Source organism: Sus scrofa, chromosome 6 (assembly GCF_054392235.1).
Source record: "Sus scrofa isolate SSC_HxYL_T2T_F1_AM1 chromosome 6, Sscrofa_HxYL_maternal_Yorkshire_Landrace_v2.0, whole genome shotgun sequence".
Lineage (NCBI taxonomy): Eukaryota > Metazoa > Chordata > Mammalia > Artiodactyla > Suidae > Sus > Sus scrofa.
Window position 1 is genome coordinate 121,003,385 of NC_139388.1, and position 144,179 is coordinate 121,147,563.

The 144,179-nt window shown below is 39.9% G+C and overlaps 1 protein-coding gene, 1 long non-coding RNA gene and 1 pseudogene across 5 annotated transcripts; 2 read left to right on the top strand and 1 right to left on the bottom strand.

The window, feature by feature from the left end:
• Nucleotides 1–2,151: 2,151 nt before the first annotated feature.
• On the bottom strand, nucleotides 2,152–104,490 carry KLHL14 (kelch like family member 14). Of its 4 annotated transcripts, none has more exons than XM_003127890.7 (9): nucleotides 103,985–104,490; nucleotides 101,019–102,014; nucleotides 73,466–73,587; nucleotides 23,573–23,662; nucleotides 18,508–18,586; nucleotides 10,567–10,757; nucleotides 10,327–10,485; nucleotides 7,208–7,365; nucleotides 2,152–4,305 (listed from the first exon to the last, which is right to left on the bottom strand). In XM_003127890.7, the coding sequence occupies exons 2-9, from the start codon at nucleotides 101,969–101,971 to the stop codon at nucleotides 4,165–4,167; spliced, it is 1,893 nt and encodes a 630-aa protein (XP_003127938.3). In that variant the 5' UTR covers nucleotides 101,972–102,014; nucleotides 103,985–104,490; the 3' UTR covers nucleotides 2,152–4,164. The 4 variants fall into 4 exon arrangements, with proteins under 4 accessions (XP_003127938.3, XP_084820558.1, XP_084820556.1 ...); XM_084964432.1 differs by lacking the exon at nucleotides 103,985–104,490 and adding an exon at nucleotides 103,733–103,903; XM_084964430.1 differs by lacking the exon at nucleotides 103,985–104,490 and adding an exon at nucleotides 103,393–103,689.
• LOC146402797 (uncharacterized) lies at nucleotides 50,481–76,341 on the top strand. Its single transcript, XR_014807833.1, has 5 exons — nucleotides 50,481–54,033; nucleotides 55,239–55,386; nucleotides 68,693–68,908; nucleotides 72,305–72,384; nucleotides 74,390–76,341. It is a non-coding gene; the product is annotated as an uncharacterized LOC146402797 (long non-coding RNA).
• On the top strand, nucleotides 102,973–104,021 carry LOC110261190 (uncharacterized; annotated as a pseudogene).
• Nucleotides 104,491–144,179: the final 39,689 nt, after the last annotated feature.

Consider the following 144,179-nt stretch of genomic DNA (forward strand, 5'->3'; position numbering starts at 1 on the left):
CAACCAATGTAGAATAACTCCATTAAGAAATCCTACCCATTATGTGGCTCATATTTAATGCATGATGCACAGCAGCACTATACAGCTACTACAGCTGTACAAATAAAACAGAATAAGTATTGGGATATTTTCTTCTTCTTCCTTTTTGTTTTTTTGGCTGCATCCATGGCATGCAGAAGTTCCTGGGTCAGGTATTGAACCTGCGCCACAGCAGGGATTCTGTATGCCACGGATGCGCAGTGACAATACCGGATGCTTAACCCACTGAGCCACACAGGAACTCCAGGATATTTTCTCATATTGACCTTTCTGTTGCTTCTCATTGCCATTTTATTTTCCACTCAAATTTCAACATCCTCTAAGATCAGGTGCTTCTAGGAAATCAGGCTTGATTAGTCATGATTTTCCTGCCACCTCATCTACAGGAACTCGGTTTATTAAGATACCCACTCACTAGTGTGTATTAATTGGCTTTGGTATGCTTTACCAATGCTACTTTCAGCTGGTTTGCTGCTCATTTAAAAATATTTTGACCTAGAGAAGCAAATTTTATCCAGAGTCTGGCATTTATAGCAATGCCTTTGGGATATGTTCAATAAATATTTGATACTTACAATGTTGATAATGATGAGAGTTTGTTAAGAGCTGTAAGTGTCAAGCAGCTGGGAAAATAGGAATTTGGCCCCCGTAGGGGAGAACAAATGCAGGTACTAATTTTGAGACCAGACACAGCTTAATTAACTAAAAAAATCTAGTCCCTATGTCCACTCTTCCAGTTTCAGCAGTCTACTTATGGACTTAAAGTAGGTAGTCCCTTGGGATTAGGAAAAAGACAGGTATATTTGCTTAACTGATCATGATAACCAGTCAGCACTAGAGCTTTGGGGGCTTCAGAGAAGCAGGAAGAAGCCTGCAACAACTAGCCACTGGCTCAGGAGATGAGGCTACCAGAGAGAAGGGTCTTTTCTGCTCTGCTACACTAGCATGGGGGGATGACGAGCCAGTGGAAGAGAGAAACTCCACTACTCTTGTTTCTGTGGAATACCAGGGAGGGTCCAAAGACCCTTTAATCATGAGTTTGATCATTAGTAATGGTAGATTTGGTTGGGAAGCATTACAGTGAATTCTTTATAGCTTACAGGCTCTTTGCCTGGAAGCTTGTCCAAGCCTCCAGCTACGTGCCTCAGTTTCCTCTATTGTCTTCCACAGCCGCTTCCTTTCCTTGCCCCATGCAACTGCTTTTTCAGATTTCTAAAAAGAAAATAAAATTGAACACTATGTATTTAGATAGTTGACCTAATTAAATCTGTGATTCATCCTTTAGAAAGTGAGCAAGTATTGATTAGTACATGCGGTGCTTCTAACAATTTCTGTAAATAGTTATTAGATCTTGGCTTCTTGTAACACTTTTTTTTTTTTTTTTTTGGTCTTTTTGCCTTTTCCAGAGCCGCTCCCCGTGGCATATGGAGGTTCCCAGGCTAGGGGTCTAATCGGAGCTGTAGCCCTGGCCTATGCCAGAGTCAGAGCAACTTGGAATCTGAGCCGCGTCTGCGACCTACACCACAGCTCATGGCAATGCCAGATCCTTAACCCACTGAGCAAGGCCAGGGATCGAACCTGCAACCTCATGGTTCCTAGTCAGGTTCGTTAACCACTGCGCCACAATGGGAAGTCCCAGCTTCTTGTAACACTCTTACAGTGGAAAAGAAACAGATTCAAGTCATGATTTTCAACCCATAACACTTTTCCTGAAACATTCCAAAATTTTTAGCATTGTTCATACTACACATACATACATATTGCTAGGAAGCTAAACTTGTAAAGTGTATCTGCAGAATAAAAATATTTATGCATCGGGGAGTTCCTGCTATGGCACAGTGGGTTAAGAATCCGACAGCAGTTGCTCTGGTCACTGAGGAGGCATGGGTTTGATCCCCAGCCTGGCACAGTGGGTTAAAGGATCTGGTGTTGCCTCAGCTGTGGTGTAGTCACTGCTTCAGTTCGGCTTCAATCCCTGGCCTGGGAACTTCCATATGCTCCAGGTGTGACCATTAAAAAAAAAAAAATTATGCATTTACATATTACAAACCTTCAAACAATTTAATGTGGAGATTGATACATATCCTTTATAAGTCGGACTATGAGAGACAATTGAATTGGTACATAAAGTTTTTATTTAAAGTTTCCCCCTTCCAAGCAAGCTTCATTTACACATTCTAATATTGTACAAAATTTACATTCTGTCACTTATTTATTCACCTTTCACTTTCTAATAGTTTGTGTCTTTCTGAAATACAGAAAGCTTTATGTATAGTTCTCATAAATGCTTTTTATTTATTTTGGCTAGAAATAAAAAATAGATGAAGAACAAGTCCAAGGAAAGCAAATATCTTTGTATAAACTGTGACCTTCAGAAGAAACTGGGATGGTTGATGACAATAGGTCCTGAAGGAGACCTTGTATTCTTCATGACGTCAGCTGGGATTTTCTCACAAAGTACTGTAACTTTTCATTCTTTCTATATATTCATATGCGATCAAGGAAAAAGAAATGAAAGTTGATTGCACTGGATATATATTCATATATATATATTTTTACAACAGATCCTTTGGATCTGAACATACAAATAAATACAAAAACAACAAAGATTGCACTTTACTGTAGAAACAGCATTGGATTCCAGTACATCCATCCATCTTGACATGCTCCGCAGTGAAGGTTGATCACCAAGGCATTTTTAATCTGTGGCTTCCCCAGGTGGTTGGCTTTCAAAGACACATTGGTTAAGGGATTTTACACTGTCAGTGGGTGATTAACAAAATATTTTAGGCTTTGATTTATTCCTAACTATTGTTGGGCCAGCTCCGAAGAGCTTGAAAATCAAATTTATGTTCCTGCTAGTTTTTTTCTCTTTTGATTGGCCACACTGAGACTGTCTTATGCCCTCCTGGCCTCCTGCTCCTAAATTCCTCAACTAGCAACTAGCAATTGCTCACTTAACTGAGCTCAGGCATCTCTGGTGATAACAAACAAATGTGATGAACTGGGGGAAGAACGAGGTCCCTCGTGTGCTTTTCTGGAGCCAAATCTAGAGCCTTTCTAGAGCTGGAGGTAAAGAGGAGGGGGAGGTATTTTGTTAGGAGCTGCAATTTGCTCCGGCAGCTCTTAACGTTTTATGTTTTAGGGACAAAGCAACAAGGGCGATTGGTTCTTAAGAGAAATTTTTCTTCCTTTTTGTCCCTGAATTTCAGAAAGCAATCTCTCAGTTTTCATTGCAAGTTCGGTTTGGGTCAGATGTGTTGTTAGCAGAATCTCTTGAATATCATATGACTGCCTTTGTCAGTTCTACCTTTTGAAGCAAATAACAGCTGTGTTCACTACTTATATGCTGCCCCCAATGAGAAAGTGTGGGCCTCTATAAACTGAATAGTGACATAGTGCATTTCGTTTTAATCTTTCAGAGAAAGTGGAGGACATAGAAATTATGACTCTGGTGGGCCTAGAACCTGCAGGGCAGAAAGCAATTGCTGCAAGAGCCAGTGTCTTTCTTTTCTCCATTTCCACAAGGTTTTGTAAGGGGCAGAAGGAATATGAAATAAAGTTAAACAGAAACAAAAACATTCCTCTTGAATCCTACGTGATTTTCTATAACTGCGTTGCCTATGGAGTCTGTGAAGTAGCCACAGGTTAGGAGTTTAGAATCAAGGGACCATTGCTGTAATGCAGTGTGAGTACATTGGTGGGTCAAATTCTGAATCATTCATGAACACAGTATCCCCAAAACTTCAACATAGATCACATGCAGGTAGACTATAATGCACAATACTGATCTCAGGTCTCTCTGGGGGCACGCCTCTGTATTTTATCTTTCTCCTTTTGCAAGGTGAGATCCACATGAGGAGTTTTTGTAAAGCTGGGACAAGTTAGAACCAGTCTGAAATGGAAGAGTCTGTCACCCCAGGAAGTTTGGTGTGATCCGAGTTATAGACTCAATATCTGTTCAAGAACAGGTCTTCCTCTTCTGAAGCTTCTTGTAAATCATCAGAAACCAAGAGTGGGTTTGGGCAGTTGTAACATTAGAATGCATTGTTCCTATTATAATAGCCATGTCACCTGTCATTGCTTCCTAGAATGTGATACTGTTCATTCCAGGGTCTCCTTGTGTTATTTGTTATAAGGGACACAGGCGGGCAGGATCACCGTTGCACAGGCTGGACCTGCCAGTGGTTCTGCTACATCTCCTTCCAGTTCTGTCCAGGTGCCTTTTTCTGGACAATAGCATATTGTAGATGACTTGTAGGCCCCCTGGAATGGCAGAGCACAGAGCATTTAGGGAAGGGTGTTCAGAGCAGTGCAATGGCAACCTTATTTGTCACTGTTATGTTGGGAAGACAGTATTGTTTCTCTACTCTTGCTAAAAAAATTCCAGGAGTTCCCGTCATGGCTCAGTGGTTAGGGAACCTGATTAGCATCCATGAGGACACGGGTTTGATCCCTGGCCTCACTCAGTGGATTAAGGATCCGGCATTGCTGTGAGCTGTGGTGTAGGTCGCAGACAAGGTTCAGATCCCCTGCTGCTGTGGCTGCTGCATAGGCCGGCGGCAACAGCTCCGATTGGACCCCTAGCCTGGGAACCATATGCCTTGGGTGTGGCCCTAAAAAGACCAAAAATAAAAAATAAAAATAAATCCAAAAAAACCCAGTAGATTTTAAATTTTTATTCTAAGCAAGATTTCAAAATCTGGGTTTCTGTATGCATATGTGACTAATACTAAAAGTCAAATACCAGAGTTCCCGTCGTGGCTCAGTGGTTAACGAATCCGACTAGGACCCATGAGGTTTCAGGTTTGATCCCTGGCGTTGCTCAGTTGGTTGAGGATCTGGCGTTGCCATGAGCTGTGGTGTAGGTCGCAGATGCGGCTCAGATCCTGAGTTGCTGTGGCTCTGGCGTAGGCCGGTGGCTACAGCTGTGATTAGACCCCTAGCCTGGGAACCTCCATATGCCGGGGGTGCGGCCCTAGAAAAGACAAAAAAAAAAAAAAAAAGTCAAATACCTATAACACCCTAGATGATTAACAAATCCTTTATGGTACTTACCCCAAATTGGAAATTACTTCTCTGGTTTAAACTTTAAAAAAGAAACATTTGTCTTAAATATTCAAATAATTGAAGTAAATTGGATTTTAGATGGCTACTTCACTTTTCCATTTTTATCTTACTACTCTAGAGAGTCAGAGATGGGGTTCAAAACCAGATTACAATAAACTGGAAATGAAGACTTGCCAACTTCTTCACACGTTGATTTATTTATTTTCAAGAGGCCACATGAGAAATAAAAAATATCTTTAATCTTGTTTCCTTTGTCAACCCCTGGGGGTAGTAGTGCTTGTACAACATTTCCCTTCCTAAACCAAAGCAGCTTTGTTTTTATCATAGGCAAGAAACAAATAAAAATTGCAACAGACATAACCATTTTCTGAACGTGTACTCCTGATGTCTCCTTCCAAACATACATACTCTGGCAGCCAGCGATTTGTACCAGCATATGAATGAATGAATATCACATGTATGAATATCCCATGATATATATCAATACATATGCACTTCCATGTAACTAATAACTTTTCAAAGCTTCTTAAAACTTTGTATAACAATCTTGTTGGATGCCAAAGAAATAAAACTAATTAATACTATTAGAATCTCAAATTAATCTTATAAAACCAACACATATAAATAGGAAAATATGGGAACAGTCATCATTTAAAAAGTGACTGTGGGGGTTCCCACTGTGGCTCAGTGGTAATGAACCAGACTAATAGCCTTGAGGACACAGGTTCAATCCTTGACCTCGCTCAGTGGGTTAAGGATGCTGCGTTGCTGTGAGCTGTGGTGTAGGGCACAGATGTGGCTCGGATCCTGAGTGGCTGTGGCTGTGGCTGGCAGCTGCAGCTCTGATTCGACCCCTAGCCTGGGAACTTCCATATGCTGTGGGTGCAGCCCTAAAAAGCAAAAAAAAAAAAAAAAAAAAAAAGTGATTGTATACCCCCCTAGACCCTGTGTGTCTTCTGATGTGACATAATCTAAATCATGCAGCCGCCTCCTTACATGTTCCTGCCAAAATAAATACATACATGGATACGAGGAACAAATAAATGCATATCCAAAATTTTTTTAAAAGAAAAAAAGCTGAACTTAATTGAATCCTTATCTCTAACTGCCAGTCTATAAGGAATAAGGAGACAAAGGACTGTTTTTAAATGACAACACAAGGACATCATTGGCTAATTCCAGAAGGCTGGATATTCTATAGGATAAGTGACCTTGCTTTTTTCAACGTCAATGGCATGGAACAGGAAGAGTGGCAGGTGTAACCCTCTAGATTATAAGAGATGTATGAGATCTAATAACCAAATACAAATAAGTCTTATTGGATCCTGATTTGAACATATCAAAAACATACATTTTTTTTTGGCAAGTCAATGGGATAAACTTGAATATGGATTGGATATAAAGGAATTATTGTTAATTTCATCGGGTGTGATAATGATAGTGTGTTTTTGTAAACAAATGATTTCCTTAGAGGAATACTGAAGCATTTAGGGTGAAAAAATATGTCTAGAGTTTGTTTCAAATTGCTTCAGTCAATTTTTTTTTAAGGGAGGATAAATGAAATAACTATGGCAGAGCACTGATGGATGCTGAAGTTGGATGGTCCCTTAACAAGGGCCCATTGAAGTTCGGTTTTTGTGTATGTTTGAAATTTTCATGAAAAGGTGGGGGGAAGTGGAAAACAATGGTAAATTACATAGGCCTAAATAGAAGTTGTGGATAACTGAACAATTAATTTCCATTTTCTTTTATGCCTTACTGGTCAGAAACTTTTCAGACTCTCCCGGTCAAACAATTTTCAATTTTCATAGAACCTTTGTAAAACAACTTCAGTCTGACTTTTAGTTGGAAAGTTAGAATTGCGAAAGCCTGGGATGGGAAAGAAGCAGAGACCTACTGCATTTTTGTGGTACAAGTGACTAGAGAGCAAGCCAGCTCCACAGAAACCACATTGATTCCATTTTACTACTTAATGTACTTTACTGCTTGCATAGAAACATGATCCTCTTAAAAGGCATGAAGGTGGGTGGTAAGAAATTTGGAGGGAATCAAAAAGTAAGCACAAATAGAAGAAGAGGAGGTGAATGTGGTCACATACCATACTCCAGCTGTAGCCTCCCACAAGGTAAATGCTGTCATCAAGCACTGCACAGCCAGGACCACTTCGGCCCTCCAAAATGGGAGTTTGGAGAATATTCCACTGGTCACCTTTTGGGTCATAGCATTCCACGAGCATTACATCGAGGTGGGAGAAACCTAAGTGACAGAGCAAAGTGAAATCGCCAATGAACAAATTCTCAAGGTCCCAATTTAAAGTGAGGGCTTCTTTTGAAAAAAGGATCTGGAACCAAGAAGTAGATAAATGTGTCTTTGATGATACAAATATATAAATTTATGGTGAAATTGGGAGACATGTCAGACCTAACAAACAAACAACCGTCCACCCAAAACCCCAATCCTGGATGTTTTGGATTAATTTAAAGCAAGAATGCCTGGCAAAAAAAAAAAAAAAAAAAAAAAAGAGTTCCCACTGTAGTGCAGTGGGTTAAGAATCTGACTGCTGCAACCCAGTTTGATCACTGGCCTGGCACAGTGGGTTAAAAGATCTGGCATTGCCACAGCTGTGGCATAGGTCCCAGCTGAGGCTCAGATTTAATCCCTGGCCCAGGAACTTCCATATGCCATGGGTGTAGCCATTAAAAAAAAAAAAAAAGGTAAAGGTTGATTTACCTTGGAGTGTCAGTAAAGTTTTATTTAAACCTTACTAAAAAAGGTTTAAAATAGTTAAAGCAAGCATTTTATAGATTGCTTACAATAAGCTGGTTGTTTTATCTAAATGCTTTATATAAAGGAACTCATTCAATCTCCTCAACCATCCTTTAGATAGTTATATCATTATATTCATTTTATAGATGGGAAACAGGAACAGAGGGAGTTAATGACTTAAGTCACAGCCAGTAGATGAGATAAGACTTCAATCCAGGTGAACAGGCTTCAAAAGTCACACTTTTATAGACTAACCTTTATTGCTTTTCTTAAGTGAATACTTAATTCTCTCAAAATATTTTACTTTTTTTTATAGTCTGACTATATTTATAAAAGCTGTGATGATGTGAATGGTTTCCAATATCTACTAAAAATAAAGGTTTAGAGTAGAGGACTAATTTACACTGAAGGAGTTTTTCCCACTTCTGATAAAATTTCTGAGTGGCTGGAGCAGTAACTCCAGAGCAGAGAACAACTCAGGTTCCTGGACTCCACTGAAGTCTTGTCTTCCATTTAGGAAGTCAAAGGAGCTTCAGAGTCACCAAGCAGACCAAATCTTCAAAGTTTTTTTTTTTTTTTCTAGTTAAATGCATGCTATGAGTGTTTGCTAGCTGACAATCACAACGCATGCACTAAACTAATCAACATACTGGGCTTTTCAAAGTAATTGAGAAGATAGATCAAAAATTAGAAAAACTTCATTACCCATCAGGTGGACAGATTATTTCAGGCCACTAACTTCTGACATAAAATAAACCTCATAGATTTGGGAGCAATAGAGCAATGTACTAACTGTAACTCTATGGTGTAATCTTTTCCTTTTACCATTAAGATTTGGATGATAATTTTTGAAGTATTTATACTTGGAATGGGGATTTGGACAAGTTCCATCAGTGGCATCTATAAGGACATGTGTGTCTTCTCTGTACTGAGTACCTATATTATATATGTTGACTATTATAACCCTCACAATTACCAAGGAAAGCATAATTACCCCCTTTTTACAGACATGAGGTAAATGTCTGGCATAAGACCACACAACTCTAAGAGCATAACTGGGATTCAAACCAAGGCTTAGATGCAAAATCCATACCCTTTCTTCCTTGTGCAGTGCCTCGCTGAGCTAACCTAATTTTGATGTGCTATTTCTCACTCAGGTGGTCATTACTCAAGTCTGTTCTGACCAAGTATAACCTTAACGACGAAAAGTTCCTGAATTTTTTAGGCACTTTCGTGCAAAAGAAATGAGTAGAAGTCATAGTTTAATGTAGAAAGCTATAAGTGAATAGAAAATACGTTGATGTAAAGGAATGAATGGTATAGGGACTGAGATGAAAGGGCACCAATGAAAGGAAAAAAGAATGAAAAGGGAAGAGTTTGAAGAAGTAAAGATAATTCCTTTCCACTGAAGAGAACTCAAAGGTGAGAAACAGACATAGATCAGGATATTGACAATTCTGATTGAATATGAATTTTGAACACTTAAAAATTACACTTGTCCAGTATTTTTACATTTAAGGATAAATGTATTAGGAAAAATAGAAAAACATCTATATCTAACCCGCTGCTTAAGATGGTTATATGATTGGAAAAGAAATGCACAGAATCACCTATGTGCCATGTTCAAATACCTTTTTCTCAATTCATTCAGTTTCAAGGATCATGGAAGGTCAGAGCTGGAGGAGATTTTAAAGACCAACTTGACCAGCTTCTTCATTTTCAGATGAGAAATCTGAAGCTCAGAGCAGTTCAGTAATGTTCTCAATATCATAAGTCTCTCTGCTTTCCTGTCGAGTTCAGTGTCATATACATGGACTGAAAGTTACACACATGCACACAAACTAGAAAAAGTTGTAGCCGTTTATATATATCAGGAAAAGGAGCCAAAACATGGCTCTAAAAATATTATGCTTTATATGTTACTTATTAAAAAAGCAAATGGAAAGAATTTGAGAATCATAGATGGTTTGATATTCAACTCTTCAAATAAAACATTCTAAATTTAGACATGAAATCTACTGTTTCCTTTAAGAAAAATGACATATTCATGTCTTTATGCAGCTATGACTAAAGTTCTTTATGATTATTACAAAAACAATTTTCTGGAAAAAAATCCATTACTATAACTTTGGTGATAGGGAATAATTTATTTAACTGAACTCATTGTTACAACAAATTGTTTGTGCTTTTCTGTTATTAATGCTCCTGTTTTTTATTTTCTGTTGACATCATTATTCATTTCTTTAATGTGTGTGGTAACTTCAGAGTAATCCTATCTGCAGGAGAGCCAAAATAAGTGCTTGCCTAAGGGTACTGCTAATTTACACAGAGTGGATTTTATTTGGTCAACATGTTTTTTACTTGGTTAACTATGATTATCTAACGAGAAACCCCCTTAGCAAGAGGCATGAGATGCAAATGTTATTGTGATTTAAAAAAAAAAAAAAAGACCTTTCAAATGATTTCCTCCAATTGCATACAAGCGATCATTCATTACAGCCAAAGTGTGGATGGCACGTTTTGTGTTCATATCTTGTTTTCGAGCCCAGACATCCATGACGGGGTCATAGCAATAGAGCCATGGGACATATTCTCCATTGTGTACACCCCCTGTGAGTTAAACATAGACATACAAGTCAAGAAAGTGCTTGGGAACTGAATTTTGTAACAGAAAGCAGAGGAATGACTTGCCTGAAATGTATATTTTCCCATTGTGCACTGCTCCCGCATGAGCTGCCAGAGGCTGGGGCAAAGAGGACACGTAACGCCATTCATTTGTTTCTAGGTTATAGCACTCCACGCTGGACAAGTAGCCAGTTTCATTCCGTCCACCAATAACGTATAAGTGTTTGTCCAACCGACATGCGTAGAAACTGGCTCTTCTACAATGAAAAAAAAAAAAAAAGCAACTCATCCTAAATCACAAAAGGAGCCCAGTCAGGGAAAAGGGGGACATCCCACTTCAGCAAGGGGTGCAGACCTTTGGAAATTACACATATAGTTACCTTCTAAATCTGTAACCTTGTATAGCAATCATGCGCAGGGCCCGTTCTGGTTAACGTTACTGATAATAAAGTCATACTAGAGGAGAAATTCACCAGCTCTTTGTTTCAGCTCTTTTTATCTTGCTTTTTATACACTGTGAAAGTGTTCACTAATGTTTGGGATATTTGGTACCTTGTAAGGATATCACAGCTCAATAAGACAAAGTGAAAAACGAGGTAGATAATGTAACAATAATAAATTATCTTGACATTCACTTTCTTTATGGTCCTTCAAGGGTCATTGTTCCCAATTTATAAGAGAACTACATCATCAAAATTTTTCTTCAATTATCATTTTTTTTTTCTTTTTTCCCCCTAGTATTACTGCAAATAGAGAAACTTTTTGAACTGAATATGGTGTTGAAATTTTGGTCTTATACAACTAATTTTAGGAATTTCATCTATAAAGCTTTTGGTGTTGAATCTTACAAATATCTCAAGTCTCTTTTCAAGAGAGGCTATATGAAATTATAACACCATTCCATCAAAGGCAAAACACATGCAAGCTGTGTTGAAAGGACTGGAAACAGGGAGGCCAATTCCGAGGTAGAATATAATCCAGAAGTGAGATATTAAGGACCTGAATTAGAGTTTTAGTAGAAAACCGTTGATGCAAGATATTTTAAAGGAAGATGTCAGACTTGGTAACTAATGAGATAGGAAATCTTAGAGAGAAAATAGGTTGGAAGAGGACTCAAAAATTTGGAGTTAGGATGACAAGGTTGAAATCTTCAGCATGTCCTTGTCCCTTTGCTTCTTCTTCTTTTTTTTTTTTTTCTCACTGATGCTACTGGAATAATATGCTTCATAAGGATAATATGTGGTCCAATACTGAAAAAGTACAATTGCGACGTGCCAAGCGACTCAGAGAACATCATTTATGTTTGATAAATTAATGGTCTTTATAAAAATTCATGCCAAGACTCTTGGGCCATGTCAATAGCAAAATAAGGAGTCCTAGAGGTTTTTAACCAGGTAAACCTATACTGTTTGAAGAGTTTCCAAGCAGTGTTTACAAGGTGTCAAAACCTCTGGTAAGCAGTATCTAGCATCTTGATGAAGAGTTTGGTCTCTGGAATCAGATTGCCTGGCTATGTAACTTCTTGGGTGTGTGGCCTTTGACATACTACTAAACCCCTCTCAGCCTCAGACTGCACATCTGTACATGGGGTAGATAATGGGACTTCCTCCAGGGGTTATTTGTGATCACATGTGTAAATTGCTTGTCATAGTGGCCAACATTTTGTTCACGCTCAGGAACCATCAGCTAATATTATCTGGATAAAAATTGCTTAATAATCAGCCATCAAGATGTTTGTATATAAGCTTTTCCTAATAGTATTTTAAGTGATGACTAAAATTTGATGTTTGTTTATATAATTTATTAATATATAGTTATGGTATATGTTATAGATGATGAAGGGTTGTTTTATTTTATTTTTTCCAGCTTTGCTGAGGAATAACTGACAAAACTATAATATACTTAAAGGGTACAATGGATGATTTGATATGTGCATGCATTGTGAAATGATTCCCACAATCAAGTTAATTAGCACATCCATCAGCTCACAGAGTAACCTTTTTCTTTCTTTCTTTCTTTTTTTTTTTTGGTGAGAGCACTCAAGATCTACTCTCTTAGGAAATTTCAGGTAAACAATACGGCACAGTTACCATGTTGTACATTAGAGCCTCAGAAGTTACTCATCTTATAACTGGAAGTTTGTACCCTTTGATAAATCTCTCCCCATCCTCCTTCCCCTGGCCCCCATCCCCTGGTAACCACCATTCTAATCTGTTTTATTCAGTTTGACTTTTAAAACAAGATTCCAGTAATGGAACATGATGGAGGATAATGTGAGAAAAAGAACACACACGCACTCACACAAACACACACACACATATCTACATCACTTTGCTGTACAGCAGAAATTGACAGAATGTTGTAAATCAACTAAATAAAAAAATTTAAACAAGATTCCACAGTGATATCATACAGTATTTGTCTTTTTCAATCTGGCTTATTTCACTTAGTATAATCACTTTGGGTTTCATCCATATTTGCCATGTAAATGGCAGGATCTCCTTCTTTTCTATGGCAGAGTAATATTCCATTGTATATGTACACACACCACATTTTATCTGTATCTATCAACAGATGCTTAGGTTGTTTCCAAATCTTGGCTTATATGAATAATGCTGCAATGGATATGGGAGTGCAGATATCTCTTCAAGATATTGATTTTGGTTCCTCTGGGTACACTATATATGCAAAAGTGAAATTGCTGGATCATAAGGATTGTTGGATAGTCCTGGAATTGTTAGCATCATTGTTAATTTTAGAGGAATATTTTGGCTATGTTTTTTTCCCTACATTTTCTTGATGCTTTAAAAAAAATGTACTATGGAAAATTCAGGAAGATGATGAAAAGATCAATAATGGAAAAAGGGAGAAGGATAAAAGTAAGAAGAATAAAGAGCAGGTGAGACAGATTTCATTAAATATGGGTTTCTATTAATCTGGGCCATGTCTTCTGAGAGGTCCATGAAGTTCTGAAATTGTAGAAGGAAGTTTAATAAAATGTTACATATATATATATGTGTGTGTGTATACACACATGTTATGAATATATATATTTTGGAGGAGTATATTTGAAGAAAGATTTTGGGGGGAAGCTTTAAATCAGATAATCAAAGGAATTGCTAACCTAAAAAAACTGGGATTTCCTGGTAAAGAGAAGTAAAAACTCATCTAAATATGAAGTTAGGTTTAAAAACAATTGCAAAATTAAGTGCATACAGCTGGACCACTGGTTCCTTTCATTTCTCTAACCAGATTTCAATTGCTTTCTTATTGAATATGATTGGTCAATGTTACTTTTACTAGTGCTTTTGCCTTCTCGAGTTAAACTGTTCCATTGAAAAGACTGACATACGTCTACAAAAACCTAAAGTAACACAGATATTTCTTTGCACTATTGACACAAGGATAGGTCAGGATCCCTCTTCCATATGATTCTATGACAGGTCTTGGAGTTCTGAAATAATTAATTTACTAATTTTACTAATGGGCCATCTTTAGTAGGTCAATCCCATAATTTGGACCATGTGGGTTGTAATGTACTATATTCTGATCTTTTATGGACTATGTACTACATACTGTTTTCTGGTCTTGAAGAGAAAAATGTTAGTTATGGTAAGTATGAAAACCCTCTAATTAAATTTAGATAGTGGAGAATAAGAGAAAGATCTTCTTTTGGCAGTATGAACATCTTTTATCTTGTCTAAAGTTCAGTTTTCTCACTCTTTCTGATCTGGTTCCTTTCTTCCCCTCTGACACCAAGTGAGCCTGCCAGAATGCTCTCTTCGGAGCCCAGGCGTTCCTAATTTGATGCTCTGTGTGTACTCCTAGCTTTATCCACACAGTGTCACTGTTAAGTTCTGAATGGGAAAAAAATCATTAAGTTTTACTTCCTGACTAAAAGTACATTTTAATGTAGAAATTCTACCAGTGAAGGTCCTGAATCTCTGACTTTTCCTTTACATGCCCAAAGTGAGAATTCACGAAATGCATTATAGAAACACCAGATAGATACTTAATCGTCTGTCAGCAACTGTGGACATTTGCTCAAGGCTAAAATTTTACCATACCAGTCTCTCCTGCGAATGCTTCCCGCCCCTCTCCACGTGAAGAGTGCACCTGATTAGGCTTTTATTTTGGGGGAAAAGTAAGCTCAAGATTATTGAAGATTTTTTAATGGAACTTCACTATTTGTATTTCAAATTGTTCTTCTCTCCCTCCACCACTCCTCCACCCCTTGTTCCAATTCCAGAGAGGCGATTCAGTGTATTGAGAAAAACTTTAAAAGACTACCAAGGATTTCTTAAATATATTTTGGACCTGCATCTTTTACTGATTTTTACAAGTCCTTTCTAACCCTTGGGGTGATCAGTTTCTATCCTAAAGCATGACATTGAATTATTATAACTTTATCTTGGTTTCAACTTTTGACTTTCACCAACAGGTTAAAAACAATAGATTTTGTTTCAAACAGAATATTGTCTCCCATTGCTTTTTATAAAGCTGCTGGAAACAAAGTATTTAAATCTGGGAACATCTCTGATGTATTTTCTTCTAGCTTTTCACTTACTCTGTGAAAGGTAAGCTTTGTAATTAGTGTTTTCCAAATGACTTCTTTTCCTTTCTCTTTTTTTATTTAGTGAAAAATAAATATTTTGTTGCAGCATTTTTTGGAAGGGTCAGGGGATGGGACATATTGGAACAGAGGCATGGGAAATGATCTATTTTATAGGCAGAGAACAAAATATGTTTTGTTTTGTTTTGTTTCCTAAACTAGCTGGGAGTAATACTGCCACAGAATAATACCTAAAATGTCTACTTTTATTGAAAAGAAATCAAAGGCATCAATGCATTTTCATTGATCCAAGTGTTTGTTTTGCCCGCTTCTTACTGAAGAATCAAATCCTAGATCTGAGACTTTGCATTTATATTTTTACTTTTGTGTAAGCACTTCTCTCAGTAAGCTCATAGGTAGCAGGCATAAAGTTCATGAGCTGACCTATGGCTGAGTAAGCCTGTGCCCATTTCCCTGTACTTTATTATATTCCTTTGGAAGCTCTGATTAGGTAATATATCCAGGAATTTGCCCAGCCATTTCTGTAAGAGAGGGTGACCCCAGAGGTGGCTTTCAATGTGTTTCTATTATTCTCAATCAGTTTGGTAACTTAGCATAACAACTTCTCAGCAGCTGGGCAGCAGCTAATCAAAGGAGGGAGATGGGGAACTTCCGATGAGTTTGAAAAATGATCTATACAATGCAAAATTAACTCAGTGAAGTGTCTTGAGAAACTTATTTTCTGATCTGAAGAATGTCTCATGTATATTTTATATTTTTTTCCCTTTCTTTGTTTAATCACCAATTATACCACACTGGCAACTAATTGTACCTGCCATGTTGAATGGAAGCTGGGCAATGACAGAAAAATCTCATTTAAGCTATGGATTGCTGCCTGGGTCAACCAACCCATAGGAGATATGGAGCTAGAAGACTGACTGGGCATTTGTGAGATCTGCCTTTTCTCATTCAGCTTGGAAGGAGCTCTTTATTTGGTCTATCGAGTTGATTGTTCTAAATCCAAAAAAAAAAAAAAAAAAAAAAACTTCTTTTACTAGGGACCTGACATGATATACCATAATGACTTAGAAAGAAACGTTAAACAGTCCATCCTGTCAACGGTGGCTGCCGGGTGCCGACAGACCATGGCAGGTCTTTTTATCAGGTCAATGAGCTGCTAAAAATTGTCTAAGTAGGACCCTGCCATGATCGGCCATAGTGCCTCAGAGGAAGTCATTATAGAATATCAAGTAAACAATACACATTTAAAAAAATTACTAATTAGGTTTTGCAGCAACACTTCTCATCCTTAGGGGCTCTACAGTGAGATAATTGACCACGACGTGAATTATGCCTCCCAAACCCAAGGCATGAAGGTTAATTATCATGGTGAACAGCCCCCAGCAAAGGGGACGATGGTGATGAGATGGTGACATCAAACATGTCATTGATGTGTATTTTAAAAAAATTTTTTAAATAAAACTTTCTGGAATGGTTTTGATTAAAGGGTAAAGTGATGCAGCTACAATAACAGCAACTAGAAAATAACTGCAAAAGGAGAGAAATAAGGTATGTTGCAGAAAGACATCAGGAGGGTTTTATATATATACATATGTACGCAACTGGAGGATTGAGAAATTTGTCAAGATATTAATTGACTCAATAATTTCTTGAAGTACCTTTAATGTAGACATTCCTAACAGTGTCTCTTTGGTCTTTAGGGTATATGGTGCCTCATCATTTTCAGTGTATAACTTTTAGTCTCCTGAAAGAGAGCTTTAATATACTTATATGGAATGGAAAGTTTGATAATAGCACGATTCATACTCTCTGTGGTAATGTGCCTTTTTGAGTGAATGGTATGATCTGAAAATTTCCTTTTAATTTCGAATTTATGATTTGATCTTAGTGTAATCTGATTGAAAGTTTTAAAAAAGATGTTTGAGGTGGAGTTCCTGTCATGGCTCGACAGAAACAAATCCGACTAGCATCCATGAGGACGCAGCCTTGACCCCTGGCCTTGCTCAGTGGGTTAAGGATCTGGCATTGCCATGAGCTGTGACAGTGTAGGTGGCAGATGAGGCTCCAATCCCGAGTTGCTGTGGCTGTGGCTGTGTTGCTGTGGCTACAGCTCTGATTTAACCCCTAGCCTGGGAACCTCACACACCTCAGGTGTGGCCCTAAAAAATAAAAAAGATATTAAGGTGAAAGATCATGAAGAAAATAAGAAAGAAAATTATTTCTTAGTTCAGTTCAGCTGAGAAGAGGAAATACGTTGCTACTTATTGTTACTATTATATTGGAGAATTTGTTCAAGAGGATATAGACATATTATTTGAAAAGAACTGTGTTCAACAGTTAGTATGTGAGTTTGTATATGCATATTAAGACAGAGCCTCCTGTCTATGTAACAGTCAGGAGAACCAAATATGTTAAACGTAATTGCTTTCTTGTCCTTTGATCCTAGGAGAATTGGGCGGGATCAACACTGCGTACATTTAAAGTGAGAGGATATCTTGCAAAACTTTTTTTTTTTTTTTTTCAGCTAACAAGTCACCTGTTTTTTGGATGTATGATAGGAAGAGATTTGAGGAGGCAAATGTAAGGGATTTGAGATAGTGAGACTTGAAACATTCAATATTGAAATACTGCATCAAAATGCATAGCATTGTGAGAATGGTGTTTTATTTTTCAATGATAGGATTTAAATGTACTATAATGAAAAAGACTGGGGTAGCTAGTAAGATTGCAGCTCTGCTTGTCAAAAAACTAATGCAATGAAAAACAAGACAGGTCATGGAGGGCATTGTGCTAAGTGAAATAAGTCAGACAGAGAAACCAAATACTGTGTGATATCACTTATATGTAGGATCCAAAAATACAAAAAAATAGTGAATATAACAAAAAAGAAGCAGATCCACAGGTCTAGAGAACAAACACGTAGTTACCAGTAGGGAGAGGGCAGAGGGGAGGGGCAAGACAGGGGTAGGAGATTAAGAGCTACAAACTATTAGGTATAAAATAAGCTACAAGCATATATTGTACAACACAGGGAATATAGCCAATATTTCATTATAACTATAAATGGTTTATACTCTTTAACAATAATGACTCTCTATATTGTATATCTGTAAGTCATATAATATTGTATAGCAACTATGTCAATAAAAAAGTGTACCTTGACTCGTAAAAAGAGAAAAAAAAAAAAAAAAGGAAAACCCGTCATGTACATTTTTTCTTCCCACATCGGGACAAATAATTGACTTATCTGATTGCTTTTTCTTCAATGAGTTAATAAGGCAGTTAATCTAAGTTGGCCAGGCTAGGTTTTGTGTTTTGCCTCATATGTCTTCTCATTGGCTCTCTTTAGTGTACTTTTTCATGGAAAAGCATTCAGCATCTTGCTTCCTGTAATGCAATCATAAATGTTTCAGATACAAGAAATGAACACTTACCTTTCTTGCATGGGCGGAAGTTGTATCCAGCTATTAAATCGGGGATCGTATCGACTGACAAAATTCGTACTGTGTTTTCCTGTAAAAATATATTTGAGACTCTTACAACTTAGATCCCTTTGTTGTTTTGCACATTTAAAAGTATTTTATAAGATGCCTCTGTTCTCAGGTTTAACAAAGTAAGCAGAGGGACAATCTCACATGGTATGAGAAGAGATCGCTTCAGATGTTTCCCCTCTTCTTTTCTCCTCCACATTTTTGGGGAAGGGGGGAGAGTTGGAATAAAAATAAACAAACCATTATAATAAAAGCAAGTATGTTTATCAAACCAGGTTTTTCTCCCCAAAGTGGTGGTACAATTTCTGGATTTTAGTGTTCATATGTTTTAAAAACATGAAGTTACTGTCTATACATAATCAGTTCTAGATACCATCTTGTGTGATAGCATCAGTTAGAACCTTTTTTGTAATGATCCAAGAATTCTAGCAGTGGTAGGGTCCATTCAGTCCCATGGAAATAAAAGCAATCCTTCCAATAAGAGTTGGATTAGGAAGTCAGTTGTAGTCTATGTTTGTCATGTAAGTTCTATTTATGCATTTGGGAAAAGCACAGTCGCTGTGATGTATTTGTAGGTACCTTTGCTGAAAGGGAAAACATGAGTCCTCAGAGCTGGTTAACCAGCTAATCTCCTCTGTTGAGCCCAAGATGCACCATAATGCCTCCAAGGGATTAAAATGAATCTAATTTTACATACAGATTGACACCAAAGCAAGAAATAGAAGCAAGAGTATATTCCATTTTCTGTGTAGCACTTGAGATGACAACTGTCTACAGCACCTGAGGTCTTTGCTCTAAAAGTCTATTTTTGTTAATATGTGTGTAACTAACCATTGGAATATGGGTACCAAACTTCAACAGGAATAAACTGCTCACTCATGCACGCACGCGCGCGTGTGTGTGTGTGTACTTGCACTCATGCAGACATGCATGTGTGTGTGTGTGTACTTGAACTCACGCAGGCATGTATACACAGCACAATAATTAATTGCACAAATATATATTGAGAGCCTACTATGTGTCTTATGTAGTCTAGGTTCTGAGAATATATTGGTAAACAAGAAAGAAACTCCCTATCTTTGTAAATACATAAACACGCACTTGTCAATAAATAAATAATTATCAAGTGAAAATGAGAGCTATAAAGAAAAATGAAGTAGAGATTGCAAGAGGGGAAGCCAGTTTCAGTAGAATGGTCAGCTGCTCACAGATGCCTTCTGCAAGCCAATCAGATATCTGCAGAATTAGCCTCTCAGGCAGTGCAGAAGGTGAGTTTAAGGTCTCTGGGCTGGCCATGAGTTCAAAACCAGCAAAAATGTTGGGCTGACTTGGACTGACATCAGAAGTACACCAAGGTCCAGACACAATGTGCCTTGTGGACTGTGGTCGAATTTTGTCTTTTGTTATAAGGACATTAGGAAGTCACTGGAAGGTTTTGAGCACGTGAGAAACATGGCCTCATTGATCTCTTACCACACTCACTCCAGCTGCTGTTTAAAGAATTAACTGTAGAAGGGCCACTCTGGAAGTGGGGGACCTGCCAGGAGGTCACTGCATTAGTCAAGGCAAGAGCTGAGGGTGGCCTGAATGAAGGCAGAAGCAAGATATGGCCAAGTTTGGGATCTATTGTATGGGTACAACCAATAAAATTTTCTGATAGATTGAGCATTGGGATAAGAAAACATGAGTAATTAAAGATGACTGCCAGGTTTTTAGCCATAGTGACTGGATGAAAAGTCATGCAATTTACTGAGGTGGGAAAGACTAGGCAGGAGTAATTGGGGGGTTAGGGAGAGGAGCCATGAGCTCTGTTTTGGACTTAACCTTATGGGGCCAATGGGATCTCAAAATAGAAGTAGGCTGCTGGCTAGATGAGGCAGGTGCAAATTTTGGAGTCATTAGTTCAGAGAGATTATTTAAAATCATAGATTATTATTTAAATAATCATAGATTATTTAAAATCATAGATTATTTAAAATCATAGAATGATTATTAAATCATTATTTAATAATCATAGATTATTTAAAATCATAGGGTTTCCCTAAGAAACCCTTTAGGGAGAGGGTTTGGAAATGAAAGATAATGAGTCCTGGGAATGAGCTTTGGGGAAGAAGAAGAAAAAACAGCAAAGGTAAGAAATCGTCAGAAGTGGGAAGAAAGCATATTTTGGGAACCATGTCAAACAGTGTTTCAAAAAGAGGACTGGGCAACGGAGAACTGGCCAGAGGATTTAGCAACATGGGGATTGGTGATAAATGTGACAAGTGCCATTTCAGGGACAAGAGGGGATGAAAGCCTGAGCACTGATGTGGTTATAGGGAGGGCAATAGAATATTAGCTCAGTAAGGAGGGCAGGAGGGGGTGACAGACAGTGAAAAAGTGGTAGGGTTGAGTGAAGGAGGTGGCATTTCTAGGATGATGGCAGATGATCGCCAGATAAAAGGGCAGCAGGTGGTAAAACCTGAGGACATCCTTTGAAATGGTGAGTTTGGGGAGTTCCTGTAGTGGCCCAGTGGGTTAAGAACCCATCTAGTATCCATGAAGATGCAGGATTGATCCCTGGCCTCACTCAGTGGGTTAAGGATCTGGTGTTGCCTTACACTGTGGTGTAGGTCATAGATGTGGCTCGGATCCCGAGTTACTGTGGCTGTGGCTGAGGCCAGTAGCTGCAGCTCCAGCCAGTAGCTGCAGCTCCAATTTGACCTCCAGCCTGGGAATTTCCATATGCTGCAGGTGCAGCCTTAAAAAGAAAAAAGAAAAAAAAAAAAAGAAAAAGAAATAAAATGGTGAGTTTTAAGGATGTGAGTATGGCAATGAAGAGGAAATACAAAAGCTACCTGCCTCCAATATTGTGCAGTATAAGGGTGGGGGTGGGGAACAATACAGTTGCCATCAAAGAGGGTGGTTGGGAAAACAGAACTTAGAGAAGAGCCAGGTGTTGATTAGAAAACAAGTTGAAGGGGAGTTCCTGTCATGGCTCAGCAGATTAAGGACCCGATGTTGTCTCTGTGAGGTTGCATGTTTGATTCCTTGCCTCGATCAGTGGGTTAAGGATCCGGCATTGCCCCAAGTGGACAAATCAGTGAGATCGGATGCGACAGCTTTATGGAAATCTGACTTCGCTCAACGAGAAAATCTTGATTCTCAAGAGAAGGGAATCTGTCCCTTATACACACCCTTCATCCCCCCACTCATCCTTTCAGCTGTATGTGTGACAGAACTTGACCAGGAAGCAGTGGCAGTTTTGCGGGGAGCGGGTTTTCTGTGTCACTAATTAAGTCTGTTTCACAGGATGGGAGGTTCATAGTGTTTTGTGAAGACTGAGTTGTTGCCCCAAGACTGGTCTTTTTTGAATTTTAACTTTTATTTTTTTGCTTTTTAGGGCCACACTCGTGGCATATGGAAGTTCCCAGGCTAGGGGGTAGAATCAGCAGCTGCCGGCCTATGCCACAGCCACCACAACGTGGCGTCTGAGAGGCATCTGTGACTTGCACCACAGCTCATGGGAACACCAGATCCCTGGTCCACTGATTGAGGCATCCTCATGGCTACTAATCAGATTCATTTCTGCTGAGCCACAACAGGAACTCCCCCAAGACTGGTCTTTTAACAAAGGCTTATCCCACCAGGGAAGGGAACTGGACTGAGAGGGTACTGTGGTACAGAAACAGGGCTTTCCAGCCTTCTCTTGCCACGTGTTAATTTTAAGCTGGCCTTCAAAAACAAAAACCAAAAACATTCTGCAGATTTTTCCTTCGATAAACCTGTTGGCTTTGCACTGTTTCCTTACAAATGCTCTATTCTGTTCACATCACTTCCAAGGAGGAAGAGAAGTAAAAAAATAAATGGACAGTTCACAGTGGATTGTGCATCTACCAGGGTGTTTTTGTTTTGTTTTGTTTGTTTGTTTTGGTAATATACCAAATCCGTCATTGCAAAGATAAATTAGAGGAGAGATATTAAATAACATTTTTGTTCCTGACCCAAATCTGTTTCTCCCAAAGCCCAGGAACTGTCTTCTTTCCAACACTAAAAGAGAAGAACCAACAAAGCTGATCTTGAGAAAGAATGTCCCCTTCTCTTTAAAGAAATGTTCTTGGAGGGTGGCCTGGGTTGTTTTCCTTTAAGATTTTCTCAAAGGAACAGATGTAACAATTTTCTATAATTTGCCTTGGTGCAGATGCTGAAAGAAAACATTCACCATAAAATATATGCAGTATATGTAATTTCAGCTGGATGTTCTTGGGTTTTAAAGTAAAAATGTGTACCTGCAAGCTGTTTTATGGTTTCTCAGTCATAATTATCTCTGTTACACAGAAGGCTACAACTGCAGCCCTTCCCTTCACATGCAAGATTTCCAAAAATATCTTGATAATTTTGCATGTTCTGCAAGGCGCAGTGCTTGCCCAGCGTCGAGTTTGGGAAGTGTATTAAAATGTTTAATGTCTTTTTGTGATATGATTATGAAATCACATCAACAAGGAAGATGGTGAATAATTGGTGGATGAAGCCCTTTGCCAAAGATGCAGCAGCCAGAATAGGTTTCAAGCAATAAATGCTGCGGAGGAACTTCAGCTCAGGTTACCTACAGCACGATGGCAGATAATGCTTATTTGTTGAAACTGCATGTTATTATCCTGATAACATGGGAGACAAGTGGTGGAGAAAGTGGTGAGAATTCTTAATAGCTGTCGCTTGCTACCTGCCTCTAGGGAGTCTGGGCTTCTGCTGGTGGCATTCCTCAGGGGATGGATACGGAGAGCGGCTGGGCATCCCAGGGAAGCCAAATCCCCAGACAGTCCATGAGTGAACGCACTGCTGCGTCTGTCCTCTGCCAGCTCAACGGTTGACCCTCCCTCCAATTGTCAGCCCACTTCACCGACTACTTCATTTGTCCCTGCTGCACGGAAATATATTTTCTACGGTAATTACCAAATGGACCGCCCCTGGTGCCTCTCATCACGCACGTACTTGTTGAGCACCTGCTATTAAGTGGTTCAATAGTTACCATTAGGGTTCCATTGGTCCTCTCCGCCCAACACGAACAGGAAGTTTTCCACTTCCACGACGCAGTGATGGGCGCTGTTGTATGGCATAACTGGAAATGAGAAAGAAAAAAAAAAGACGTATAAAATTTTCCATCTTAGGACTTGAGACCTTGGCTCCCAACTAAGAGGCTTTCACCAAAATGTAGAAAATGTGGAGTTCCCGTTGTGGCGCAGCAGAAACAAATCTGACTAGGGACCAGGGGATTTTGGGTTCGATCCCTGGCCTTGCACAGTGGGTTAAGGAGCTGGCATTGCTGTGAGCTGTGGTGTAGGTCACAGATGTGGCTTGGATTCCACGTTGCTGTGGCTGTGGTGTCGGCTGGCAGCTGTAGCTCTGATTCGACCCCTAGCCTGGGAACCTCCATATGCCGCAGGTGCTGCCCTAAAAAGAAAAAAAAATAATTAGAAAATGTGACACTAAGTCAGAAGGAAGAAGAGCACAGAGACAGCAGAGTGGGGCACCCACCAATCCATGGGGGCTGGCTCAGTGACTGCAAACCCAACCCCTTTTGATTAATTTTACATAATGTTATTCCACAGACTAGTCAAGAACAACCTGTCAGGCTGCTTTCCATTCTTTAGTGCCCCTCACCTGCCTTATGATGGGGATCACAGTCTAAAACCATGACTGACACTGCCAAATGGTCAGGGCTGGGGGTGACTTCTTGGAAGAAATAACCCGGCATACACTTGGAGCCATTAAGATGCTCTGCCCAAACTTGGCTTGCTGGCAGTCTTTCCATAAACAGACTCGGGGTGCTTGGTTGCTTTCTATTCCACAGCAATGAGCAAGCTGAATTTCCATACAGTTTTAAGTTTTTAAATTAAGGTCCTGCTGATTTAATGCCTTCTCCAAATGTATACGCTTAATTTCCTGTACAATGTCATTAGCAGCACAATCACACATTTTCTATCTATCTGCTTAAGAGCTCTTCTGGAACAAAGATAAAAACTGTCAGGAACATCACAAATATCCATTCCCCTCATCTTGCCCTTCTCTGCCCCAGATGTGGTGGCTGGGAAGAGGGGGGTGTGATTCCAAAACCCACAAAAGCCAGGTTTCTCTGGATCTGTTTTCCTTCACATTTTCTTTTTGGGAGACACATAGGACCAGAATGGGACACCCCTGTCACCCCGTGTGCAGCCTGGTGCTGGTCTCTGCTATTATAATATGATATGGAGAATGTAAGCTTATAGGGCATTAGTTATCATAGCACATGCAGTGGTTTGGGCCCAGTGACACCAGTAGGAAAAATGATGTCCTTGTTCAGCTCATCATATGGGCACCTTAAATCTAGGTGAGGACAAATGGGGAGGTGATGTGCGTGTTCGGGCAGGGAACTTATTGCTTGACACGGATCAACAGAGCACTTAAGAAACCAGTGCAGTGGGAAATCAATATGAGTCAGGGCCAGCTCTGACTTTGTACTCTTTTGCCAATGGTGAGAGAGAGAGAGAGAGAGACAGAGAGAGAGAACCTATCTTATACCCAATTTATTTTGCGTGATATATAGCTCTCATTTCATTTTGTTTTTATTATCTTCTATTTTTCTCAGAATGCACTTATGCTGGCTATGTAAACAAAAATAAGAAGAAACAGGCACAGCTTGGAAACCTATAATACAGCTCCTGAAAGGGCAAATCAGATCAGTGAAGCTTCTTATTAAAGGCTTTTAGGAGTTTTGATTATTTTATGATGTATTTGCTTTTACTGTGAATATTCATTGTTTTTGAACTTATATCCACAAGGGGGATGGCCCTGGTGTAATATAGAAACCCTTGATCTCTGGGGTAATGGAGAAATTGGATGTGCCCTGGAATTGTGTGGTCCATGAATAAGGTCAGCTGATTTAGGAAGTCATCTCAGGAACGTCCTTCTGCCCCCCCATCCTCAGTTATCTCTTTGCAAAATGCTTTTAACTACATAGCTCCTGCAGGCTTCACTTTCCAGAGTCCACTGGGGCAGAACATATGCTGAGTTCATGGAGCAACAAAACTTGGGTGAATGGATATGTTTTGAACATCTTTTTTTTTTTCTTAAATTAACTCCTCATTGTTTGGAGTATGATGCTGGTTCCAAAATACCAAACACAAAACTATGCCACCCATATATTATGTGTATTGTGTATATTGTGAACGGTACTACTTTGGCTTGTCATAATGTCACCTGGGCAGAGTAAACCTGCAGCACTGATGATCATCCATATGCATCTATTCAGATGAGACAGGAGGGTAAGAACAGAGACCCCTGACTACCTCTAGCTTACTTTCTGAACACTGCTCTTGCAATGTTTCTTTTGAACTTTTGGTCACTTTGATGCCCACATTTTACAAATAATAAAAACCTATATTATCTTCTTTTTAACTGGAAGTCCAGCTTTATAATAAAGCACAGACTCTGAAAATAGAACAACAGTTGTGTTTCATTCTCTCCATTTACTTGCTCACATTCAGGCCAAAATTAAGTGAAGGAAATAATACATGATTTATCCTTAAGCCTCTTTCTCATTTGATTACCCCTATTGTTATGCTTTATGCAAACAAATGAAACTATTGCACTAAACTATTGAAACCGTCAAAATAAGAGGTCTTTGAAATGTTAATATAAGGGCTACTTAAAGATATTCTTATTTGTCTACCCATTTTTACTCTTGTTTTAAAACCTTGTATGCCATATTTCTTGGCTACTTCAGCATTTTCATTCCTGAATTATTATCTTTTCTGAATTATTACTGTAAATCGAGAAGCTATAAATACATACAAATAACTCTTTGAGATTCTTTTGAATATAAAGTGCTCCAAATCTATTAGGGAAAAAATCTATATTAAATCAATGTTTGAGTTTTGCAGAAGACCTCATTTCTTGACTTCTGATTAAACCTGAAGGCAAGCAAAACAAAGAGGGCAGTAAGCAAGAGGAAACATCTATTTAAAATGGCCCTGGATACCGCATTTATTGATTATCTTTTAAATAACAAGGAAGCCGGTGCCTGCCGCTCCCTTCCAGATTTCTCTAGGGGTGGACGCTGGCCTCGCTCTCAGATGCAGGCACTGGATAAGTTTGCACTCCCTGTTCATATACAGCCCGGTGTGAGTTTTTTAGCGTGTCAGTCAGTGAGTTAGAGGGAAAGGGTAAAGAGAAGCTAATCAGGATGAAATGAGATTAAAGGCTGTCTAATTTTACAGCAACTGTGATCCATCAGCCACTGTGAAAGTGACAGTGGAAATGAATGATGGAGACAGACAGGTGGGGCTGTACATTTCACTGATTTATCCTCAAATGCACTGGGCCTTATTTTATTGAGTGAACATGACCGCATTTATCATGACTGTCATCTAAACCCACTTCCCTCCATTTAAAAAGGTCACTTTACTCAGAGGGAGCAGGAGAGAGGCACTTTCAAATCAGATTTAAAATCTCCTAACACGTGTTTATAAGGCCCTTTGTGAGAATTCTCAACTTTATTAAACACACTCGAAGCGTTAGAAAGGAAGGGGAATAAAGCAAAGAAAACTGGAAAAGAAGAAACCTTTGGTCACTGAGGGAGCACATTCATTTAGTCCCTAAATTGGAAGCCATTTGTACCATTTTTGCTTTTCCTCCCAACACCTGCTATTCTCTTCTCATCTGAGAAATTCAAGAAAACATTTACATTTAATATTTTAATTAAGAAAGTAGGAAGCAGGCTATACTATAAAACAACTTGGAGAGGATACTAAGTCACGGTATTCACTCTTCAGAATGACTAATCATCACCCACTCAATAGCTGTTAGCCATTGTTACAAGTTAAAACTCTGCTGTAATTCACTTATATACCTGTTCATTGTTTTCCCAGAATTTTTAGGCCATAAAAATCCCAGTGAACCAAATTCTTTTACCCCTCCCTCTACCAGTGCAATGAAATATCCTGGAATGTTGTGCACAGAACTGGACTTTGTGGACATGAAAATTAAGAGTCACAGAGACACACAGAACGGACTTGTTGCCAAGGTGGAGAGGGCGTAGGGGAGGAATGGATAGGGAGTTTGGGATTAGCAGATGCAAACTATTATATATAGAATGGATTCACAACACGGACCTATTACATAGCACAGGGAACTCTATTCACTATCCTGTGATTAAACCAGGATGGAAAATAAAATAATATGAGAAAGAACACATATATATGAATCACTTTGCTATACAGCAGCAATGAACACAATGTTGTAAATCAATTCTACTTTGATAAAATAAATTTGAAAAAATGAACAGTCAAACTCTCAGAATATTTTGTTACTTTCATAATAGTAAACACCATTTACCAAATATTTATTATATGCCAGGCACTCTCTCTATATGTAAAACATGTGTGTAATGATATTTATATAAATATAGTTACCTATATTATATCTCTGAAAATACAATACTTATGTTTTGTTCTTTACTTTTTTTAGGGCCGCAGGTGCAGCATATGAAAGTTCCCAGGCTAGGGGTAGACTCTGAGCCACAGCTTCCAGCCTACACCACAGCCACAGAAACTTGGGATGCAAGCTGCATCTGTGAACTACACCACAGCTCGCAGCAACACTGGATCCTTAACCCACTGAGTGAGGCCAAGGATCGAACACACATACTGATGGATACTAGTCGGGTTTGTTTCCTCTGAGCCACAATAGGAACTCCTTATGTTTTGTTCTTTTTTAAAAATCTTTTTTAATGTTAGGGCTGCACCTGCAGCATATGGAGGTTCCCCAGCAAGGGATCAAATCAGAGCTGTAGCTGCTGGCCTATACCACAGCCACAGCAATGCTGGATCCTTAATCCACTGAGCGACACCAGGATCGAACCTGTGTCCTCATGGATGCTAGTTAGATTCGTTTTCGCTGAGCCACAATGGGAACTCCTCCTTATGTTTTGTTCTTACTTGCTCTTATTCAGGTGGAAATTACATGAAGGGAATAATATATGACATTATAATACATGATAAAATAAATCTACATTTTATTTGCCTATATCTTTCGTTTAATATAACTAACTACAAGGGAAGCATCAGTCATTCATTTCATTTCTGTAAGAAATACTGAGGCTGTGAGAGGTTAAGTCACTTGTTGAAGGTCATACTCAGCTAATGAATGGCAGAGATAGAATCCAAACACAGGGATATCTGGATCCCAACCCACGCTCTCATCCATTTCACTCTACTGATTTTCAATAGGTATGTTCATCCAACCAGCAAGTAATTACTGAGTACCTGTGTGTTCAATGATGGTGTTCCTGAAATTTCTGTATAATTTTTTTTGGTATTGAATCGTTTTTTAAATGTTTATTATTTTCATATTTAAAAGAATCCTTAATTAAAGCAAGAGGACACACCTTTACATTTGTTTTTTCTGTAAATCTATATATTCAAATAGTGGATTTTCTTAAAGTAAGATATATTTATTTGATGGAGCCAGAAAAACACTGACCAAATCAGCCAGCTAAGGATGTAAGGATGGGTAGAGTTCTGTTGGTAGAGGGCTTTTATTTATTTTTTAAACAAAGAGGGCATATTTCTACCTTGCAAGCAGATTCAAAGTATCTTGGGCACACAGGGTTTTTTCCTGGCATGTAAAATATGCAGGGGTCTTGTTGCATTTATGAAGACCATATTCAGCTAAAGATCTACACTAGTGATTCCTTTCATTTTACATCTAAGTAATATATACCTCTTCCAACAGAAACTACAGATATCCATTTTTTTTTCTTTTTATGGCCACACCTGCAGCATATAGAAGGTCCCAGGCTAAGGGTCAAATCAAAGCTGCAGCTGCCTGCCTCCACCACAGCCACAGCAACATTGGATCCAAGCTGCATCTGCAACCCACATCACAGCGTGAGGCAATGCTGGATCCTTAACCCACTGAGCAAGGCCAGGGATTGAAATCCACATCCTCACAGACACTATGGACACTATGTTGGGTTCTTAACCTACGGAGCCACAACAGGAACTCCCATGTATCCTTTACAACCCACAGATTTGCATGAACATCCAAACAAGCGACTGCACAGGACTGTGCTAAGTTTATAAGATTGCAAAATAAATACATGGTTATCAAACATTTATCATTTCAATGTAATCTTTATGAGGGCCTGGATTTCCTTTTGGCTCCAAATACATAAACTTGCAAAACTGTCAAATATGACATAATTTTTTGGAAAAAGTAATTAGTGTCCATGTTTTGTAAAAACACAGTCTTTTCAAAAGTAATGATACATAGGAACAATAAGTTTTCCTCCTCTCTCTATCAGCCTTTCACTTCCCTACAGCAGAGGCTATTATGTTATTGCATTCTTGGGTTTTTCCTCCAGAGTGTTTATATATATGGGTCATATTCTTTAATACAATTGGCACAGCATTCCCTAGGCACCCTCTTTAGCCCCTTGCTTTTTTTTTGCACTCAAGAATACATTCATTTACTCATTCCCCACCAATCAAATATCCGTTCAGTTGCAACTCTATGTCAGGCAACGTTCTACCTGCTGGGAGGTTATGACAAACAGCATCAAGGAACATTCTAGTCAGGGGAAAACATAATCAACAGGGACATAAATAAACAGGCACTTTTATTTCAAATGCTAAGTGCAATGAAGACAAGGAAAGCAGGGTCCACGGAGAGGGAGAGCCAGGGTGAGGAATTTTGACAGTGGTTAGGGAAGGCCTCCCTGAGCAGATTATTTGTGAGCAGAGAATTGACAGAAGTGAGCAAGGGAGCCAGGCAGGTATAGATGGCAGTGTAGAGGCAGGAGCAGAGACAGGAATGGCAAGGGCCAGGTATGCAGGCGTGGAGTGGAACAAGAAGAGCAAGAAGGCCAAGAACAGAAGGCTCTGGGATGAGGTCTGGGATGGAGATCAAGGGCAGAGCTTGGTGACGGTGGGGTCTTGGTCACCACTTGTACTGTCTACCATCCCATTCTTTCCAACAGCCACATAGTGATGGGTGTCCTATGATGTATTCCATCCCCTTCTGATGGCTACTTGTAAATTCATTCAACAAACATTTTCTAAACACTCACTATGTGCAGACACTTTTCTGATTGCTGGTAATCCAGCAGGGATCTAAACTGACAGTGTCCCAGCTCTCTAAGAGCTAAATAACAGAGGAAAGAAAAACGTAAACAGATACACAGTGAAATGCATGGAAACACAGCCAGGTGGTGACAGACAATGTAGAGAGGAGAAAAATGGGATAATATGTGAGAGAGTGAGTGCCTGGCGATGGCTCTAGCTGGGCTGGCCAGGGAAGGCCTCTCTGGGGCTGGCATTGAAGGTAAATTTTGAAGAGTGAGAAGGGGCTGTTAGGAGAAAATAAGGGGAAGGAATCCATGCAGAGACCCTGAAGCACAAGTGAGCTGCAGCAGCCCAGAGAAAGCCGCTGTGTCTGGAGTCCCAAGGGTAAGTGCTGGAGAGACACAAAGTAAGTCAGGAAGTAGCCAGAGGCTGGGTAGATGGGTCTTTATAAGTCGGGATAAGCAGTGTGGATTTTATTCTAAGCAATGATGGAGGGAAAGGTTTTAGAGGGCTATTAGCAGCAGCAGGACATACTCTGATCTATTTTAAAACTACTGTTCTGGGAGTAAGAACCTGACATAGCATCCGTGAGGATGCAGGTTTGATCCCTGGCCTTGCTCAGTGGGTTAAGGAACCGGTGTTGCCACAAGCTGCGGTGTAGGTCACAGATGGATTTTGGATCTGGCATTGCTGAGACTGTAGCATAGGCCGGCAGCTGCAGCTCTGATTTGTCCCTTAGCCTGGCAACTTCTATATGCCATGGGTGTGGCCCTAAAAACACATAAAAAAAAAAAAGCAAGAAAAACACTACAGTTCTGGCACCTATGGATACTGTGGGAGTAAAAGGGGAAGATTAGGCAGGGAGCTCCTTCTGTGGTCTACATGGGAGATGAAGTCGTGGCCAGAAAGGACCCTAGGGTTGGAGGGAAGGGGATATGTGTTGAAAGTCATTGCTATTATAGACAGTGCTCAGCTGGGTGTCCTCATAGGTACGCAACACGCATACCCTTTATTTTATCTGTAGGAGTCATTCTTCCAAGTGAAATTCCTGAGCCAAAGGATGGGTGTGTTTCACAATTTGAGGGATATCATCATATTGTACTCCGTTTTACATTGTACTCCTTTGCCAACATGGTAGGTGAACACATTTAGTTAAAATTTAAATCTCCATTTATTTAATCATGGGAGAAGCTGAGCATCTTTTCATATGCTTAAAATCTATTTGTATTTTATATATTTTCCTGTTGGTTTTTGATTTCTTGATATCATATGTTGCCTATTATTATGTGATCTCTGTTTTTAAAGTATTCTTTTCTGTGGGGCTATCCAAACTGGCAAAAGAAATAATATTTTGGAAGTATGCTATTGCTGGAATATATACTTGTGAAATATTTACTCTTGAAGCAAATTCAAATAGCAATTACATTCTGTTGAAAACAAATACAACCTGAGAGATGCCTCACTTTAAAGATATTGAATGAGTATTTCTTGCCATAGGATTGTAGAAAAACTTTTAAAAAATAATTTCTTCAATTTTATAATAACTATAATTGAGAAACATAAATGTTTAAAAATTTAGTGGTTTAATTCTACCATCTCATCTTTCTGCAAAGATCTAGCTACGTGGCCAGTGCTTCTTTGGAGATAAAAACAGACACAGAGTAAAACATTTTGCATGAAACAGGTGCTTGATAGATATTATTAAATATATAATAAATAATCTGCAGAAAAGGCTCTGTTACTCTTTTCTGGTTTTGGACTGGTCTATCCCTGAAAATTACAAATAAATGGAAATGTTTTGTGTATTTGGGGATGATTTGATCATTATGGGCGGTTAGTCTGGAAAATTAAATCCTGGAAGAAATTCACATGGTCTGAATCTAGTGATGAGTTGGTGGAGGTTCTAAATTAACCCAAAGGTTGCCAACACTTTCTCCCTGGCTTCCAACATGTTCTGCACACTGTATAACTGGAGACAAAGTTATTGAAGTGAGTTCAAAATCAATCTGAAAAAAAGTGCCTATATGTTAGGTTTCAGAGGCCATGCAAGAACCAAGAGAGTCTGTTTCCCTTTCATAATTTGAAACTGTATCTAAGGACAGATACTCTTCCTAACAATGAGTATTGCTTTGTTATTCTCTCCTCTGTGCAACTATTGCAGTAAATGCACACCTTTACCCTACACTTGACCAGTCACGATACAGTGTATTAAAATCACCTGTCCTTTGCACATCACACCCCCCTCCCCGGCCAACCAAAGGATCTGTGAGCTCCTTGTGGGCAGACTGTGTCATCTCTATAGCTTTATGCCCAGCACCGTGACCAGGACAAAGGACAGTACAGCCTTAGGCATTGCTCTAGCTTTTATACCTATTTCGGTAATTAGAAATATTAGTGAATCAAGAAGTGTTAGTACCATGAATGAGTGAATGCTGGCTTAGAGTGACTGGAATTTGCTTCTTCAGAAGGTATAAAAAATGTGAAAGGTACCAAAAGATGTGAAGGAGGGAGGGCGTAAAAGAATTAAAGGGAGGAAATTCAGGATTCTGTGGCTTCTAGATGGATGTCACCCTAAATGTAATACATGGGTTAAACAAGGAGGTTTGTAAGTTCTCCAAAGACCGTGACATATTTCTTTAGGAACTATCATAGGTCTAATTGTGCCAAGGTCAAAGGTTTTCAATAAATCCTTATTGCTTTATGGTTTTAGCTCTGAGCAAGTAAATGGAGGGAAGTGCTGACAGCCAGCGAGGCTAAGGGGACTTAAAAATAGGACTTCTATTAGCCATTTATGCAAAACCGACTTTCAAAGTCTTATTTTTAATCACAATAATTCCACTATTATGTTCTTATATCACGACTGTTATTATAACATCAGCTATTTTATCTTGGATATTTCTTGGCATGTTAGAATTTTTTAAATAGTTCTATTTTTACTTTTGGAAAATGAAAAAAAAATATTTGGGGGTGAAAGCTGCAGTTTCATCCAAAGATTAGAGTTTGTTTGTTTGTTTGTTTTCTGTTTTATAAAGAGTTGTGTTTTCAGAGACGTGGTGATGGAACACGCTGGCACTTTGATGTTTGTCCTTTCTTAAGGGCCAATACAGCACCTTCCTGATCATGTCCTTCTCAGGGAGTGAGAAACTGCACTTATTGTTCTATACCCAAAAAGGCTCATTAAAAAGAGTCAACTTTTTAATGAATGAATGAATGAAAGCAGTAGAGCAACTCATATAACTTAAACTTGTGATGATAAGATCCTCAACGGAGGTCAAAGGAGCCAGGCCTGTTCATGCCGTGGATGATATGGCAACAGGATAGCAAAAATGACTGTGAAACAACTTAAATTCTCTTCGATGATGACCCTACAGCTGTCTCAGGGTACTTGAGGGCAGGAAGAAGGAAATGGGTACGGTCCAGATAACAAGGAATTGTAAGGAAGCGTTTTGTGATGTGGATCACACTCAATATTGAAAAGTGAATTCTCGTGGTTCAATTTAAAACCCAGGAGACAGCAAAAGAATCTATGGACTCATTCATTTGCCTCATTCAAAAATGTGTGCTGAGGAATTAGTTATTGCGCTAAATTCTCAGACGCCATTCCTGTATTTTCTTGTGCTAAACTCTAGGATGCCACAGTGCAGAGAGAAGGAGAAGGTATAAACAGAGAAATAGGATACACAGTTTTAGAACAGCAAGAGAAGCACCAAGGAGGAAACGTCCATAACTTCAGGGAGAAGGTGAGACTTAAGATACATCATAGAACTAAGACGGGATTTTCCAGGCTATCACAGCAGCAGAAGTCATTATCAGTAAAAGAAAAATGGATTCAACAAATAGTTATTGAGTTCCTATTATGTGCCAGAATCTTGGGCTAGGTTCTAGGGATATTATTTTAATTTTAATTGGATTATTTTTATAAAAAATGATTTTTTAAATGAAATCAGGTTCCAAAGTGTCCTTACTACTATGATAATATTATACAATATCAACAACTGTGTTGAAATTACAGAAAATGTGGTTGGGGAACATGGGAGCAAATAAAAGGGAGGGACTTAGACCACCAGCAGTCAGGGTCTCTGCTCTAGTTGAATCTCTCCCAATATTTGGAGCCACCTCAGAGTTCTGGAAGCAGTTGGTAGGATTGGCTGCACTGTGAGCCATGGCATTGGTCTTTTAGACACCCCTCACCGCATTTGCTCTTCTTACTGCTTTGGCGTGGCATTGTGCTATTGCACTGACTTGACATGAAAGGACATTTCATTGCAAAGATTCAGAAGGATTTGCAATATACCCCTCTGTGGCCATTTCATGATGGGTGCATGTAGGTGTGTGTGTGTTTGTACACCTTCATGTGACTCCATGTGTGTGTGTTGTATCTGGGAAGCATGAGAGCCGTCAAGTTGGGCACTGAAGATTGTTCTGAGTCAAGAGCTAATAACCTCCCAGGGAAATGAAAGTACTGTCCATGATTTTAGGAGATGAGTTCATGGTGGAGGGTCTTGGCTGATGAGGTACTTAGAACTGCTGCTCGAGCATGTTCTGAAATCTGTATTGCTGGGAAAGAATAGACAACTAGAGCTGTGCAGATCCACAGAGGGAAACATGTAGGCCAATGAGATGAAAACTGAAGTTCCACTTTCTCCTCTTTTGGCACCATTTTTTTTTACTGGCAAAACTAGATAGTCATTGACTGCTAAGTGACATTTACTTATGCATATATTTATGAACATGCATGAATATTTGGCACGTCTCTTATCTTAGAATTTAGATTGAGCCTCTAAGACAGAAGCTGATCTAAAGATCTGTGCCAGGACTTTTGGTGGGTAAGTGCTGCATGAACCAGCCTTTGGGAGACTGGATCTCTAGGTTCTTGTTAGTTCAGGTGTGTTCCATGGACCTGCAGCACCAGCTCACTTGGGAGCTAATCATCAATGCAGAATCCCAAAGACCACCCTAGACACCCTGCGTCAAGCCTCATTTTACAGATCCCATGGGTACTATATAGTCCGAGCATCCTTGAGCCATCCCAGATGCCTGGATCCTATTCCTGACCTTCTGGAATTTCCAAGATTGGGTCTAGGAAGCTGAAATTTCAGTATGCTTCTGAGATTGTCCTTAGGCACACCGACAGTCACACTAATCCCCAAAAGACTTGCTCCAGTCATGTTTAAATTGGGTCAGAAAAACTGAACTCCTTAAGCTATTTTGGTAAATGATTTCCTTTCTTTCTATGCAGAGCAGTTTGTAGGTTAATGTCTGGCAGGTAGTTGATGCTCAATAAATGCTAGTTTTGTGGGAAAAAAAACATATCTGTGCCAGACCATGGATGCAGGATTGGTCATGTGATTGTACACACACACACACACACACACACACACACACACACACAGAGACTAGATATACAATGATGTGGAAGACTATTCATGAGATGGGATTTTTTTTTTTTTAAAGAGAGTGGTTGTGGAACCAGAGGGCATTTTCCATTCACAGGAGAACAGATCACTCCTCCCACCCTCCACCACAAAGACAAAGGCTGGTAGAGGAATCTTGGGGCAGATGTTTCTGTGCCTCTTGGGGCTTGGCAGGCACAAGAAGTCTGAAGACAAAGGGCTGGGAGCCATCTGTGATGGGAGTGTGGAGGGAGAGGGCTGGTGCAGGAGTGGTTTGCATTTCTGGATTTCATGGGGCCACTGGGTGGGTACCCAGTTCCTCTCTGTGGGCTGAACTGGGGCTTGGGAACTCTGCTTGGCTAGAGCTGCCAGAAGGGATCCCCGATACAACTGCCAAGAGCAATTGCCAGGTCAAGGTATCCCTAAGAGAAGCCATGTGGTGGACAGCAGGAAGTCTTCAGAAAGAGGTTCATAACAGAGCCCGTAAAGACAGCTCATGAGAAAGCAAAGTCAGCTTTACAGCACTTGCCTCCTGGAAGCCGGGTTCTAAAAACACCAGGAGAATAAGAGATTTTCTCCCCTTGGCTTCTCCTCCTCCAGCTCTGACTCTGGTTGAACCTAACTAGTCAGATGGCTAACTCCCATCCAAGGGTGTGTCAGCCAGTCTCACCCTCACATTAACTTTCACCATGTAGGAAAGATGTAACAGAGTAAGGCTGAAACTGCGATCCTAAGAAAGGCCTGGCCTTTTCTATAAAGGTTAGACTTTGGCTGATGTCTTAGACTTCAGGAATGTTCCCACTACCTTAACTAAGAGTGGCTGTCTGTGCCCAAATTGTACAACCATGGGATTTATACTGCTTTTCTTCTGGGATTATGGAATTTTGGTATCTGCTAGGCAGATGTCTACCTGAGAAGCCCCCAGTAAAATCTTGGGGCAGTGAATCTCTAGTGAGCTTCTCTGGTAGAAAACATGTCATAGGTGTTATCACAATTTGAATCTGGAGGCAATAGGTGCATCCTGTGTGTCTCTGCTGGCAGAGAACTCTTGGAAACTTGAGCCTGATTTCCTCCCGACTTTGCCCAGGCATCCTTTCCCTTTGCTGATTTTGTCTTATATTTCCCCCCATAATGAGTCATAGCTGTGAGTACAACCATATGCTGGTCCCGGTAGTCCTCCTTGTCAGTCATTGAACTGGGGGGGTCAAGAGGAGACAGAGAAGCTTTAAGTGTATTTAGAGAAGAAGGTTTTGATTGAACACCCCTACAATCCCTGGGGATGCTTTAAGAAATTCCTAAGGTTTAGCCACAGGGAGAGATGAGACATCCAAGAGAGAGTTTCTGAAAAACCAGTGGTTGGGAAAAATGAAGTTGTTTTTAGTTGGTCCTGTATATGAAATTCTTTCAATAAACTGATTATGGATCTATATATTTATGACATGGCTGCTTCTGGGCTCCAGGAAAGCATGGGCTCCAGATCTCCTCTGGTTGGAATCAACATGCAAATCTCCCAAGGATCCACCAAATCCCTACAGCTGTCTCGTCACAGGTACTAGAGGATTTATCAGAACATCTGACACCATGGCCCTCTTTATTGGGAAATTGGCAGTTACCTGAAACATGACTGCAGACATGTAGGAGACTGTAAGGGGTATACAGTGGTGCAGAAGCTTTGTGGCCAAAAAATAATCCAGAGGAGGGAGAAGTCACATGGCTTGGCTCCACTAGGTAGTGATGTGCCATTTTTAATCTCCATCCATTTTTAAGCTACATCCTTCTGCTGCCTTCACAGGGTGTTTTGCTTAGCTTAAAAAAAAAAAAAAAAAGCCACAGAAAATACAACCTTCTTTACCTCCCTGCTCCTTCCAGGTATCATTAGAGAGTCCCATCCCCGGGACCATAAAGCCGGGCCCATCATCACAGTGCTGGACACAGTGAGTGACTGGTCTCGAGATGGTCCCATGACCCAGCCAGGCCCTTCAGAGCGGGTTTCACATGGGCACTGACAAGAAGAAATCTTTCCTTTCTTACTGCAGATCCTGGAGCTGCCTGTGGCAGTGGAGAAGCAGGTCTGAGCAAAGGTCATGGAACCAGGAGGAATAAGACCGAAATTTTGATATCTTGTTTTTGAGCTGTCCATGAGGCCAGCACTGCCCTGTCCTCCTGGTTATGTGGCCCCGTAAATCCCTTTTTCCAACCACACTTTTACAAAAGCCTACAAACAATTTCCTTGCTTTTATTTTTGTCCCTTTTTGGCTTCATCTTCACAGGGCTCTCAGAACGATCCTTCAAAAACCCAAGTCAGATGATGACATTCATTTGCCATTGACTTTGGAATAAACTTTAAAGTCTGCAGAATGGCCTACAAGGATGCTCTGGCCTGGCTGCTGCCCCACCTTCCTAACATCCTTTCCTACCACTGTCCCCTCACCAATGGTGCTCCGGCCATAATGGCTCCCTTGGAAATCTTCCCAACGCCCCAAACACATTCCTGGTTGAGGGACTTTGTACCTGCTGTGCTCTCTGCCTATGTTCTTCCTTCGTGTGTTCTCACGGCTCTCTCCTTCACTTTGTTCAGGGTCTGCTAGAAAGGGAGACCTTCTCTGACAGCCCCATTTAAAAAGGCCTCCCCATCATTCACCACTCCTCCTTAATAGCACTCGCTAATGCCTACCATTCTACAGATCCTTTGTTTATAAAGTATTTCCATACTAATACATTAGCTGCATAGGTAAGCAAAATACGAATATATTAGCCACATGGCTGCATGACTCTTTTGCTCGCCAATGAATCCCTAGTGTCTTAGGAAAAAATCTCTTGCACAAAGAAAGCACCTGATAAATATTTTTTAAGTTGATGACAAAATAGTTAAGTTACATTGAACTGGATTTCTGTAACTTGCAAACAATATTTTTAAATTTCAGATGGAGAAAGTGAAGAGATTTAGTGAAGGTAGACTAGTATGAAATAAGCATATTGTTTTAGTTACTAGGCTCAATATTGGAGGCTTATGGGCAATTTACCTTTTGAAACGGAAGATAGTAGGGTGCCACACAGATCTAGATATGGTATCATTTAACTATTTGAGTTCAGCAGTTGTGATTTTCTTCATCAGTAAGATGTAGATTATAATATCTACCTCATAGGGCTGTTGTAAAAATTCAATTAAATTAGGTAACTTACAGAAAGCACCAGGCTCATTACAGACAAACTATAAAAGTTCATTCTTTTATTGTCCCCTTTCCTTAGTTCCTCTTTCAAATATTCTTATTTTGTTTAATTTTACAAAGGACAAAAAAGAAAAAAAATCTCCAAATAAGCAAAATTCCTTCACTTGCGATATTAACTACTTGACCAAAGTATGACATTATTAAAGCATGGATTTGACGCAGAAGGGAATTTAAACATAGGTTTGGCTTATTGGGGTAGAAATGTATGGTCCCCAAAGATTCACTTCTGGATTGTGGCTGGGATGAAGTGACACAGGTTCCCACCTTATCAAGAGGTATGTTGATGATCTTCATGTGGTTTAATTAACTTCCTAGCAACACACATTACATATGTTAGTTTTTACCTAACATATATCAGATACCTACTGTGTGATGTGTATACAACAGAGAAGAATCCAGGGGCTCATGTGCAATGGAGAAAAAATTAATGTGCACATGAATATATAATGCAAAGTAAATTATGGTTAATGACATAAGCCCAAAGGACAGAGAAGGATGAGGCAAATGAAGAGTAATTTTTTTAGTTGTCTTGGAAAATAAAGCTAAGAGGAGATTTGGGGTGGGTTCTTGAAGGAAGGGTGGGAAATGGACCAAGGAAGAAGGGCTGGGGAATTCCAGTTAATGCCATCTGGGTGCACAGAGGCATGGTGGCTGGGGAACTGTTAGGCAGCTTTTCAGGGCTGGAGTGTAGAGTAAGGTTTGAGAAGCAATAGGATATAAAGTTGGAAAAGTGGCACCAGACAAGGTCAAGGAGGTCCCTGAAAACCAGAGTCTACCACTCTCAGTAGAGAGGACTTGAAGGTTTCAGGAGGGCAGAAGAGCCCTGACAGAGTGAACAGGGAATAGATCCTGTTCTTAGATTGTGTTAACGTTCTTTTCTCACCTGGGTGTGTTTCTGATAAAATTTAAAAAAGCCATCATCTTAAAGATCATAAATGCAACCAAAGAGATAAAAGTCTAAAGGGAGAAAGAAGAAGAGTATAGGCACCTTCAAGTGTTGTTCCAGAAAAGGTAAAGCACAACCACACATAAAGGCTATGAGACAAAGAAAACGAAAGAGGGAGTCATAAAGAGGGGAAAAAAGAACATTAACTAAAACATAACAGTTGACAGAGGAGTGCTTAAAGAAGATGTGGTACATATACACAATGGAATATTACTCAGCCATTAAAAGGAGAGAAATAACAGCATTTGCAGCAACATGGATGGACCGAAAAATTATCATGCAAAGTAAAATCAGCCAGACAATGAGACACCAATGTCAAATGCTATCGCTTACATGTGGAATCTAAAAAAAGGACACAATGAATTTCTTGGTAGAACAGATACCGATTCACAGACTTTGAAAAACTTATGGTTACAAATGAGACAGGTTGGGGGATGGGGGGATGCACTGAGGGTTTGGGATGGAAATGCTATAAAATTGGGTTGTGATGATTGTTGTACACCTATAAATGTAATAAAATTCATTGAGTAATTAAAATAAAATAAAACATAACAACGAGCATTTGTATTATTTGTGGAAATGGAGTAGGAAATGACTTTTTTTTTATAATAACAAAGGGAAGGAAGAGAGGCTGTAGTCCTAATAACTAAAAATTAGATATTATTGTAAACAAGACTGTCCTTCAAATAGCACTTCAAACTCCATGTGGATTCTCCTTCACTTCAAGTTGATAAAAGGGGGTGTAGCATAATGTCTACCCACAGAGTGATAACTACTCAAAGCAGTGTCACCCTACAAAGTTAGAACCACTACTTAGCTCCTACTCTCCAAAAAAAATAGCTAATGAATTGTCATCTTCCCTCAGGAAAAGCATCTGAGCGTCAAAGACTAGTCACAAGGGCTAAATCCTTTGAGGCTCTCTCCTTTCCACTGTCTCTCAGACTCCTCCTTACTTACCTCTCATGTCCTTACTTCCCTCCTGCCTCAGTTCAGATTTCAATGCTCACCTTTGTAATAATTTCCTGGTACACACACTCACTCAAGTCTCTTGCTCCTATCCCTTTTCTTCACACATGTATAGAAGAACCAAATCTTGGTTATATCCAGCCCCCCAGAACTGAGTGTGGTTGGAGATATTTATACCATCAATTAAAACTCATGTTACTGGAGTTCCCGTTGTGGTGCAGTGGTTAACGAATCTGACTAGGAACCATGAGGTTGCGGGTTTGGTCCCTGCCCTTGCTCAGTGGGTTAAGGATCCGGCGTTGCTGTGAACTGTGGTGTAGGTTGCAGACGTGGCTCGGATCCCCGTTGCTGTGGCTCTGGCCTAGGCTGGCAGCAACAGCTCCGATTAGACCCCTAGCCTGGGAACCTCCACATCCCATGGGAGCGGCCCAAGAAATGGCAAAAAGACACACACACACACACACACACACACACACACACACACACACACCAAAACTCATGTTACTAATAGACTCACACACAGAGAGAACAGACTTGTGGTTGTTAAGGGGGAGGGGAAAGGGAGTGAGAGGGACTGGGAGTTTGAGATGCAAACTATTACATTTAGAATGGATAAGCAATGAGGTCCTGCACAGGGAACTATATCCAGTCTCTTGGGATAGACCATAATGGAAGACAATATAAGAAAGGGAATGCATATATATGAATGACTGGGTCACTTTGCTGCACAGCAGAAAATGGTACAATATTGTAAATCAACTATACTTCAATAAAACTTAAAAATGGGAAAAAAGTCATGTTATTGTTGCCTGAAATTCCCGCTGTGTTCCCCTATACCATTCATTATCCCATTAAGGGTTAACGAACTATGGTCTACAGGCCAAATTGGCCCTCCCCCCATTTTGTAAATAAAGTTTTATTGAAACACAGCCACAGCCATCAGTTTACATATTGTCTATTATTGCTTTCTTTCCACAATGGCAGAGTTAAATAGTTACAACAGAGACCTAATGGCCTGCAAAGGATGAAGTATTTACCGCCTTGACTTTTAAAGAAAAAGTTTTCTGACCTTTGTCCTAAATGACTATTCCATACCTTGTTCTCTTTCCTCAACACTCTACCATCTGCTCCCTGATTTACTTTCCGCTGATAACCTTGTTTTCTATTTCACTGAGAAAATAGAAACATTTAGAAAAGAACTCCCACAGGCTCCCAGCATTGTACCTACCAAATTACCTGCATCAGTATTATCTGTACTCTGCCTGTCCTTTTGTTTCCTTTTGTTATTAAGGATGGATGGACCATCCACACTTATGTCGAAAGTCAAGCCCTCCATTCCTGTCCCATTGCCTCTCAACTTTTCAGGGATATATTTTTTCCAAGCAATTTTATCAAGTCTTGTGTCTAATTTTTTCCCTCTTTATCAAATCTCTCCTATCAGCAGAGAAACATGCTGCTATCTTGCCACCTTAAAAAAAAAAATCTTGTGAGTTCCCATCATGGAGCAGTGGAAATGAATCTGACTAGGAACCATGAGGTTGTGGGTTCGATCCCTGGCCTTGCTCAGTGGGTTAAGGATCCAGTGTGGCCGTGAGCTGTGGTGTAGGTCACAGATGTGGCTCAGATCTGGCATTGCTGTGGCTCTGACTTGTGCTGGCAGCTGTAGCTCCGATTTGACCCCTAGCCTGGTAACCTCCATATGCAATGGGTGTGGCCCTAAAACACACGCACACACACACACGCACACAAAGAAAAAAAAATTCTTGGATCCATATCCTTGTCTTCCTCCTACCCCATTTCTCTGTTTTCCTTTATATAAATAATTCTTGGAAGAGTTTTCTTTACTCAAGGTTTCCAATTTTCCTCCTTCTGTTGTCACCAAAACCCTTTCAGCTAGGCTTTCAGCTTCATCATTTCACTGAAACAGCTGTTACTAACGTTCATGTTGCTTGGCCCAATGTCATTTCCTAGCACTCAGCTCCTATCTGCAGCATGTAGCACAGATCACTCTCTCCTTTACCTGTGCCCTTCCAGGAGACCTTCTCGCTGGATCCCCCTTGTCCCTAAGTGGCTGTCCTCTAGTTTGACTCTTGGCTGGTTGCTTCTTATCAACTCAGTCTGTAAATGTCATGCCGCAAGAGCTTGGCTTTTAAATCTCTTCTTACCTCCATCCACCTCCATCCATGTAACCTGCCAGTCACATGACTTTAACAACTTCAGTACAGTTCTCCTTGGCTACCATATGGGCTCTCCAACTTAACATGCCTCCAAACAAGCCCCTGGCTTTCCCCTCCAAACATTTTTACCTTAGTCACTGTCAATGCTATCCTACTACCTGCTCAGGACAAAAACCTTAGGGGCATTCTTGACTCCTTTCTGTTTCTTATATTATGCTTGATAAAAATAAGTCATTCATTTCTTATGGGATAAAATAAATCCTTGCAGACTTTTCCTTTGTCTATTCACAAATACATAAAAATAGGTTATGACATATATGCTTTTCTAATCTGCCCTTTTCACCTGTAAATGTATAGCATTTTCATTTTCAAAAAAATATAGATTTTCATGGGTAGTTTTTAATAGTGGCATGCTATTTTTTTTTTTTTTGGTATGGATAAACTAAAACTTAACCATTCAATTAATTACTCTTATAAATGACACTTATGTGAATATCTTTGAACATACGAATGATTGTTTCCTTAGAACAAATCTTAGAAGTGAGACTACTGAAGTCAGGACCACTGTATTTCTTAAAAATCTTTTATGTAATGTACATATAATTGTATAAAAATAAATAAATGCATTTTCCGGATTCCTAGATGAGTGTGACATACTAACATATAATTGATGAACATTACATAAACAAACTATTGATAATTTAGTAATGTTCTTTTACTAATTACATTTGAATTGCAGTTGTGAATCCAGTATACGTAGAAGACATTATATATTTGATTTATAGAAAATGTGCTTTGTGACTGTGGATTCAAGGTTCTTATGATTGCTTCATGGCTCCCTAACAATTCACAAACTGGCAACCACAGATTTGGTTGATGGTGATTTAGAGAAGCAATTCACTTGGCATATGATCATAAATGGAACCTCTTTCCTTTTCCATCCAAGTTGCTGACTTCTTGACATAACAAAGTGTTACAGTAGTAATATTAATTCTGGTACTAAGCAGACAAGTAAAAAGGTCTCATTAAAGCAGAGTAATTATAGCTACGTAGTCAGAATAAAGTAGGATTTTAACTGTGGGCTATTTAAATTAACTTCCTAGATGGAATTTTTTTTAACATGCTGTGAGGGCTTCCCTCTGGAATTCATGGCAACCACTTCAGTGTTCCTCTGGAACAACGTGGAAGAAGTCTGATTGCCATGGCAGCACTCTGCTCAACTCCTTTCTTGCACGGCTGCAATTTTGAACTAAGCCACTAGATGGTGTACACTGTTCTTTGCTTGCCCCCCAGAGGAGGCAAGAACTATGCTCAGATATGGGGCTCTAAGAAAGGGCAACAAAACAGAGAAAACTACAACAGTTAAGACCGGATTTGGGGAATCTCTTTAAGACCCTGGTGTCCCCCCCCCCTTTTTTTCCCCTGATCAGACCATGCTGAGTTAGCGAATAATAACAATGTTATTTTCTTTATTTGGTTTTTCCCAAGTGATTCCAAATATCTGAGCTGGCCAAAACCTATCTCTGATTCGCTAGGTATTCATGGTAACCTACTTTTGAACTTCATACTTCAGTGCTCAAGGCAATATAGTTTATTTTCTCTTTTAGAAACTCATATGGACCAATACTTAGCAGAGACGACCTATGCTGATATTGTTAGACAGATTTTTAAAATAGACCAGATTTTCCAATAACCTAAAAGATCTTCAGGTAAGTCCTATGGTGTTTATGTGGCAGAAATGTAATACGCTAGAGTTTACTACTGTCCTTTTGTTTATAAGCAACTTTACTCGATGCATCAACATAAACTTGCATTTCTACTGATGGCATACACATGGTTGGGAAAATGATTTGCCTTCCTTTGTTTTTTAGGCAATAATTTCACATAACAGTCAAACATTTTTAAATGGTTCAGTTGCTTTAAGTCAAGAAGCAAACATTATAGAGATGTTGAAAGAACATCCTCCTTACCTCAAATTTTTCTCTCAGGTTTTCACAAATATACAGGCTTTTAACTATGGGTGATTTTTTTTTAGTAGCATCAATATATCTTTTATTCTCTATTGAAATCACCTTTAATTCAGAAAATTGCTTTCAGATAAGAAGGAAACATTTTAGTGAAGAAGTTGAAAGACTAAAAAAGCCCTCTTCCTTACCTTAAAGCACTCTTACAAACAACACCTACCTTTAAACTATGGACCATCCTTTTTGGATGAAGTAATTTTAACCTGTCTTCTAATCTATCTTGTTACATTCACCTGGGTCTTCTATGAATCATGGCTCCTCACCTCACATCGCAGTTAACTTTCTGAATCCTTGACAAAGATGACTGTAGCAAATCAATATGATCATCCTTTGCGAGGAAATAGCATTCAAACCAGCTGGGGTCTCTGCATTGACAAAAACTGCTCCAAGATGTTTTTCATCACACAATAATGGGATGAAAAAAAAATGTCTGTAGGTGGACCTTCAGTTGGAAAATCTAAAAAGTCAGTGAAATTATGAAAAGCCTTCATGGTGCTTCTGAAAACAGACACTAATTTTATGTTCTCATTTTTGGACTTACATTCACCTGACATTTAGAAGAGACTAAACTTATTATGAACTGAGAAATGTATTATTAACTGAGAAACCAGAATTCTTGGGCTCTAATGATAAATGATGACTCTTTAAAAAATATATTCGACTCATGATTATTCAATGACCAGTGGTCTGGTTCATATATTATTCCAGTATTATTGTTTCTTCTGTGACCACCTTTCAGCCTGCTCTTTGGTTATTTAATTCTTTAGAGAAGAGGTAAAGCCAAAGGACAGTGGTAAATGCAAATAAGTTGATCATGTATCAGCTATGAAAGAACTGTGATGTTTTTGGTGTGTGTATTTGTAGGGAGGGCATAGGATGATAGGGCTGACATTTTATAAACTGTGAGGTTTTCAGTTTGCTTGAATTCTAACCATTTTATCTCTTTATTTGTATAACTGATATTTAGAAACTGTTTTTTTTTTCACATCAGGTTTTGTATCTAATTTATATTTAATGTTTTCCAAAGATTGCTTTTGTAGATACAAACCTTTTACATTATGACTCCTAAAAGTTTAGGTTTAATATCTTATTATTTTACATACCCCACTGTCCTCATCTGTCAGTCTAGGCTGGGCTTATAAGAGCGAGGCTGAAGTGAGACTGAAGTGCCTCCCTCTCCAAACTGATCTTCCTAATTAATGATAGTCAAGGTGTTAGACCATTAGCTCCAAAGCCCTTATTGCAACATGTTGTGTAAATGGGTTACAGTAAATGAAGTGAACCCACTGATTATTTTAGTGCTATTTTAGTGTACCAAATGCCCACTTTTAGTACACAAAAAATTGCTATCAGTTCCCCTCGTTGTTCTGTTACAGGCAGGCTTAAGGAAAGAATAATTGTTACAATTGCAGTTTGATGATAGATTTAAGTTAATCAATTGAATTAGAAAGAAAACATGTGGGAGTTCCCATCGCGGCTTAGTGGTTAACAAATCCAACTAGGAACCATGAGGTTGCAGGTTCGATCCCTGGCCTTGCTCAGTGGGTTAAGGATCTGGTGTTGCTGTGAGCTGTGGTGTAGGTCGCAGACGTGGCTCGGATCTGGTGTTGCTGTGGCTCTGGCATAGGCCAGCGGCTACAGCTCTGATTGGACCCCTGGCCTGGGAACCTCCATATGCCGCAGGAGCAGCACTAGAAAAGGCAAAAAGACAAAAAAAAAAAAAAAAAAAAAAAAAAGAAAAGAAAACATGTGGCAGGGAGAAGGACAAAGGGAAGAGATTCCTCATGGTTACTTGAAATTTAGGTTATATAATTCACACTTTCTCTTGGGAGCCCAATGATGAATTGAAGAATTAGCCCATGATTCAGACGAAACACTTTAGACAAAAACAAAGGGCTACTATAAGACTCCCAGCTGTTCTTCCTTGACCTACTCCTAAAAAGTTGGTATGCAGTCCTTCCATCATTTTTGTACTCAACAAATATGTATTTATTGAACCCCACTCTGTGCCAGGCACCGGACATACATAATCCTATTTTGTTAGGGTTGAGTTATTAGTTCTCTTTCTACTCCATCTCTTCTTCCTTCCGAATCTCAGTTTGCTTACACGCTGACTTCAGATTTTGTGTCCCTAGGGAGTTCCCGTCGTGGCGCAGTGGTTAACGAATCCGACTAGGAACCATGAGGTTGCGGGTTCAATCCCTGCCCTTGCTCAGTGGGTTAACGATCCGGCGTTGCCGTGAGCTGTGGTGTAGGTTGCAGACGCGGCTCGGATCCTGCGTTGCTGTGGCTCTGGCGTAGGCCGGCGGCTACAGCTCCGATTAGACCCCTAGCCTGGGAACCTCCATATGCCGAGGAAGCGGCCCAAGGGAATAGCAAAAAAGACAAAAAAAAAACAAAAAAAAAAAAACAAAAAAAAAAAAAAACAAAAAGATTTTGTGTCCCTAGCCTTTTCTCCCATCATGTAGACCAGCATTTTCCACCTTTTGAGATCACTTCCCTGAAATTCTCCCAGTCTCTCCTTCCTTCATTGATACATTCACCAGATATGCATTAAACACCTCCCACAGGCACAAAGCTGAGTATGATGGATCTAGACACCACAACTCTATGTCTAAGACTAAACTTCTTCCATCCTTCTCTAAACTTGAATCTCCTTCTAGGTTTCCTTCTTTGAGCAAAGGCATCAGCTCAATGTAGCCAATCATGCCAGACAGCCTCTTATCGCCTACTGCCCAGCCTTACCAAATGAAGCCTAACTCTCTTTGTGAAATGAGTTTTAATTTTGCCATTCCTTCATCATTTTCATAGCCATTGATGTAAATCAGGCCCTTATTATCCCCTGCCCAGGTTATACAATAAATAGTTACCCTGTCTCCAGTCTCTCCTTTTCCCATTCACCCAAATTAGCTTTTAAAACACAGATTTAATCACATTATTTCCCTGCTCAAAGATTTTTGGTGACTCCCCACTGACTATGGAATAAGATTTAATTGTTTTTCACCTGACCCTTTACACCGGCTCTCAACCCACTCTTCAGCAGTTGCCAACTCTTCGCAATTTCCTAGATTTAACATGCAGTGTCACACACCCTGCTTTTGTTTATGTTGTTCTTTCTCTGCGCGGAATAAAAAGAACTCATCGTTTGTATGTCACTTTCCAGTTTATAAGGGATTTTCCCCATGCACCTTCCGAAAAGTAGGCAGAGATCACTTCCCAGAATTTAAAATCAAGAGAGCCAGGGTTCTTTAACATGTGCATGATTTACTGAGGGTCTTAGGATTAGCAAGAGAGTAGAATTGCTGGGAGGAGAGTCATCTGTTATTAGCTGATGCCAAACTTTTCCAAAGTGGCTTGTACCTATGATACTCTCACCAGCATGGGACAGTAGCCCTGCTGCCCTCACATCCTCAACACTTGCTACCAGCCAAATTTTAACCTTTTATCTTTCTGAATGGTGTGAAATCGTATCTCACTGTGGTTTAGTTTGCATTTCTCATTAGTAATGAGGCTGAGCAGTTGGCAAAGTTATTGCTGAAACAAAGACTAAAAAGGAGACAACCAGATGAAGATCTAGGGGAAGAGAGATTCAGGGGGCGAGAAGGATGAACAGCAGGTGCCAAGGTCCTGTGGTGGGGCCAGGGCTGGGGTGTGGAGGAATAAAATGGGGTGGGAATCATAGAGCAGGAGAAGGGTAGAGAGTGGCTCAAGACAAGACCAGCCGAGGACGAGGACGGATCAGCGGGGTGGAGGGCTGTGAAGTCTTTGGCTTTTACTCTAAGGGAGATAAGAACCTGGGAGGTTTTGAGCACAGGGTCACACCCTTACTCCCTCCCTCTGGCTGCAGGTGGGAAAATCATGATTGGAACTAAGTAGATGTAGAAGGGGATAAAAAATAATAAAAAAAGATTAGCAAGAGAGTCCATATACTCAACATCAGCCCATATACTAAACATGTGGGTACTGGCACCAAAAAACAGACTAGATTGAGGTGTAGCATTTTTAGTTAATAAAATGAATTTGAGGAGTTCCCGTCGTGGCTCAGCAGAAATGAATCTGACAAGCATCCATGAGGATGCAGTTCTATCCCTGGCCTTGCTCGGTGGGTTAAGGATCTGGCATTGCCGTGAGCTGTGGTGTAGGTCACAGACATGGCTCAGATCCCACATTGCTCTGGCTGTGGCGTAGGCCAGCGGCTGCAGCTCCGATTTGACCCCTAGCCTGTGAACCTCCATATGCCATGGGTGCAGCCCTAAAAAGCAAAATATATATATATATATATATATATATATATATATATATATATATATATATAAATAAAATAAAAAATAAAAATAAAATGAATTTTTTTTATATAATGATTTTTTTTTTCATTATAGTTGGTTTACAGTGGTCTGTCGATTTTCTACTGTACAGCATGGTGACCCAGTTACACATACATGTATACATTCTAATAAAATGAATTTGAGACACAGGTTTCCCTCAGTATGTGATGTCTGTATAGAGCTGCTTCTACACAGAAGGCCAGTTCTTAAGTTCCATATATCTTTGGATTTATTACATTTCTCAGAGTTTAAAAAATAATTTCAGCATTTTTCAGTCACCATGGCAAACTCCATCCTATTTTTAATCTTTGTATACCTTTGCAGTGATATAAATATACTCACAATATTGGTCCAGTCTAGCCTCCAGGAACATTTTGTAAAAATAGCACCTGATAGTTTCATCATAATGTGTAATATCCTGTGCTATAATTTGATGGAAACACACTATTTCAACAGATATTTAGCCAGTCCTTCTTTGGTACAACTATGGTAGGCAGTTAATAAATAGTCCATAGGGAGGACTGCATTTTCAAAGCTTGCCCACAATTTTTGAACTTGAGCTATAAATAAGATTTGTCTATAACTCATAAGTCCATTATTCAAAGACCAGAATGAATTGGCATTTCTCTCATCATTAATAACTATAAGCACCTGGGGGCCTCACCATATAACATTTTATGTGTATCTCAAACAATGTGATGTAACTCTCATCCGAATTGATCACTCTAGGAATAAGATGTGAAGGTTAACTGACTTTGATGTCTGTCAGTTTACTGATTTCCAGGGTTGCTTAAGCTGCCATTGTAGTTTAGGTACCATTCAGTCATTTCTTCAATAGTTATTCCATGTGTTTGACACAGTGGCTATAAAGATAAGGCATAGTTATTCTTGCTTTCAGCACAGTAGAGTAGACATTTTAAACAACTACAACGCAAACAAATAATAAGCTATCTAAGGTAGGTCTGAGCAGGGTGCTTTGACAATATGGAGGAGAGCTCAATTATTTGTTAGAGATGGGTCAGGAGATAGCCTGGTGCTTGGTCTGAAGGACATTTATGGCCAGGTGAGTATAACACCATGTGTTTCCTTAGCAATCTTACCTACTTTTATCTCAGCCTATCACATTATATAGCTGTGATTCATTTATGTTTCCTGTGAAAACGGAAGAGACCTTAATACTATGGGCCATAACCTATTTGTATCCAAAATTCCAAGCACAAAGTTGGAAACAGAACAAGTGTTGCATGGTTATGCATGGACTTAGAACTGAAGAGTATTCCATGTAGAAGACAAGGTGTGGACCATGGCCTCAGTGTCAGAAGGGCTATATCGCGGGGATCTGCATGTGGTTTGAAAAGCTGGAGGAAAGGGTGTGGGATGGGAGAAACAGCTAGAGTGAACCCAGGAGCTCCCGTTGTGGCTCAGCAGAAGTGAATCTGACTAGCATCCTGATGCAGGTTCCATCCCTGACCTCACTCAGTGGGTTAAGGATCCGGCATTGTCATGAGCTGTGGTGTAGGTTGCAGACGCGGCTTGGAACCCAAGTTGCTGTGGCTGTGGTGTAGGCCGGTAGCTGCAGCTCCGATTAGACCCCTAGCCTGGGAACCTCCATATGCCGCAGGTACGGCCCTAAAAAGACAAAAAAATTTTATTTAAAAAGTGAATTCAGGGAGGTAGGCTTTAGAAGCTATGGAGCTGGATCTCATGGTGTGTGTTTGGGGAGTTTACTGATGATTTCATGCTAGGGATTGACACTGTGGACAGAGATGAAGAAATGGATTGAAGTGGCTATGGAAGACGAAAATGACAGCACTTGTTGACAAGATGAAGAAGGGATTGGAGGAAGGAGACAAGTCAGGGATGACACTTAGGTTTTCAGGTTGGGGAGATGGAGATGTCATTCACTGCAACAGAGACCAACAAAGACAATGGGTTTGGAGGCAAGATAATGATCTTACAGCCAAGTGGAGATGTTCAGGAAGCAATTGGAAATACAGTGGTTGGTTTCAAGAGAGAGGGGTGGGAAGGAAATACAGTTTAGTGTTCCATCAACTGTTAGGGATGCCACGTGGCAGGAGGGGTGTTCAGGATGGGAAGAGGGCTCAGGAGGATATTCTGCTAAACTATAGTACTTACTTAGAGAGTAACCAGAAAAAGAGGCATCCAGGATTACTCGAGAAAGCACATTTTTCACAAAGTCACATATTGGAGTAAGAAGATGACTTAACAAGACAGACACAGTTCCATTGAGATGAAGGACATGGGAGAAGTACTAGAGGTACAGAATGGATGATCGCTGGACCAGAAGTCATTGGCCAATAAACATGCTGAGTTCTCCAGATTTCAGGACCAGGCCAACTAAGCTTCCTCAGATGTGAACAGTGTTGTCATGATTCTCCTCCGCCTCAAGTTCTTTGTCTTCTCCCTTGGAAGTGCATGTATTTAAAGGTTATCCCCTTCATATTAGTCTTATTAAATGGAAATATGGGAGAATGATGAGACGACACAGGGGCAAGATGACAAGTGCAGGTGTAGAGAACGAAGCCCGTTCTCTGGAGAGAAGGCTCTTGACTCCCATGTGAGCCAGAAGGGAGCTGGTGCTCTGAGGCTGGTGATTTCTGAGCCACTCTACCAACTATACCCTCCAGCCCATGACTCTGGATACTTAGATAACATAGGAGGCAGGGCACAGCAAAAGTGGCAAAGGCCCATTTAAAATCCTGCCAAGAGGGAACCTGGGGATTTCTTTGCAGAACTGACCCTTGAGCAACATGGTGGATTAATCCAAGTGTAATTTACAGTCGGCCCTTTGCATCCACTATTCCTCTGCATCTGCAGATCCAACCAAACACCATAGTGTAGGACTGAAAAATATCTGCATCTAAGTGAATCTATGCGGTTCAAACCTGCCTTGTTCAAGGGTTAATTGCAGCCTGCAGAGTGGCACACACTTGGGGCCGTTTTAGAGAAGCAGAGGGGAGCCCCTATTGTCCGCCAGCCCTGGTGCACTGGTACCACACACTACCAGGTAATAGGGAAGCCATCTATTTAAGAGATAAAAGAAAGGAAAAGAAGATTTCCTTTCGAAGCTAGTTTGAAAAATCAAACTAGATTTTTATTGAGCTTAATAATACTTATTTTAAATGATGTGTTATTGCTCAGTCCCTGAGCATTTGTTCATGAAATTTACATTTTTACCGTTTTCTGTTTCCTTTGGGGAAGAGTTCCTCTCCTCCAATCCTGATACATTCAGTTTTGGATTTTTTTTTTTTTTTACATTTTTTAAAGTATATTTGATTTACAATGTTGTGTCAGTTTCTGCTGCATGGCAAAGTGACCCAGTCATACATTCTTTTCTCATACTATTTTCCATCATATTCTATCCCAAGAGACTGGATATAGTTGGATAATTAATCAAATTCTTTTTTCACATGACTGGTCTTCCTCAATTACCAACCTGAAAATCTCTGCAGGGTGAAAATGTCAGGGACACAAGTGTGGGGACATCTTCTTGAGTAGTCTATTTTTTCTTTCTTTTTGGCCATGCCCACAGTATGTGGAAGCTCCCCAGACAGGGATGGAATCCACAGCACAACAGTGACCTGAGGTGCTTCCGTGACAACACCAGGTCCTTAACCCACTGGGGCCACAAGGGAACTCCTCCAGTAGCCTCTTTCTGCTTTCAGGTCTCAAGCACAGGGAACCCACTTGCCTGATCCACCCATTTTAAATCCACAAGTATCTATTTGCCCTTGAAAAATCGTGTGGCTCTCCCACAGGACCATTCCGGCAATGGCTTCTCCTTCATCATTTAGTGATATTCAGAGGCCCCAGCTCAAGCCTATGCCATCCCTCAGATTTGTAGCCCCTTTCCTTGTTTTTTTCTTTTTACTGCCACATTTACGGAAGTTCTAGGTTAGGGGTTGAATCAGAGCTGTAGCTGTAAGCCTAGGCCGCAGCCACAGCAACACTGTGTACGAGCTGTATCTGTGACCTACGCCGCAGCTTGTGGCAATGTCAGATCTTTAATCCACTGAATGAGGCCAGGGATCGAACACGTATCCTCATGGACACTAGTCAGGTTGGTAACCCATTGAGCCACAATGGGAACTCCTGTAGTACCTTTTCTGCATCAGAAGCAGGCTTCACGTCTACTGTAATATGAACATCACTGACAAAAAAGAGGAAGCTGGGAAAAGGGAGAGGCGCAGTATGGCAGCAGAGCCGTGCCCTATGCAGAAGGAACTCGGAGCCCCACAGGGATCGGGGCTACTGCAGACAGTGCCCTCAGTTCTCACTTCAAACACCACTCACACTTTCTGATACAGGTGAGTCAAACCACGAGTTTTCACTTTGTCACATTAATGCGTGCAAAGCACAACTTGGTACCATGGAGATACTGTCTTCAACATGGCCAAGAGGATCACGGGGAAGAAGAAAAGCCATCCATCTTTGAAAAGGCAACCAACCATTCATGGTCATTCCTACTATGGGGGAGGGACTTAGGATCACACTGGTTACAAGCTTGACCTGTAACTGGTGTGCTCGCTTGGTGGCATCATGGCACTGTCTCCTTGCTACCTGCTTCTACTCCAATTTGTTTACTTGGTCATAAGTCAGTTTGACCCAGGAGAAAAGGAATTTGGGTAAGCCAAACCAGCTATTACAGTTCCAAAGAACTGAAAACACTGCCAGTGGAAGAGCTTGGTATCTAATAAAAGGCAGCTTCGTGACGCATGACTGCTGGGCCCTGCAGAGGCACTCGCCACCCCTGATGGCCCTGCTCAGTTCTTCTGGGTGCAGATGATATTGACCATGTCTTGAGGCTCCCTTCCCTCTACCTTCTGGCTGAATTTGGTTTCTGAAGATTGAAGGAGGGAGGAGAGAAAGGTCAGAGTATTTCTTCCCCTCGCTTCCTTCTTTTGAGTCAGTATGGGCTGCCTTTCTTGTTTCAGTGAAGTTTCTAGTTCTGGTAACATCTCTCACCCCTTGCCTTTCAGCTCTAAGAGTGGTGACAGTGTCCCACCGCATTAGCACTGGGGCTCGAGAAAGGGAGTACACTTGAGGTGTTCTTAACCCCTGTCTATATCTATTTAAGTAGCTCTCTTATAATTAAACATCTTCTATTTCCTGTGATTTCATCAAATATGCTTTAGCTTCAATATGGCACCTGTGAGCTCTCACCTCTGTGTTATCCGCAAGCAAAGAATTAATCATTTTTCATTCAAAATGGCTTGAGGGAAGTCAAAGCCTCTGAGATAGACTTTTCTAAATAATCCAGTTGGGAAAAAAATATCATGTTAAAAAGAGTTCAAATAATGTCAGTTATAGGTCAAAGAACTCCTAATAAGGTTTCATGGAACATGGCTTAATAGAAAGAACACTAAACTAAATTAGGTCAGAAGCCATGGGTTTGAGTCACAGATTCATCAATTACTGCATGACCTTGACAAGTCACTTAACCATTCTGAACTTTAGTTTTTTCTCATAGATCAAACAGTGATAATAATGCCTGTCCTGTTTATCTTACAAGGGGATTGTGGGAGATCCAATGAATGGATTGACTTGAAAGTGCTTTCCAAGGATATAACCCAGCATGGTTATAAGGCCAAAAGGTATCCAATAAACACATCAAGTTCCTCAGAGACAAGATAAAAGCAGTGCAATGTGGAGTTTGAGAGGTAAGCTTTGAAGCCAACTGCTTCGGTTCACAATTTGGTTCCCCCATGAACAAGACTTGACTTTGGTTACCTCATCAATAGAATGGGAATAATAGTGATCTCAACCTCACACTGTTACTGTGAGTACAGAATGGGATAATCTGTAAAGCATGGAGCCAAATGTCTCACATATAGATGTTCTCCATCCATGTCAGTTTCAGCCGCGAGGTGGAGAGAGGGCCCCTTAGTGGTTGCAGTGTCAGACAAGGGTGCAGCATCTGGTTTTTGCAGTCAAAACTTCATGCCTTGGAGTATTAACTCATATATTTACCAGCTGTAAGTTTGAAAAAGTTATTTACTCTTTCTAAACTTTAGTTTTTAAAATATTCAGGATAATTCTGTCTGCCTTAAAATGGCGTCTTGTGAGCACCAAAAAGAGGTATGTAATGTGGTTAACATAATATGTATACATATAATAGGTGCTCAATTAAAACGGTTATTACCATTTTGGTATTGCTAAAATCAAAACGCACTTTCCATGTCTTTTTTTTCTTTTTTTCCACAGCATGTGGAAATTCCCAGGCTAGGGATAGAATCTGAACCCCAGCAGTGACCTGAGCCACTGCAGTGACAACACCGCATCCTTAACCTTCTGTATCACAAGGAAACTCCCCTTCCTTGTCTCTTTATCCCTTACTTCTTCGGCATGTGCAGTCTGTAAAGAGGCTGGTTTACATAACAAGTATCTGCAAGTTCAAAGATAGAATTAAGACAAGCAGAAAAGCCTAACTACACATATATAAAGGCTGGACATATTTCTGAAAGGCTGACATCTCAGCACAAGCAGTATGTGACCTCTGGGAGGACGCCGTAGCTTATGCTCAGCTACTTTGGGACTTGCCTGTGGCCGTGGCAAGGGTAAGAACTAATCCCCTGATTCAGCATTTGCCCCATTTCTGTGGGGCGTGGTCCTGTGAACCAGGCAGGGCAGTGGAGGTAATTGACAAGGTAAGTTTAATGTTGGCTCCTATGTTGCTGGTTGAGAAAGTGTTTCATTAAGGTTCAGAACAGAGTATGTCTAGAAGTTAAATATGAAGGTCACAAAATATTCCCTGAGGGTCACTACAGCTTGTGACTCAAGCACATGATCTGTGGAGGGAGATTACCTGAGTTCAAATCTTGGCTTTACTTCTCATGGACAAGTGCTTTTACCTCTTTATGTCATGGTTCCTCCTCTATAAAATGTGGGTCATAGCAGAACTTGCATCATTGGATTGATTGTTGTGAGGATTATAGGAGTTAACATATAAAATGGCTTAGGTTAATAAATGTTATGCTTACCATGTGAAGTATTTTATTACGAAGTGGTGATTTGTGAATAAAATAGATACGTCCTTAGATTTGAGAGCAAGGGGTGGCAAACTATGGACTGCAGGTCAAATCCAGCCCTCCACCTATTTCAATAAATAAAGCCTTATTGGGACACGGCCTTGTTTATTCATTTACGTTTTGGCTGTGCTGCTTTCATGCTACATTGGAAGTTGAATAGTTGCGATAGAGACCTAATGGCTTCAAAGCCCCAAATATTTACTACCTGGCTCTTTGCAGAAAAACTCTGCTGACTCCTGGATAAACAACTACTACTAACATATTTTTCTCAAAGGGAAAAGATGGCATAGAATTTATTTGTTCTGGGACATATGTTTATATTCATGAGTTTGTACTCTGTCAAGTGCCATATCATACACTGCAAATAAGTGCAACTCAGAAGACCTGGGAAGGTACTCTGTGTGCTCACCCTGCCCCCATGGTTCTGCTTAAGGAAGCAAAATGCATGAGAAGATGCTACTAACTTACTCTCAGCAGAATAAGTGACCTTATTCTCTAGTCATGTTAGTGGATTTGCACTATTCCAGCCTCACTTTCAGTGGGGTCTCATTAGCAATAGTCATATTAATATTAATTAATGCTTATATGGCACTGGTTGGGGTGCCTGTGGCTTGGAAAAAGAAATCTCTCTCTATGAACCCAGGTGAGCTGTAAAGGGAATCGAACTCTTTTCCTTGGCTTTTCTCAGATCACAATAGAGTGGATATCATATTTGTAAACGACTAAACTTTATTTGGTAAAAGGAACAAAAGTGCTTCTTTAAAAGCTATGTATTTTATGTTTATGTTCCTTATTTAAACAAACAAAAACAGAATATGGAGAATTAAAAAATTTCCAAAGGTCAAATATCCTAAATGTCCATTGACAGAAGAATGGATTAGATGTGGTACATACGTACAATGGGATACTACTCAGCCATAAAAAGGAATAAAATAATGCCATTTGCAACAACATGGATGCAGCTAGAGACTTTCATACAGCGGGATTCTCAACATGGATGCAGTTATAAATTCTTAAGTGAAATCAGTCAGAAAGACAAAGACAAATAACATATGATATCACTTACATGTGGAATCTAAAATATGGCACAAATGCACCTATCTACAGAACAGAAACAGACTCAGACATGGAGAACAGACTTGTGGTTGCCAAGGGGAGGGGGAGGGAGTGGGTTGGACTGGGAGTTTGGGCTTAGCAGATGGGAACTATTTCATTTAGAATGAATAAGCAATGAGGTCCTGCTGTACAGCACAAGGAACTGTATCCAATCTCTTAGGATAGAACATGATGGAAGATAATGTAAAAAAAGGAATGTGTGTGTGTGTGTGTGTGTGTGTGTGTGTGTGTGCGCGCGCGCGCGCGCATAAATGACTGGGTCACTTTGCTATACAGAAGAAATTGGAACAACATTGTAAATCAACCATATTTAATTAAAAAAAATTTCCCCCCCAAAGGTCAAGGAAGATTATTTCCACCAATGAAAATGCTGGGTGGTGCCACCCTTCTGGCTTTATCTTGTACCCATGTTCACGCAAGTTTTTGGGTTTGGGGCTGAAACAACCTGCAGCAAGGGATGGAAGATGATTCCCCGGTGCTGAGACTAGCAAATGAGTTGGCCGTTAGAGATACATATAAATTATGAGCACCATTGTGGATCATTTTCTGAAATAGATCAAGAAACCTGTTTACATATATTTGTGACAAACGCAATATAGGACAGCAAACCTTGAAAATTTAATAATAATATTAAAAGCAAATAACCATTACACTTCTCCTTAATTTATCTGCAATACATCTTTGATTATCACTCAGGTGGGGAAAATGATTTGGGTTTTTGACAAGAATAAAGACAGAAAAGGACACCTTATCATTAAAAAAAAAATGAAAGCTCTAACATGAAGAAAGTACTTTAATCCTAAGGAATTTTATGCACACACACAAGAGCAGCTATCAATATTTGGTAAAGTTAACAATTTTGGTGATGCAATAAACTCTAGGCAAATTTATGAATGAACATGAAACAAAGATCTGAGATTTACCATGCACCCAGACTGAGGAATGCCTCTACGAGCTTAGCACAAGGTAAATAATATAACCAAACCAAGAGTGCAAAATGCACAGCTTTCCCCTCTTTACAAAACCATATCTTGGCACACAGAGCTTACAATCATAACTTTTTTAAGTGAGGAGGTACATACAGAAACCAGTGGTAAAGTTGCAAGGCTCCAGGAAGTGAAAATCACCCCCTTCTAAAATGATTTTTGCCTACAAACTATTGCATTGGAGTGGATAAGCAATGAGATCCTGCTCTATACCACGGGGAACAATATGTAGCCACTTGTGATGGAATGTGATGGAGGAAAATGTGAGAAAAAGCATGTGTGTGTGTATGTGTGTATATATACATACATACATACACACATGTACATATATATATGTATGCATATGTATATGTATATATACACATATACACACATATGTACATATATATATATGTATGTATGACTGGGTTGCTTTGCTGAATAGCAGAAATTTACAGAACATTGTAAATCAAATATAATAGAAAAAATAAAAACCTTAAAAAATAAGGAGGAGTTCCCATCATGGCTCAGTGGTTGAAGAACCCAACTAGCATTCATGAGGATGCAGATTCGATCCCTGGCCTCGCTCCGTGGGTTAAGGATCTGGCGTTGCTACAAGCGGCAGTGTAGGTCATAGATGCAGCTCGGATCCCACGTTGCTGTGGCTCTAATGTAGGCCGGCAGCTACAGCTCCGATTGGACCCCCTAGCCTGGGAACCTCCATATGCCACAGGTGTGGCCCTAAAAAGACAGAAAAAGTAAAATAAAAATAAAATAAAATACAATAAAATAGTTTTTGCTGAGAAATAACTCAATACATAGAGTAGTCTTTCATCTTAAATAACAATAAAGGGGCTAGTGGAAGTTTCAACAAATACACATGTATATTTAGGATCTTAATATATTCCATTTGTGCAGAAAATATTTTATTTTATTCTGCTTACAATGCCAAAGTCTAGTCTTGCTTCACCTTTAACTTTTTACAATTTGCACTCTGTTATTACTACAGTAATGAGAAAGAGAAAAGGGTTTGGGCTCTGGAGCTTTATTTGGGTACACATTTTGGCTCTGTCATTTACCATCTGTGTGACCTTGAGCAAATGACTTAATGTCTCTGTGTCTCCATTTCTTCCTCTGAAGTAGAAATAATCATAGCACCTAATACCATAGAGTGTTGTTGTAAGAATTAAAGGAACAAATGCAAGTGAAGTGCCGAGAATGTGTGCCTTGCACACAGCAAGTGTTTAATGGCTCTTTGTTATATATATATTTTTTTCCTGATGTGTGTCATTTGCCAAGTGTGGTGATATGAACTGGGTCCACCCCAAAGATATGCTTAAATACTTTTTTTCTCTTTTGTAGGCCGCACTCGTGGCAATGGATGTTTCCAGGCTAGAGGACAAATTGGAGCTAGAGCTGCCGGCCACAGCCACAGCAACGCAGGCTTCGAGCCCATCTGCAACCTATACCACAGCTCACGGCAATGCTGGATCCTTGACCCACTGAGTGAGGCCAGGGATCAAACCCACATCCTTGTGGATACTAGTCATGTTCTTTTCCACTACACCACAACGGGGACTCCATATGCTTAAATTCTAAACACCAGTACCTGTGAATGTAACCTTATATGGAAATAGGGTCTTTGCAGATGTAATTAAGTAAAGATGATGCCAGACTGGATTAGGGTGGGCACTAAAGCCAGGGACAGCCCTCCTAAGTGAATGTGACCCCATCAAACAACTTTATCCAGAGCTGCACTATTGATACAGAAGCCATTTGTCCCAGGGGGTACTGTAAGTTTCAATTCAGTTCTACTAAGCCATACTGAAGGTGCTCCACAGCCGCATGGGGCTAGTGGCTGCCATGTTGGATTGTGTAGATATAGATAGAACATTTCCATCACCACATAAAGTTCTGTTGGCCAGTACTAGATGATATTTCTATTGTACTATGATTTATTTAGGAGGCAAGTAAAACAAACAGACAGGTTGTGTAGAAAAAGGAAAGTGTCATACTCTTATAACATGGGTAAGCAACTCCATCACTTACTAAGGAAAAAAAAAAGTGAACATGGTAGAGTCAATACTTGGACATTTGCTCACAGGAAGCCTCACTTGTTGAATGATCTATTGTTTTCTTCTTAAAGTCACCTATATCACTGCTTTTCTGTCATTTGGACAAAGGATATTGTATTCAATTTGTGTAGACTGAAAACTAGCTTATATCTAATGCCAGCCATCACTATGGAAAAGTATGGCTTATTTTACCTGCATCCTGGCAAATGCAGCTCGTATCGAATTGGTTAATTCTCTGGTCCCTTAATATTGTGAAGGAGGTAAATGCTACAAAGCGACAAATGAGATCAAGAAATCTGTGAGCTACGATCTCTCTCTTCCTCTTCAGATCTAATCATACAGATGAATAAATTGCTATGAAAAATACCAAAAATAAAACTAAAAACAATGACTGAATCATTTTTTTTAAATCTCATGTACTCTGTGTTCAGGTAGCAAGAAATTTAATTCCAGTCCAACCAGTCTCCTGTGATTTTTTTTTCCCCTTTCATCTAAGATATTTTTAATGCTCAGAGGCGTTATAATAGAAAAGGATGTATTTTTGCCTGGTTTATACCCATCATCCTTACCATTACAACAAGACAAAAGCATTAAAGTAAAATTAATCATGTCAAAAGATTTTAGCAAAAACAAGTGAGACCATGCATAAAGCATCGCTTTGTCTAGTGTGAAGTCACGCTCTGATTAAAAACATATAATGAAAGTGAAAGTGATACATCATTGCCTTAGCAGTAGGATTTTCTGAAAGTGCTTTGCGGTTCTCAACATAAAAATGTGGCAAGATTTTGGTCTTTGAAACTCACAATGATTATTGTTCTAGTTAGATAACTGGAATTCAATCTTAAAATTTGTTCTTTAAAGAAATGAAGACAATGACCAAATAAAGCATGTCAGTGGGATTAATAATTAGCACACACTGTAAGGAGCAGCAGTTTGCCTTGATATCTAGGCACAGAGGTAAGAAAGCGTCTGCTTAGCACTCCCCTTTCACAAAACCTTCTTTAATGCCAGCTACATACAGCAAGGCCCTTAAGATATCTTCTGTAAAGCATAAGACAATATAATTAATAAATATTAAGGAATGATCACTCCCCAGTAATTGAGTCACTTTGTGTACAATACACAATGAAAATTCGAACTGGCCAGATAGTCACAAAATATAGATTTGGTTCCTTGATGCTGCCATAGAGTCATGTCATTGAGTCTGAAAAAGAATAGTTTGCCAATTTGTACTTTGCCTTAATTAGTCCATCAGTTTTATCAGGATGCATCAGTTTCATCAGTATTATCAGGACTGATAATCAGTCCTCTGAGTTTTCATTTTTTTAGGTAGTAATTTTGAAAGTCATTTCAATTCCTTTTTTATCATCTCTCTCAATAAGAAAAACCATTCTGTTCTATGGGGATTAGGTGTATCTACATGATTTATATCTCTATATGTGTTTGTAAAACTATATTATAGATGAGTAATAGTCAATATATAATAAACAGCAGGAATAGTAAAAATTACATAAACTCGGATATATTTAAACCATTTGAGGAGAGTCAAAGGTAGAAAAATTCCCTCCCCAATGCATTATAGTAATATTTCAAGTGTACTTTAAAATTTTTTTCTTTCACATAGAAGCATCTAATCTTCTGTGAATAAAGAACAGTCCTGACAATAAAGTGACACTGATGCAGGAAGAGACAGAAAGAAGCATGGAGCTTCTTCATCTTCTGACTAAGAATTGCTTGAGGAGTCACGAGACTATTTGCATGTGACAAGGAGAGTGAACCAAATATTCACTGAACATGAGGGTGCCTTGCCATAATCATCAGGGCTACCCAACAAATATTCAGAGTATCCCCTTTCTGAGGGCTTGGGAGGATTGCTGCATTTGATCTATTGGTATCTGCCCAATAACATGTGTTAATTTAGGGCAGAAGCTTCCAGAGTCAGTGTGAAGTTTTTCTCTCCCCGCTGCCTTGGCAGTGATAAGCCAAATAGTGGATTTTCCAACCATCTGACTCCTGGCATGAGAAGACAGGGAACAGAGACCTAAGGAACCTACCATAGAAAAGAAAGAACTATTTACTTATCTAAACCACCAAAATTTGGGGATTGTTGTTATGGCTGCCTAACTTAGCCTAGCCTCTAACTGATACAGGCAATGGTACTAAGAGGGTCAGTGGCTGAGGACAAGGAAACTGATATTGGAGGGTGGGAAGATGGACAGCATATTATGGTTTGGAAAACCAGTTGGTGAAACTGTTATTTGCTCTTACTTGAATGGCTAGCTGGGATTTAATAAACTTCCACCTTCAAGGGAAGAGGTTGGAAAAGAGAGTTGATAGTAATGTATTGGTTGCTGTTGGCTGCCCTTGGCAAGATATAAAAAAAAGAGATGATCTCACACATACAAAAAAATTGGCCTATTTATAAGCGGGATTGAAAGAAACACAGTCCAGAAATTGAGGCCTGTTCAGCAATGGAGGAAGCAATGTTTTGCGGTCTCATCTGGTAAAATATAAAATTGAAGAGACTTTTTTTTTTTTTTTTTTTTTTTTTGTCTTTTTGCTATTTCTTGGGCCGCTCCTGCGGCATATGGAGGTTCCCAGGCCAGGGGTCAAATCGGAGCTATAGCCACCAGCCCACATCAGAGCCACAGCCACGCCGGATCGTCAACCCACTGAGGAAGGGCAGGGACCAAACCCGCAACCTCATGGTTCCTGGTCGGATTCGTTAACCACTGTGCCACGACAGGAACTCCTTGAAAAGACTTTTGAGCCCAAAAAGGCAAATTAAACCTCAGCTAATTGACGAAGACCAAATTAAATGTATGGTTTTCATCACCGAAAGTTCACCACCTTAGAGTATCTTAGAAGAACATTTCAATGAAGGGTGAGACACCAAGTAAACTCTTCTAACTCAGGGTAAAGGGCAAAAGGAGAGCTTTCCCACTAAAGCTAGTGGTAGATATACAAATATAGAGAGTATGAGAGAGAGATAAAACAGGGGATAAGAAAGCAAAGGAAAAAGCAAGCCAAGAAGTATATCAGAAAAGAAATGTTTACATGGTCCCTGGCCATGGAGTGGATGGAAATATAAGAAGACAGCTACATTTTCTAGAGGATGAATTACCAAACAACTCACCAGTGTGGACTACACGAGGCTGTGAATTAGAGATTTAAAATAACCACTGTCCCCTAAATGTATTGGATGGGGAAAGTACTTAGAAAACTCTTCCACTCTCAGGGAGTACACATTCCTCAGATTCACTTCAGATAAGGAAGATAATGGAAGGCTGATCTCCCAAAGGGTTGGAGTCATGGTCATGGGAACAAAGGACAATAAGCAGAATTAAGAAGAAATCTAATCAAGGAATTCAACCTTGGATAGGCACTCTTCCAAATGTCTGTTTGGTGGGATTGCTAGATTGCCATGCTCTTTCTAAACTGAAGTTTATTAAGCTCCTTCTGTCTCTAATCCATCACTGTGCATTATGTCAAACCAAAAAGTTTGTCTCTAGTTGGTTCCCTGATCAGGAGTCTCAAATGAGCCTGATACTGGGATGACTGTCCATCACCCAGAGATTGACAATGAGCTTGATGTGTCTTTGCTCCTTGAGGTGGGGAGGGGTGAGTATACTTTGAGCATCATACAAAGAATATGTGAAGTCTAGTAGGATATATTACAGTAGTCACATAATTGCATTTTTCACCAAATAACTTGAATTTTCCTCCTCTGAACTCTCCTAAGATTGTACATTCCAGCCCCCTTGAAATAGGATGTGGTCCTTTGACTGAGCAGAAATGACAAGGGTCATTTTAAATTGCCAGTATAAGATGCTTGCAGCTCATTCTTTTCCCTGTTTCACTGATGGTGGAAATACATATTAAGATGGAGTCCCATATCCCTGGATCCCTGAATGACTCAGATATCCTCTGCCAACTTGTACTGGGATGTAGCATGAATTAAAAATAAGGTTTTTTTTTTTTAAGATTTTGTAGTTGTTTGTTACCACAGTATAATCAAGCCCATCCTGACAGATACACTTAAGCTTCATGCCAAAGACAGAGAATTCCATTCTGAATCAAAAGTGTGTCTTCATTCTCAGACTTCTGATGAGAAGGGAGAAGACATGATTCACTTCTGTTTGATTATAAAAAAATACATAATGGACTCAAATGGAATAAAAATGTATCAAGGGACAGCTATACTTGAGATACTGAGCCCAGAGCTTTATTTGTACTGTTTCATTTAATTCGCACAATAAATCTAAGAGGTGAGTATAATTATACTCACGTTGGAGGTGAGAAGGACCAGAGAGAGAAAGCAGCATGCTCAAAGTCTCACGTTCAACAATATCTGGGGTGTATTATAATTTAGATCTATCTGTAATGAAAGGCAGTACTTTGTTTCTGTGTGTGTGTGTGGTTTCATTTCTGCCACTGCTTCCAAGACAGAATTTAAATATCAAGAAGTCTTCTTTGAATTATGGCTTGTCAGTAATCTTCCATGCAAATTTCATCACTTATACATCATAATTTGCAATTTAGTCCATAAACCAAGACTATAGTTTTGACCTCTAGGAGGATATTCATTCAATTAACCTGTACCAGTTCTACTCTCTGAATGTGCTACTGCTCCAAGTGCATTGGATCCATTTAGATTTTCATGGGTTTGATGGGTCAGTGCAGATTAAATCCCATTCATCTGCTTGGAGTCTTGACTAATAGCACTTGTTGGTGAGACAGATTGGTGTGGTATGTGAGGCAGCACTGTGTGATGGAAATACAGAGACCAATGTTCTATTCCTCATTCTGCTACTTAATCATTGTGTGGCTCTGCATACAACACCTTGCTCTTTCAGTCACTTAAAGCACAAGCCAAAATTGTGAACCTGCCATAGATATGCTTTCATGGTCAGGTTTCTCCTACATCTTTATTACATATCATGTCTTTCTCCCTCTCACTCTTTGAGTTCAGCCATGCGCCTTCTTCCTGCAGGGTCTTGGGACTTAACTATTAACTAACCTGGTACAATCATCTCTCATATCTTTATCTGGGCACCTGGCCACCTCTGTCCCGTCTTTTAGTTCTGTTCATCCTTCAGCTTGAATGTCACTTCTCTGCTGATATTTTCCATGATTTCTACACTAGAGCTGGTCTCTCTGTTACAAGAGCTTATGTATTTTATACCCTTCCTTCAGAGCAGTATCACATGTTGTCATTACATATTATTATCTGGCATTATTTATCAATGCTTATTCCCCCACTAAATTCTAAACTTGTTGGAGACAGATGACATTTGCTTTGACTCAGCCTTGTTTTTGTTTTTTTTTCTGTATCTAGAACAACGCCTGCTGCAAAGACTGTATCACTTATATTTGTTCAATGAATGAAATTAACGTGTAAAATGAGAGGGTTGAGCAGGAAGATCACTTAATCTTTTAGTACTCACATTCAATGGTTTGCCAGACTTCATCTGCAATTTGCCTGGGATTGACACAGAGCAAATTTAAGCAGCCCTCATGACTCACGCCTCCTTCATGCCAGATTCAGTAGCAAATATCACAGCTTGTGTGTAAAGAAGGCACCAGAATTATTTGTACACTTGCCGTTCTCTGGAGAAAAAGTGATTACTATATTCAAGGGAAGTATACACCAGAAATAAAGTCAACCAGTTTTTCTAGGCACCCAACTTATTTGAAATACAGTATTTGGAGTGACCACCACACATATTTAAAAAAAAATCTATGAAAAATCCACTAATGCACTGGTGCATGAATACACAGTAGCAAATAATTCAAGATATATAGCAATGTGCAGCCATGTATCTCAAATTAGAATTGAGCTCATTGAAGGTAAAATTAGATGCTAACATATTTAAAAAGTCCAAACACAATCCTCTCTCCTTCTTCTTTGTCCAAAGTCATGGAAACAATTACTCCATGGACTGAAATAAGAAGTTCCAAGCTAAGAGAGAACAATGGCTCTGCTATTATATAAAACCTTTAGATCACTGTGTTTCCAGGAACACCAAAAACATGAGAAGAGTATCTCTATTCTCAATTCTTAATTCTTGACCCTATCTTAATAATTCCTTGAAATAGTCCCATCTAATTTGATTCTTGGCTAATTCTCCGGCTACACCACATACTTCCTCAACCTTAGATTCGCCTATAGATACACAAATTCTTTTCAGCTTTTTTTCTTTCTTTTTTTTTTTTTTTTAATTTTAAGGGACATACCTGTGGCATATGGAAGTTCCTGGGCTAGGGGTCGAATCAGAGCCACAGCTGCCGGCCTACACCACAGCCTCAGCAACATGGGATCTGAGCCATGTATGCGACCTACACCACAACTCACGGCAACACTGGGTCCTTAACCCACTGAACAAGAACAGGGATTGAACCCGCATCCTCACGTACACTAGTTGGGATCGTAACCCGATGAGCCACAATGCGAATGCTTCATTTCAGTTTCTAGAAGGCACCAATTCTGTCTTGCCTTTTGGCACTTCCAGTATAGGACCCGTTAATTAAAATACTTTCTCATCCACCTCTTTGCACCAACAATTCCTATCCATTTTTTTTTTTTTTTGGTCAGCTTTACAGAAGATGACTTTTAGGAAAGCCTCCCTAACCTCCCATGTTTGGATAAAAGGCCCCCTTTCATGCTCCCACAGTAGCCTAACTTCCCTTGTCTGTCCTTCTTACACTCTATCCTAACTGCCTCCCAGGTTCTTGGGAAGAGAGATGAGCACATTGTAGCCTACTGTCCAGCACCCAGTAGGTATGCAAGAACTGCTTGCTACCTAAAGGAATAAGGCCTATAGTTAAGTATAAATTCTTCCCCAGCATCGAGTCATTCTGGAAGCAGCTCGTTGTTTTCCAAGGTTCTCCCGCAGTGAGAAATGCACTGTCTATCGACTCTACCTACCTGTCTAGAAATAAAATTAAATAACTTGTGGGTTTTAGTTCTTGGTAATAAAGATCATATGAATAAAGGAAACCCACAGGTATAAAACCCTCAATTAAAATTACTTTTTATTTCTTTCAAAACAAATCAGTATAAGAAATGATGATGTTCTTTCAGCTAACTTGACTCTCCTGCAATATATCTCCAAACAACAGAAATGAACTGAAATCAAGAAACAGAAGGACCACGAAAAAAGTCAGATTGAAAGTATAAATGTGCAGATTTGTTATTCTCTGAATAGAAATTAAACCCTTCTCCACTGAACAGATATTGGATAAATATCCAACCTGTATTTATCTTTTGGAACTGGATTCAATGTCTTACATAAGATGAATTTTCTCAGTACTCTTCCTTCAACATTTATGGAAAGTATATATATAAAATGAAGAGTGTGTGTGTGTGTGTGTGTGTGTGTGTGTGTAAATGAAGATTCCACCAGTGTCTGATCTTTGTAAGTCTCCTAGAAGAAAGTGATGACACCAGCTCCAGGACCTTTGTGGATGGGATGAAATTCAATGTCCTTCATGGATCTGAGAAGACAACCCCAGGAAACCTCTGCACATTGGTTTGCTTTATTTTCTACCACAGAAAAACACAAGTTCCCAAATCCTTGCACTCCCAAGTAGAGGACAGAGCTGTAAAGTGAAAGGAAGAGGAACAAAAGGCCTTTTGCCGTTTGTCTAACAATGGAAGGCACACACCTTTCTCACTTAGCTCTTCTAACTTTTATTCTAACATTATCAAAGGGAAGTCTTCATCAGCAGGTGGAAAGATAAATCTATGTTTTGAAATCCTTTTTCTGTCATTGCTCATAGGAAGCAGAAAGAAGCCCCTAATAAGTGGACTCTCATCTGAAATCTAGGGAAAATGGGAGTCCATTTCTGGGAAACACTTTTATCCACCAGTAAAGAACTTGGACAATGGGGAAGCCAGATAAAATAGACAGCCTGCAATGTCAATGGGGAAGCCAATAAAGTCAACAGGAAGCCAAATAAAATAGACAGAGACTGTGCTGTCACCTGGGAAGGAAGGTAAGCTGCTTCCACAAGAGGACTTCATAAAAACTTTGCTATGTCAGCCCCATGTTACAAAAGTCCATAGTAGCCACAGGAATTATTTTGTTTGATTTTGACATGAAGGATTGAGGGCCTACAAAGTGCAAGAGGCAGGCTTTTTGCATTGGCCATTTTAGTATTCATGTCTCCTGTAGCGCTTTCTAATAAGTTAAGAATGAAACGGGAGACTGCGTGCAGGAGTGAGAAATGCAAGAAAAGCAGTACTGTAAAATAAAAATGAACAGAAGGGCATTTCCACTTCCCTTTCATTATTAACAGTCAAGAGAACAACAATGCCAATTTTATTGTTAATACTTAACACTTCACATGTACAAAAGGACTGACCGTCATTTTTACAGGGTATTTCTCAACACTTTCCTGATTGAGGTTGGCGGGGGGGGGGGGGCCTCTCTGTTACTTTTCCTAACATGAATTATATAACATTATATAAATAGTTTTTTTCCAAAGAGGAAGATAAAAATGAAGGCTGTGCTAGCATGTTACCAAAACAGTCTTTGCAGTGGGAATAATGGTTCCCTTTACTCTTTGGGTGGACAAAGCTACTGGTTGGCTCACTGTTGAATTTTGTTTTCTTTATATTAGGTAGTGCCCCTTTTTCACTTCTACTCACCTCCACTCCATTCAATTCACTTTATTTTATTTTTTTGACAATTTTTTTTACCACGCCTGTGGCATGTAGAAGTTCCCAGGCCAGGGATGGAACCTGTGCCACAGCAGCACCCCAAGCCACTGCCATGACAATGCCACATCCTTAACCCACTGACCCACAAGAAAACTCACAATTTATTATTATTTGTGGATCCCTTACATAGTGTCTCTAAAACATAAATAACATAACAGAATAAGAGCTAAAGGAAATAATGACTATCTTTCCTGTTAATTCTTCTTCATTTCATTATGTGTATGAGAAGTGTGGCTTCCAGAAGTGGACATCTGTGCTCCTGCCTGTGAATGCCATCCTTCTGAAAGGGGCATGTCTGCGAGACAGGCTAGAAAATGTTTGCTCAAGCCAGGTGGGCAAAGGATTCTGAGACTGAAAGGCTTTTAAACGTTTTGCTAGTTTGCCTATTTGTTAATTTTATGGAGAGAGTCATTCAATAAGTAAGCAGACCCCACACCAGGAACTGTCTCCTAGCGCTAACTGTCATCCTCACTTCCCACCAATTTGTTCAGCAGTCCTTCTGAGTGAAAAAAAAAAATGCCATGGGAACCTCAGCAATCCCTGATGTTTGATCAGATTTAAGAAGAATATGGATATTTTCTTATCCCAATAAGAAACATTTCTTCATTTATTATTAGCCCAGAGAGTGTGAAAATTGGTCAGTTACCCAACTTATTTATTCAATTTAGCCAAATAAGATGCTTTAATTAAAAAACACAAACCAACAGCAGACATCATCCAGATAAACTATCTATATTTGTCCAATAAACCTGAAAAATATGCTTTCACTTGGGACCATGTAGTCACAGCCCATTGGGTAATAAACTCTATTTTTTAAAGTAGAAGCCAAGTGAAATGAAGAGAGTAAGTAGAGTAGACACTTGTTTCAAGGCTATGAGCCTGCCTGGGTATAAGAAAAAAGATTCAAGATCTTTGAGTATGTTCCTGTTATTAGAACTTTTCTATACATTAATGTCTTTATGTCCTTCAACTTCAAATCCGATGAATGGAGTCAACAGAAACCCATTTATCTTTACTTCTTAGTCTATAGGTTACTATATCCAACATATGAAAAGTAGAGAAAACATCTTAGTATTATCATACCTGTTACAATGTAATTTATCTTTTCCCATGTGGAGAGATTGAATTGACTGATGCCTGTAAGGTATAAAGGTACATACAGTCCTTGTGCTAATATTGGCAGCAGTGTCACAAGAATAATAGCACCTGCAATTGATTGAGTTCGTCCTATGTGCTAGGTGGTTTACCAACACAATTTTATTTTAAAGATACTCAAATGATGCTGACAGAATGAAGGAATCACGACTCTGGACATTTATATGATTTGCTCAAAATCACAGACGTGGGTTTGAATCCATGTCTGACTGATTCAAGTTCATGCTTTCTTACTACATCCTGCTATGTAAGGAGTCAAATCAGGCAATGGGAAAAGTTTAAGTAGGGTAACCATATGTTCCAGTCTATACCTGTTGTCCCAGCATAATTAACAGATCCCCATTTCATGCTTCAAAGTGTCCCAGTTTGACCTCCTCCTAAACTGTCAGTAGGAATGTAAACTGGTGCAGCCACTATGGAGAGCAGTATGGAGGTTCCTTAAAAAAACTAAACCTAGAGCTATCACATGACCCAGTAATCCCATTCCAGGGCATATATCCAGAGAAAACCATAATTTGAGAAGATATATGCACCCCAATGTTCACTGCAGCACTATTTACAATAGCCAAGACATGGAAGCAACCTAAATGTCTACTGACAGATGAATGGATAGAGAAGATGGAATATTATTCAGCCATTAAAAAAGAATGAAATAATGCCATTTGCAGCAATATGGATAGGCCTAGAGATTATCACACCAAATGAAGTAAGCCAAAGACAAATATATAATATTATTTATATGTGGAATCTATTAAAAAAAAGGATAGAAATGAACTTATATACAAAACAGAAATAGACCCACAGACATAGAAAACAACATATGGTTACCACAAGGGAAGTGGGGGGGGGATACATTAGGAGTTTGGGATTTATACATATGTGTGTCTGGGTATGTATGTATACATATACGTGTGTAAATGAATCATTTTGCGGTCCACCTGAAACTAACACATTATAAATCAACTACAATTTTAAAGAAAAGTGTCTCGGTTTAAACAGTAAATTGGATGATCTCTGAACAGGGCTTGAAATGAACCTAAGACTTAACTTAGGTACTATACCAACTGCTTTAATTAATATTTCTGCCTTTAATGAAGAGCTTCAAAGCGCTAGAAAACTAGACCTTGCCTGAATAATTTGGGACAAGAGATGGATTTGTGAATGAATAGCATTTATGGCTTAAGTCTGGTATCTCCTTGTCCCTTAGCCTCTCTTGTTCCATCCTCTCTCAAGAATCTCTTGTCCCTCCTTTTTCCTCTCTCCTTCTCTTGGTATCCGTGTCTCATTCCATGTAGGCGCTCTCTATTGATCAAGTGTCAGAAAATTGATTCTTTAGTTTTACTTCAGCTTGAGTTTCTGATGAATCTTAAAAATACAGCTTGGTCATTCATTCAGATGTTTAAACCACTATTAATGGTATTTTTGTCAAGAAGAGAATGAAAATCATTTCAAGGCATCTCTAACTTATTTTTCTTTCTTCCTTCCTCATCTGGCTGCTACTCTGCACCATTTAGTTACTACAATCGCCGTGTGTGGGTATCCAGGGAGCTTTCCCGTTGCAGCTCCTGGACAGTGCTCTTGAAGGTTCGCTTGGGTAAGCCAACTCTGAAATGAATTACTTCCAGAACCACCTCACATGTCTTTGCTCCTCTTCAGCTTTTATGGGCAAACTGTTGTCCTGTTTCTATGATTTTAAAGGGTCTTCAGTAAGAGGAGAGGAAATGATTTTTTATTAAAAAAAAATCTAAGCTACATCACTGCTTAAAAGACACAGGCAATCAGAAAATCTAGCTCTCATTTTTGTCAGTTTTAAATGTGTGGCTTTGATTTATGGATCAAAATTGCTCATTTATTATTTTATCTATACAGCTCTGGGCAATTTTGACAGTTAAAATTTAGTTTTATTGACCAGTGCAGCCACTGTGCCCACGAGGGGACTGGTGCCCACAGCCTGCTGCACTCAAGAAACAATGATTTTTGATTCCATGCCCAAGTCAGATTGGGAATCATAACAGATGTAACAATAAGTTCCAAATCTCAGCCGCCCAAGGTGAGAAGTTTGGTGTAAAACACAATCACCCTTTAAAGAGGGGAGGAGGTCTTGGGTGGAAATCCGAAAACACAATTTAATGCAGGCGGGGTGGGGTGCTGGGGGTGGCCACGGGTCTGTCTGTCCATCCCAACTCTGGAGCAATGGAAGGGGGTGCTTCTCTAAAGACCCAATTCTACAGAGTAAGGATTAACCAGCAAAGATACCTAAAAAGCACAATGAATGTTAGTTACAGAGACAACGAACGGAACAACCATTTTGAGGCGAGAAATTTCCTAGTGCTATTCACCAACCTTTTACTTTTCAAAGAGCCAAGGCACAAGCAAAGCGTTATTTCTGGAAGATCTCGGTCGCCCTCCCCCTCCATCGCAGCACACACAGAAACACCAACTCAGGGCAGTGATTTTAGGCCAGTTTTAATTTAGGCCTCTTCGACCACCAAACTGGCCACCTCTGCAATGTTAATTTAGTCTTTTACTCCAAATCCCCCAGGATACATAAACAGCCCTCCAAAGGGTAACCAATCAATAAAATGTCTAATTTGATTAACCATGTTTTCGAATTCATCAAGATAGCTCTACCCTGAAATAAATAGGTGGGTAAATAAACAAAGAAGAACACTCACTTGTGAGTATTTTCCATGTCTTCTTTTCATCGTCGTAGTACTGAACCAAATTGCTGGGGAGCCGGTCCGGTCCAGGAGGCAAACCACCAACCAATAACAGCATTTTCTTGTTAGAGCGAATTCTTCACCCAAAACAAAAGAGAAGATGAATAACCACATTATTGGAGAGCCTTTTTAGTGGCAACAAAATCATAACCATCAAAAGAATGTTCCTTGCTTGCAGATTTCTATTTCATTTTTTTCCTGTTTCTTCTCCCATTCATGTCTCAACAATTTTTTTGAACTGAGCAGAAAAATGATCAGAAGAGCGGCATATCCCCATACTCCAGGAATAATAAGCTCCTTTTATGCAATTTGTTAAAGGTTCATTCTAGAACGACCTTTTTCTTATATTATCCCTTTAAATCATCACTCTTTACAGCTGAGTACACATGAAATGCTTTGGAGTTGTACTAAGGTTAAGCATTAAAGTTGCATGTCAAAAATCGTATTAGTCAAAATCATTATTATAAACCATTCTCCACTCAAAGAACCTTGAAAAAATTAAGGTTATGCAGAGAGTTTGTGAGCCAACTCTTTAATCACCTGGCGAACTTCAAATACCAGTTGGGTACAATTAGTAGCACAGGGCTAACTGGGGTGGGTTCACCAGAACGAACATGAACATGACTTTCTGTTTAATTTAGCCCAGAGACTTCTGCCTTTATCCCCTGCCCAGCTCCCCCCACCCCACCCCACCCCAATCCCAGGGCACCACTGGTGACACAGCAGCACCAATTGGTAAAAATGAGACTGTGAGGTTGTTTTGAGCCTCCCCAGAGTGGAGCCCTGCCAATGCTTGCCACTGATCCAGCGGCATGAACTTGCTCAACTGTGCAAAGTCACTCTAATTCCCTCCCTCTGTTTTTCTACCTTCTCCCCCAGGGGGCAACCACTGAAAGGAGTGACTACCCACCCATCAAGAGCTGGCAATTCACTGCTATTAACCGTGACTGTGATTCCCAGTCTGCCTGGCAGTTCCTGGGAACAGGCCTGCAACATCTCATATGCAGTAAAAGCTGTAAGATGCACCCTGGCCGGCACACTTGATCTGATGGATGTATGATCCTCTGGAACAGTAATGGATTGAGCTCACTTGCGATTGGAGCGGGGAGGGGAGGCCCAGACTCCCACATGGGGCCTGCTGATTTAATGGTCGCTTTACATATAATTGAACTTTTCATTTACCTGAAAGGCTGAAGGTGGTGGTGGAAGGAACGAAACAACCATGACTGAAGGAAAAGGTCCATAAATATAAAAGGGTTCCTCTTAAATATGATGGCAACCCACCGTGGGGCTCTGAATCTCTTCTTACGTATTCAGCCCAGTCGTTCTGATCCAAGGACGCTTAGCGAAGTACGCCCTTGTGGAGAAGCACTGTTTGTTGGTTAAGAACCTAACATTCGGAGAGTTAACTTAATACAGTTAATGACATTTCCATGTGAAGGAAGGGAGCGAGAGAATTCCTTTAATGAAACTCCGGTGCCATCGAATGCATCGTATGGGCCTCAGCAGAAAAAATAACTTCTAGAGAAGCTCCTATTAGGGACTCCTGAATAGGAGGAGCGGTGCTTGTCCAAGAATGTTTGATGAGCTATCAGCCTGCAATACTAACTGGGCCACAAACAAACAAACAAACAAAAAAAACCCAAAAAACCTCAACTTCTTTGAATTTAAAGTACCTTGGAACTGTACCCACATGCCTCAGAGCTCATTAGTTGGGAAACAAAACCAGAATACAAGAGCAAAGAGTTCCATATTTTGAAGATTTCAATGCTTGGGGTGGTTTGCTGAGAGGGGTTAAAAACTCAGTGCAATAAGTACCTCTCTTTTATTTGCAAAAATACATACATAATTCAGGTGCCATATAATCTCCTACATGCCTCGCTGCAGAACTACAGAACACCATTTTTTTGGACTGTAGTTTTTAGCCCAAATAAGCAACCACTCTGTGGGTATAAGTCAAGATGAGAGTGAATATATTTTTAGATTGCTGTCAGTTACCAAGTGTAGATTGACCTGTTCGACCAGATCTGTATCTGGCATGACATCACACATCCACAGGCTCCAGACTGGAAGTCGGGGAAGATGGACCAATATCTCCCCTTAGACACAGAGGCAAGGACTCATGGAAGTGGTCCTTCCCTGTAATTAAATCTCTGTTTTAATACGAAATAAATGTACTGCTTTCAAATTGTGTTTCAAGAGTGACAAAGGGAGATCAATGCATGACTTGAGTATGTTTGTAAGGGTGTTTCAGCAATTGATAAGGCCAGCTTCCCTGTACCAAGCCCATGGGTGCTTTGTAATACCTCCTTCAATGGACTATCTCTGCAGGTGAAGCGAGGACATAGACTTTGGCCTTTCTGTCCAAAGAGACAGTCATCGACATCTGCCCCCTAACAACTGGACCAAGATGACCAATACTCAAGCCACTGAACAGCTGGCAAATGGTACCAACATCCACCCTGCTAGCAAAGATGATTCAAAGGGTGAGCTGGCACAGCAGCAACAGGAGATTCCACGTCAATGAAGACAAGTCACTAACCACCCAGGCCTGCTCAGGGAATGTGATGATGAGAATGACATGGAAAGAAAGGAAGTCCCAGCTCCCAGCATTAGCTCCCCTCATTTTTTGTGAAGGAACAGTGCTCTGAAGCAGATGGGTGGGCTTTTTGGTGAGTGAAAACACATGCTGAGTCTTTTGCACTGTTATACCATCACTCATTCAATGTATGGCTAACTTGGAGTATTTTGTTTCTAAAGCTTATGTTGTTCAGTGTTCTAGCCTGGTATTGATATTATTTAATTCCAAATAAAGTTGAGTTATTTAATTCTACTTTGTGAAGGTGAATCACATAGAAACCCAAAATGGCATAAAGCATGTGAGAAGTGGCATAGCACAGAAGAAAGAACACATAAAGTAACAAAACACATTTGAGTGGTTTTTCTCACCATTTTCTCCATTGACTCTCATATAGATATAGCTCCCTTTTGTAGTGAAGTGAGAAAGTTTTTAATAGTCAAGTAAGGTGGCAGAAACAGTGTTCAGACCCAGGCCTTCTAACTCTACCAGGCCCAGAATCTTTTTAAAATTCAAATTTATTTTTAAAATTTTTATTTTGCCATAATTTCTGATTAGGACCTAGGTAACCTGGACTCAGGTTATTGTTGCTATTCATCAGAGTGACTTTGTATAAATTACTTGACTTCTTGGAGTCTATGTTTCCTCATCTTTATTTTTATTTTTAAAATTTTATTTACTGATTTTTAAAATTTTTATTTTTTCTATTATAGTTGATTTACAGTGTTCTGTCAGTTTCTGCTATACAGCAAAGTGACCCAGTCATATATATATATACATATATTCTTTTTCTCACATTATCCTCCATCATGTTCCATTACAAGTGACTAGATACAGTTCCCTGTTCTATATAGCAGGACCTCATTGCTTATCCACTCAAAATGCAATAGTTTGCATAAATATCTGACCTGCATCTTCAAAGGACTGTCATGAAGATTATATAAAGCTATGAAAAGTTCTATGTAAACTCTATGGTAAGTTATTATTAATCAGTCTTTACTATTGACAATACAAAGTGCGCTTCATTTCATTATGCCAAACTTGGTTAGTTAAAAAAGGAAAGTAATATTTTTCACTGAGATTCTTGAGTTCATATATATAAATACAAGCTAATAAAGAAGGTCTCTCTACACAGATGTTATCTTACAATTGTATATTCTTAGAAAATTATACCTTTAATTATATTGGCTATCTTTTGAGCCTTGTTATAAGAAAGTATACATTTGGACATTACATAAAACTGCGAACCTTTCTGGATCCAAATGAAGAGACATAATAGAGATTACTCTACATTTCTTATTTCTTAAGAATAAAACAAATTAGAAAAACCAACACATATTTTACTTTGATATAAATGCAATGTCAACTATTCAATTACTCCTAGAAACTAATACACGTGAATAATTCCCATGGAAAAGCTTCCATTCATTTTACAATGTGCAATTATAATAGTGACAATGACAATAATGACAGATAATAATGAATGCATATTGGATATTGAAACCTCTGATTGTCATGCCATTTATTTGATGTGTGTGAAGTTCAGTTTGAAAACACCATGAAAATAGATACCTTGTGAACTAGAAATGTAAAACTAGAAGAATCTGAATTAATTTGCTCAAGGAGGTTTCAATTATTCTCGTCTAAACAATTCCTGTAGAGCCTCACAGGTTTAACGTTAGATTAGGCAAAAATATACCATATTACAATAATTAGTGTTCCTTCATATGGGAACATAGTACATTTTTTAGAAGCTCTTTACATAGGAAAACGATTTAGGCAAAAGTAGTCTATTCTCTTCAAGTCTGTTAATATTTTTAAAATATTCCTTTTTAATCCCATTTTAGCACCACCTAGACCAAAGTAATGTATTTAAAAGACAAGTAATTAGAGAAACTTAAAAGAGCTAAGTATGTAGCGATTAATATTATTTGGATGCCTTTCAATTCTTAGATTCTTGCATAGAAAAATATAAGGTTAAAAAGGCGATGGGATTTGAAGGTCTCCTTTGTTCCACCTCAGTAATTGCCCAACATTTACCATGTGTCACATCTGTGCGTGTGTGTGTGCGCCCGCGTGTGTGTGTGTGTGTGTGCGCGCGCGTGTGTGCTCGCGCGCATAGGTACGTTGGTTCCGGGGATGAATGATTGAAGGATGACCTAAAACCTCCTGGTGTAAACAAATTTTTCATCGTACTGGTGTTCTAAGTACTGCAAAGTCTCATTTATTTATATGCCAGTGATTTGGAACTTTAATAATTGGGAGAGAGGCCAGATCAAGTTTTCCTTCCTCTGATACAGGAAAAAAGTTTTTCTTAATCAGATTGCAAGAAGAGTTTTAGCCTAGCTAAGAATTCACCTGGTTCACTAGAGCTTTAGAGCTGCCTCTGTACATTTAGACTAAGACATTTTACTCATAATAAATAATTCTCATTAATTTTTTAAAGAAAATGTCCTGCAATATTCTTAGGAATCATTAAATTAGGGAGTTAGGAGAGAACTTGGAAGTCAACTAGTTCTGGGATTCTCAGGCCTGGGAAGTCATCAAAATCATCTGAGGGGATTAACAAATTCAGATTCTTAAAACAGATTCTTAAGTCTCAATTCCCAGAGATTATGATTCAATGGGATGAGGCCTTAAAAATCAATAGTTTCACTATCTTCCAGTTGATTTCAACACACAGCCAGACTTGAGGCCACTGATGTGAGGTCAGTTTTCTACATAATGTGGATTTTTTTTTTTTTTTTTTTTTTTTTTTTTTTTTTTTTTGCTGTGTACGGGACATATGGAAATTTCCAGGCCAGGGATCAAACCTGTGCCATAGCAGTGACCAGAACCACAGAAGTGATAATGCTGGATCCCTTAAATTCTGGGCTGCCAGGGAACTCTTCAACAGTTTCCTTAATAAGTAATATTCTTATTAATTTGGAAATTCATAATTCAATGGACCTTAGTTTTTCAAATCCACTTTGCTGCGGAAAATTGTTGGACTGTTGTGTTAGATTTATTTTTTTCTCTTTGTGCTGGGCTGAGAATCTGCATAAGTCTTTCAGAGAAAAAGAGCAAATACCCATCTTTGTGTCATGGAGGCACCTTCAATATTGGAACATAGCTGTCATATGTGTTCTCTTTTCCACATTGAAAATTTTCATTCTTTCTGAAAAAGTTTCAGTTTTCATTACTATCCTGTTCACCTCCTTTGAGTCGAGACTATCATTGCCTCTTTTAAAAATGTGAAGGTCAGAACTGTACACAATATACCAAATGTGATATGTGATGTGATGTTATTTTTTTAGGCTTTCTAGAATCACAATGGTCTTTTAGCTGTCACAAAGCAGCCTTGGTTCCTGTACAGCTTCCAGCAGACTACAAATACAGGTTGAAAAAAAAAGCCAGATTTTCAAGTGGGTTTTTTTTCCCTATCCTATATTTCTTCTAGTTAAATATTTTAAATATCAATGTGTGACTCTTTTTAAATGCTTTTATATCTACTGATTGAGACACTTTGTTTCCATTCATTTAGCATTTGGCAATTATTATCTGAGTTTCAATTATGTTCCAAACACTTAAGGTCATGATGCCAACAAGAGGAATACACTCCCTGTTCCTCATGGTAGTGACTGCCATCCTAGCGGGGACATGTACTGGAAAAGTTACAATTCTCAAAGCAGGACAGCCGGATTGTTAAGGGTATAGGTATCACAACTAGGGTGAGACTCCTGGCTCAGCTCTTCAGAGACAAGTGACCTTGGGCTAGCCTCTCTGCCCTCTTCCACCTCATTTGTAAAATATAGGTAAGAATAGACCTAAGGTTTGCTTAATTTTCAGGACTAAAAAAAATATGTATCTAAAGCATTTATAACTGTGCTAATTAAATGCTATCTATTACTATCCTCCTTCTCTTCCTCCTCGTCCTCATCATCAGTATTAGCTATTCCTTTGTGTAATTTGCCACAGCCACAGCAATGCCAGATCCAAGTGGTATCTGTGACCTACACCACAGTGTGTGGCATCGCTGGATCCTCAACCATGAAGTGAGGCCAGGAATCAAACCTGCATCCTTGTGGATACTAGTTGGGTTCTTAACAGGCTGAGCTACAATGGGAACTCCTGAGAACTTTTATTCTTATGCATAATCATTAAACTTACAAAGCACTCATTTGAAAAGCCATCTCTGGAATTTTGGCATTTTCTTTCTTTTTTTTTATAAAATAATAATAATAATAGTAATAATAATAATAATTATTATTATTTTGCCCATACCTACAGTATGCAGAAAGTCTGGAGCCAGGGACTGACCTGAGCCATAGCAGTGACAAGGCCAGATTCTTAATCCTCTGAGCCATCAAGGAACTCCTTGGCATTTTCTTTTGCTGCTTAGAAGCCTTTTCTGATACCACAGGTGCACAGTTTATAAACAGAATATTTACTCCATAAGCAAGTTTAACAAAAATATGAAACCAATGGGCTTCATACAATGGTATTGGTCTAGATCTCATTTGTAAATTCGACCTGCTCACTCTTGGCTACCATGTCTCTCTGTTAAGGAAGTCACCTAAACTTTATGATATCTAAGTCACCAAATATGATGGTAATCTTGACTCTTCTATTTTCTTGCTTAGTCAATGTGTTACTAAATCCTATGTATTCTGGACCTGTAATGTTTTTTCAGTCTATCTCTTCCTTTCAAGCAACCTGCCAGTACCCAGATTCAGCTGGGTGGCCTTCTCTTGAGCTATTATAGTAGTGGTTCCTCACTTTGGGAGCTTCTTTGTCAAATGAATTTCAACAAAGCCTGACATTAATTAATTACTTCAGTCCTCTTTTTAAAAACTATCAAAGAATTCCCTGTTACTTATCATCTATAAAATGCACTTACCCTCCGCATTAAAACCTTTTTTTTCCCTTTCATCTCTCTCTCTCTGCCTCTCTCTCTCATAATGACTTGCTTGAGATCCTTTTCAGAGATAAAAGAGTTTCTGAGTTAAGATCTGGAAAAAAAAAAATCCTGAAAGAGGAATTTCTGATGGAAACTGCTTAGACCGTGGGGAAAAAGTAAACAGAAGAGCCTGAATCATTGGCCAGAAGGAGACCCTGCAAATCAGCTAGCCTCCCCTAAACTTCCAGCTAGAAGGGTACCCACCATTTCCCAGAGAAGAGCTGCTACCCTTTTTCTAAGTTTTCTCCAGAGAAGTAAAGTCTCCAGAGAACTTGTTCCAGCTGATTTGCTGTCGTATTTAGGTTTCTTTATCATAGCTGTTCTTGGTAATTACACAGCAGCTTTCATCAGAAGAGCCTTTAAATAGATCTGATAATGCCTCTCTGAGGTAGGTAAACGCAGAGTATCATTATCCCCACTTAACAGATGAGAGAATAGAGGAAAAAGGGCTTGGGCATCCTTTCCAATGCCTCAGGATGGGTTTTATTTCCTCCATTTCACCAAGGAAAAGTCCCTGGGGCTTTTTCACACAACCCTTCTGGGATTCTCAGGTGTGGCTAAAAGGGCGTTTGCTTCCCATCTCCTGACACTGTGCCAGCTCTCATTCTCCCACCAGGAGTCTGGCCCCGCGGTGACAGGGGAATGGTCCGTCATATACAGTGTTTCATTTTCCTAAAACACAAGTAACTTTAAGATTTGTTTGAGCTTATCATAAAGACAGCACAGGCTCACTGAGAAAAACTCTAAGTATATTTAAGCACAAAAAGAACTTAGTATTATCCAGTAGGTACTCAGTAAATGCTTGTTGTAGGAAGAAATGATAAATAAAAGAACGAATCGGTGAAAAGAGTCAAAATCATTTGCAATCCCACTATACAGAAACATGTCATTATAGACTCTTTATCATTCCTTTTTTTTCCCCCTCATCTGTCTTAATGTCCAGTCTGTGCACATGGTGATGGGGGTATCAAAAGGCAAAAGAGAAAGAGGAGAAGCCATGTTTCTGAACCAAAATGTGGAGGAGTCAGCAGGTGACCTATTGGAGAACAGACAGTCTTACTGACTGATCTCACATCTAACTTGCATGGCCCCAAACCCTTCTGTTTTTCATCCCTTGTTTTTTATTTGCGCATGCCCAAATAATTGTCTTGCTGTCATCACACCACCACACCCATCGTCTTTATTGGCTATCTCTGTTTTTGTTTCTCCTTTGTTCTTTAGGATCAGTGTTGTCTTCCAGAATGGGGCTATGCATGAGGAAGGGAAGTTCACCAAATTTCAGCTGTTAGCACAATACAGGACCTTCAGGATCTTTATCATACTATTTACTTAAAGTTTTATTTAAAACTGCTCACTTAAAAATGCTTAATCCCAGTCCAGTCTAGTCATTCTCAATGGTGGCTGATCTTTAGAATCACCTGGGAGAGCTTTTATAAAATATTTAGGGTGAGGACTCCTCTCAGAGATTTAATGATCTAGTGTGGGACCTAAGCATTGATGCTTAAAAGGCGATTTTTTAAAAAAGCTTTTTGTGTGATTCTAACATGCAACTGCTACTGAGAATCACTGTATAACAGTTATATTTATGAATCATGGGATTCATGGGTTAATTGTGTTTTATCTATAATACATGTTAAAATATAGTAATACTTAACGTAATGATTAAAATAAATCAAAAAATGGTTTCTCGTGTACCTTCAAAAGTTGTCTTACCAGAGGTAGGTAAACCGTAGCTGAGGACACACTGTAATAAATGGAAGAAACCAGGACTTTAAAATCTGAACCTCTGAAAACCTGGTCATATTCCAACTTGGCCACTTACCTGTTTTCATTTGGTTTGTTTTTGCCACACCCCACCATGCGGAAGTTCCTGGGTCAGGGATCAAACCTGTGCCACAACAGTGACAATGCCAGATTCTTTACCCACTAGGCTACCAGGGAACTCCTGCATATGTTTGATCAGCATCTTTAACGACTGTAGCTTTGCACGTTACCGTTGTAATGGACCATCTTCCCACCCCTTCGCATCTCACCCCAGACCCTGCAGGACAATTCTTCCCTGCCACATTGATCTCCGAATGTCACCATGTCCTCCAGCATGCAGGTAGGGTAGTTTGCTGATGTTTTTGCCAGATTTCTCTGGGCACCAAAGCTGATGATGGCGAGGCCAGACATGACAAAAGGGCTGTAAGGTCTTCATCTGAATCCATGAAATGCAAATCTCCTCAAGGCTTAGTACATGAGTCACAAGAGCCAGAATGGGTCTATCTTTATATTATACCTTGTACTTCACACTCCACTCCTGGTCTTTCACTTTATGAGGGACAACAGCGTCCAGCCAACTTTATACTCCCTGCATTTCCCCCCTCTCTCCCCACCTCCCAGATTAAAGCTTCCTTGAGTAACTAGAAGCAGCTGAATATCTTCTTTGCCTGATTACCTATATAATCCCCACTTCTAATACCTACTTAGAGCCTTTCTTCTGAAGCCCATACATTCCATTTGCAATGGAAAAAGCATCTCATTAATCCTCCCCACATCCCTGTGAAGAAGTTGCATGGCAAGTATGACCTCATAGACTAATCCTCCTGCCTGCAAGTGGGACTTGGGGCCTCCCTGCTCACTAGCACAGATGCCACTCAACATGCTGGCAGGGACACCAATGTTCGTGTAACAGGAGAACACTCTTCTCCTTTGCTCAAGAGAGAAGTGGTTCTGTGCAGCCTGTCACCAAGGAGCTATTCAGGCTCTGTGCAGCCTAGTGACGAAAGGAGACAAAGCATCACTCTTAAGTCAGTGATGGACTCATAAGCAACGCCTGCATTTAAACCCCTAATAAAGGCCAATTATTAGACTATGCTGCCTCTTGAGAACCAATCTCATTATTGAAACTTCTCTCTCTCTTTCCCTCCCATCTGGCTACCTTTTTTGAAAAGAGTGACTTTTTGACCTGGGGAAATTTGGGTACCAGCTGCACAAGAAAAAGTGCAGAAAGACACAAGATCACAGAATCACGTTGAAAATTCAGGCTCAGGATGTAACACACATCGCGCTGAAATGATTGTACTGGACAGTCCGAGATCTAACAGTCAAAATGACTACTTTAACAAAATCACATTCTCCCAAACAGGAGTTCAGCCATCCAGGACGATGCTGAGGGGAACAATGGCCAGATCCCACCTCACAGGGTCTAGAGACCAATTTTACCCATTCCTCTAACTCCAGGGAGAGATTTCTCTCGTGGGGAAAGTAGGAAGCGCTTTCTGAGGAACGGGAGCCAGCCTCCTGCCAAGCCGGCTGTTTCCGGTTGGAGAGTCACTGCAGGAGTGGCCATGCGAGGAGACAGGGAGAAAAGTTAGTTAGTAACTGAATATATTACTGGAGGTTTCTCCTGGAACATGCATGGCAACAAATAGGTATCCATCTTCAAGAACAGGGAGTTGTTGCCACTGAGACCTTGTAAATGGGCCCAGAATGTCTTTTGAGGGGAAGAAGATGGTGATAAAATCATGCTGAGCTTAAGATAAATGAAGAGAGTTATCCTTATTTTGGGGGAGATAAGCAGCAAGGGGCTCAGGCAGGCCCGGGGTGGGTGTGTGGTGGAGACAATGAGGTGTGGCTTGTGGGATCCAGCTTAGGGACACCCTGCTGCTGTGGGTGAAATAGGAATCTCTTCCCCTCCTCCTCTTTCCCTCTCCCTCCCCGTGGGGAGCCAGTTCTTTCTGTTCTTTGCTGCTTCACCAACCCTGGAGGGGCTAAGTGCTAACGTAAACCCTAGCTGGAGGGCTCTGTGGGGTCTCAGAGGCCCCCGACATCCCCCAAACATCCCCCTACCCCCAAGAAAGGGCATCTGTAGAAGCCTCTGAGACCCACCACTCAGCCAATCTCTGACAATCCCCTTTTCAATCATCCGACCTCTGACAGGCAGAAACAAATTATTCTGGGAAAATTAACCATGTTCTCTGAAGCTGAATTATGGACACTCTACAGTGTGGCATGAATTATTCCGAAAATTCTCTAGTGCAGCAGGTTACCCTAATTTTATCATCAGGAAACAAATTCCTTAGAGTCTGATAATCCAGCAACTTTCCCTATGACTCATTTCCCCATTACTCCTGTCAGTCAATGAGATTTCTTTTTAATTTTGCAACACATTTTCCTTAAACTGATCTTCCAGTAAATTGCTATCAATATTTTCTTCCATTGTCTATAGATAGGTAGCAAACTGGAAAACTGAAGCATCTGCTTGGTCTCATGATTTCCACAGTGTGGTCCAAAAACCACTGGTAGCAAAGCCACCTGGGATGTTGCTGAATATGCAGGTTCCTGGGTCCATGTTCTGGACCAATCTATTTAGAATCTCTAGGGTAGAGCTGGGGAGGATCTGTTTCATTAAAAAAATAAATAAAAATCAAAAAAATCAAAAAATCAAAAAATAAATTAAAAAACTTTATGGTTGATTCTTTTCGTCTTTTTTCTTTTTAGGGCCACACCCACAGCATAATGGAGGTTCCCAGGCTAGGGGTCTAATTGGAGCTGTAGGCGCCGGCCTATGCCACAGCCACAGCAACGCGGGATCCGAGCCACATCTGTGACCTACATCATAGCTCATGGCAATGCCAGATCCTTAACCCACTGAGCGAGGCCAGGGATCAAACCCACAATCTCATGGTTCCTAGTCGGATTCGTTATATGCTTGATTCTTAAGAGAACTACTGATCTCAGCAAGATTTTATGGGGCCCAGGAAAGTGGGTCTGCACTTTTTTCTCTCTTCTAGGTTTGTATTAATAGAAGAGCTGTTAATATATTGCTGAGCTGGATAATTGCTCGACTGTCTCTATGATTTGCCTGTTGAGATCTAGTTGAAAAATAATATTTCTAGTTTCTCAAACCTGTTTCATAATTCCTTGTGTCCTCTTCTTGGCCCTTGTTATGTATTGTGCTGCCTCCAAATTCATATGTGGAAGTCCTAACTCTCAATGTGACCTTTTTGGAGATAGGGCTTTTAGGAGGTAGTTAAGGTTAAATGAGGTCATAAGGGTGGGGCCCTCATCCAAAAACCTGGTGTCCTTAGAAGAAGAGGAAGAGATACTGCTCTTCAGCAAGTGGTGCTGGGGAGACTGGACAGGTGCATGAAAATCAGTGAAGCTGGAACACACCTTCACATGATGCACAAAAATAAACTCAAAATGGCTTAAAGGCTTACACATAAGATATGATACCACAAAACTGCTAGAAGAGAACATTCTCTGACATAAACTATACAAACGTTTTCTTGGGACAGTCTCCCAAGGCAATAGATATACAAACAAAAACAAACAAATAGGATCTAAATGAACTCACACACTTCTGCACAGCAAAGGAAACCATAAAAAAAAAAAAGGAAAAGACAAGCTACAGAATGGGAAAAAATAGTTCAAATGATGCACTGATAAGGGCTTAATCTCCAAAATATATAAACAACTCATATAACTCAGCAACAAAAAAGCAAACAACCCAAATGAAAAATGGGGAGAAGACCTAAATAGGCATTTCTCCAAAGAAGACATATGGATGGTCAGTAGGCACATGAAAAAATGCTCAACATCCCTAATTATTAGAGAAATGCAAATCAATACGATATTGAGGTACTACCTCACACCTGTCAGAATGACTATTATTAATAAGTCTACAAACAAAAAATGCTGGAAAGGGTGTGGAGAAAAGGGAACCCTCCTACACTGTTGGTGGGAATGTAAATTGGTACAACCACTATGGAAAACAGTATGGAGGTGCCTCGGAAAACTAAATATAGAACTACCATATGATCCAGGAATCCTCCTCCTGGGCAAATATCTAGACAAAACTTTCCTTGAAAAAGATACATGCACCTGTTATGTTCATTGCAGCACTATTCACAACAGCCAAAACATGGAAACAACCTAAATGTCCATCGACAGTTGAATGGACTAAAAAGATGTGGTACATATACACAAAGGAATACTACCCAGCCATAAAAAAGAATGAAATAATCCCATTTGCAACAACATGGATGTAGGTAGAGATTCTCATACTAAGTGAAATAAAACAGAAAGAGGACAAATACCATATGATATCACTTATATGTGAAATCTAAAATATGGCACGAATGAACCTATCTACAGAACAGAGACAGACTCACAGACATGGACAACAGACTTGTGTTTGCCATGGGGGAGGAGGGAGGGGGGAGGGACTGGGAGTTTATTTTTCTGTACAGCAAAAATTGGCACAACATTGTAAATCAACTATACTTTAATTAAAAAATAGTAAAAAAAAAATATAATATAAAACTCTACAGTGTCGAAAAAGAAGAAGAGGAGGAAGAGACACCAGACCTCCCGCTCTCCCTGACCCCAGCTCTGCATACAGACATGAGGACACATGTCAGGCCCTGTGAGGACAGGAAGCTATCTGAAAGCCAGGAAGAGAGCCCTCATCAGAAGTGGGTAGACTCCTTTCTTCCTCCTCTGCTTGGTGCCTGGCTACTTACATATGCAGTGCATGTTAATGGTTAACAATGTTCCAGAGGAGAAAGGGCAGCCAGGAGGGCTAAGAACAGACACAGCTAATGGGGAGAAGTAATTCTCATGAGCTTTTGTGGAAGATTCTAATTTGTGTTTATGAAACTAGAGACATACATTTCTTTGTGCCTTCAAATATTTAAAGGTTTCTTATGCTGGGAGATTCTACAGTTTTCTTGCCATTAAAAACGGGAAGGAAAAAAAAAGGGGGGGGAAGCATTCTCCAGAAAAATCTTTTCGAGGTGAGGTTATTCTTTCTAGGTCAAAAAGACTATTGTGTTCTGCAGCTTGGGCTCTCAGTTTGACTAGGGTTATGGAAGGCTTGAGGCGGTGTACAGAGGGGGCCCCTTTCCTTGGAATGGATTTTTACTTAGGCTACTTGCTGCTGGTTTCGTTTGCTGCTTCCTAACTCTGGAGTAATCACAAACCTTGAATTTATTTGAGTGCAGAAAATCGTGTTTAAATGTTTCAGTTTTGCATTGTCTGCTTTCCCTCATTCCAATTTTTTTTTTTTTTTTTTTTTTTTTTTTTTTTTTTTTTTTTGGCCTTTCAGGGCCATAACTATGGCCTGTGGAAGTTCCCAGGCTAGGGGTTGAATCAGAGCTGCAGTTGCCAGCCACAGCCACAGCCACATGGGATCCGAGCTGCATCTGCGACCTACACCACAGCTCATGGCAATGCTGGATCCTCAACCCACTGAGCAAAGCTGGGAACGAACTCGTGTCCTCATGGATAACAGTCAGGTTCGTTACTGCTGAGCCACGATGGGAACTCCCCCTCTATCCTAATTTTGAATATAAGAATGTCTGAGTGACAAGTGAAGTTTGTTGTGCTTTCAGGGTTCTGAAGTGACTGCCTTGAATTAGTAGCAAAGGAAGATGAAACTGGACAAGCTATTCTCATGATGGATTTAGCTTTTTCCATGTCAGAAACTGCCTTGGTGTATGTGTACTAAAGCCCTCAGCTGAATCGCACCCATGACTGAAAATCCTGGGCTGTGCTGTTTCCTGCAGATCCCCATAAGGAGCTCTTTTGCATCCCTTTTCATTTTATTTATTTATATACTTATTTTCTTTTTAGGGCTGCACCCGCGGCATATGGAGGTTCCCAGGCTAGGGGTCGAATTGAGCTACAGCAGCCGGCCTACGCTGCAGCCATAGCAATGCCAGTTTTGCATCCTTTTTCAAATGAGAGCATCTGTATTTCAGGGTGGTGTTTTTTGTTTTGTTTTGTTTCATTTTTTACATGTTTCTTCTTCTGTAGTGATTCTTATGAGTTCTCAGTCTTAGCAAAGAATTTTACCCCATTTTCCTAAAATAATTATTGTACAAACATACTTTGAATAAAAATTTCAAATGCACCTGTAAGACAATTTAAAGAAATAACTTGAGTAATAAATATATTTTTTCTTCAAATGAACAATTTGCTACACCAGGTCCAGACCAGCACTTGAAGACTACAATAACTAAATCAACACAGAGCCAAAATAATCACATGGAAAAGAAAACAAACACCATCAAAGTCAACCATAGATATTTTCCTCTGCCACACTAAACACCAAGAATTTTAATAATAGACACAAGTGCCATATAAAAGTATCTGGAGAATTTTCTGCTGTACATCTGCATGCATTTGATTTTTGTTTTCATCAAACAGAACATCCAGTTCCTACCAAAGGTGGCCCCAGCTAGGATCTAGGAACCATAAGGAGTCCTTCTAAAAATGCCTAAAAGACTCTTCAACTCAATAAGAAAAAGAAAATAACCCAACTAAAAAAATGTCCAAAGGATCTGAATTAACTTTTTTACAAAAAAACATACAAGTGTCCAACAAGCACATTGAAAAGATGCTCAATACCATTAGCCATTAGGGAAATGCAAATCACGGTTACATAGCACTTCACACCCATTAGGACAGCTATAGTCAAAAAGACAGGTATTAAGTGTGGGCAAGGGTGTGGAGAAACTGGAACTTTTATACACTGCCGGTGAGAAAGCAAAATGGTACAGCTGCTTTGCAAAACAACCTGACAGTTCCTCTAAAGATTAGACATTTGTTCACTGTTTTATACCATATGACCTAGCAATCTCACTCCTAGATATATACCTAAAAGAAATGAAAACATATGTTCACACGAGAACTTGTATATAAATGCCCATAGCAGAATTATTCATAATAGCAAAAAGTGGAAACAACCCAAATGTCCATCAGCTGATGAATAAAGTGTGGTTTATCCATACAACGGAATGCTATTTAGCCATAAAAAGGAATGAAGTACCATTACATGTTACAACATGGATGAACTTTGAAAACGTGTTACATGGAGGAAACCAATCTAAAAGACCATATATTGCCTGTCTGTTTATATGAAATGTTCAGAATAAGAAAATCTGTGGATTTATGGAGACAAAAAGTAAATTAGTGGTTGCCTAAGGCTGCATGGGGCAGGGTCAGATGGGGGCTGGTTGCTAATAGGTATGGGGTCTTATGGAGGGGATGATAAAATATTCTAAAATTAATTTTGGTGGTAGCTACACAACTGTGAAGATACTAAAAATCATTGGATTGGGCACTTTAAATGGGTGAATTGTGTTATATGTAAATTATATTTCATAAAAGCCGTTCTACCTGAATCCAAAAGGCTTGTCTAACTTTTCTAATTACTGACATGGATAGATCAAGAGGATGGACCAGACTCCAGGACTGGACTAAGCTCTGTAGTTTACTCAAAGGTGGATAAAATGGACACTGTCAGCTAAAATGATCACTCTCAGAGCAGCACTTGGGACTGAGGCTGTGAGAACCCAGAGCTAGGATGAACATACTGTATGGAATTAAGAGTCTTAACAAGTGAATAGAAACTATTTCTATAAAAATAAAAGCTATTAATTACTAAGCACTTATGGTCTGGCACTATGTTAAGTGCAGTACATACATTCTTTCAATGTCCAGAATTGCCCTGAGGATGTGGGTATTATTATGTGCATTTTATAAGTTAGTAATCAGAAAACTGGTTAGTAAATTTCCCAGAGAGAGCTAGCTTGCTTGTAAATGGTCAAGGTGGGTTTTGACCCCTGTCTGACTTTTAGGTCTGAAATACTATGCAAAAGAACTGTTTAAGATATTTGCATTGTAATGTGATCTTTCTCACTGTATTTCCTATTACATCATTTTCTCTCTCTCCATGCATATATCTCCTAGCTTTACTTTGTAAGCTGTACCTATAAATGTCACTGTGGAGTGAACGCTTGTGAAAATCTCAAGACAGGGAGTTTACAGGAATTGCCACTGACAGTAGTACAGTTGTCATAGCAACCAATCTATCAAATTGGTCCCAGCTAGGAGGCACAAATTCTGCCTCTGTAATACACCAATATTGGCTGGGATCCCTCACAGTATCCATGACCCCCGGTTAGTACACAGGAGGTAGAAAGTGCTGAGGTCCTGGCATGCATCTTAAAGTATTAAAGTTTTCCCTTCAAAGTTTCTCTCTCTGACTCACAGATTTTCCATTCCTTCTTCTAAGCCCTTCCATTTGCCCAAGATGTTCCAGTGTGGTTGATTCTGAGGGGTGCTGAAAATCAGGGCCAGACCGTGTCTGCTGCTTTGTTCTAAGCAGGATTTACAAATATGACTGTTTCCTTTTCGGTAAAAAAAAAAATTGACCCTCCCAACCTAGTAATTCCTCACGCAGTGCCGGGCAGTGAATCTTTGACTGTCTCGGCCCCACCCTCAGATACAGAATAAAACTGATAAAAACAAATCTTAGGAGTTCCCGTCGTGGCGCAGTGGTTAACGAATCCGACTAGGAACCATGAGGTTGCGGGTTCGATCCCTGCCCTTGCTCAGTGGGTTAACGATCCGGCGTTGCCGTGAGCTGTGGTGTAGGTTGCAGACGCGGCTCGGATCCCGCATTGCTGTGGCTCTGGCGTAGGCCGGTGGCTACAGCTCCAATTCGACCCCTAGCCTGGGAACCTCCATATGCCGCAGGAGCGGCCCAAGAAATAGCAACAACAACAAAAAGACAAAAGACAAAAGACAAAAAAAAAAAAAAAAAAAAAAAAAAACACATCTTAGAAGCCACCCTACAGAACATTTCAAGCTGGCAGCATACAAGACACACTTTGTGGATGGCTACAGACACAGACATGTGCACACATCCAATGATCCGCATTTTTCAGCCCTACCTCTACACTGTCAAGGACTCTTTCTTCTCTAACCTAGGTCTCTCTTCCTCCTCCTCTCCATTTCACTGGCCTCGCCTGTCTTCAGAGGCACCTGAAGGCAACATAAGGCAGGGAAGTGAAACCGACTGTAATTCTTCAGTTCACTTCTCTGCAGCCTCCAGTGAGCCAGTCTCCATACGGTAGCCCAGCTGAGCTGGGAGGAAGCTTGGGCCCCTGCACAGGTGCAACTCACCAACCCGCTCACAGGAGCTCTGGGAGACCAGAGCCAGACACGGATGCCAGGGGCTCTGCCAGCCACAGAGGATGATGCACGATGTTGAATTTATGAGATTAAAAAGGGACAGTCCTCTGTGAAAGCAAGAAATGGAAGACTCTTACACCTAAAAAGGCCATCATGTTTCCCGTTGAGGAATTAAATCTAAATTGCTGAGAGCAATCAGAAATTCTGATTTACCCACGTCCTGCTGGTGCCCTTGTGTTCACCTTTGGGTCCCTCCAGCATCATTCATAGGTCCCTAACCTGTGACTCTCATTTCTGTGCTATCAGTGAAGTCACAAATATGTTTAGGAGTTTTCTCGATGGGCAAAAACGTATTCAGGGGGAATTTTGCTTAGCATATATTTTAAAATTAAAACAAATCAATTATAAGTAACACTCTCTGTAGTGCTATGTTCTCAGCCGATCCTTGCTAAACCCCAGGAAGTTCAACTATGATTATTTTTATTTATTTATTCATATTGAAGTATAGTTGATTTACAGTGTTGTGTTAGTTTCCAGTGCAGAGCACAGCAATTCAGCAATTGCTGAATATATTCTTCTTCAGCTTCTCTTCCCTTACAGCTTATGACAAAATATTGAGTATAGTTCCCTGTGGTCCTTGCTAGTTATCTGTTTATATACAGTGGTTATGCTCATGTTAATCCCAACCTCCTAATTTATCCCTTCTTCTCCTCCCTTTCCCCTTTGCGAACTCTAATAATAAACCCATTTTAGTGACGTGGGACTCAGCTAAAGTGGAGCTAAGATAAATACATTAAGGTTTACGAATTCAAAGGCGGCAGTGTTTCCACTTTCGTGTGGATCATTTACTCGGTTCAAGTATAAAAACATGCTGATTTTTCCATGTGGAATTCATCCATGTGGTAGATAATCCTTAGCAGGGCCTGCAACTTCCTCTGTGATTTGGACAACCCTTCCTGCACAATCTATAACCATACACACCTCCTTCCAGCTCCCGGAAGGTACCAAACCCTTTACCGCCTAGGGTTTACGCACAGACTCCTCTCTCAGCCTGTGCTTTCCCCAGCTGCAGACCCTGCCTCTGGTCAGACCCATGAATCTGCATATCTCATCTCATCTCTCCAAACTCATCTTAAACCTCATCTTCAGAGAAGGAGTTCTTTGGCCACTCAAAAAAGGTTACCACACTGTGTACTGTCTCCCAGCAAATGGCACTTTTCTAACCTACGGCATGTATTACCAGTGTGATTAACTGATGTAATTATTTCCTTTTTTTTCCTCTTAGACTGTAAACTACGTGAAGTCACGAATGTGTCTGTCTTGCTCGATTTTGTATCTCAGAACATAGCACAGAGTTTGGTTCATATACATGATCAGCACAGGTTCGGGGGTATTTCCACAGCAGAACTTGCTAGTGGTAAATTTCCCACTACGGGCATGGCAAGGTCATAGGCACTGGTTTAGAAAAGCCACCCAAGGTCATGAAGGTCACCCCTGTTTCTCAGGTCTGCTGCCAGCTCTGATTATACCGGAAATTAAGATTTACAAAGAATACAATTATATTTTCATCTCCTCCTGTTGGCATAATAGGCTGGCCCCTTTAAACTCCGATGCTTCTGAAAGTACTGCATTATCTAGCGCAAGATCAAAGAGTTATTTATAAAACATCTTAACTCAGATTACAGATATATAATTATTGAACTGAGTCAAATTATAGGAGTGGAGGTTCCATGATGGATGATTTTTTTCTTGTTAAAAATATTTTTCTTTTGAAGAATGAAGTTTTTTTCCTTTTAGTCGAACATTGTCTATAACTGCAAATTACATGCTCACTAAGTAGTGATTTAAATGCTTCTTAATTTGTGCTTATTAGTCCAACAAATATCGAACATCTACTTTCCAAACTCTAGAATTATCTTGCCCATCCTCCTCTGCTACTAGTTCTCTTTTTCTTTCTTGCTCATATGGATCATTTTAAAATAGTTTCTTTGATTTCCCATATTTCCTTGCATTTTTCTTATTGAATTTTTCTTCTTTTTTTACTTTTACTTTCCTGTGATTTATCTTTCTCTTTTCTTATCACAAGTATTTGCTATTTTCATTTCCCGACTGCTGTAGGCTTTCTAGGACCTTCCTCCTTTACTTCTAATGTTACAAATAGCCTTAACCTGATTGTCTTTAGTATTATTTGTGAATAAACAAGCCTTTTCTGTGTTTACCGTAAAATAGACATATTCACTATATGTTACAAATGAGAGTCCTTCCCCTTGTTAACTCACTCTCCTGACCACATCATAATAGTATTTATTTGTTTGGGGTTTTGTTTTTTTAAGAGAAATCATCATTAGTAACTCATCATCATGAATTATTTTGAATGTTGATGGAAAAGACATAGCAATGAATATATTTTCTGAAATTCTAAATGAATGACAGACGGCATAAACACTACAGCATAGCAATTGTTAAAAATGATTTTCTGGAAACAAATTATAAACAGAATAAATTTCCAATGAGCATAGTCCTATTTATGTTATTAAAACATACGGGCACTTTTGTAATTCTGGTTTCTACCTGTTCTATTTATCACCTATCAGCATCACCAACATGAATAGCTTTCTATTGTCTTTACGGAGGCAAAGCTGACAGCATTTTATGATTCCAATGCACAGATACCTAGGGGAAAAATTCTGGGTTCAAATTCAAGCTCCAGGGCTTTGTTTTAATTTGTTTTATTTTCACAATTATTTTTCATGGTTAAACTGAAAGTTCTTATTGAATTAATTTATTTAAAATACATTGGCTCTTTTTCTCACATTATCCTCCATCATGTTCCATCACAAGTGACTAGATGTAGTTCTCTGTGCTACACAGCAGGATCTCATTGCTTATTCACTCCAAATGCAACAGTTTGTATCTACTAACTCCAAACTCCCACAAAACATTGTAAATCAACCACAATAGAAAAAATTAAAATCTTAAAATAAAATAAAATACATTTTATTTTAGAACAGGCTTATCCTGTTTCTAGCAAGTCATATCATGCCAGTAATTCTCAGCAAACTCATTATTTAGCCCCTTACTCTCAGTGCTAATAATTGAGTAAGAGAGACTTTGGGCTTTCTACTGCATTCCTCTCACTGGAATTCCTCATTCTACTCTCCCTCATTGGCTGGGCAGTTTGAAGAAGTGTTAGAGGGTTGTAACTTTTTTTTTTTTTTTTTTTGTCTTTTCTATGGTCACACCCATGGCATATGGAGATTCCCAGGTTAGGAGTCTAATCAGAGCTGTAGCCACCGGCCTACACCAGAGCCACAGCAAAGTGGGATCCCAGCCGAGTCTGTAACCTATACCACAGCTCACGGCAATGCTGGATCCTTAACCCACTGAGCAAGGCCAGGGATCAAACCCACAACTTCATGGTTCCTAGTCGGATTCGTTAACCACTGAGCCACGACGGGAACTCCTAGAGGGTTATAACTTTTAATCACTACTATGCTGTGGTAAAACAAAGCTATAGGTGGTATAAATTAGAGTTGCTCTTCATAGAAGCCATATTTACAATATGCACTCATAATAAGAGACTGTTCTTCAGATGGTGACAGCTGACTTCCCACTCAATACCATTCAGATGACTGGAAAAATTACGTATTTTCTCTGAGCCTCAATTTTCTAATATTTAAAAAGACTGAAAGGACTAGAAAGAATGCAAATTAATATGTCAAGCTCATTCATGGTCAGTACTTAACTAGTGATAGCTACTATTATTATTGGCAAACAGCAGTTTTGTGTGTGTGTGTGTGTGTAATCATCTTTAAAATTTCCTCCATTTTTATCTTACATTGGCGTTGTCAAGTCACATGGAACTGAAACATATCCTAAGTGTCCACCACAGTTATATTTGAGACCAATACCAATACATATTGAACTCCTATTTGGGAATCAAGGATGGGCACTTGATTTAGTTGGGGAGAAAGACACAGCCAAACCTCGAGCAGCAAGCATGCTCCTTCAGAAGTTACCTACTTTGGAGAAGGCAAGGGAGTTCTACAGACATTTTCAGGCCAGGTAATTCCCCCAGCGGTCAAGCGTCCTAACAACATATGCCCTTCCATCATAGCAACTGGAGATAAGGGTTGGCATTTAGAAAAATAATTGTTCATATGATTATTTATATGCCTAGTTTATTCAATATGTGCACATCAACCTCAGAAAACAGTATGTTAAATGTATCTGGCTCCTCTAATTTCTTATTGGAAATCATTAAAATACCATACCAATGATTAAAGCCTATTCTGAATAAAGTCCAATCTATGTTAGTTGGTCTATATCCAGCATATTTGAAAAAATAAGCAGTGCATTCACTGTTTTAATTGCTTATTCTATTTACCTTCCTGGGATCACTATTTAAATTCTTAAGTCTGATTATGGAGAGTTGAAATTTTAAATTGGCATGGTAGAAGTATTATTTTATACCACCCCACCCCGCCCTGGAATGGTTCAATCACTATATTAGATGATAGAATAGAGAGGCTCATAGTAAGAAGCAGAACACCATGGATGAGACACAGATTCAAGAGCCATACTTCTTGGGCTCAGACTTTGGCTCTGCCACTTACCAACTATGCAATCATGGACAAAATGCTTAACTTCTCCGTGCATCAGTTTTTCCATCTATAACATGAAGCAAATGATAGTCTTCCCTGAGGGCTGTGATGAACATTAAATAAATTAACGTTTGTAAAATGCTTAGAACATCACTTCATAGGAAGTACCTGTTGTAAATAAAGTAACACATTTTTCACTGTATTTTTAAGTTAAGAAAGTTCAGTTACTTAGAAATTAGTTAAGGGAATGAGTAAGTTCATAAATATGGGGGGAAATATAAGCATGAGTTAAAAATCTGAACATGTCTGCGATTGTCAGTAAGTCCTATAAGCCAATGCCATGCACTAACATCTACTCTAATTGTGTTTTGATAGTGGGATATAACTATTTGGCTCCCATACCTGTGATATAATTTTGTAATCAATGATCCTGCTTCAGATAATAAACAAATTGTATTCTGAATGGTTGAGTGACTTCTGATATAAAATCTTACTACCTAACAACTTCTTATCTGAGGGTATCAAATTGATACAAAGGGAAGTAACAATTTAGAGGATGCAATGGCTGCAAGATTAGTTTGCTTTGCTAAGGTTGTTATTCAGGTCTTAGGAAGGGAACCAATAGAAAACACTGTCCTACATTTAAAGCAACAATTTCTAAATACCCAAACCAGAATCAAAACTGTGCCTCAAGGAAATCTAATAGTTTGCAAGTAATCTTAGCAATAGATAATTAGTATTACAGATGTTTAAATAGATTTTTATGTTAATTTGTGTGAAATCTTTAAATAGACAGTTTTGTAGAGAGCGAAATCTTTATAAGATAGCCTTCTATATTCTAAAAAATATAATCTCTTGAAAACTACACTTCAAAACAAGACTGTATATGGGACTGTAATAGCTGGTGATTAAATGTTTAAAAAATATAAATATTTTTACAAATGCTTTTTTGTTACAGGTGTTTTCCTGGAGGAGGTTCAATGGCCTTTTGTAATGTGTGATTATAACGTAGATTTAGGAACATATTTATAAAATATAATAGTGAGGCTTTCTTATTTTTCTTATTTTCCTTCAACTTTCACTAAATGTTTATTTAACTGTTACATTGTGAGAGGTGCAATGAAAATGTAGAAGTGAGGTTAATTAATCCAGTCCAATTTGATTATTTTGGGTACTCAGTTATGCATGAAAATTTACAAAATATAAATAAAAACTTTTCAGGTTACGTAAACTAAACTTAGACTATAAGTTCTCTGATATTTACTTTTTAATGCACTAATATTGCATGTCATGTTGCGTTACTAAATTTTTGTACTTTACAGGTCTTTAATAATGACTTTCCCAGAAACTTTTTCAAAAACTTATTTCTTAAATATTCTATTTCTTGCAATAAAACAAAATGAAAATAACTAAAAAATAAGACTTCAAAATATTTTAACTTTTGTCCATCCAAGTCTCGTGATCTTACATTAACTATATATCTGAATATAAGGTAATGTCTCTTGTTTTTTGGCATTCTTAATGCTTAGTTTGCTAAAATAAAATATGAATCTGAGCACAAATGGCATAATCAGAAAAACTAAACAACTAAGGCAAAAATTAAATTAATTTGGGTATTTATGAAGTCTTTATGCTTGGCTTGCTTTATTTTTCTAGACTGAATACAAATTCAAAATTACATAATAATTAAAAAACATGTTTTAAATATTATTATATTAATAGTCCAACATCCCATAGATAACATGTATTCTTAAGTTAGTAAATACCCCTCAAAGTTATTCTATTTGCTTGTATTTTGAACTTATTCCAACAGACTGGCCAGTTTTCACTTCCCAACTCCTTCTCCGAACTTGAGGAACTCTTTCATAGTTAGACCTTAGAAACTACAGGTAGATAAAAAGCAATGAATATAATGCCCTTTCATTCAACTGTCTTCAATAAAAGTGACACAATTTCAAAAACAATTGTTTGACACATTTATCGCTCTGCCAAACTACATGTAAGGCTGAGAGAACATTTTTATATTATGCTGATGCTGTAATAAGTGGGCCAATCTGATACAATTGGTTTCAACTTACAGTATTTTTGTCTACATTAAAGTTAAGATCTTGATGGTTATTCTTGCACTCTTTCTGTGAATTAAAATTAGAATAATGTAATTAGTTCCTAAAATTAAAGTGATACAGTTACTAACAACGGAACTAAGTCTAAATTCTATTACTTGGAGATCAACAGTGGGTTCACATGAACTATCTTCTGCTTTTAAAGGAAAATACAGTTTTCTTCCTCCCACAGAAGTATCAGATTCTTGCAGCATCCATGACACTTGTAAGCATTCAGTGGTCAGACACCACTACATATCCTTCAAATGACATGGCCCAGTGAAGCTGGTCGGTGTCGTCACGGAGCCAGGCAGCCTGGTATCTCAGCCATCCACCAGGACAGAGCCAGCAGGCCCCAGCTGGTATGCTGAACCCACACTAAGGTGGGAAATGGATTTTGCATTTTGAAAGTCAACTCTTCTAACAGGGAAATCCAGGACATATTTATCAACTAAAAGTGCCTGAAAGGTTTCAGGCTTATTTATTGGATCAAATTTATATTACTCATTTCCCCCAAATGAGTCTTAGAACAAGTTAAATCTTAATTTTATTATCTTCCTGGGTTTCTGAATTTATACTAGATTATACATTTTAAAAAAATATGAATACTGATATGTTCAGGACTGGAACTGAATATGTATGATATATGCTGAATTAAGTATACTTGTAAGTCATTTAAAAGTTATAAAAGTTAAAATGACAGACTATTGCCCACCAGTGTCCATTGGTGTGGTGACATCTGCCCATCACACCAAGCTTACCATTTTGATCTTTAGGCAAAGGGGACACTCTTACAAAATAAAAATACTTTCCACTTTCTTGTTGTCACTGGGCTCTTGCATTCACTATTCAAGCATGAGTTTGGTTTCTTGCTTGTGCTATTGTTTTACTGTCATCTTCTGACACTACAGTTCATTAATTCATTTCTCACAAACAGTTGAAAAATCAACTTACAAGATTTCTAAGTTCAAGATTTCCCATGCCTCCCGTGGGCCTCACACCAGTGCTTTCTAAACAACTGTAGAGACTGTCTTCCAATTTCTTAAAACTTTAGTTACCTTGGTCTGGTAGAAACATCATGATGGAAAAAATAAACACAACTTCCATAAGGCTACAGAAAGTGGACCCCATCTTTCGACATATCCTTCTGAATGGTAAAAGGCCATGATGGATTCTTAAACCATATACTTTCTAACATAGCTTTTAGGTGAATTAGACTGGGGATTACCTGGCATATGGAATCATGATGTTTTATCAGGAGAAACTGAGACAATACTGCTTTTCCTTTCTAAAAAGAGAAAGCAACCTTCTGTTGGGGCTCATTATAAAGGGTTTTAAAATTACAAAAACAAAACAAAACAAAACAAAGAGTTTTAAAATTGGAGTCAATAAAACATTGTCAATTCCTAGTCTTTTTAAAAAAATCTCAGCAGCATTTTTAAAAGGCATTGTTCCTTTCTCTCCTTTGACGTGAAATCCTGCCTTCACTACACTCCAAATATCAAGAACAGCCACAATAATAACTCTCCAACTTCTTAGGACTTCAGAGTAGGCACACAGACCTAATTGTAGCTAGATGACACCCCTTCTCTCAATTTTCAGCTGTGCTCCCCTTTGAGATGGGAGTTCCTAGGAAGGATTCATTCTGACACCCTGAAACCTCTTGCTTCACTCTCCTTTGAAAGCAAAAAGGAAAGGTTTTGCTTTGCACAAGATAGAAAAGTTTGCCTGGGTGTGTGATACCAGAATTTCCACTAGTGACCCTAATAAACAAAGCCTCCCAACAGCTCTAAGCTCCCCAAAGGGAGAAAACCACCCAGTCACTGAAAAACACAAAACAACTTGAGTGTCAGAATGAATGAAAGCTTTCCTCCTCCAGTACTTCTGCTCTCCCAAGGCAAAAAAGAGGTGGAGTGGAGTGGGGACTTGTCATCACAGAATCCTTTTCCTTAAGCAAGCTCATTTTGAGAAGAGAGAGGACTGGATAGAAAGGGTTCCAAAGCCAGGGCACTTCTAACGGTCTGGCCTTTGACCCCACCTGCCTGTCCATTTCAGTCCACAGGTCCCACATTCCTCGCTCCGGGGATGTTGAGAACGTGGGCTTTCTAGCTCTCAGGGATGCAGCGAGGCCAGTTTCCTGTTGACCTTTCAGGGACTCTGAAATCAACTTTCCCCACACAGTCTGAATTGTTTGTTTTCATGGGTTTTCAGCCTGCAGGAGCCTCCCTCCCAGCCGCCCCCTCCCCCTCATTCCTGCCCCCCTCCCCTCCCTCCGGCCTCTCAGGCTCCCCACCCCCCTTTTGTTGTCTCCTACCTGCTGGCCAGGCTCTGCCTGCAGTGCTGCCTGAAGGGCATCAGGTGGTAGTTCATGGCGTCCAGCAGCAGCTTCTGGCAGACCGGGTCGGTGCGCATGAAATCCACTGACTGGACCCGCTCCACCAGTTCGGGGGCCGGGATGAGAGCGAAGCGAAGGCGCTTCATGAGGTCGGGCGCGTACTGCATGCGGGTCTCGCGGTCGTGCTCCAGCCACAGCACGGACATCTGGAAGAGCGCCAGCTCCGACTCCACCGGGGGCGGCAGCGAGTCCAGCAGGGCGCGCATCTCCTCGAAGTTGAGCAGCAGCACATCCTCCACCAGGTACTTGTTGGCCAGCTTCTTGGTCTCCTCCAGGCCGTGCAGCGCAGCTATCTTGCACACCTGCTTGTAGTTCTGCACCGAGATCTGGTCGTTGAGGAACTGCACGCAGAGCTTGGTGACCTGGGGGATGTGCAAGATCTTGCTGACCGACAGCACCTCCTCCACCGTGTCCAGGGAGAGGGTCACGTTGGCCGTGTAGAGGTACTCGAGCACCAGGCGCAGCCCGATGGACGAGCAGCCCTGCAGCACTAGGTTATTGATGGCCCGAGGACTGGTCAGCAGCTTGTCGTCGGGGGAGGAGGAAGGAGTCCCGGGCTCCTCCTGCGGCGGTGGCTGCTGCTGCTGTGGCGGCTGCTGCGGCGGCTGCTGCTGCTGCTGCGGGTCCTTGGGGGCCCCCAGGCCGTCCTGGCCGCCGACCCCTCCCCCGAGAGGGGGGTGACTGGAGAAGAGAGATCGGAAGTACTGCGAGCAGGAGGCCAGCACGGCCTTGTGGCAGTGGAACTGCTGGCCCTGGGCAGTCAGGGTCACGTCGCAAAACAGCTGCTTCCTCCACAGCAGGTTGAGGCCGTGCAGCAGGTTGTCGCTGTGGCTGGGGTCGAAGGTGGAGGTCCTGTCCCCGGATCTGGACATGGCGAGCTGACTCCGGGCACCTGGCTTTAAACCCTCCTCCGACCTGGCAGACAGGGGTGGGGGATGGGAGGGAGGGGGAAAGGGTAGTGGAGGGGGTGGGGTGTGGTCGGGGTGGGGAAGGGTGTGGAGGGGAGGGAGGGCGAAGAACCACAATCAGTGTTCAGCTTGGCCTCCAGACCCCGACCCTGAGAGGCAGGTCTGAAGGCGTTGGATCCTTGAGCGCCACCAGAAGGGCCCCGAGTGGGGTCCGGGCGCCCGTTCTGCTCCCTGCTACTCCTATCCTCACCGCCCACACACTTCGTCCCTCACTTTCCTAAAACCACCCGGGCTCGGCTCTTGGCAGCGACAGCGGTAGCAGCAGCGACGGCAAAGGGGCGGCTGAGGCCGAGACACCTCGTGTGCTTGTGTCCATGCCGGGCCGGAGGCAGGGAGAGGCGGGGAGTGGGGTGCCGGGGTGCCCCAAGAGCACAGAGGCGACCGTCGGCGGAGCTTCCAGGTCAACTCGCGCCTGCAGCTTTGCTTTTCGCAGTTGGTCCAGTTTTGGAGGGGTGGGGGTGGGAAAGGGGGCCCGACAAGCGCGCGGGCGGGCGATTCTCAGCCCTCCAAATGCTAGGGACCCTTCGATTATCCGTGCTGCCCCGAGAAACTCCTAGGCTAATAGTCTGAGGGAGCAGATAAAGCCCTTTCTTCTCCCGGGAAAGTGCAGCGGAGCGCGGTGAGGACCAGCTCAGTGGACTCGGCAGAGGCGGGAGCTGTCCTTATCAATTCTAGCTCATTTCCCTCACCCCGGCCCTGCCTGCTTCCCTGCTTCGCAAACTGTTGGCTTCCCCGTCACCACTCAGTTTTACTAATTTTCCAGAGACGCCTTTAAACCTGCCAGGAGAATCCCTCCAGCTCCCTCACCCCGACCTCTTCTCCCCCCTACCCCCCTCCCCCGCATTTCAAGGAGCAGAAGTTCACGCGTGTATCTCTCCTTCCCTTGTGGGGCGGCACCGGGGAATATGAGGAGGGAGGAAGTGGGGCCACTTAAGGGTATTTAGAGGGAGAGCCGGGAGGCCCAGAGGGATTCATGTGGACGGTACTCCCTCCCCGGCACCAGGCTCAGTGGCTTTAACTCCAGTAACTACCAGAAGTTCAAGTTAACTGGCAGGTGTTGAGGGGGGGGGGCTGTCCAAGGGGGAGGGGAGCGCAGTTCGGTGCGGGGTCTCTGCACCCCACACAGCCTCGCCACCGGAAACCGCAGCTTCCTTCAGAGCCCCTCCGTACAGCCCCCAGCGGCCCCCCACTCGGGCACCCCCACTCCCCTGGCCCTGGAACTACTTCTGTAAAAACTCTGAGCCGCCCGTGTCTAGGCAGAGGAGGGCAGGATGGGGGGAGGCGAGGCAAAATCGATACGCCAGGTCCTTAACCTGTAATTGCACCTTCTAGGGCTGAGCAGAAAGGGACCCTCTGCCCACATCCCGCCCGCGCGCCCGCCGGCCGGGGAGAGCTGCCGCCGCCGCCGCCCAGCTCAGAGGGATCCCGCCGGACCTGCCCCTTCCACTGCGGCTCACTCTGCCCTCCCTGGCGCCAGTCCTGGATCGCCGGCTTCCTATTTACACCGGACTGGGCTCCACTCGACTCACTTTATCATCCCATTCCAGGTGGACCCCAACCTCCCCTTGAGCTCCCTCCCCCGGCTGCACCCCACCCTCCGCCCCCAAAGCTCTGGCTTTCGTGAAACATCTCCCAGAGTCTCCCTTTAAGTGGACCCGGTCATACCTCTAGCTCTCCCCGCTTCGTTGTCTCCCCCCACCCCCATCTTTTCCTGTCCCCCTTCTGGTTCTCCTCCTTTGCCTTTCCCCCTCATCTGCTTATTTCTTGCAATAGGAGTTTTATTCTTTATGAGCGTTTGCCACACAACCACCCCGGCTACCCTTCTGAAAGACTCCCTCCCCGTCCCTCCCCCCCGCGCCAACAATCCAAAAGACAGAACAAAATACACACAAGGCAGACACAAGGCCAGAAACTTACCTGCTTTCAACCAGCTGCAAAGTCAAGGCTCACTTAAGCTCCCCCCCAAAAATCAATTGTCCTTCCTTTTTAAAGGTTTGCTCTCTCCTTGGGAGGGGGGGAAAACACCTTCTGGTTCCCAACTCCAGGCAGTCACTCTTTACAATTTATTTTGTCGTACATCATTTGATCACCATGAATTAGCAACAGCAAGAAAATGTAGGAGAGGGAGAAAAGAGAAAGAGAGAGGGAGAGAGAGGGAGAGAGAGAGAGGGAGCAGAGCTTTCTGCAAGAGAAGAAGAAGAAAAAATGTACGTGTGACAAATTATGCTACCAAGAAACAACACATCATTATCCTTGGGCCTGGGGCTCAGTGAGTCGTAACGAGAGTAATAGGAAATCCACGGTTGGGGAGAGAAACGGTCGTGCTTGGCCAGTAGAGAGAGACCATACAGGGGGATGGATGCTGGAGAGACTCGCAAAATTATGGCTCAAGGCTATTGTAAAAATTGTCGAGCGTAAATGACTGCGATTTCAAACATCTTTGGAAGAAAGAAGGGGAAAAAGCGAGCCCCCCCTCCCTCCCTCTCCCTCTCTCTCCCTCTCTCTTCTCTCTCTCTATAAAGAACCGTCAAGTTTTAGTGCGCATTGCTAATTAGTCAATTTCTCTCTGCCTTCACAGGCTGGCGACTTCGCTGCTGAGCTGAAACTGCTAATTTCTGTGACCAGCTTTTTTCTTAGCTGTGATCTGGATGAATGAGTAGCTGTCTCACAGAGATGACAAAAATAAACTCTAATCCCCCCCAAAATTTCCACTACATCTTTCTCATGCATAGATTTATGATCTTCAAGCGCTCTGTGCAATATGCAAACTTTTTTTGTGTCTGTATATGTGCTGTTGTTTCCAGATTTCACTACATTGGTATGCTGCTTTTCCCTTTCACTCCCCCCTCCCCCCACGCTATGAAATGCAGAAACCGTCTGATCTCCAAGTATGCCAGGATGCCACTTTATAGTGTCTTGGTATTTGGGGGTTTGAGTCTGATTTGGGAGTCAGGAGCCCTGGCCTAAGAGGTGAGTGGCTGAGTGTACAACCCGGGGTGGGGGCAGTGGAGCTGGTGGAATAGAAGGCAGCCCTTTGCTTTACTTTTGTTTCCCTGCCCTATTCAAGCTTTATGATCTTGTTGGAAAACATATTTTCTCCATCATTTTATCCGGTTATACCATCGTCTCTGAACTTCTCTGTCAGTTCTTCCACAATAAGGGTTCAGAAGTAACATTTCTGGGGGAGGAAGATTATCCTTTTGTCAGATTTGTCTTTCAATTAGGAGTCTCTGATTTGCAGGAGCTAGAATCAAGTGCTAGGAAAGTCAGCTGCAATCTCATAAATGTAACCTTTAAACTTAGGAGCTCATCTGATATATAAGGTCGGCTGCAGAGAGCTCACATTTTTGACCCTGCTTAGCATGCAAAATGAACCCCAGCATGACTCTGGAATTTGAGCTATACCAGAGATTCATGTGCATTTTGGTAGAGGACATGTTCTCTAGACTTATCTCATGATGTATTGCGCCCTTACATTTATAGCCCTGCATTTTGGTTGTCAATGTGGGCTGGAGGTGTCCAAGAAAGAAAAAAAAAAAAAAAAAAAAAAAAAAAAGAAGCAGGAAAAAGGAAGGTATGCCCTTGAATAAAATGAACATGGAGGAAAGCTGGACATGAGTTAAACTGAGTTTTGTTTGCTATTAAATATATGAACATTATTCATTTTAATTTATAAGTGCTCTGATTAGTAAACTTATTAAAATACATATCAGGACACCACTGAAGGGCTGTCTTTCTACCTTCCCCCTTTGATCTGTGAGAGATGAAAGACATCTGCTTAAGGGAGGGGGGGAAACCTGAAAATTCTTTGGTTCAGAAATAGGGAATTCCCCATTTAGAATGATAAATATTAACATTGCATATGAGATATTTACTCTTAAATAGAAGAAGAATCTAACCGAAGCATTTATCCCTCACAAAGGCCTGTCTCTATCAAGGTCCTAGATTGTCTGAGAGTAAGACTACTTTACTCAGATCTGGCTGAGATGTCACATTTTCATATTCATATTTATAATAAAAGACCCCAATACATAGTACAATAATAGAAAAGGACAATTTGATTAGAGGAAGGAAAAGAAAGAGAACACATTATCCAAGTCTTGGTCCTATTTTTTTTTTTTTTTTAATTTCTCTTAGTTAGTCTTGACAAGGAAGACTGTGTGACTGTAATATAGTGCCTTTTGGGGGTTCTGTTTCATTAGCAATTAAAGCTATCAAGTGTGTGAAGTGTTACCAAACTCTCAGAAATGCAAAGTACAATTTTATAGTATGTTTTTGATGTTGATCTTTTATGATCTTCCAGTGAAGTATGCTGATCCAAATCCAAAGTGGAGTAAGAGTACTGGTCACTTAAATTGTTGCCATCTTTCTGTTTTATCATAAAGGAATTAGGAATCAAGGTATATTTTATAGACCTCACAATATCTTAGGTTTGAATTTTTATACATGTTGATAGAAGATATTGATCACTAATTATAATTACTAGGATCTTTGCCATTTCCAAACAAGTAAAAGCCACATTTCAAAATTTTTAACTACCTATAATTTTAGTGCTTATTTAACTACTAAGGAAGCGGAAGGGAGCACTGGGGTTGCAGTTCTAAAACAGCTGTTGAAATGAGGTGGCTAGGCTGTTTTATTTTGGATTTTAAAGTTACACTATTTCAGGATGTTTAAAATCCAGGGAAAAATTACACTTATGGCTATTTTATAAGCAATTAAAAAAATTAAATTATAATAAAAAAATCCATTCATAATCTGTGTGTAAACGAGCGTTAATATCCTGTAAATCACACACCTCCAATATCTTGCTCTGATTTTGACTGAAATTATTGCAGAACTCACAAATGATACGACACTATTTACAATAAATCTCGTTATGAAAGATTCAATTTGCAGCAATCAGATGCTAGCTACTAAGCGATTTTAAGTATTTGAATTTTATCCTACTTCACTGTTCAACGTACAGAAATTGCATCTGTGTGTTTGATCTGTCCTGCTGAGCTCTACCAGCAGCCTGCATCTCTGCCACTATTGTTTTTAAAATGGCAGGAAGGACGTGACTAGTCAAGAGCACTCAGCGGGATGGATTTCACATGGCATAAGAGAAGCCAGAATTGTCTGATAAAAAAAATTAAAGATGATCATGTAGTCATCTAATTCAAGCAGTCTTCATACTTCGACAGAATTATCAAAATTATTCATCAGTGAATCTGCATTTAAAGTATGTACAGTGGAAAGATGCTGAAACTGCTGGCACTGAGCAGTCTAACCAGAGCTGCCACCAGCTCTGAGCAGGCTGGTCAGCCTTCAGGGAGGCAGGGACCCAGGGGCATCAGTGGCTCAGTTTTCTCAGGGTCATCTCACTGGACTGGGGGTACCCAAGATTACCTCCAGCGCGTGGTTCAAGAAGTGTTATGCTGCCTAACAGAAAGGAGCAGCTGCACTGAAATTTTATTTCTCTCATTCTTCACTTTTCTGCTTAAGATTTATGAGTTATCCCCCAATTACAGAAACATCAAAGCCTGTGTGTCTTTCAGTTAGGAAAACCTACTTCTGGTGCCCTGACCTTTCAGAGTGCCAGCACTGTGTAGTGGGTGGATGAAGGCAGATATTATTCCATTTTACAGTAAAATTTAGTAAGGAAAGACCTGTTGGCTCCCTAAAGCCAGGAAGTGGAAAACCCAGACAAAACTCTCATGTTTCTAGTGTTTTACTTTAAGTCTTGGCCAGAGATATTGCAAAGCCATTAGCATCAAGAAGCTTATTAAAGAACAAAAAATCAGAAGCAACAATAAAAGATAAGAAACAGTGTTATTGTCTAGCATTTAATCAAAAGGCAAAGGTCTACTATGGCCCCAGGGTCAAACCCAACTCCTTGGCCAGCATCCTGTGTTGCCATGATCTCATTCTAGTGGGTCTTGGAAGTCTGTTGTAAGCTGTTTTATGAACACAACCCATTTTCACATCAGTGCTGATGCTTAAATGCTTAGGTTGTGTCCTTATGAGAGACCTTGGTTTTCTACATACAGAAATTCCACCTAGTACTCAAGAAGAAACTCAGATTTCTTTCTGATGTGAAAAATTTCCTGGCACCCGCAAGCAGAATAATAATAGCTAATCCTTATTGAGCTTATTACTTGAGGGGGGACACTAGTCTAAATCCTTTAGATGTTTTATTTTCTTAATCTCCTTGCTAATCCTATAAAAGTATGGTAGATTGTAAAAATGGACCCAATCGCCATCCTTCCCGGAATGAACATGGCATTATGATGTGGCTGCTCTTCCCATCAAGAGGGGGGTCTATTTCCTCGCACTTTGAATGTGAGCTGGCCTTGTGACTTGCTGTGACCAATAGAATGCGCCAGATGTGACTTTGTGCCAACTCCAAACCTGAGCCTCAAGAGGCCTTTTATGCTTCAATTCTCCATCTTTGAACCTTGCCAGCTGCCATGGGAAAAGACCCAGGTTAGTCTGGTGGCAGATAAGATATAACATGGACCAATCCATTCCCCAGCTTGCTTGATAACTGAACTCAGAGGTGTGACTAAACTCGGCCAAGACAAAAAACTAACATAGCCCAGATTACTGACCCACAGAACTCTGAGCTAAATAAATCGCTACTGCTTCAAGCTGTTAGTTCTTAGGGTGATATGTTCCCTAGTAACCCTGGCTGATAAAGAATGGTTTAATTACCATAATTTTATCAATAAACAAGAAGTGCAGAGAAATCAAGTAAATTTTTCAGGATCACACAGCTTTTCAAAGCCCACAATCTGACTCCAGAGATGAACCATTCTGCTGCATTGGCCGCAAAACAAAGGCCTGCCTCCCGGGAGCATCATGCATTCATTCATCAAGCATAGGTTAAGTATTTATTATATGTCAGCCAATGAGGTGAAGGTTGAGGATACAGTGATGAATAAAACTGCTTCCTTGCCCTCAAGGGGCAAACATTCTAATGGAGGAGACAGGCAGGTAAATTACATACGGTAAGTGAATAATTACAATGTGATAATTGCTCTAATAAGGATACGTATAATGAACTACTGGAGCCGAAAGGAGTAGGCTCCTAACTTCTTTCTAGTGCTTATTATCTGTAATATTCCTTTTTTTTTTTTTTTTTTTTTTTTTTGGTATTTTTAGGGCCGCACCCATGGCATATGGAAGTTCGCAGGCTGGGGTCGAATCAGAACTGTAGCTGCTGGCCTACACTACAGCCACAGTGACACTGGATCTGAGCCACGTCTGCAACCTACACCACAGCTCACAGCAACGCCAAATCCTTAATGCAATGAGTGAGGCCAGGGATCGAATCTGTGGGTTTGTCACTGCTGAGCCCTGTAATATTCTTTGGACATTTATTATTTACTTCTTTGTATTGTTAGTTATTTGTTTAGGATAATAAGTTTTATGATTTCAACTAGATGATAAGTTTTGAGGGTAGAAAGAGTGCCTGATAAAATCTCCCATGGTGCATGGCTCAGTATCTTGCCTGGAGTAGTTATTCAATAAAATCTTTTGATGGACTATGAAAGGTAAGTTTTCAGTTTTATTGGGGTAACAGCAGAAAGAACAAAGAGGTATTTCATAATCAGAGCTTGGGTTGGGTATTTGACTAAAGTCATGTTAATGCCTTGATTATAGATCTACTGTCTAAAAATTAATAAAAATCTTTATAACATTGTGAAATAAATAATTTATTGTTCACAGTACTTGGGTTACAGTTTGATGGGACCTTAGTGAGTGCCTCCAGGAAATACTTCAACAATGGCAACCATGACTCTGCAAAGTGCTCTTAAGTACTTGAAGAGAGCAGATACTTCTACAGAAATATTAAACCACCAAGCAAAGGTAGCACAGCATCATTTGTCTAAGCCTGGATTCTGGAAGTAGACCGCTCACATTTGAATCCTAGCTCTGCCTCTTTCCATCTGTGTGACCTTGGGGAAATAACCTCTCTCTGCTCAGTTTCCTTATCTTGAGGATGGGACTAATTGTAGCACCTCCCTCTTAGGGTTTTTTGATGCATCAGTTTTTGAAAATATTAGTAAAAGTACTTAGAACTGTTCCAGAAACATAGTTAGTATCATTGTTCCTTTTTGTTTTTTCTTTTCTGTCCATTATGTCCATTGCTCAACAAATACTGAATAGAGGAAGGAAAAATCTACTTTTTTCAGAGTTGCGATGATTCATGATGCTATTTAAAAAGCAACTGGTCACTTTAACGAAAAAAACCACTATTTTTGACTTTTCATTTTAAATATTTTATTTTATAGTTTTTTACCTATTACTTTGAAAATCTTCTTTTTTTTTTTTTATCTTTTATCTTTTATCTTTTGTCTTTTTAGGGCCATGCCCGCAGTGTATGGAGGTTCCCAGGCTAGGGATTGAATCGCAGCTGTAGCCGCCTATGCCACAGCTACAGCAACCTGGGATCTGAACCACATCTGCAACCTATATCGTAGCTCATGGCATTGCCGGATCCTTAACCTATTGAGCAGGACCGGGGATTGAACCCAAGTCTTCATGGATACTAGTTGGGTTCATTAACCACTGAGCCACGATGGGAACTCCTAAAAATCAACTTTTTTTTATCTTTGGGGACAAGTGGCATCTCACATACATGTCTTGAGTGATTGGGATTCTAAAAAAGTAATGATGTTTATTATTAATGATAGGTTAATGATAGTTGCAGATTATATTTCTGATTCTGAAAAGCAGCTCTTTGGTGATAGTACTTCAGATGAGAAAGGATGAGATGACAAAGTATGTTGTACTTCAGCCTCTGTCTTTGATGTTACCTGTGACTCTGGACAATTCACTTTTCTTCTCCAAGTCTCAATTTTCTCCTATTTGGAGAGAGATGGCATTTCCCTCATGTAACTACTGCATAGGTTTGCAATGAAAAGAAGTGACTAAAGTGAATTGTTCCCAAAGAACCATTGGAAATGTTCCCAGTGATGTATGGAAGAAGATGAGGATTTAGGTAATAGAAGAAGAAAAGAACGTCTCTGCCCCCTAAAAAATGCCCAGGCATCTTTGTGGAAGTAGTCAGATACAACAATCAAAAACTGAAAGTATTTTGAGCATATCAATAGAAAGTATATTAGGTACATTCACAAGTAAATTCTTTTAGTATGCATCAAAATTTTTCAAAGAGTTGGAGTTTATGAGAAAGTATTTGTTTTACTCTAGACGTCATATTCCAAATATGCATTAAAGAAAGGCATGAAACTCTTTCTCTATACTCAAGACAATTCATCTTTATCATAAAGTTATCACCCAAATTTGCCAATTATTCTGATCACCTTTCCAGCCGCAAATTTTTCTTTTATTTGTGGCAATATTTTTTTTCTTATTATTTCTTAAAAACAAAGATACATATTACTGTGTTGGAATATTCACCAGCAGATTGAAATTTTTTTATAGTTAATAGAGAGAAATGACTGATGTTTCTCAGTCAAATACCTATATGCCTGATCATTAATTATTACTGTGTCATTACAAGGATATACTCTCTTGACTGAGGTCCAGTTTTCCTTAGAGATGACCTGTTTATAACTAGAGATATCAATTTGTTTCTGCTCTTAGTTTCTTTGATATTAAAGTAAATATTATTTTCACAATAATATTTCTCTGTTCCTCTGTCTTATCCCTTTCACCATATCCTTCTTACCCCTCCATCCCACACTAGTATACTCATTCTATTTCTAACAATTTGTTGATGACAAATATCCTAATGTCTCTAAACCTTAATTTTCTCTTTTGTGAAGTAGAATAATAATTCTTACAATATTTATTTATTTATTTCATTTTTTAAAAATTGTTATTTCCCCAATACAATTTTTTTCCTACTGTAAAGCATGGTCACCCAGTCACACATACATGTATACATTCTATTTTCTCACATTATCATGCTCCATCATAAGTTCTCAGTAATACATAGCGGGATCTCATGGCTAATCCATTCCAAAGGCAATAGTTTGCATCTATTTATTTTTAGGGGCCGTGTAATGATCAAGAAAACTAGTATATGTGAAAGTAATTTGTGAACTAATAAAACAAGGCAAGGAGTATGATTATTCATACTGTCTTCATAGGAAATCATACATATGTGGGTAGTTGGAGATGATATAACACGGTGGTCAAGAAAGTGAATTCTCGGAGTTCCCATCGTGGCTCAGGGGAAATGAATTGGACTAACATCCGTGAGGACACAAGTTCAATCCCTGGCCTCTCTCAGTGGGTTAAAGATCTGGCGTTGCTGTGGCTGTGGTGTAGGCCGGAGGCTACAGCTCTGATTAGACCCCTAGCCTGGGAACTTTCATATGCCACTAGTGGAGCCATAAAAAGAGACAAAAAAAAAAAAAAAAAAAGGAAAGTGAATTCTGGTTAAAAATCCCAGTGACCCTATTTACTAATTGTGTCAAATAGTCAAGAAACTTAATTTCTCTGAGATTCAGTTTTCTGAAAATGGAGTTCATTTATCCTACAAGCTCATTGTGAGAATTTGGTGTGAGGATGCCTTGTGCATACAAAACACTCAATATCAGCTTGGTGAATCTCAAAGAATGAATTCACAAGAGAACTGAGAAATAAATCTATTTCCATATTAACTTTCCTTGGATTTTAGTTTAATCACCTATGGAGTGAGGAGACCCTATAGTTACTAACTTCCTTTTTAGCTCTAAAGCTCAAATTCTGTGACTCTATTTCCTTAAAATGCTGATTGAAGCATGGGAAATAGGCTCCATTCTTCATAATGCAGAGCCTGGGTTAATTTCTTGATGTAAGCTAAAGGGATTGGCCACTTGATTTAGTTATGATACATCCCTCCGTCCCAGTTCAGTCATCAGAGAAAGCTACAGTTGGAAGGGTCCTCACTCCATGTCCCTTCCAAGTCTCTGGAAGAGAGACCCTTGCAAGGTGTAAAATTTGCAAAAATAAGACATTTTAATTGCAATCAGTTGATTGCCTTCTATTTCCACTTTGACTTTCCCTCATGTCAGATGGTTTGAAGGGACCATAAATATTTTTGAGAGATGGCGAAAGAAAGGGAAGGTGATCCAGGAATTTAGTGTAGACTGAGGTAGTGGATGTAGAAGGATGTATTTTTGTGTTCACAATTACTGATCTCCCTTCACTTATGATGGGACTACATCCCAATAAATCCATTGTAAATTGCTAATTACTGTTAGGTTGAACATGCATTTAATACACCTAACTTAGCAAATATCACAGCTTAGCCTGGCCTACCTTGAACCTACTCAGAACACTTACATCAGCCCACAATTGGGAAAAATCATCTAACACAAAACCTATTTTATAATAAAGTGTTGAATATCTCATGCGATGTATTGACTATTGGACTGAAAGTGAAAAACAGAATGTTGTCTGGGTCCTGAATTTTTTTAAGTGTATCAGTTATTTACCCTCACGATCATGTGGCTGACTGGGAGCTGCAGCTCCCTGCCACTGTCCAGGATCATGACAGAATATTATACCAAATATTGCTAGCCTGGGAAAAGACAAAAATTCAAAATTCGATGTAAAGTTTCTACAGAATGCTATTGCTCTTGTAAGTCATTGAAAAACTGTAGGAGACTGCCTGTTGTGGCTCAGGGAAATGAATCTGACTAGCATCCATGAAGACACAGGTTTGACCCCTGGCCTTGGTTCAGTGGGGTAAGGATCCAGCATTACCATAAGCTGTGGTGTAGGTTGCAGCTGCAGCTCGGATCTGGAGTTGCTGTGACTGTTGTGTAAGCCGGCAGCCACAGCTCCAATTCAATCCCTAGCCTGGGTACCTCCATATGCCATGGGTGCGGCTCTAAAAAGACTGAAAAAAAAAAAAAAAGAAAGAAAGAAAGAAAAAAGAAAAAAAGAGAAACTGCAGGTTAGACAGTGCAAGTCAAGGACCATCTGTACTTCCTTGTAAAGTTATTGCTAGCCCCTCCCCCCAGTAAAAGAATCACCACCAGAAATATTTTTACTTCCCATTTTTACTTCCCACTTTGCTAACTCACACACAATAGAGACAAGAAAGAATAGGATTAGGAGGTATATTCTCATATGAATGTGTCCCATTGCAACAGTCCCTGGAGACCATGAAGGTATTTAAGATGGTGCTCTGCAAACACATGAAAAGATGTTCAACATCACTAATTATTAGAGAAATGCAAATCAAAACCACTATGAGGTATCACCTTATACCAGCCAGAATGGCCATCATCCAAAAGTCTACAAACAATAAGTGTGGGAGAGGGTGTGGAGAAAAAGGAACCCTATTATACTGTTGGTGGGATTGTACATTGGTGCAACCACTGTGGAAAACAGTATGGAGATTCCTCAGAAAACTCAAAATAGAACTACCATTTGATCTAGCAATCCCACTCATGGGCATCTATCCAGAGAAAACTATGACTTGAAAAGACACATGTACTCCAGTGTTCATTGCAGCACTATATACAATAGCCAAGATATGGAAACAACCTAAATGTCCATCGACAGAGCAGTGGATTAAGAATATGTGGTACATATACACAATGGAATATTACTCAGCCCTAAAAAGGAAACAAATAATGGCATTTGCAGCAACATGGATGGACCTAGAAATTATCATGCTAAGTGAAGTCAGTCAGACAGTGAGACACCAACATCAAATGTGATCACTTATATGTGGAATCTAAATAAAAGGACACAATGAACTTCTTTGCAGAACAGATAGTGACTCACAGATTTTGAAAAACTTGTTTTCCAAACAAGGCAGGTTGGGGGGTGGGGGATGCGGTCGGGGTTTGGAATGGAAATGCTATAAAATTGGGTTGTGATGATCATTGTACAACTATAAATGTAATAAAATTCATTGAGTAATAATAATAATAATAATAACAATAATAGATGGTGCTCTTCATAAGAAAATTTGAAATCATACAGCTCGTGCATGAAACTCATAGAATTTCTCCCAAATATGTCATATTATCCATACTACAAGTTGGGAAGATGAAGGAAATTTTCTAAGCAAAAAGAATTCAAAAAATAAATTTGGAGTTCCCATCTTGGTGCAGCAGAAACGAGTCTGACTAGGAACCATGAGGTTGTGGGTTCCATCCCTGGCTTCGTTCAGTGGGTTAAGGATCTGGCGTTGCTGTGAGCTGTGGTGTAGGCCAGCGGCTACAGATCCGATTGTACCCCTAGCCTGGGAACCTCCATATGCTGTGGGTGCGGCCCTAAAAAGACAAAAGACAAAAGACAAAAACAAAACAAAACAAAACAAATTTTGGTCAATCATGTTAAAAGAAATCCTAGAAAGACTAACTGGTAAAAATTTATTTTCTCTAGAAAATAGTATTATTTAGAATTTGCCATCATGCCAGTTGAAGGTCATGAAACCAAAACTGCAAAAGCAAATATTTACGCTTTCAAGATGAGCCAGGTTGGGAGTTAGGACACCAGAAGAATTTCTAAGTTACTGCTGATTTCAGAACCGTGTCAATAAGTGACAATGTGCTTTAATGACAATGTATACATTTTCATACCATGACAGTGCTTCTATTGCATAAACCTCAAAACATTTTTTCTAAGAAACAACATATGCATGCAGATGAGGCCTTACACATAGCAATACATAGTTTGTTGACAAATGAGTGAATGAAGAATGCACAATGGAATCCATCAGCACAACTGGAACAAACAAATTCAAGTCTCCTAGCCCCAGTGGTGACAGGTCAATTACCTAAGAGGCTCCAGGTAGTAGTAGGTTGAGTCCTTGGGATCCAGAGGATTCTTCTAGGCCAGTAGGGAAGGGGGCTATACCCACAAAAGGAAGCTCTAAGAGCCTCAATTCTTCATTTCACGGGAGAGGATTCCTGAAGTAGAGAGGATCTAAAGGGAAATCTCTATTCAATTCTTCATCTTTGTGCATCAGAGAAATCCATCTACCCCCACAGCTGCTTCTAACGGACTTGGATGGATCCTCAAAGAAACACATGCGGGGTGTAGACAGGAGCAGATGCAATTTTCTGGTGCCAAAAATGACAAATTTTGAAAAGCTAGCAATGTCACGGATACTGAAAAATCCACAAAAATCGCACAACATTAAATAACTGCCCATACACGCCTCTATAATACTCTTTTCCCTGAAAACTTGGGAATGAATGGAAGGAACATGCTTTAGGTGAAGGGCTATAGGAGCCTATCTCTGGCATCCGGGCAGCCAACGGTGGCAAATGAATCTGAGCTGTTGATCGGCTAGAGTGTAGTTGACCATTCTACCCTCTAACCCCTGCAGGTGACAATCACAGCTGCCTAGGCAGAACTGAACAGGAGGCTGTGCCTGTCTCCCAACATCCCCTTTGTGTCGGAGATGCACTCCTGTTCACTCTCCCATAGATCCTACTGAGAAGATATGCAGTTCTACTATGAGGGCCCAAGGGTAACTTAAATAATTTCTGAAGTTATAGCTTACTGTAAGCTTTCATGCACTTACTCTGCTGAAGAAAATGAATTTACTACATGGAATCACACTCCTCTTAAAACATCCCTGGGTCTCCACAACCTACAGATAGATAACAAGCACAAAAGTACTTATAGACACTGATCTATTAAACCATTTCCCTAAGATACCTACAGTCTTCTCATATGAAACAGAAGAAAATCATTAAAGCTATGGTTTGCCAGACAATTACTTTGTCAAATCTCAAGAAATTGCATAATAAATTGTATACATGCATCAGACACGAACATCAGAGTATAACAAGCTATGTCTTTCCAGTCCACTTGCTCTTTCATCCAAACAGTAGCTTTTGTTTTCACGAACAATGCTACATACCTTTGGAAGGCTTTCGTAAAATATGGCTATACATTTCTCTATCAAACTAAGTAGAAACAATTGAAACAGTATGCACAGTAATAGGGAAACGCACGAATAACTTCATTATTAATGTCTTATTGATTGTTTATGTTTTCAAATAGGCAAAAGTAGCTGCTAGTATTTTTATTATGTAAATCTATATGAGTATTTCGACTTTACCTGTTTATTGGTAAATTTACAATCCACATTATGGACATCTTTATTGCCGTACACACTTATTTGATATGTGCATAACTGAGGTCAGTTTACAAGCTGACTGGTAGTTGACTCAACTTGATGACTATGTTACATTTCTGAGCTTATTTTTCCCTTTGGAAAATTAACTGTACAAGGAAGCCCAGTAAATCTTTACTTAAAAATTCCAAACTTTAGATTGATTTCAGCAGTGAGTTTGTATTGATCTCAAAAGCTTTGCGTTCCTAACTAAAAACTAATCTTTATTTCACCCTTTAGTGGCTGCAGTCATAAATATGCTCACTCCTACCAGTGTAGACTGGATTAATGGTTATTGGAGATTGGGGCCTCCAACTGAGTCTGGGAAACCTTAACCTTTGGAGGACAACATGAAGGCATTTACCCCTTGTCAGCTATAATCCCTAGGTCCATTTTTGACATTTACCTGAGTGTTAAAGAGGAAGCGGAGCAGGGACTAGGGAATAAAGCTCCAGAGATTCTGCTTGTCTATTAATCACTCGCGGTTAGAGTGACTGCCCTGCCCGATCCAGCTGCTTCCGGCCATCAGAGTCACCGAAAGGCATGGCCCTGCCACTCCACTCTGGGACCCAGGTTAACTCCTTCTGGGGAAGGCTTTTCCCACCTGCCTTTGAAGAGGGGCTTATTGAGTTACTAAAATCCCCTCTGTTCTGGTGGTGGCTGTGGGGGTGGGGGTAGTGGGATAGATGGGGAGTTTGGGTTTGGTGGATGCAAACTGGAACATTTGGAAGGGATGAGATGGGCAATGGGGACCTACTGTACTGCGCAGGGAACTGTGTGTGATTGGGTCACTTTGATGTACAATAGAAATTGAAGAAACACTGTAAATCAACTTAAAAAAAAATTAGGAGTTCCTGTTGTGGCTCAGTGGTAATGAACCTGACTAGTATCCATTTGGATGCGGGTTTGATCCCTGGCTCAATGTGTTAAGGATCTGGCAGTGCCATGAGCAGTGGTGTAGGTCGGCAGTTAAAGCACCGATTCGACCCCTGGCCTGGGAACTTCCATACACCCCGGGTGCGCCCCTAAAAAGACTAAATAAATAAATAATAATAAATTAAAAAATTAAAAAAACCCATCTGTTATTATCATTCCAACTTGACTGTAGTGATGGAACAAACATTTTGGTGAGTGTGTCCAACCCATGTGCAAGGTCAAATCACAGAGAATAAGAGTTAAAAAGGAGTAGAACAGAATTTGTTATCAATAACATTCCAGGCAGTGACAGACAGCCAGTGGTTGACAAACAGCAAGGAAGCTGTAAAGCAGAGTCTTCCAAAGTGCGGTCCTTGTTACCTCCTGAATCACCATAACTAAATTAGAGGGTGAATTTGGGATTTCCTGGGTGCCAGCAGCTTGAACTTCAGCAGGCATTTAGTCTTGTTCCCCAAATGTGAGACCCACTCTTGTAATGGTGTTGTTTCACCCTGTTACTACTTTCTATGGTGGAAAGTAAGAATTTGATTTTCTTGGACCTGATGGCAGGAATTACTATTAGCTAACCCAATATTCATATTTCCTTTTATCTTTAATAAGGAAACCTTAATTTTCACTTAAGCTCCTTGTTGCCCACTTATCATTTTCCAGACTTCCTCACAGCTCAGTGCAAGAGGGGCTTTCTTGCAGGATTTATAAAATTTCTCCTTTAAAAGGTGGGAGCCCTTTTTCTTCCTTTTCTCCAGTCTTTGGCCTGAAATGGGCCTGTATTAGCTGGAGCCTCAGTACCACCTTCTGGACCCTGATGACAAGGCTGATAGGATTGGTGGGTCAGAGAGCTGGAAGGGGCTGAGTCCCTTAGGGTTTCATGAAACCACGGCACTGATCCGGTGTGTCTAATCCCACCTTGGGGAAGAGAAGTCACTGTAATTCATCGCTGAATGAGATACCTAACTGGTATAGACCCCTAAGATCATGGGTTGACTTCGGGCAAAATCCTCCCACTCAGATGATGCCAACTTCCCCCCCAAGCATTACTTTTGACTGTGAGGGCAAAAGTTGTGTCTGCATGTTAATAGAGGCTTGGTTACGTTTCTGTGAGCTCAGGGGTCAGGGGTTACTCCTGGTCCTGCTTACAATTTCAGAAAGGTATGTGTTCTGGCTATGGTCCTCAGAAAGGTGATAGGTCTGCAGTGGCTAGTTGGCTGTAGGGGTTCTGAGGAGGGTGACAGACCCAAGGACAGACGTGTGTGCAAGAATCTAGATTGCCTGTTAAAGCAATTGATCACTTAGTGGTGCCCTCCATGCTCCATGAAGTTAACCTTTATCAGACTTAAGGCTAGGGCTATTACATATGGATGAAATGCAGTGTCTTAAAGACATTCAAAGCTTACATAAAGTGTCCCTTTTACCTTGAGGAAGAAAAAATTGTATTCCTTTTCTCCCGTTCATGCTTTCATTTTTTTTTTTCCTGTTTCCAAATCTGATGCTATCAAGTCATTATCTTGATAATGTAGGGATAGCACTTCCAACACTTACTGTCAAGACTCTTAAGATCATGTGTGAATACAGCTGGAAATGTAAGATTCTCTTTCCTTCGCCGATGCTGGCTTAGTTATTGAAATCACTTATTAAAGGATTTCTCCCCTTTTCCTCTTCTCTTTCATTCTGCTATAAATGCAGTTATGTTTTAACGTGATTACCTTTATAGATTAGTGGGATGGGTACTGATTCACGTGCACGGTAGTTTGTTGTGAAATTTCACACCCAAAATCCAGTGTGATTCCGATTATGTTAGAAAAGGAATTCTCCACGTGTGGTCCTTGGGCCAGCAGCATCCGCAGCAACATCATAAAAGCACAACTTCTTGGACCCATCCTGAACCCACAGAATCAGAAACTCTGTGGGTGGGGCTCAGCAATTGGTGTTTTTGCCAGCCTTTCAGGTGATTCTGATGCCCATTTATGTTTGAGAACCAGTGTTTCAGAGTGACTCAAGTAATCTCTACAAACCAATACCCCAAGAATGCCTAAAGGTTAATATTCCTTAGTGTTTCTATGCAAATGAAATCTTAGAGAGACACCTACATGTTGGCTTGTGAATATTTAATTGTATTTCTTTTATCTCATCTATCATCAGTCTACAGACAACTGGGACAGGCAATAAGGTGACTCACTTTGTGCTAAAATAACCCTAATAACACCCAAGTGTGTATAACATGTTTTTCAGTCTTCAAAGTGCTGACATGTAAAATTTCATTTGACTATGTAATGGATTTAAATATAATTTGATTAATTATTAATTCCTGCCATTTAATTGCAGGAAAAAATAATAAACACAATCTGTTGCAGGACCATGTTTTATTCTTTTCTTTGTCTTTATATCACTGGTTCTCTAGAAACTATGCTGGTAAAATAATATTATTTGATGAATGAGCATCTAAATGAGTATAATTTAAGTATTATTTGGATTAAGGGGAAAATCTACTGAGCATTAGGCCAAATCCATTTGAGTGAAGAGGAAACTTTATGAAAAACATTTTCATTTCTACTTATATATTAGACACTAGGACTTTGACATATGTTAGCACTCACGGACTTACACGTGCCCTCTAGAAATTGGCTTATTGTCTTCTTTTTAATAGGAAACACAAACTCAAGCTAGCTGTTGGGTCATACCCACAAAATCACCCTTCTTTGTGTGTTGTTATTAACTACTATTAGAAGGGAGAATATTTTTTTCAAGAACATAAATATAATACTTAGGAATTGATTTAAATGATTCTTAAGTCCACTTAAAAATTATACCTATAATCTAAAGTAGGATATTATACTCCATTAGTTTACCATTTACTATGGCTTAAATAGTATTTTTTAAAAAATTATATGAAAAATTATGTTTAGAAAACGGGGAAAAAAATACAGCAAAGAAATTCTAAAAAGAACTTAGCACCTAGGTAAGTGCTAGGTTTATTAAAGGCATTAACCAAGTACTTTTACAAATATTCCAGGATTGCCGTCGTAACCAAATATTTCAGGGTTTGATAATATTCTCTTAGCTCTGTGACTTTTAAAAAATAGCATCAATCCTAAGACACTTAATCTTTTCACAAGCTCTCCAAAAACAGCAAATCCCAAACCACAGTGTTTTGAAGCAAACTTCTGATAAAGAATTTGGAGTATTTTCAATAAGAATTACTTAAAATTAAATTTCCAGGAGTGTGCTTTAGTGGAAAAGATTCAAGCTTTGGAGTTAGAAAACTGGGCTTGAGTTCCACCTCCGTAATTTACTAGCTATAAGGCCAAGTTATTTATCCCACTGAGCCTCAGTTTCCTCATCTGTAAATTGGGAGTCATATTAATCCCTTCCTTATAGAGTTTTTGCTAACATCAAACCGAACTCTGTGTGTTGATTTTACAGCCTAGAAATTGGCAAATAGAAAGTCTTTGATATAGGGTAGCTCTTGTTATGAAAGAAAATACAAATGTACAAGAAATAACTTGTAAAACATAGACGAATGCATAAATACTGGTCTATATACGAGTTTTTGCCAGAAACAAAGTAAACAATTACAGTTGGAGGATCACTCCAAGCACATGTTAGGGAAATTCAAACCAGTTCAATTACATGACTTTCTTCAGTTAGTGCAATCACCGAACACCACATCTGAGGAAATACCAAGGTCCTCCATCAACTGCTGTGAGAGAACGTCACTTATCACATAATTCCCTAGTAACTCAAAAGAAAGCTGTTCTTGAATCCTGGTATGATAAAAGACAAGTAAGTAGACAGGCCCATTCAGACAGTCTGCAAGTCAGCTACATCAATGTAGTGCTGAGTTTTCTGAGAGAAAAATTAAAAAATGACTAAGAAAGTGAGTGACAGTGTCCAAAACTGATCCTGCCTTAGGTTCTTTGATAATTTCCACATCCCCAACTACTACTTACCCTAAAGGAACACTAATACAATAAAGGTAAACTGATATCCCCCTGGGATACAACCGTCCTGCTATCTTTTATCTCATTGAACACCAGTCTTTCCTGAACACTTCCAAAGTGTATTGTGCTGGGAATTTAAAGGTGAAAAAAAAAAGTACAATATTTGTTCTGAAATTGTTCAGCAACCCAACTCTGGGGGACTTAAGAGAAGGATAGATAATTGTTGAATTGGGTAATTGTCAAATACAGAGCTAAAAATCAGGAACGTGAAAATAGTCATCAGACAAAGCACTAACTACAATACACTCACCCTGCGAAACCTCCATGGGAAATTTACACAGGTATGCACTTCTTCTAAACGATACCATGGGTAAACCAGTCAGAGAAGGTTTAAAGGCAAGGATGCAACTTTCCTAACAGCTCTGAGGTCCTCAAGTTTTTTGTAGTTATAAGCACAAGAGATTATTTATGTAGAGCAGCAGTTCCAAAAATGTGATCCATAGATGTTTGGGTGGCAGGGGTGGTACCTGAAATCTTTTCAGAGGCTCTATGAGGTCAAAACTATTTTTATAATAATACAAAAATGTTATCTGCACTTTTTTCTGTATTGGCATTTGTACTGATGGTGGAAAAACAATGTGGGTAAAACAGCTGGGGTCTTGGATCAAGGCAGTGACACCAAATTGAACTAGTAGTTATTATATTCTTAAAGGCTATGCACTTCCGGTTTAAAAATATGGTCTGTGTCACTTAATATATTTGGTGAAGCAATAAAAATTTTAATCTTGTTACATCTTAACCTTGAAGACATATCTTCTAAACAATATATGTGACAAAATGGGAAGTTCTCCTATATACCAAAGTATAATGGTTGTCTTAGGGAAAAGTTCTTGTGCAACTCTTTGAGTTGCAAGCTAAACTAGCCTTTTTTTTTTTTTTAAATGGAACATGACTTGACTGGAAAGAATGACTGAAAGATATTTTCAAACTTGGATACATGGCAGAAATTTTCTAGACAATGAACAAAATGAACCTCTCACTTCAAGAAAAGGAACTGACAGTTTATATTTCCAAGGATGAAATTTCAGCTTTGTAGTGAAAAACAGAATTTTGGAAAACCTGTATTCACCACCATGAACTTTATTTAAACACTTATCTAATGAAATATATTGTACTATTAATGGATGATATTTAAAAAATTATATAATGATATATGTCAACATTTAGAAGCTTTGTATAATTCAGTGAAGCAATATTTTCCAAATACTAATGCTTGATGATACAAAATCACACAGGGGAAAAGGATTCATAAAAAATGTAAGGCAGACTAATGGATTTTAGTGTAACAGAGTACAAGAGTTCATTAGTGCAACTTCATATTCTATACTGCAAATGATTATAGGGAAATATCACTTGTTAAGTTTCAAAGTAATATCAAAAAAGAATATCTAAAATTAGCTGAAATGGCTACAAAAATTCCCTCTCTTATCTAATTACATATCTGTGTAAGTATGGATTTTTCACATGTTCCTATCAGAGCAACATTACAACAAATTGAATGCAGAGGCAGACACAAGAATCCAATTGTCATCTATTAAGCTAGACAAGATTTGCAAACATATTAAAAATGCCACAATTCCCATTAATTTTTGTTTTGGATGCTACAGCTACTTTTCCTAAACTGTAACTATTCCTAAACTGTTAACATGTAACAGGTATATCTTTGAAAATGAATTAATAAATATATTTTTGAAGTGTCTTCTTTTTCATTTCTAGTTATCAATACATATAAATCACATAACTAAAATCACTTTGGAGTAGTCCAGATTTTTTTTAAGGGCATAAAATTTCCAAATGCAAAATGTTCGAGAATCAGTAGTGCGGAGTATTAAGAAAATGACTCTTGGTGATAGATTGATTTCTCACTCACACTGAAGAAGATCTCACAATCACGGCTAAATGTCACATGGAGTTGGAAAGGACGCTTTTAACCTTGCCGTGTTGAATGTCATTGGGGAGCCCCGTGGATGATGGTGGGGATCATTCATGGGCTTCCTGGACATCCACAGGAAGTGACTCTCCATTACAAACAATTCCCTCTGGTAAAATCCTCAGGGCCTTTCTTTTCAGAAGGCCAAAATACTTCTAGCACTGGAGCATAAGGTTCTTTGATTTTGTGATACCCCAGGATGTGAAAAAAAAAAAAAAGATCTCAATGGATGATTATTTTTTAAAAAAACTTTGTAAATTTTCATGTAATTTTAATCTGCTTTAATTTATAAATATTGAATTTATGATTGCCTTTTAGAGATATGTATGTGTATATATATGTATGTCTCTGTGAATACATGTGTGTACAAATACAGTGTCTGAAATTTACTCGCTGAAGGGTATGGACATTAAAACACTAAAAGTTATTCCATGGCTGTAGGGACAGGGCTCATGATATGAACTAATATAGTCATTACTGAAGTGCACCTGTTACACTTTCTCTTCAATTCCAGCCACTTGGTTCTTTTGTTTTCCCTCTTCCTTCCCAGCGAGGTTCTAGCTCAGTACCCTTATTGTGATTGACTCCCCCAGGCTCTGCCCATTTTTATTAAGCACCAAAATGTCAGCTAGTTAGCCAAAAGATGTTGCTGAACTCTGAACAGAGCATCGCACACACTCATAATTAAAGGTGTACACGAACAAGGGAGACCTTGTGCTGAGTCAGGTCCCAAAGAATCAGAAACCCTCTCCTTGGGTCGTTCCCTGCAGAATTTCCACTGAGAAGAAAAATCCCTTTGGTTTCAGGCTGCAAACATGGTGGCAGGGGAGGGGGGGAATCCAAACAGCCTCCAACGTGGTAATAGAGCATTTGTATCTTACTGTGAATGAAGAAAGCCAGGATCTGTTCAGGAAGGATCTGGAAGAGGCCCCTCCTGGGGGAAAGGGAGCACAAGGATGCCAGGGCCAGAGACGCCAACATGAGTTTCCCCAAGAGTCTGTGTGGGGTGGTGGGCAGCGTGGTGCCAGCCAGACCTGGGTTTGAATCCATGTCCTCCCACTACCCGCTTACCAGCTGGGTGACTTGAGGCAATCGTCCTAATCTCATGGAGCATCAACCTCCTCAGGTGGTAAATGAGGACAGTTGTGTCTCCCTTGCAGGGTTGAGTGAAGATTCAGTGAGAGCAAGTGTGTGACATGCCTGGAACACAGTAGGTGTCCAATAAACTCCAATTTTCTTTATTTTGGCCGCTTTCACACACATTTTGACCTGTTATCTTTCGAACGGACAAATGGACCCATTTTTCGGGGAACAACCAGACATTTTTCTAAACTCTTCCCCCTAACGCCGTAATGAGTTCACCTGTTTTAAAGTCTTTCCTGGTACCTCATGCAGGCCACTATCAAAAGCTTTCTTTAAAAAAGTGCAAAGAATAGAGCGTTCATTCTCTTCTCCTGTCTTCACGGTCAGTTGTGTCTTCCAGAAATTCCAGGAAGTTAGTGAGGCCTGACCTTCCTCTTTTTCGTCTTCTCTTTTTGTAAAGCATGCCAGCAATCTTTAATCATGCTGTGATTTTCTAAATGCCACCCAGGTTAGTTTCTGAAGCAGTTTCAAAGAAAGATTTAACCCACAGACACACAAATAGCTGATCTGTACTTTCCTGAGACTCAGAAGCATTTTGTTTTTTTAGAAATTACATTTGTCAGTTTTTTCTTTTTATTTCTACATTCATTTCTAGAAGGAAGCATTTTCTTCTGTTATAGATTTTCATAAAAATTCAGTCCTGATTGTAGGGTTTGTTGGTGCTGACTCTTTGTTGGCGTGATTAATATGCAAAGCATTTTATAACATTTTTTTTTCCTTCTAAAAGAAAAAGAGTGGACATGTTGAGTGGACAGAATTGATCTCTTAGCTGCTTCCTAGGTCAGCTAGTTTTCACTTGATTGCTGGAAAATTTCACTGTTCGAAATGAGAAAATTTGGAAAGGAGAATTAGTAAAGAGGAAATAAGCTAAAACATTGCTGTAAATGCTAGTAGAGATCATGCTGTTTACCTACCTTCCTATATACTGAAAATTACCAATCGGATTACTCTGACGGAAGAGGACAGTTGAGTTAGAGCCAGACAAGTGCACATGGCCACAGCCAAGATAAAATAACAGACAATCGCCAGAAAGTCTGGAGGAAGGGATTTTATTGGAACTACAAGGAGACTTTAGAAAAAGCAAATCTCCCATTGGACTGTTTCTTTGCTGTGAACATTTCTCTGCCCTACCAGCTTTGATATGGTGATGATGATACCCAAAGTGATGATGAAGAAAGGCATGAGCAAATTCAAAGGGATGGTCTTAGGTTAAAAAAAATTGGCAACTTCATTACTTAAATGAGTTCTCCATTTTTCAATTGTATTTGTTCCTTGGTGGGTGGAAAAATCTGAATCCTTGTATTTGGCGAAATATTTACAGTGAGAAGCTCTTTATTGTTGAGACCCAGGGATGGCTTGTCTATTTTGCCTTCCATACCCCTCCTTTCCTGAGCCATGGGCAAATGAAAATGCTGGAGTTACTTTTGGGAGCGAACTGCAGCGTACAATGCACAGTAAGACAAAAACGTTCAACGTGGCATTGGCTGATGAAGCTGGGCTTGGTGCCTGGTGGGGTCAGCCTTTGTGCATTTCCTTTTACTTATATTTCTATTTTAGATATTTACTTCCATTCCTTTCGGATCCCCAGTGCATGCTGTGGAAATCCTTGTTAATCAGTCCTCTTTCTTTTCTTTTCTTTTTTTTTCCCCTCCCAATAGGTTGCATGCTTCCTTCATCTTGTGAGAAATAGGTCTGGCCCCTTTGACATTGCTTTCCCAAAGCATAGTGGGAATATCTTGTTATATGTCGAATCTTTTAAACTTTCCTCTTCATCACGCCCCATGTGCTCTTTGCAAAACACACTGCAAATAATCCTCCATCACTTTACCTCGTCGTATCATTGCACCATATTTCCTCTCCTCTAGGTAAGTGAAAATGATGGTCTGACTGAGGTCATAATCATTGCTGATCAGTTCTTGGCCTCCTGCAAAGGTCTATGCAAGCACAGGGGCTTTTGTAGGACGCCACTGAGCGGCTATCAGATGGCACTCCCTCCCCCATCCCCTTCTCCCTACTGAAAAACTTAATAACTTGGTATTGTTCAGCCAGTCATTCAAGCGAGTAGAGTGGAATTCTACCTGTTCCTCAAGGTAAAGTATCTGTGAGGTTGCTGCAAAGAGGGTTAAGCATTCGTAGCTCTTTCTAAGTGTAAAATGCTCGTGGTTAGGTGAATGCAAACTTCAAGTTAAAGCTGGGTAACTTCCTGTGTTTGTCTGAAATCATGCACAAATGAAGCCAGTGTGCAAAACAGACCTCAACAAATACATTCCTCTTTTTTTTCGGTGGCATTTTCTAATGCTGTTTTTTTCCCCCCAGCCAGGAGAGAAAACACCCTGGAAGTAGATTAGAAACACGAGGAGCTGAAAACTTTAAACTTTCACACATGCCGCCCAGTTTCATAAATGATCATGTAAAAGTTTTTTTTTTTTTTTTTTAAAAAAAAAAAAACATTGGTTGTAATTTCTACTAGGTGTCACAAGCCAGTGAACCATTAAAAGTGAACCGGCTCACTGAACCGAGCTGAACAGATGGAATTCCAGCCCCTCTCTGCTTGAAAGGCTCCACGAACAATAGCAAGTCTTCTTTTAAGTCCCCCCTCGCAGTTGCTTGCCTCACCAATGCCCACACGTGGGGAGAGCTCTTGGGATGGGCACAGGGCCCCTCAGTTCTTTGTTCGGTTGTAGGGTGTTGTCGTCCAGGCAAAAGAAAAGGTCCTTCCCATTTTGAAATTCTCAGGACTATTCCTATCACTTTCAAAGTCCCAGTGTTATTTTTCCATTTGTCCCCAAGTGGAGGTTAGTAGCTGAATGTTTCATCCTCTTTTAATTCTGCCCTGAGTTGTTGTTCACTTGAATCTGTCCAGGTATAGATAAACCTTCAAAGACTGGGTGTGTGCCTGTGAATAGCCCTGAACAGCACGGACTAGCGTTCTTCTCTTTGTCCAAATTGATTATTTCATTTTCACTTTCGTTTCAGGAAGTACAGGTGAGGGCCAAACCACAAGTCACACAATTTCAGTCTTTCCTTGACTTCTATCATCCTGGTAACACTGGGAAGGGAAACTGATACAGATGGTTATGGATGTGCGTTACTAATCAAAGTGCCGAGGAGGATCTTTTTAGGGGACCAAGAGATCAAAACATTGTTTGCAGTCCATTCAGTAAGCATTAGTCAACCAATTTAGTTAACTCAACATATATTTATGAGGGCTAACTAGTGTCAGGTACTCTCCTGGATATTGCGTGGGATCTAAATTGGAATGAACGGAGTGCCCTTTGTGGCACAGTGGAAATGAACCCAACTAGTATCCATGAGGACACAGGTCCAATTCTTGGCCTTGCTTAATGGGTCAAGGATCTGGCGTTGCCGTGAGCTGTGGTGTAGGTGGCAGACGCGGCTTGGAACTGGTGTTGCTGTGGTTGTGGCATAGGCCAGCAGCTATAGCTCTGATTCGATCCCTAGCCAGGGAACTTCCATATGCTGTGGTGCGGCAATAAAAAAATAAAAATAAAATGAAATAAAGAAATAAATTGGAACGAAGTTCTTAAGTCTCTGCTTTCTAAGAGACTGTAATTTAGGAGGCAGAAGCTAGTCAGAGAAAATTATGCGTTTGAAAATACATGCCCTTTCAAATGTCTCCTTGATTTCTATACTCTTGCTTATCTTCCTCTTTTGACTCAGACCTGGTGCCATGGCCTGTTGACATATGATCAGCATGTCATATCTTTAGTACTGGGATTTTGTAGATAGGTTTATTTTCAAGGCCTGGGTTTTGTGAAGCTTTAAACTGATTTTCCTTCCTTGAAAATCAGACCATCTCTTCAAAGCCTGTTCTAATAGGTTTTGGGAGACAATGGACCACAGATAAAACCAGAGGGGCCAGGACTGGGAGTTTGTGTAGGCACAAAAGGTACTGGCAGGTGGATTGTGGATTAACTCCAGAGAGGTCAGCTGAGGGAGAGATTTGCAAGCAAGAATACCAGACGCCAGGGAGACAGGCATCAGGGATCAGATACTGAGGTTAGGATTCCGAAACACACAAGGTCAGGGGGTGAAAGAGAAGTTTTTGGCTACATGGGGTCAGGAGTCCAGGCCAAAACCTCTCAACAACAAGAGATTAGAGCCATTCAAAAGGTATGAATAATAGGCAGGAGTTTGATGTTGAATGATCTTGTGGTTCTAGCCCTTTACATGGCTCTGAACTAAGACTAGAGCTGGTTACATGTCTGCCTGAATCTGCATGAAAACAGTTTTTGGATTAGATGAAGGGTAGGGCAGAGAATTACGTATTTTGTAAGAACATTAAAATATAGTATTGGGAATCTGGGTTTCTGAGTTTATATATTCCTCAGGATGACATCTGCCATTTAATTTTTAGGGAGGAAAACACAGTCCTGAAGTATAGTCTTTAGCATTTGTAGATTGGAGTTTGCCTCTATGTTATGGTAATTATTGGCTGTATGAACTTGCGTAGGTACTTAAGCTCTCCAAGCTATGGTTTCTTTCAAGTGTAAAATAAGAATGACTTCTACTTCAGAGTGCAAAATAGTCACCACTGAAAAATTAGAGATGCAAAAGTATTATTTGTAGACATTATTTTTATTATCACAATCCTCATTAATACAGATCTGGATTATTTTTTATTCAGGAATTTTATCCTTTTCCCTTTCACAATGGCATATTGTGTATTCTACAAAGTTAATAGTTTGTCTATTCTTATTGATTTTTTTTCTTCCCAGTGATTCGATCTTTTTTCAAAAGGTCTTTGCTTGTTTTCTTTATTAGGCCTGACAAGTAGCAATAGTACTTATGAGGAAATATATTTAAATACCCTATATTAAAAAATACATGTAATATATTTAAAAACCCTATGTAAAATTTTTCTTGATTCATGCTCAGAGGTGGCCTTCTAATTACATTGATTGAAACACTAGGAATCAGACTAGGTCTAGGGATAGTAAATCTAAATCCTTTTCTATCTTTTTCAAAATATGACTCCTTGTGGAACAAATATTTCCTATTGTCACCACCCCCAACACCACACAAAAATGAGTTCTTATAGGATTCTATAGGTTTCCTATATGGAAATCAATGTAATGACATTTTCTATTTTTGTGGGAGGTCAGGAATTAAAGCAATGGATACGCCACTGTGGAAATTGTCCAGGAAGTATTTTAATTTAAATTCTATTTTAACTAATCATCATGAGTTGCTATGGAAAAAACAGCCACATGTGGAAGACTCCTGAGGCAGAAACTAATGGATGCCATTAAAAAGAAAAAAAAATCTTTTTTCTTCCCTCTTCATATTGGGCTTCCATAACACTCTATTTAAAATAGTAAAATCACATCAAATAAAGGATAAGAGCTTTGCTTTCTAGCCTAAATCTGAGTTTGTATTTTTATAGGCTCTAGAGAAATGTTTTTGACCTGGATTTTCTCCTTTCCCATTATGTTTGTTTGCATTCTCCTTCTTGAGAGAATAAGATACTTCTTCATGAAAGAATAAGATTCTCCTTCATGAGAGAATAAGATATTATTCTCTCATGTGGCCTGCACTTTAATAGCATTATTCAAACCCATTTCTGAACCCTAACTTATTTGTGTTGCCTATATGTTAGTATCACATGGAGTGTGAGATTAACCTGGATGCCAGTGACAAAAGGCCATTGTCCTAAGAGCTACCATTAGTCTGTTGCTGGCTCCATGACAAAATTATAAAATTCATCCATCTGTTGATTAACTCAGGTTTTCTCAGAATGTTGTGTTTTACTTAGGGGACGATGCAGCTGAAGTAAACTGGTTCCATGGGCATTTTCTCAGTGCTTGATGTGGAGTTGCGGTATCTTTGCTGTGGTAGATTTCTCCCAGTTCATGGGCTTTGGGCTGAAGGTCAGAGTAGTGAGAAGTCTTAGGTCTACACTTAGGTTTGGTGTAGCCATTGCGAAGTCTCAGAGCAGATGGATGCCCAGGAGGGAAGGAGCCAGTGATACTAGGCTCAAGCCACAGTCTATTCCTGAGATTTCCTTCCTCAACACCTCTTAGAGATTTCCAATATCTTAGCCCCATTCCATCATTTCTGGAATGCCTATTTTTAATCCATCCTTTACTTCCTTCAAGCTCAGATATTGCCTTCTTTGAGACACTTTCTCAAGCACCCATTTGCTTCAGCGCTGAGCAAATTTAATTGCACACTTTTCTGTACTTTCCTAGCAGTTGTTTATGAGTCTTTCTCCACCACTCATCCGTGAACCTCTTCACAAGAGGTTCTATCTAATCTTCTTCATCTTTGGAAGGCAGAGTAAATTAGTTGTTAAGACTATGGACTCTGGAGTTAGAACGTTTGGGTAAAACTTCTTCCTCTACCTATTGTGTGATCTTGAAAAAGATGTTTAGTGATTCTGAACCATCATTTTATTGTCTGTAAAATGACTGTTACACTTAGAGGAGTTGCTTTGGTAATTTAAAGGAACCCACATAAAGCACTAGGCACATAGTAAGCTCTCAACAACCATGAGCCAATCATATTGATTTTTTTTTTTTTTGATGTCGTGACGGAGTCCCACCAAGAAACAGAGGGCACATTCAAGCTGGAGAGTGTAAGAATATAATAAAGGGACAAGGAACAAAGCAGGACACTGTTTCCCAAGCTGCCACATAAGACTAAGACGTCAGCTGAATTCTGGTGCTGGGTCCTAAGCAGCACATCCTCATCTGCAGGAAATTTGCACTGCCCAATGAAGTCGCAGCTTTAGGCTCCATTGGACCACAGGTCCCGCTTTCACCAGGGGGCTCTGTGATGGTTCCACTAGTGTTGAAGCTACCATCGGTTTGGGCTCCTCATGCCAGTGGCCAGCAGGCAAAGAAAGGAATTGCTCTAGTGACATTTCAAGCCCATCCTTTTGATTGATCAATGTGACAATCGAAACACTTAGTGCCCAGCAGAGCCTGGCTCACAGCAGGGCCCCAGTACATGTTTTGTTTCACTTCACTTGTACCATCCTTAAACCACGTGGTTAAAAAATATATGGCTTCAAGAGGCAGCTTGTATATTTCTTTCATTTAAAAGTTGGGAAGGAATGAGGGTAGAACCTTTCTGTGAAAGACAGTGAAACCACTCTGAACTCATAATTAACATTGAAAAGAGTATTACTGAGATAAAAGATTGGGGAGTAATAGACCCTCAGTTCCAACTTTTGAATGGCTTCTCATTCACTCTATGATTTCAGAATCACCATTTTTTTTTTTTTTAGGGCCAAACCCATGGCATATAGAATTTCCCAGGCTGGGAGTTGAATTGGAGCTGCAGCTGCTGGCCTACACCACAGCCACAGCAACACAGGATCCGAGCCGCATCTACAACTTAACACTGAAACTCACTGGCAATGCTGGATCCTTAACCCACTGAGCGAGGCCAGAGATTGAACCCACACCCTCATGGATACTAGTTGGGTTCATTAAACTGAGCCACAATGGGAACTCCCAGAATCAGCTTTTGATTTTCTTTTTTCTTTTTTTTTGGCAGCTCAGTTTCCATAAGCACAAAACAGGTGCTGGGTGCTACCTTGCCTTCTCTAGATGTAAAGAAAACAGAGCACAATGCTCAGCCAATTTTACTACTGGGCCCCTCCTCCTCTTATAGCAGGGAAACTGAGATATGAGTCTGGGGACTTGATCAAGGTCACAGTCAGTGGCAGAACCAAATTAAAATTCATGTTCTCAGAGTCCTTTCCATGCCATTGCTTCACCTACTGACCCATGGTGCTCTACCAAGAAGTACTTCTGATGAAGTGAACTTTCAGGTTTCAATAACACAAAACCTTGGCAAGGACATGAGGTAACAATCTCATATCATATACTCCAGTTACCTTCTGGCAAGAAACGACTGTCTCATATATACGTGGACTTAACTGCCTTGTACTGCCCGACACTGAAGAAAGTGGTGTGTTTTCAATGCTGAACCAAGAGTGTAAGAGCTTAAGAAAGTATTTGAAAAATAAGGAGGGGAAATGATAATTAGAACAGATGGCTTCCTTGAAGACTGTACAGTCCATTCTCAGGGACCACAACTTTTTTTGGTCATTGCTGTGCTTTCAGGCTTAGGACAGTGCCTGCATGTGATATATGCCCAACTGACATTGAATAAATGAATGAATGAACATGTGGAAACTTCAAGTGTAGTAGGGTTTCCACATTTAGGTACCATATTACCCCACTACTAATATGGTGGATTTTCCTGTATCCAGCTTTCTTGAAAAAAATGTGGTAGGTGTTCCTGTGTGACTCGGCAGGTTGAGAGCCCAATAAGGCATCCATGAGGACGTGGGTTTGATCCCTGGCCTCACTTATTGGGTTAAGGATCTGGCATTGCTGCAAGCTGTGGAGCAGGTCGAAGGTGTGGCTCAGATCCAGTGTTGCTGTGGCTGTGGTGAAGGCTGGCAGCTGCAGCTCCAATTTGACCCCCAGCCTGGGAACTTCCATAATCTACAGGTGTGGCCATAAAAAGGAGAAAAATATGATATCACTTATATCTGGAATCTAATCTATGGCACAAATGAACCTTTCCACAGAAAAGAAATTCATGGACTGGAAGAACAGACCTGTGGTTGCCAAGGGGGAGGGGGAGGGAGTAGGATGGACTGGGAGTTTGGGGTTAATAGATGCAATCTATTGTGTTTGGATTGGGTAAGCGATGAGATCCTGCTGTATAGCCCTGGGAACTATATCTAGTCACTTGGTGTTGGAGAACGATAATGTGAGAAAAAAATGCATATATGTGTGTATATATGACTGGGTCACTTTCCTGTACAGCAGAAAATTGACGGAACACTGTAAACTAACTATAATGGAAAAAATAAAAATCATTGAAAAATAAAATAAAATGGGAAAAAAGTCATGTGTCTCTATGTAATAGGATGTTAAAATTTAAGTTTGGAGCAAGGTTTCACAATACAGTAGATGTTGCACACCAAAGTGAGGTGCTGCATCAGAATGTGTGTGTTTTAAAGCAGAAGGTTAAGATATGATTTCACAGATTTGGAGTTTGACCTTAGGGGAACACTGACCCACATGGAGAATGTAACATAGAGAGGACAGGAGAGAGCATTAGGAGGACCATTCCTGGTAATGTTGGGCATGGCTTCCTTTTCCCCTAAGGGAAGGCAGCTGCACAGACCTGTCCTCACTCAAACGGAGGGAGGGAAATGGTCGAGGCTCCCTCAGAAAGCTTCTTAGCCTTCCTCTGGGTTTGAGTTGGGAAATCCAAGAGTAGACAGGATGTGTTAGAAAGATGATTTGGCAACCAAGCAGAGGTGAGTCTCTGCCACATCCAGATAGTAACTTCTCTCTCTTTCCAAAAGTTTCAAGAGGCAAACCCCAGGGACCAGAGGGGGATTTGATGTGGGAATGACCTGAAGCCATTTTATGTCTTGGCAAAGAAGCTGGTCTAGAAGATGCCATAGGAATCCAGCAGAGAAAAATCTCTATAGAGTGGACTGTTTGAGAACTTGGGTCAGGTGGGACTTTGGGGAGGGGAGTTCTGGGTGAAGCATAAACTAGAGATAGAGATGGGGGAGGGGGAATCAGCTGAGGACTTGTCAGATTTAGCTACTATAACCTCCATGAGTGAAGGAGTGAGCTGTGACACTTTCCAGACCCAGAGAGCCGAAAGTCACATTGAAGAAATGCTAATTCCTGTAAGATGTTTCCCAGGCCCTTTTCTGCTTCTGACGCCTTATCTTGCAACCCAGGAGGGCTTAGCTAAGGAGCAGGGCAGGAAGAGTAGAAGGGCTACTCTGGACAAAGAAGACGAGTGTCCTGCCCTCCAGGTGGCAGGCAGCTCTCCTGAAAATGGTGGACAGGAGAGAATTTAACTCACCAAGTTCAGAATTTTCCTAATTACCAGCAGTGGGCATCGGACTATTGATTTGAGATTGCTTTGAACATAAGGTGAATCTAGAAGCATCTATTTCTTTTTTCTTCTTTTAGGGCCAGACCTGGGTCATATAGAAGTTCCCAGGCTAGAGGTCGAATCAGAGCTGTAGCTGCCAGTCTACATCACAGCTCACAGCAACGCTGGATCCTTAACCCACTGAGTGGGGCCAAGGATAGAACCCACATCCTCATGGATACTAGTTGGGTTGTTACCACTGAGCCACAGTGGGAACTCCCAGAAGCATCTATTTTGAAACAGTAAACACAAAAGCAAAGGATGTCTTAAAGAGGGAATTTACCAGCAGGGGGAGGGAGGGGAGACAAAAATAAAATTACATTTTGTTTATACCTTATAAGCTGAGCGTGGTAAAAACAGCCGATAGAGTTCTTTTCTAATTTTATTTTTTAATTAAAGTATAGTTGATTTACAATGTTCTGCTGATTTCTGTTATACAGCAAGGTGACCCATTCACAGATGTACATACATTATCTTACATTATCTTCCTTCTGACATTATCTTCCATCATGGTCTTAGAGTTCTCTTGATTTCATTTTGTATGTCTTTTTGTAAGCTTGGACACAGACTTCATATTAAAAACATAAAATTTTGATAGCTTTAAAAAAATTTTTTTGGCTTTGTCCATGACATGTGGAAGTTCCCTGGCCAGGGATCGAACCAGAACCACAGCAGTGACAACACCAAATCCTTAACTGCTAAGCCACCAGGGAACTCCTACTCTGATAGCTTTTGAGATCTACCTCTGTGTGGCATGTGTGCCCAAGAGGGGCTGCCTGAATTAAGGTCACAGATCTGGGGAGGCTGCCATGGTTCACTAGCCCCACTCTCTGGATGCCAGATTGGTGAGAACACGTCAGTCTGGCTAGAATCAGAAGAAAGAACTTTGGAGAGAATTAGAAATAATTTGGTTTTACCCATCTAATGTCTGCATGGTCTCCCCTATACACTGGGAAAAAAAAATGTCAACCCGCTTTTGATCTTCTTTTGTGTTTTAGAGCTACCCTAAGCTGGATCAATATTTACCAGCTGGTGAAAACACTTCCTATACTGCAGTTCATGTACTGTTTTATTCTCTCCAGATTTCTCAAGTCCACTTCTACTTTTCTGTCTTTCCTGCTGGCCCATCCAGGTGACCTGGCAATGGGGATACTGTTAGCTTGGTAGAAGTAAGACACAAACAAGATGGGAGAGAGAACAGTCTAACACACTGCTGATGATGGAAATGAAGAGGGGATCAAGGAAGTGGAGGTGATGTTTAATGAGCACCTACCCACTGTCATATGCCATGCAAGGAATTTCACATGACTGGTCTGATTTTCGGTGAACAATAGTTCCATTAAAGTAGGTATACCTATACCCTTTGTGTAGCCCTGCGAGTGCTTCACATGACTGGTCTGACTCTCTGTGAACAATAGCTCCATTGAAGTAAGTATTCTTGTACCTACTTTAGGTAGGAAATGAGAGAAGTGACTTGCTTAGCATCATGAATTCAGGATAGCCAGATCCAAAATCCCTGCTCTTTCCACAATTCTATACAGCTTCCTTGGAAACTGCATTTTTATTTATTTATTTTTGGCTGTGCCTGCATCATATAGACATTCTCTGGGCCAGGGATCGAACCTGGGTCCTAAACCTGCTGTGCCACAAGTGAACTCCTGGAAGCTACATTTTTAATATAGTTTTCAATTTTGCTTGTGACTTCTCTCATTCTTTTTAATCTCCAGAATCTAATCCCATATCAAAGCTGATCGTATTTTTAAATAAGGAAATTGTTTTGGATTTCCATTACTATGTTTTTATGAGACTACATTGACTTCTGTTATTAGAATTGAATTTTAGGATAGCAAATGTCATATGTTCTCTGTCAGCACTGTATACCTTACCTTTCCATTATAGCGCACAACCGTTGATTCCAATCAACTTTTTTTTTTTAACTCATTCCACATTTCCAATATTTTTATACTTCTATTACCATTCACAAATATTCTCAGAAGTGTGTTCCAATCTGGTGATATTATGATAACTTTCCCCTAGGGGTTTATTAGCTTCCATGTTGCTATATTCATTTCACCTACTTTCATTTCCTTGGACTAAGTCCAGAATAGCCCCTGGTCCTGTTGATTGCTTCACAAGCTGTGTGAGGGAACATTTCTGCAATGCACTCAGAGACAAGCATCCATCTGATTCCATTCCTGTGATCTATCAGTCATTGTCAGAGGGTTGAACTTACATCACAGTAATGACTTTTATTTCCCTAATGCCTCCCTCCTCATTTCTTTTTCTGTTCATGGCCTAGCTTTCTGTTCCTGGAATGAATGAATATTTGCTTTTATTAATTAGATTCATTTTTGAAAAGTGGCTTTTCTATGTGGCATAGTTTGTTTTTTTGTTTGTTTGTTTTTTACTAGCTGGACAAGGAATCCCAGCTTGATCCCATTTGGCATTGACCAGGATTTTGACATGCTTCTAGAGGTAGAGTTGCTTCTAGACATAGGCATTGGTCTACCACCCTTTAGGATAAAGTAACCTCTTAGGAAAGAATTCCTCCTAAGGAGATTCAACGGCAAAAGGTAACTTTCAAGTTCAAGGGTAAATTGCAAGTATGGTATGGCACACAGTCATGTGAAGGGTCCAATAGGCTGGTTACTGGGACATAAATCTCAGTCCTTAAGGTGAGGGACAGGGAAAAACATGTCCAAGGAAATATAGAAAGAGGAATTTCTCCACTTCTAAGGGATGATAAGAACACAAGATATGAGCAGCATTGACACTGGTGGCCAAGTTGTTGACAGCCATATGGTGAAGGAGGAGACGTCGTGCTGTCCCAGAAGTGGCAGCTCTAGAGCTAGTAGCATCAGGGCTGGCAGTGGTGACTCTGATAATGGCACAGTGTTACAGTGTCCTTTTAGATACAAATAAAACTTTAAATATGATTTTTAAACACTTTTTTTTGAAGGCTAGTGCTATTCCTTTAAGAAAAACCACTGAATATGTTGATTCAAAATTGGAAAAGGAGTATTGAACTTAAGAAATGTACATTTTGGAGTTCCCGTCGTGGTGCAGCGGAAAAGAATCCTACTAGGAACCATGAGGTTGCAGGTTCAATCCCTGGCCTTGCTCAGTGGGTTAAGGATCTGGCGTTGCCTTGAGCTGTGGTGTAGGTCACAGACGTGGCTTGGATTTGCAGTTGCTGTGGCTCTGGCCTAGGCCGCCAGCTACATCTCCAATTAGACCCCTAGCCTGGGAACCTCCATATGCCCCAGGTGCGGCCCTAAAAATACAAAAAAAAAAAAAATTGCATTTAATAACTAAAATACCTTTATCTAAAATAAGATTTTCTTCTCCTACTTATCTTAGTCTTCCAATTACTTTGCATTTTTTCTTGCATTTCTCTTATATTTTTCTATAATTTTTGCCATTTCCCTAGACCAGTCTTTCATCTCATTATGCCTGGACAATTACAGTTATGCCCCCACAAGATGCTCTGATCCTTGTCTCTCATTTCTCTAACTGACTTAATACTGCATTAGATAATTGTGACTAAAATGGCAACCACTTGTAACCTGTTTGAAAATATTTGTTGGTTCTAAGTAGCTATAAAACAAATCTGATACTTTTTAGCCTGGCACATAAGCCTACTCATGTATAGAGACCTTCATATAAATCTTCCCCCTATGTTTCCTTTTCTCAAAATTCTTCCCATCTAAACACTTTACTATCCCCCTCAATGGAGGTTCCTGAACATAGACTTGGTACTTTTTTTATTTGCTGGAATTAGAGCAAATTATATTAATACTCTAAGATCTTGTTTCAATCTTGCCCTTTTCATAAAATTCCACTCAGTCAGAGATTCCTGGCACTTCCTGCATCTGTGTGAATTACAGAAAGTCCTCTCCTCTCTGGTCTGAGGCAGGCAGCATCAGGGCAGAGGGCTTAGCGAGCGTTGTTGGGGTTGGGTTTCAGCTGCCCCGCCCCCACCCTACCTGGGTTGTTCATGCAGAACACAAATATTCTTTAGCAAGTGGTAGCCCTGTCAGCCCATCAGCCCCCTCATCCCCATAGGAAGTGCCCACCCTGCCCCCAATTCCTAAAGCAGTACTTGCCTCAACAATTCATTAGGCAATTAATCATGTATTATTTGATGACATCTTTTTAATTGTGGTTTTAAAAATTCTTTTATCAATGTTTTAATGTTTAATGTGTTACTGTCTTAAACTCCTCAGAATGTTCCCTCTTGAGGGCAGGATTAATATATCTCTTTGTGGTTCTCTGAATATACATCACAGTGTCTTGCATTGTAGGAACTCAAACATTATGTTTGTTGATTTTACTTGAATTGTTTTTATGCAAATACACATAGCTAATTACAAATGAAGCATGAATGTGTTGGAATTAATGATCAACAATTGGCTGTCCATCATTAGCTGAAAAGGATGTTTCTATCAACACACACACACACACACACACACACACACACGCACACATGCACCCCCACACACAACTGCAGTGTGATTATCTTTTACTTTTTGATATAATGAACTATCCACAAGTATGAGTAGAGAGAATTATTCTTGTACTTTGATTTACATTGAATGCCATATGGCCATTCATTATAGTTAGGCTTTTCAACATAATTATTTTGCCAACAACTATTTATAAACTCAAAGTACTTCGGGGGAAACAACGATGAAAACATTTCAGTCTCTGCCGTCAATGAGATTTAATTCTGAGAGAGATAAGCCATTCGTTAACAAACACAATGTTAGTAAGACAGATGCAAGTTCCATTAAAGCAGTACAGGAAATGTGAATTAGGTGTTGGGAGAAGCAAGAAGATGCAGTATTTGCAATTGAGCTGGACTTTGCAGTAGGGCAGACAGGTTAACGCAATCCTGTTGGGACGAGAGGAGTACTCGAGGGAGAGGCAAGATGGAAAAAGGCAAGTTGAAGAACCATCCTTGGAATCATGACATTTTTTGGTATAAACTATCCTTGGGTACTATTGTCACTATAGCTCATCTACTTCCCCCAAACCCTACATATCTAATTTATGAAGTCAGCCTGAAGTTGATTATCACAGCATTATCTATTTCCATCCTTGGAATGATAACTATAAATTTAGAGGCATTAGGTGTGAATTATCTTTTCCAATACCCCTTTGCTCTAGAAGGAAAATCTCTAGATGGAAAGAGATGGCTGTGACATTGACACATAAGTTTCCCTTAGATCCCTTTCTGTTTTTTTTTTTTTTTTCACTTGAACCAAATTTCTTATCACCTTAGCCAGACATGGGAATATTCTGCAACACCGTTGAAAAAAATGAAACAGTGGGTTTGTATTTTTCACTTTCCTTAACACAGATATAGGAGACTGAAATTTTCTAAAGGAAGGTTATTTCAAAAGTGTGTGAGTAGCATTTCTGCCTCTGGTTTTAACACACCACCTTGTATTAAAATAGCCCTCTGGGAGTTCCTGTCGTGGCTCAGTGGTTAGCGAATCCGACTGGGAACCATGAGGTTGCGGGTTCAATCCCTGGCCTTGCTCAGTGGGTTAAGGATCCAGCATTGCTGTAAGCTGTGGTATAGGTCACAGACGTGGATCAGAACTGCCCTTGCTATGGCTGTGGTGTAGGCTGGCAGCTACAGCTCCTATTAGACCCCAGCCTGGGAACCTCCATATGAGTGGGTGTGGCCCTAGAAAAAAAAAAAAGCCCTCCTACCAGGTACAAGTGTACAAGTTGGAAGGAGCTTTAAAAATCTCTGATTGGGAATTCCCATTGTGGCAGTAACAAACCCAACTAGTATTCATGAGGATGTGGGTTCAATCCCTGGCCTAGCTCAGTGGGTTAAAGATCTGGTATTACCATGAGCTGTGGTGTAGGTTGCAGACGTGGTTAGGATATGGTGCTGCTGTGGCCGTGGTGTAGGCCAGTGGCTGCATCTCTGATTTGACCCCTAGCCTGGATTTTCATATGTCACATGCGCAGCCCTAAGAAAAAGCAAAAAAAGGAGTTCCTGTCATGGCTTAGCAGAAATGAATCTGGCTAGTATCCATGAGGACGCATGTTCCATCCCTGTCCTTGCTTAGTGGGTTAAGGATGCCATGAACTGTGGTGTAGTTCACAGACATGGTTCAGATCCCACATTGCTATGGCTGTGGCTGTGGCTGGCTGCTGGAGCTTTGATTTGACCCCTAACCTGGGAACGTCCATATGCCATGGGTGCAGCCCTAAAAAGATTTTTTAAAAAGAAAAAAAAAAATCTGTATGCAGCCATCCTCCAACTGGAGGGTTAGTGTTAGGGTTAGGGTTAGCTGCTAAGGCTGTCAGTACTTGAAAGGCCATTAACTCAGGGAAAAGAAAGTGCACTGAGGTTATCCTAGTGCTATATTTTGTGCTACATTTGTGCTACAAAGTTTTGTGCTACATTTCTTCTCAATGCATATGCTGATTCATAGGTGGGGTAAGCCTGAGAGCTGAGAAATTGAGCAGAGTTTGGGGCAGTTTTACAGCATTGAGGAGATGAAAATTAGGGTTAAGGGCTATGAAAGCAGTCAGAACTTAAGGGGTCAAAGTTCTGAAGAGAAGTGACATTCATTAATTTATGAGGATCAACTAAGAAGCTGAAAAGCCAAGAAGAAAACTTCAGCTCAGAGGATGGGAAGACAAGCGGACTTTCAGCAGTCTTGTGGTTCAAGGGAAAAAAAAATTAAAATTTGGGGCCCATCTGGAAAGAAGAACCTAGGAAACATGCCCATTTTTCAGTTGAAATCCTTGCGTCTACACTCTATCAGTAGAGGTGGAAAAAAAATTAGCTTTCACAAAAATGGAAATAAGGCTTCAGTTCACCTCCACCTAAACTTGAATTAGTGTAAACCACTCCTATCCTCACTGCTTGTCATAAGCAATGGTAAATCATCTGTCCAGGAGATGACATCATTTAGAGATTCAAATTATCATGCACACTGTCTTATATTCAACAACAACAATGACAAATTGCCCAGAAAGAAAAATGCCAAGAGAAAACACCAAGTTGCCAAAAACCAAGGGAAAATGATAACCAAAATAGAAAAAGACAGACAGGTGAGTCAGATAATAGGAATATAGAACATGGACATTAGAATAACTGTGATTATAATATTTTGTCAGTGTTAACAAAACAACACAACAACGAAAAAGCTAGAGTGGCTGTATTAATATCGGATGAAGTAGACTTTAGGAGAAATGTACTAGGGAGACTCATGATCAGAAAATCAATTCACCAGAAACTAAAAAGAGTTCCCAGTTTGTATATGTCAGGTAGCAAAGCCTTAAACTACATAAATCAAATTTAACAGAATAAAAGGAGAAATTGGTATGTCTATAATCATGGTGATAGACTCAAACACATTAGTTTTAATAGTTGAGAGGAGTGAAGGCATAGAAAGTTTGAATAACACAATTAACACTCTTAACTTAATTGACTTATATAGACCACAGCTAAAAGCAATTGAAGCATATATGTTCTTTTAAGTGCATGTGGGACATTGGCCAAAATTGAACTGTGTTGGGCCATAAAGCAAACCTCAGCTAAACTGAAAAGTTTGAGAACAAATATATTCTACAGTTAACACTTAAGTATTATACACTTAAATATTTGTTAAGAGTGTAGATCTGATGTTGTGTTCTTAACCACAAAAACAAAAGAACAGCAACAACAAAAAACAAAGAACACAGGAAAATTTTGGAGGCGATGGATACATTTATAACCTTGAAGGTGATGAGGGTTTCATGGGTGTGTGATAGTGCATAGATACAAACTTACCAAATTTTTTACATTAAATATGACCTTTTTGTATATCAATTATACTTCAATAAAATTATTTTTTAAAAAGAAAATCTCTCATTGTTTAGAAATTAATTCCCTTCTATAATTTACAAGGAAATACTTAAAGTGGAAATCAGAAAATATTTTTAATTTAATGATAATACAAATATGATATAGTAAATCTTAGATTGCAGCTAAAGCTGTGATGAAAAGGAAATTTTAAAGGCATGTTATAGGAAAGAAAGTTTATAAGTCAATGACCTGAGTACCTGTTTCAAGAAGCTAAATAAAGATTAGCAAATAAAACATAAATAATACAGAGAAGATGAAGATGGCAGAAAAAAAAAGTACAAATAGAGAAATCAAAGAAGCAAAAAGTTGGGTATTTGAAAGACTAATAAAATTAATGAAATCCTACAAAACAGATCAAAAGAAAAAATGAAGAATAAACACAAACCATTAAAGTAGCAATGCGGATATTACTCCATAGCCTTTAGACGTTAAAAATATAATTAAAATATGTTTAGAAAAACTTAAAGCAATGATTTGACTATTCAGATAAAATGGACAAATCTTTTGAGAAACACAATTTAGTAAACCTTATATAAGAAGAAATAGAAAAGCTAAACAGTCCTATCTCTATTAAAGCTGCTAAATCTACAAAAAAAACATATTTTCACAAAGAAATGTCAGAATAAGATGGCTTTGCCATAAATTCTCTTAAACATTTATAGAAGAAATAGGATCACTTTTACACAAAAAAGGGAAAAACCTCCTCAATTATTTTTTAATACAACCAGCAACAATTCCATCAGATGTTGTTTAAAACAGCTGTGTGATGTTGTGAGGCAGTAATTTCTCAAGTCTCTTTTCAAGAACAAAGGATCCTCCTGTCTTCTTTTTTTTCCCTCTGTAATCTTTTCTTTTCTTGGCAGAAAAACTGCAGTCTTTACCTGCCAGAAGCAAGAGTAAATCTCTGAAAGAAGATAACATCCAGAACTTCAACCTATCTCTATCATAGGCCAGAGAAATATTGATAGAAAAACTTGATAAAATATTTACAAGAAGGGAAAATTACAGACCCATCTTTTTCATGATTCCAGATGCAGAGATCCTAAAGAAAGGATTGACAATTCAAATTTTCTGACATTTGTCTTTCTCTTTCTGACTTACTTCACTTAGTATAATAACGTCTAGGGTTAAATATCATATGAGATTAATAACATGTGGACTCTAACAAAAAATGATACAAAAGAACTTAC

Bases quoted from the DNA above. Each gene is read 5' to 3' on its own strand.
- KLHL14 (XM_084964430.1), bottom strand. From the start codon at position 103,430: ATGTGGGCAGAGGGTCCCTTTCTGCTCAGCCCTAGAAG. The intron at 23,663-73,465 runs GTGAGTGTTCTT...TCTCATTTCCAG, and splicing joins GACATGGAAAATACTCACAA to TTATGCCATACAACAGCGCC. The intron at 10,486-10,566 runs GCAAGTCATTCC...TTTAACTCACAG, and splicing joins TGGGAAAATATACATTTCAG to GGGGTGTACACAATGGAGAA.